Source organism: Pelophylax lessonae (genome assembly GCF_965119305.1).
Source record: "Pelophylax lessonae genome assembly, chromosome: 13".
NCBI classification, from domain to species: domain Eukaryota; kingdom Metazoa; phylum Chordata; class Amphibia; order Anura; family Ranidae; genus Pelophylax; species Pelophylax lessonae.
Window position 1 is genome coordinate 205,915,364 of NC_138780.1, and position 144,179 is coordinate 206,059,542.

General features: G+C 45.2%; 2 protein-coding genes across 4 annotated transcripts; one reads left to right on the forward strand and one right to left on the reverse strand.

Annotated features, from left to right (window-relative positions):
* The first annotated feature begins 1,817 nt into the window (after positions 1-1,817).
* On the forward strand, positions 1,818-83,797 carry ASB2 (ankyrin repeat and SOCS box containing 2). The gene is made up of 9 exons (XM_082275240.1): positions 1,818-2,059; positions 22,712-22,964; positions 50,002-50,168; positions 54,118-54,273; positions 58,213-58,458; positions 60,623-60,797; positions 67,777-68,338; positions 78,828-78,981; positions 83,055-83,797. Exons 2-9 carry the CDS (start codon positions 22,726-22,728, stop codon positions 83,192-83,194), a joined length of 1,839 nt encoding a protein of 612 aa, XP_082131366.1. The 5' UTR covers positions 1,818-2,059; positions 22,712-22,725; the 3' UTR covers positions 83,195-83,797.
* A 33,336-nt stretch (positions 83,798-117,133) lies between these two features.
* FAM181A (family with sequence similarity 181 member A) lies at positions 117,134-120,562 on the reverse strand. 3 transcript variants are annotated; one of them, XM_082242964.1, is made up of 3 exons: positions 119,552-120,562; positions 119,304-119,343; positions 117,141-117,196 (listed from the first exon to the last, which is right to left on the reverse strand). In XM_082242964.1, the coding sequence occupies exon 1, from the start codon at positions 120,523-120,525 to the stop codon at positions 119,680-119,682; it is 846 nt and encodes a 281-aa protein (XP_082099090.1). In that variant the 5' UTR covers positions 120,526-120,562; the 3' UTR covers positions 117,141-117,196; positions 119,304-119,343; positions 119,552-119,679. The 3 variants fall into 3 exon arrangements, 2 of the variants coding, with proteins under 2 accessions (XP_082099090.1, XP_082099091.1); XR_014224793.1 differs by lacking the exons at positions 119,304-119,343; positions 119,552-120,562 and adding an exon at positions 118,704-118,773 and having other exon boundaries at positions 117,134-117,196; XM_082242965.1 differs by lacking the exons at positions 117,141-117,196; positions 119,304-119,343 and adding an exon at positions 118,709-118,743.
* Positions 120,563-144,179: the final 23,617 nt, after the last annotated feature.

Consider the following 144,179-nt stretch of genomic DNA (forward strand, 5'->3'; position numbering starts at 1 on the left):
AAACAATGTTACTTTGTATCTCTCTATTTCCAGTCTGTTCAATGTTTATAAACAATGTTACTTTGTATCTCTCTATCTCCCGTCTGATCAATGTTTATAAACAATGTTACTTTGTATCTCTATCTCCAATCTGATCAATGTTTATAAACAATGTTACTTTGTATCTCTCTATCTCCCGTCTGATCAATGTTTATAAACAATGTTACTTTGTATCTCCAGTCTGATCAATTCTTATAAATAATGTAACTTTGTATATCTCTAGCTCATGTCTGATCAATGTTTATAAACAATGTTACTTTGTATCTCTCTATCTCATGTCTAAACAATGTTTATAAACAATGTTACTTTGTATCTCCAGTCTGATCAATTCTTATAAACAATGTTACTTTGTATCTCTCTATCTCCTGTCTGATCAATGTTTATAAACAATGTTACTTTGTATCTCTCAATCTCATGTCTGTTCAATGTTTATAAACAATGTTACTTTGCATCCCTCTATCTCCCGTCTGTACAATGTTTATAAACAATGTTACTTTGTATCTCTCTATCTCCCGTCTGATCAATGTTTATAAACAATGTTACTTTGTATCTCGCTATCTCCCATCTGATCAATGTTTATAAACAATGTTGCTTTGTATCGCTCTAGCTCAGTTATGAGCAATGTTTATATAAGCATCCCTGTGAAGATTTGAAGGTAGGACTCTTTGTGAAGGGGGGACGAATAGCTCTGTTGTGATGGGGGACTCAGATGTGAAGGGGGGAATCTAATGTATGTTGACAGTATGCTCCCTGACTTTTTTTTTTACTGCACCCCCAGATCAGACAGTCTAGATCTGGCCCTGGCTACTTGTCATTTGTCAGAGCAGGTTTTGTGATGGTCCCCACAATGGACGATGGCTGCTAAATGAGTGTCCTACAGGCCACTTATAGTCTCCATGGGAAGCCTGCATGACCACAAGACAACTCAGGAGCACAACTGGAAGAGAGGGACGGCGCATGGTGACTGTTGGCATTGCCGCTTATAGTCTCCACCAGGGGGAGCATGTGGCAGGGGGACAATATGGGAGCACAATGGAGAGGCAGTTGTCACCCTATAACAGGAAGTGTCTGAACGAGGATTTTTATGGTGGGATCACCGGGGATTACTTTAATGAAGGTTTCAGGTTTTAAACAATTGGAAATGACTTTAAATGTTCCAGCCGGGTTCACAACTCTCTGTGTGCATTATTATACTTTGTTATATACATGGTTGACGCACATTTTCCTGCATACTGTGCTGCTTTGTTGAGTTTTATTGGCCAATGGAATGTTGAGTAAAGTTGGGGTTGCTATGGTAGGGACTGGTTACAATGTGATTTCATGCAATGCCATTGCCATTATTACAACGCATGTTGACGCGCTAAAAAAACGGACGTGCGTTTTTTTGTCCCGATGTGAACCGGCACCATTAAAAATGAAGGTAAAGCTGTGCTCATGCAATGACGCATGTTCCAACGCATGGTGTGCATGGGACCTAAAGCATAAATTGCTGCTTCAGTGACCATCGTTTTATCCTTCGTTCTGAATATTATTGCATTACAGAGGGGTTTGTGCCGCAATCACCTATGTTCTATACATTTCTGGGCGGAGTGGGGTTTTCTCTGGGTGCATCCATGAACTTTAGTCATTAATTATGATCTGCCTCAGGTTCTTTCACAGGAGGAATTTTTTGAGGGATATCGAACATTCCCAGCTCTGTGGCCATATATGGCGTACGGCTCGGAGTGTATAAACAGTGATGCAATGGCAGCGTTAACCCTCCTGTGCCAGCCAGAGGATCGAGGTAGCAGACGCGCCCTGCAATCTCCGCACTGGAAATATGAGATATGGGACTGGCCGGGATTCAGGCTTGTCACTTGTGGTCATGTGTTGCTCCAGAAATACTCTAAAACTTCCAGAGAGAAGAGCCTGCCAGTCACTCAGATAACCTGCGGCAGAGGGGACTGCTGGGGTGCACTGCGAGAGGAGCTGGTGAACCCCACAAATCACATCAGAGACGTCCCTACGCCTTCAAAATAAGGTAACACTACAAATACCGTCTGTGATGTCCCTACACCTATAGATCCAGGTGACCCTACAAACAGCATCTGTAACATCTCCACACCTATAGATCGAGGTAACCCTACAAACAGCATCTGTAACGTCTCTACACCTATAGATCTAGGTCACCCCACTAAGAGCATCTACAATGTCCCTACACCCAAAGAATGAGGGGAGCCCATAAATAACATCTACAATATCCCTACACCTACAGAACAAGTTGACCCTACAAACAGCATCTGCAATGTCCCTACACCTACAGATGGAGGTCACCCCACTAAGAGCATTTACAATGTCCCTACACCTAAAGAACAAAGTCACCCCATAAATACCATCTATGATGCCCCTACACCTATAGAATGAGTTGACCCCCACCAAGAGCATCTGCAATTTCCTTACACCTAAAGAATGAGGGGACCCTATAAATAACATCTACAATATCCCTACACCTACAGAACAAGTTGACCCTACAAACAGCATCTGTAATGTCCCTACACCTACAGATGGAGGTCACCCTACTAAGAGCATTTACAATGTCCTTACACCTAAAGAATGAGGTGACCCTATAAATAGCATCTGTAACATCCCTACACCTACAGATTGAGGTCACTCCACAAAAGCATTGGAGACATCCTTTACAGATTAAGGTAATGTTACCAATACCCTCTGCAATGTCCCTACACCTACAGTACCAGGTTATCCACAAAGAGTCCCTGCACCTAAAGAATGAGGTGACCCCACAAATAGCATCTGCGATTTCCCACACACACAGAATAAGGTCACCCACAAATAGCCACTATGATGTCGCTACACCTCCAGAACAGGGTCAACCCACAAATAGCATCTGTGACATCCGAACCTCTACAGAGCAAGGTGTCCGACAAATAGCATCTATGACATCCCTACACCTTCAAAATGGGGTGACGCCAACAATAACATCTTCAATGTCCCTAAACCTGCAGAACGAGGTGACCCCACAAATAGCATCTGCAATATCTCTACACCTACAGAATGAGGTGACCTCACAAATAGAATCTGCACCATCCCTGCACCTACGGGACAAGGTCACCCCACAAATAACCTCTATGATATCCCTACACCTACAGAATGAGGTGACCCCACAAAAAGCATCTGCAACATCCCTACACCTACAGAATGGGGTGACACCACAAATAACATCTATAACATCCCTACACCTACAGAATGGGGTGACACCACAAATAACATATATGACATCCCTCCACCTACAAAATGAGGTGACCCCACAAATAGCATCTATGATGTGCCTACACCCATGGAATGAAGATACCCCACAAATAGCATCCGCAACATCCCCACACCTGCAGAATGAGGTCATCCCACAAATAACATCTATGACATCCCTACACCTACAGAATAAAGTCACCCCACAAACAGCAATAATAAAGTCCCTACACCTACAGAAGGAGATAATGCCATAACCAGTAGGGTAATGCATGTGTCAATAATAAAATGAATTTTAACACCTGCTGGGGCGGGGTTCCCTTTTATGTCACTGATTCTCCTGTTTATCACGTCCCCACTATAGATGTATCCCACTATAGATTTACCCCACTATAGATGTACCTGAATGTAGATGTACCCCACTTCAGATGTATCCCACTGTAGATGTACCCCACTATAGATGTATCCCACTATAGATGTACCTGAATGTAGATGTACCCCACTTCAGATGTATCCCACTGTAGATGTACCCCACTATAGATGTATTCCACTGTAAATGCACCCCACTATAGATGTACCCCACTATAGATGTACCCCACTATAGATGTACCCACTATAGATGTACCCCACTATGGATGTATCCCACTATAGATGTACCCCACTATAGATGTATCCCACTGTAAATGCACCCCACTATAGATGTATCCCACTATAAATGCACCCCACTATAGATGTACCCCACTATAGATGTACCCACTATAGATGTACCCCACTATGGATGTATCCCACTATAGATGTACCCCAACAATAGATGTACCCCACTATAGATGTACCCCACCATAGATGTACCCCACCATAGATGTACCCCACCATAGATGTACCCCACTATAGATGAACCCCCACTATAGATGTACCTGACAATAGATGTCTCCCAATATAGATGTATCCCACTATAGACATACCCCACTATAGATGTATCCCACTATAAATGCACCCCACTATAGATGTACCCACTATAGATGTACCCCACTATAGATGTACCCCACTATGGATGTATCCCACTATAGATGTACCCCAACAATAGATGTACCCCACTATAGATGTATCCCACTATAGATGTACCCCACTATAGATGTACCTGACAATAGATGTACCCCACCATAGAGTACCCCACTATAGATGTATCCCACTATAGATGTACCCCACCATAGATGTACCCCACTATAGATGAACCCCCACTATAGATGTACCTGACAATAGATGTCTCCCAATATAGATGTATCCCACTATAGACATACCCCACTATAGATGTACCGGACTATAGATGTAAACCACTAAAGATGTACCCCACTATAGATGTATCCCACTATAGATGTATCCCACTATAGACATACCCCACTATAGATGTACCCCACTATAGATGTATCCCACTATAGATGCACCCCACTATAGATGTGCACCACTATAGATGTAACCCACTATAGATGTAACCCACTACAGAAGTACCTGACTATAGATGTGCCCCACTATAGATGTATCCCACTATAGACGTGCCCCACTATAGATATATCCCACTGTAGAGATACCCCACTATATACGTGCCCCACTATGGATGTACCCCACTATAGATGTACCCCGCATAGGGTGTGAGATTAGATTCAATCTTCTCAAAGTGTATCTAAAATGTATTTTTTTATTAAATGTGAAAGTTTTGGATCCAGTAGTTTTGGGTCATTCACACCAGCCCTGCCCCCCAACACGACCCCAACACAGGAACCATGCGAAGTGATGTATGTCCTCCGGCTTCACTTCACCCGACCAACACTGTGATGGAGCGCAGCAAAAAAAGGACGCGTTCTATTTCTGCGCAGTGTAATCTGATGCGCTGTAACACAAAATAACGCACTGCAGCACATAGAATTAACATAAAATTAAAAACTAAACCCAAGCACTGAAATATGTTATAAGAATGCATGGGAACCGCGTGCTCACCATTATGTGTTCTGTGATGTCAATGAGCCCCAAAACCTCCCTGAAATTCTCTCTGTGCCCACCGGACAGATTTTCCTTTACATTTTGTTGTCCCAAAACCCCTTCTTACCAGAACAAGTGTCCCCATTGGAAGATTTCCCCTCACTTCCTGTTCCAGTGACAACTGTAAAATATTAAAGCTGACATTTACACTTCTTATATTTTGTATTCCGCGGTTCCTACCCCCCCCCCTGCCCCCGCACCCCAAACCTCACACCCATCAACACGCTAAAGACATTTTCATTTTTTGAATACAGCTTTTCTCTTTCCATTACATACCTGTTTTTAGTCACAGTGATGTCATCACTGGGCCTCTGTTCTTCTCTTCTTCTATGCAATGTAGACACCCACTCCTCCAGATTTGACACCCACCCATCAAGGCCTTTTGATATTTACATAACTCCTCCCAAGAGCCCGCCCACTGCTTGCATCAGGACTGAGGGCTCTTGAAAGGAGTGCTGAATGTACATTCATTCTTTGTGAACTAACCAGCTGTTGTGAGAATGGGGCAAAACCAAATGTTCTTTGGGGGTATTTTCTCTTCTGGTCGACTGTTCATCACATAATATGGGCAGTTTTTAAAATTAATTCATAATGAAAATAGAGTGAATTGTGAAAATACCACAATATGGCCACTAGGTGGAGCCAAGGATCAGAGGAAACTAACACAATCTTAGTAGGAAAAGATACAATGTAACAATTTTAGAGAACACTGGAGAGTTAGAGAGAAAAGCGATGCCACTTCTGCCTAGCTCCTCCAAGGCTATGCCCCCTCCGACGCATTTCACTCCAATGTAACAATTTTAGAGAACACTGGAGGGAATGATCCAATCAAACTAATCATTGCTACTATGGGATCCCCATTCATTTGCTAATTCCCTCCAGCATTCTCTAGAATTAAAATACAGCAAAGCTGGAATCCTGCACACCAAAGTTAGAGAGAAAAGAGATGCGGCTTCACCCTGGCTCCTCCCAGGCCATGCCCCAATGACGCATTTTGCCCAAATGTAACATTTTTAGAGAACACTGGTCAGAATAATCAAAGAAAGTTGAATCATTACTACTACGGGATATCTATAAATTTCCCAATACCCTCCATCGTTCTCTGGAATTACAAAACAGCAAAAGTGGAACGACTCAGCCCAGAATTAGAGAGAAAATAGATGCTGCTTCAGCTTGGCTCCTCCCAGGCTGACGCATTTCCCCCCAGTGTAACAATTTTAGAGAACACTGGAGGGAATTAGCAAAAAAAAAAAAATTTAGTCATTGCTACTATGAGATCCCCATTAATTTTTTATTCCATCCAGCATTCTCTGGAATTACAAAACAGCAAAGGTAGAATACCGCACCCTGCAACTCCAGTGTTAGAGAGCTAGAGAGAAAAGAGATACTACTTCAGCCTGTCTCCTCCCAGGCCATGCCCCAATGACGCATTTCGCCCCAATGTAACAATTTTAGAGAACACTGGAGGGAATTAGCAAAAAAATCAAATCATTGCTAGTACGGGATCCTCATCGATTTTCTAATTCCCTCCAGCATTCTCTGGAATTACAAAATAGCAAAGGTAGAACGTTGCACTACTACGGGATCCCCATTCATTTGCTAATTCTCTCCAGCGTTCTCTGGAATTACAAAACAGCAAACGCCGCACACTAGAACTCAGCCCATAGTTATAGAGAAAATAGATGCTGCTTCAGCTTGGCTCCTCCTCGGCTGACGCATTTCCCCCCAGTGTAACAATTTAAGAGAACACTGGAGGGAATCATCAAAAAAAATCAAATCATTGCTACTACGGGATCCCCATTAATTTTCTAATTCCCCCCAGCATTCTTTGGAATTACAAAACAGCAAAGGTAGAACTCAGCACACCAGAGTTAGAGAAAAAAGAGATGCAGCTTCAGCCTGGCTCCTCCCAGGCTATGCTCTGTTGACGCATTTCACCCAAATGTAACAATTTTAGAGAACACTGGAGGGAATTATCAAAAAAAAATCAAATCGTTGCCACTACGGGATACCTAACAATTCCCTGCAATTACAAAACAGCAAAGGGTGAACTCAGCACACCAGAGTTAGAGAGAAAATAGATGCTGCTTCAGCCTGGCTCCTCTCAGACTGACGCATTTTGCCCCAATGTAACAAGTTTAGAGAACACTGGAGGGAATGATCAAATTATTCTAATCATTGCTACTATGGGATCCCTATTCATTTGCTAATTCCCTCCAGCGTTCTCTAGAATTACAATACAGCAAAGGTGGAATGCCTCACACCAAAGTTAGAGAGAAAAGAGATGTGGCTTCAGCCTGGCTCCTCCCAGGCCATGCCCCAATGATGCATTTCACCCCAATGTAACATTTTTAGAGAACACTGGTGAGAATAATCAAAAAAATCGAATCATTGCTACTACGGGATATCTATTAATTTCCTAATTCCCTCCATCGTTCTCTGGAATTACAAAACAGCAAAGGTGGAACGCCGCACACCGGAAATCAGCACCTAAACACCAGAGTTAGAGAGAAAAAAATAGATGCTGCTTCAGCCTAGCCTCTCTCACACTGACACATTTTGCCACAGTGTAACAATTTTAGAGAACACTGGAGGGAATTATCAAAAAAAAAAAAAAAAAATCCAATCAGTGCTACCATGGGATCCCCATTAATTTGCTAATTCCCGCCAGCATTCTCTAGAATTGTTACATTGTATCTCTTCTTTCTAAGATGTATTTGTTTCCTATGATCCTCAGCCCCATCTAATGGCCATCCACTGACTCTGGAGAGGAGTACTGAGGCAGGGTGCTGGGATTTTATCAGGAAGTTATGTACAGCCCACTGCTGCTGGCCCCTCCCACCAGCCATGATCTGCCTGTGTTGGATAGAGAAGCACAGAGACCCACTAATGACATCACTGGGTCTTATATAAGATATGTAATGAAAACAGAATGGTTTTAATTAAAAGTTTCATTAGCGGGTTGATGGGGGGAGGGGAGGGGGGGGGGGGGTTACATTTCATCTTTATTATCATCATATAATGTTATACACTATATAATGGATCATATGTGCTGTTGTAAGTTTGGAAAGCAAAAACACTTTCTCTATAATGTCGTAGCAGTTGATATTTACTTACATGTACCTACCTAATACTTACATTATAATTATTATTATTATTATTATTATTATATATTATGATATCATTATATTAATTATTATAATTTTTAAAGTATTACATAAGATACGTAGATAAATAAGTGCACAGCCAGCAGATTTTTTATTCTATTTTTTTTTTTTTTTTTTGTTGCTTGTTTAGCATATGGAAGTTGACAGAAGTCAGAGGATCAAAGAGAGCAGAAAATATAGAAAAGTTTTTGCTCAGACTGGGGTTCTGACTGGGGTGTGAGTAGAATGCTGCCCCCTGTGGCCATTCCTGGAGGTGCAGTATTGGTCAGAGTTCATTCCATGGTGTGTTTGCACCCCCAGTGTCTTCCTTTCCTGCAGAGTCATGATTGACTGTGCTGTGCGGGCGGACAGATGGTTGCTGTTTACCGGGGTGGCTCCACGTGTGGTGTCAAATTATCTTTCCTGTGTCAAGTGTCGCCGTATAAACAGATTCTGTGATATAATGCTGAGACACCGGGTCTGGTTATATACAGAGTGCAGGGATTGGTTGGTGGATCTCTCCTTTATGTACACTCCGATGGGGCGGAGCCAGATGATCGGGCGTTCGATGCCAGGTACATCGAATGACATCGAATGTCCAAAGAATGATAATAATACTTCTCTGCTTTCTGAAAATGACAACATTTATCTTGAAAACAGGGCTGGCGCTAGATTGTTTTTGCACCCTAGGCAGGACCAGCTACTTTCACCCCCTTCCTCCCCTGCAAAAAAAAATAAAAAAATTAAATAAAAATAAAACGTAAATTTTTTTCAAAACAGTAGAAACTGTTAAAACAACAAAGCCTGAAACTGCTAAATTTCTCCAGCTAACATTATCCAATCCTGCAGTGCATAACGGTAAAAAAAAAATCACACATTGTAAATTACACATTTACAATCCCCTTCCACATGCTCCATACTGATGGGGGGCCAACGGGGAAGGGAGAGAGGAAATGGCGGGCCAGCCCGGCCAGGAGAGATCAGAACGGGGAAGGGAGAGAGGAAACAGCGGGGCCAGGAGAGATCAGAATGGGGAAGGGAGAGAGGAAACAGCGGGGCCAGGAGAGATCAGAACGGGGAAGGGAGAGAGGAAACAGCGGGGCCAGGAGAGATCAGAACGGGGAAGGGAGAGAGGAAACAGCGGGGCCAGGAGAGATCAGAACGGGGAAGGGAGAGAGGAAACAGCGGGGCCAGGAGAGATCAGAATGGGGAAGGGAGAGAGGAAACAGCGGGGCCAGGCGAGATCAGAACGGGGAAGGGAGAGAGGAAACAGCGGGGCCAAGAGAGATCAGAACGGGGAAGGGAGAGAGGAAACAGCGGGGCCAGGAGAGATCAGAACGGGGAAGGGAGAGAGGAAACAGTGGGGCCAGGAGAGATCAGAATGGGGAAGGGAGAGAGGAAACAGTGGGGCCAGGAGAGATCAGAATGGGGAAGGGAGAGAGGAAACAGCGGGGCCAGGAGAGATCAGAACGGGGAAGGGAGAGAGGAAACAGCGGGGCCAGGAGAGATCAGAACGGGGAAGGGAGAGAGGAAACAGCGGGGCCAGGAGAGATCAGAACGGGGAAGGGAGAGAGGAAACAGTGGGGCCAGGAGAGATCAGAACGGGGAAGGGAGAGAGGAAACAGTGGGGCCAGGAGAGATCAGAGCGGGGAAAGGAGAGAGGAAACAGTGGGGCCAGGAGAGATCAGAACGGGGAAGGGAGAGAGGAAACAGTGGGGCCAGGAGAGATCAGAACGGGGAAGGGAGAGAGGAAACAGCGGGGCCAGGAGAGATCAGAATGGGGAAGGGAGAGAGGAAACAGCGGGGCCAGGAGAGATCAGAACAGGGAAGGGAGAGAGGAAATAGTGGGGCCTGGAGAGATCAGAATGGGGAAGGGAGAGGGAAATGGCAGGGCCAGGAGAGATCAGAATGGGGAAGGGAGAGAGGAAACAGCGGGGCCAGGAGAGATCAGAACGGGGAAGGGAGAGAGGAAACAGCAGGGCCAGGAGAGATCAGAACGGGGAAGGGAGAGAGGAAACAGTGGGGCCAGGAGAGATCAGAATGGGGAAGGGAGAGAGGAAATGGCAGGGCCAGGAGAGATCAGAACGGGGAAGGGAGAGAGGAAACAGTGGGGCCGGGAGAAATCAGAATGGGGAAGGGAGAGAGGAAACAACAGGGCCAGGAGAGATCATAACGGGGAAGGGAGAGAAGAAATGGCAGGGCCAGGAGAGATCAGAACGGGGAAGGGAGAGAGGAAACAGCGGGGCCAGGAGAGATCAGAACGGGGAAGGGAGAGAGGAAACGGTGGGGCCGGGAGAGATCAGAACAGGGAAGGGAAAGAGGAAATGGCGGGCCAGGAGAGATCAGAACGGGGAAGGGAGAGAGGAAACAGCGGGGCCAGGAGAGATCAGAACGGGGAAGGGAGTGAGGAAACAGCGGGGCCAGGAGAGATCAGAACAGGGAAGGGAGAGAGGAAACAACGGGGCCAGGAGAGATCAGAACGGGGAAGGGAGAGAGGAAACGGCGGGACCGGGAGAGATCAGAACAGGGAAGGGAGAGAGGAAATGGCGGGGCCAGGAGAGATCAGAACGGGGAAGGGAGAGAGAAAACAGTGGGGCCAGGAGAGATCAGAACGGGGTAGGGAGAGAGGAAACAGCGGGGCCAGGGGAGATCAGAACGGGGAAGGGAGAGAGGAAACAGCGGGGCCGGGAGAGATCAGAACGGGGAAGGGAGAGAGGAAATGGCGGGGCCAGGAGAGATCAGAACAGAGAAGGGAGAGAGGAAACAGCGGGGCCAGGAGAGTTCAGAACGGGGAAGGGAGAGAGGAAACAGCGGGGCCAGGAGAGATCAGAACCGGGAAGGGAGAGAGGAAACGATGGGGCCGGGAGAGATCAGAACAGGGAAGGGAGAGAGGAAATGGCGGGGCCAGGAGAGATCAGAACGGGGAAGGGAGAGAGGAAACAGCGGGGCCAGGAGAGATCAGAACGGGGAAGGGAGAGAGGAAACAGTGGGGCCAGGAGAGATCAGAATGGGGAAGGGAGAGAGGAAATGGCAGGGCCAGGAGAGATCAGAACGGGGAAGGGAGAGAGGAAACAGTGGGGCCAGGAGAGATCAGAACGGGGAAGGGAGAGAGGAAACAGTGGGGCCAGGAGAGATCAGAACGGGGAAGGGAGTGAGGAAACAGCGGGCCAGGAGAGATCGGGGAAGGGAGTGAGAGTGAGGAAACAGCGGGGCCAGGAGAGATCGGGGAAGGGAGAGAGGAAACAGTGGGGCCAGGAGAAATCAGAATGGGGAAGGGAGAGAGGAAACAGCAGGGCCGGGAGAAATCAGAATGGGGAAGGGAGAGAGGAAACAACAGGACCAGGAGAGATCAGAACAGGGAAGGGAGAGAGGAAACAACGGGGCCAGGAGAGATCAGAACGGGGAAGGGAGTGAGGAAACAGAGGGGCCAGGAGAGATCAGAACAGGGAAGGGAGAGAGGAAACAACGGGGCCAGGAGAGATCAGAACGGGGAAGGGAGAGAGGAAACGGCGGGACCGGGAGAGATCAGAACAGGGAAGGGAGAGAGGAAATGGCGGGGCCAGGAGAGATCAGAACGGGGAAGGGAGAGAGAAAACAGTGGGGCCAGGAGAGATCAGAACGGGGTAGGGAGAGAGGAAACAGCGGGGCCAGGAGAGATCAGAACGGGGAAGGGAGAGAGGAAACAGCGGGGCCGGGAGAGATCAGAACGGGGAAGGGAGAGAGGAAATGGCGGGGCCAGGAGAGATCAGAACAGAGAAGGGAGAGAGGAAACAGCGGGGCCAGGAGAGATCAGAACGGGGAAGGGAGAGAGGAAACAGCGGGGCCAGGAGAGATCAGAACGGGGAAGGGAGAGAGGAAACGATGGGGCCGGGAGAGATCAGAACAGGGAAGGGAGAGAGGAAATGGCGGGGCCAGGAGAGATCAGAACGGGGAAGGGAGAGAGGAAACAGCGGGGCCAGGAGAGATCAGAACGGGGAAGGGAGAGAGGAAACAGCGGGGCCAGGAGAGATCAGAGCGGGGAAGGGAGAGAGGAAACAGCGGGGCCAGGAGAGATCAGAGCGGGGAAGGGAGAGAGGAAACAGTGGGGCCAGGAGAGATCAGAACGGGGAAGGGAGAGAGGAAACAGTGGGGCCAAGAGAGATCAGAACGGGGAAGGGAGAGAGGAAACGGCGGGCCAGGAGAGATCAGAACGGGGAAGGGAGAGAGGAAACAGCGGGGCCAGGAGAGATCAGAACGGGGAAGGGAGAGAGGAAACAGCGGGGCCAGGAGAGATCAGAACGGGGAAGGGAGAGAGGAAACAGCGGGGCCAGGAGAGATCAGAACGGGGAAGGGAGAGAGGAAACGATGGGGCCGGGAGAGATCAGAACGGGGAAGGGAGAGAGGAAACAGCGGGGCCAGGAAAGATCAGAACGGGGAAGGGAGAGAGGAAACAGCGGGGCCAGGAGAGATCAGAACGGGGAAGGGAGAGAGGAAACGGTGGGGCTGGGAGAGATCAGAACAGGGAAGGGAGAGAGGAAACAGCGGGGCCAGGAGAGATCAGAACGGGGAAGGGAGAGGAGAAATGGCAGGGCCAGGAGCAATTAGAACAGGGAAGGGAGAGAGGAAACAGCGGGACCAGGAGAGATCAGAACGGGGAAGGGAGAGAGGAAACAGCGGGGCCAGGAGAGATCAGAACGGGGAAGGGAGAGAGGAAACGATGGGGCCGGGAGAGATCAGAACAGGGAAGGGAGAGAGGAAATGGCGGGGCCAGGAGAGATCAGAACGGGGAAGGGAGAGAGGAAACAGCGGGGCCAGGAGAGATAAGAACGGGGAAGGGAGAGAGGAAACAGTGGGGCCAGGAGAGATCAGAGCGGGGAAGGGAGAGAGGAAACAGCGGGGCCAGGAGAGATCAGAGCGGGGAAGGGAGAGAGGAAACAGTGGGGCCAGGAGAGATCAGAACGGGGAAGGGAGAGAGGAAACAGTGGGGCCAAGAGAGATCAGAACAGGGAAGGGAGGGAGGAAACAGCGGGGCCAGGAGAGATCAGAACGGGGAAGGGAGAGAGGAAACGGTGGGGCTGGGAGAGATCAGAACAGGGAAGGGAGAGAGGAAATGGCGGGCCAGGAGAGATCAGAACGGGGAAGGGAGAGAGGAAACAGCGGGGCCAGGAGAGATCAGAACGGGGAAGGGAGAGAGGAAACAGCGGGGCCAGGAGAGATCAGAACGGGGAAGGGAGAGAGGAAACGGTGGGGCTAGGAGAGATCAGAACAGGGAAGGGAGAGAGGAAACAGCGGGGCCAGGAGAGATCAGAACGGTTAAGGGAGAGGAGAAATGGCAGGGCCAGGAGCAATCAGAACAGGGAAGGGAGAGAGGAAACAGCGGGGCCAGGAGAGATCAGAACGGGGAAGGGAGAGAGGAAACAGCGGGGCCAGGAGAGATCAGAATGGGGAAGGGAGAGAGGAAACGATGGGGCCGGGAGAGATACGAACAGGGAAGGGAGAGAGGAAATGGCGGGGCCAGGAGAGATCAGAACGGGGAAGGGAGAGAGGAAACAGCGGGGCCAGGAGAGATCAGAACGGGGAAGGGAGAGAGGAAACAGCGGGGCCAGGAGAGATCAGAGCGGGAAAGGGAGAGAGGAAACAGCGGGGCCAGGAGAGATCAGAGCGGGGAAGGGAGAGAGGAAACAGTGGGGCCAGGAGAGATCAGAACGGGGAAGGGAGAGAGGAAACAGTGGGGCCAAGAGAGATCAGAACGGGGAAGGGAGGGAGGAAACAGTGGGGCCAGGAGAGATCAGAACGGGGAAGGGAGAGAAGAAATGGCAGGGCCAGGAGAGATCAGAACGGGGAAGGGAGAGAGGAAACAGCGGGGCCAGGAGAGATCAGAACGGGGAAGGGAGAGAGGAAACAGCGGGGCCAGGAGAGATCAGAACAGGGAAGGGAGAGAGGAAATGGCGGGCCAGGAGAGATCAGAACAGGGAAGGGAGAGAGGAAATGGCGGGCCAGGAGAGATCAGAACAGGGAAGGGAGAGAGGAAACAGCGGGGCCAGGAGAGATCAGAACGGGGAAGGGAGGGAGGAAACAGTGGGGCCAGGAGAGATCAGAACGGGGAAGGGAGAGAAGAAATGGCAGGGCCAGGAGAAATCAGAAAGGGGAAGGGAGAGAGGAAATGGCGGGGCCAGGAGAGATCAGAACGGGGAAGGGAGAGAGGAAACAGCGGGGCCAGGAGAGATCAGAACGGGGAAGGGAGAGAGGAAACGGTGGGGCCGGGAGAGATCAGAACAGGGAAGGGAGAGAGGAAATGGCGGGCCAGGAGAGATCAGAACGGGGAAGGGAGAGAGAAAACAGCGGGGCCAGGAGAGATCAGAACGGGGAAGGGAGAGAGGAAACAGCGGGGCCGGGAGAGATCAGAATGGGGAAGGGAGAGAGGAAACAGTGGGGCCAGGAGAGATCAGAACGGGGAAGGGAGAGAGGAAACAGCGGGGCCAGGAGAGATCAGAACGGGGAAGGGAGAGAGGAAACGGTGGGGCTGGGAGAGATCAGAACAGGGAAGGGAGAGAGGAAACAGCGGGGCCAGGAGAGATCAGAACGGGGAAGGGAGAGGAGAAATGGCAGGGCCAGGAGAGATCAGAACAGGGAAGGGAGAGAGGAAACAGCGGGGCCAGGAGAGATCAGAACGGGGAAGGGAGAGAGGAAACAGCGGGGCCAGGAGAGATCAGAACGGGGAAGGGAGAGAGGAAACGATGGGGCCAGGAGAGATCAGAACGGGGAAGGGAGAGAGGAAACAGCGGGGCCAGGAGAGATCAGAACGGGGAAGGGAGAGAGGAAACAGCGGGGCCAGGAGAGATCAGAACGAGGAAGAGAGAGAGGAAACAGTGGGGCCAAGAGAGATCAGAACGGGGAAGGGAGGGAGGAAACAGTGGGGCCAGGAGAGATCAGAACGGGGAAGGGAGAGAAGAAATGGCAGGGCCAGGAGAGATCAGAACGGGGAAGGGAGAGAGGAAACAGCGGGGCCAGGAGAGATCAGAACGGGGAAGGGAGAGAGGAAACGGTGGGGCCGGGAGAGATCAGAACAGGGAAGGGAGAGAGGAAATGGCGGGCCAGGAGAGATCAGAACAGGGAAGGGAGAGAGGAAACAGCGGGGCCAGGAGAGATCAGAACGGGGAAGGGAGGGAGGAAACAGTGGGGCCAGGAGAGATCAGAACGGGGAAGGGAGAGAAGAAATGGCGGGGCCAGGAGAAATCAGAAAGGGGAAGGGAGAGAGGAAATGGCGGGGCCAGGAGAGATCAGAACGGGGAAGGGAGAGAGGAAACAGCGGGACCAGGAGAGATCAGAACGGGGAAGGGAGAGAGGAAACAGCGGGGCCAGGAGAGATCAGAATGAGGAAGGGAGAGAGGAAACAGCGGGGCCAGGAGAGATCAGAACGGGGAAGGGAGAGAGGAAACAGCGGGGCCAGGAGAGATCAGAACGGGGAAGGGAGAGAGGAAACAGTGGGGCCAGGAGAGATCAGAACGGGGAAGGGAGAGAGGAAACAGTGGGGCCAGGAGAGATCAGAGCGGGGAAGGGAGAGAGGAAACAGCGGGGCCAGGAGAGATCAGAACGGGGAAGGGAGAGAGGAAACAGTGGGGCCAGGAGAGATCAGAACGGGGAAGGGAGGGAGGAAACAGTGGGGCCAGGAGAGATCAGAACGGGGAAGGGAGAGAAGAAATGGCAGGGCCAGGAGAGATCAGAACGGGGAAGGGAGAGAGGAAACAGCGGGGCCAGGAGAGATCAGAACGGGGAAGGGAGAGAGGAAACGGTGGGGCCGGGAGAGATCAGAACAGGGAAGGGAGAGAGGAAATGGCGGGCCAGGAGAGATCAGAACAGGGAAGGGAGAGAGGAAACAGCGGGGCCAGGAGAGATCAGAACGGGGAAGGGAGGGAGGAAACAGTGGGGCCAGGAGAGATCAGAACGGGGAAGGGAGAGAAGAAATGGCAGGGCCAGGAGAGATCAGAACGGGGAAGGGAGAGAGGAAACAGCGGGGCCAGGAGAGATCAGAACGGGGAAGGGAGAGAGGAAACAGCGGGGCCAGGAGAGATCAGAACGGGGAAGGGAGAGAGGAAACAGTGGGGCCGGGAGAGATCAGAACGGGGAAGGGAGAGAGGAAACAGTGGGGCCAGGAGAGATCAGAGCGGGGAAGGGAGAGAGGAAACAGTGGGGCCAGGAGAGATCAGAGCGGGGAAGGGAGAGAGGAAACAGCGGGGCCAGGAGAGATCAGAACGGGGAAGGGAGAGAGGAAACAGTGGGGCCAGGAGAGATCAGAGCGGGGAAGGGAGAGAGGAAACAGTGGGGCCAGGAGAGATCAGAACAGGGAAGGGAGAGAGGAAACAGCGGGGCCAGGAGAGATCAGAACGGGGAAGGGAGGGAGGAAACAGTGGGGCCAGGAGAGATCAGAACGGGGAAGGGAGAGAAGAAATGGCAGGGCCAGGAGAGATCAGAACGGGGAAGGGAGAGAGGAAACAGCGGGGCCAGGAGAGATCAGAACGGGGAAGGGAGAGAGGAAACAGTGGGGCCGGGAGAGATCAGAACGGGGAAGGGAGAGAGGAAACAGTGGGGCCAGGAGAGATCAGAGCGGGGAAGGGAGAGAGGAAACAGTGGGGCCAGGAGAGATCAGAGCGGGGAAGGGAGAGAGGAAACAGCGGGGCCAGGAGAGATCAGAACGGGGAAGGGAGAGAGGAAACAGTGGGGCCAGGAGAGATCAGAGCGGGGAAGGGAGAGAGGAAACAGTGGGGCCAGGAGAGATCAGAACAGGGAAGGGAGAGAGGAAACAGCGGGGCCAGGAGAGATCAGAACGGGGAAGGGAGAGAAGAAATGGCACTTTCACCCCCTTCCTGCCCAGACCAATTTTCAGCTTTCAGCGCTGTCACACTTTGAATGACAATTGCGCGGTCATGCTACACTGTATCCATATGACATTTTTATCATTTTCTTTTTTCACACAAACTGAGCTTTCTTTTGGTGGTATTTAATCATCATTGGAGGGTTTTATTTTTTGCCAAACAAAAAAAGACCGAAAATTTTAAATAAAACGTTTTTCATATTTTGGTATAAAATTTTGCAAACAGGTATTTTTTCTCCCTTACTGATGGGCACTGATAGGCGGCACTGGTGGGCACTGATCAGGAGGCACTGATGAGGCTGCACTGATAGGTGGCACTGATGGGCACTGGCGTAAACTGATCAGGAGGCACTGATGAGGCTGCACGGATAAGTGGCAAGGAAAGGTGGCACTTATAGGCGGCACTGATGGGCACTGATAGGTGGCACTGGTGGACATTGATAGGCAGCACTGATGGGCAAAGATAGGTGTCACTGATGGTCAGCACTGGTGGGCACTGATGATGAGGCACTGATGATGAGGCACTGATGGGCACTGATTGTCAGTACTGATGGGGACTGCTACTTGATACTGGTGGGCACGGATTTGCAGCACTGATAGATGCCACTAGTGGGCACTGCTTAGCAGTACTGATGGGCACTGATAGGTGGCACTGGTGAGCACTGATTTGCAGTACTGATGGGCACTGATAGGTGGCACTGGTGAGTCTGATTTGTAGTACTGATAGGCACTGATATGTGGCACTGGTGGGTACAGATTTGCAGCACTGGAGGGCACAGATTTGCAGCACTGATGGGCATTAAGGGGATCGATGGCCCTCATGCTGACATCATAAAGGGAAAAAAAAGCTGGTGACCGGCTTCTGTTTACTTGCCTGACAGCTAATCCCGAGGTAAAGGGCCCGCTCTGATTGGCCCTTTACCCTGCTGTGTGATACGCTGAGTCCCAAGAACTCAGCGATCACAGAACGCACCGTGCGAGAACAGGAGGACGCACATGGACGCCCTCCCGGCATTTGAGGTCCCCGCTGTAGCCGTCTTTCAGCTATAGCCAGGACATTGCTGCAGCTTTAAGTCACACAAAAATGAACGCTGGGAACATGGGGTGTGACTGCGGGGTCCAAAGTCGCATGACAAGTTGCACAATTGTGAATGGGGCCTTAGGTTTTTATCTGGTGATCCAGCCAGCAAGTTTGTTGTTTTTCAAAAGAACAAACTCTCCAGCAGAATGTATCAGTTACAGGGATGAGACAAACCATTTAGTAGCGGTGCTTACAATGATTGGCTTTTATTTATTTGTATAAAACCTTTATCCCAAAAGGAAAAAAACTTTAAGTTATTATAAAGTATGAGCTGGAGTTTGCCTTTAATTTGTTAGTGTATTCAAATCTGCTAATCCATCTAACACTCCCCTCCCCCCTGACTGATTAATGCTGCTGTCCAAAGGTGCCCCCTGTGCTCCTTCCTTCAGAGTTGAGGGGGGGAGGCACTCTAATACAGGAGGTCAGATGTGTTACTGGTCAGATCACCAGGTGAAAACAGAGGGAAAAAAGCCGAAAACAGGAAAACTAACGCAGCCGCCACATCCAATGGTGGGTAAGCTGAAATATGTGAGATTTCTGGTTTTGGGTTTATTACTGCTTTAATCTGTGTCTTTAATCATTGCTCGGAGTTCAGCTTTAAACAAGAAGAAGAAAGTATGATGAAAACCAGAAAATTGCAGGACCATAAAAAAACAGAACTCCGGAGTGAGAATATCTGACTGACTTGTAGCGCCCTCTGGTGACATTATTGTTACATGTCACCTTGGGTCTTGAAATGTTATACTCTGAGGAAGACTATAAAAACACATCAGATCTCAATGGGGAAAAATATGCTGGATATCTATACTGGTATGGACTGGGTAATGTGCTAGGATCTATACTGGTATGGACTGAGTAATGTGTTTGGATCTATACTGGTATGGACTGGGTAATGTGTCAGGATCTATACTGGTATGGGCTGGGTATTGTGTTGAGATCTATACTGGTATGGACTGGATAATGTGTTAGGATCTATACTGGTATGGGCTGGGTGATGTGTTAGGATCTATACTGGTATGGACTGGGTAATGTGTCAGGATCTATACTGGTATGGACTGGGTAATGTGTTGAGATCTATACTGGTATGGACTGGATAATGTGTTAGGATCTATACTGGTATGGGCTGGGTGATGTGTTAGGATCTATACTGGTATGGACTGGGTAATGTGTTAGGATCTATACTGGTATGGACTGGGTAATGTGTTCGGATCTATACTGGTATGGACTGGGTAATGTGTCAGGATCTATACTGGTATGGGCTGGGTATTGTGTTGAGATCTATACTGGTATGGACTGGATAATGTGTTAGGATCTATACTGGTATGGGCTGGGTGATGTGTTAGGATCTATACTGGTATGGACTGGGTAATGTGTCAGGATCTATACTGGTATGGACTGGGTAATGTGTTGAGATCTATACTGGTATGGACTGGATAATGTGTTAGGATCTATACTGGTATGGGCTGGGTGATGTGTTAGGATCTATACTGGTATGGACTGGGTAATGTGTTAGGATCTATACTGGTATGGACTGGGTAATGTGTTAGGATCTATACTGGTATGGACTGGGTAATGTGTCAGGATCTATACTGGTATGGACTGGGTATTGTGTTGAGATCTATACTGGTATGGACTGGATAATGTGTTAGGATCTATACTGGTATGGGCTGGGTGATGTGTTAGGATCTATACTGGTATGGACTGGGTAATGTGTTAGGATCTATACTGGTATGGACTGGGTAATGTGCTAGGATCTATACTGGTATGGACTGGGTAAGGTGTTAGGATCTATACTGGTATGGACTGAGTAAAGTGTTAGGATCTATACTGGTATGGACTGAGTAAAGTGTTAGGATCTATACTGGTATGGACTGGGTAATGTGTTGGGATATACTGTATACTGGTATGGGCTGGATAATGTGTGAGGATCTATACTGGTATGGACTGTGTGATGTGTTAAGCCTCGTACACACGTACTGATTGTCGGCCGAACGATCGGCCGTCTTTTGTCCCCAGGCTGTCGGTGTCTGTTGAAAAGTCCTAAAGACTGCACAAGAATTTTGTCCGCCGACTACAGCTGACTGCAGAAGTGATGTCATGTAATGGTTAACTTTCCCTGTGTTTTTTCTTTTCTGAGCATGCCCAGCCTTGCAAATCTGCTGTCTGTCGGCCGAATTCTGTACTGACTGGCAAACAATCGGCCGTTCTGGTGTCGGCATACAAAAATTTTGATGCCTGCACGACAGATTCTTTTCGGCCGAAAGTGCGCTGTCGGCTGTCGGAAGCATCATACTAACAAGCCGAAAATCGGCCGATCGTTCGGCGGCCGAACATTTTCGGCCGACAATCTGCACGTGTGTATGGGGCATTAGGGTCTATGCTGGTATGAATTGGTAGAATAAAGACCCTGATTATCGGCATAACATTATCTTTCTCATTATACCAAAAAATTGGGCTAACTTTACTTTTTCTTTTTTTCAAGATTCATTAAAGTGTATTTTTTTCCAAAAAATTACGTTTGAAAGACCGCTGCACAAATACATTGAAAATATTGCAACAACCGCCATTTTATTCTCTAGGTTCTCTGCTAAAAAATATATATATACAGTATATAATGTTTGGGTGTTAAAAGTAATTTTCTAGCAAAAAATACTGAATTTAACTTGTGAGCAACAAATGTCCGGAATAGGTTTAGTCTTTTAACTGCCCTCATTTACAGACGGAAGTTAATTCTTTCGATCTAAAAGAAGGAAATGATACATTGTATAACATGTAGAGGTGCCAGAACAAACACTCAAAATCACGACACTTGGGTGTGAATGCAGCCTAAGAGTTGATTGGATGGAAGGGACACCCCCCCCCCCTTTCACACAGCACACAGGAACAGAGCTGGGGCTGTCAATCACAGGCTGTGTGCTGGAGCTCCCTCCCCTGTCACCATGTATATCTTGGTGTCAGGAAAACGTGTCAGAAATGACTCATGCAGATAGAAGAGGAGAGGGGAGGAGACTCATGCAGATAGCAGAGGAAGGAGGAGGGAGGAGGAGAGGGGAGTAGAGGGGAGAGGGGAGGAGACTCATGCAGATAGCAGAGGAGGGAGGAGGAGAGGGGAGGAGACTCATGCAGATAGCGGAGGAGGGAGGAGGAGAGGGGAGGAGACTCATGCAGATAGCAGAGGAAGGAGGAGGAGAGGAGACTCATGCAGATAGCGGAGGAGGGAGGAGGAGAGGGGAGGAGACTCATGCAGATAGCAGAGGAAGGAGGAGGAGAGGAGAGGAGACTCATGCAGATAGAAGAGGAGAGAGGAGGGGGGAGGAGACTCATGCAGATAGCAGAGGAAGGAGGAGGGGAGGGGAGTAGAGGGGAGGGGGGAGGAGACTCATGCAGATAGAAGAGGAGAGAGGAGGGGGGGAGGAGACTCATGCAGATAGCAGAGGAAGGAGGAGGGGAGGGGAGTAGAGGGGAGGGGGGAGGAGACTCATGCAGATAGAAGAGGAGAGAGGAGGGGGGAGGAGACTCATGCAGATAGCAGAGGAAGGAGGAGGGTAGGGGAGTAGAGGGGAGGGGGGAGGAGACTCATGCAGATAGCAGAGGAAGGAGGAGGGGAGGAGAGGAGACTCATGCAGATAGCGGAGGAGGGAGGAGGAGAGGGGAGGAGACTCATGCAGATAGAAGAGGAGAGAGGAGGGGGGAGGAGACTCATGCAGATAGCAGAGGAAGGAGGAGGGGAGGGGAGTAGAGGGGAGGGGGGAGGAGACTCATGCAGATAGAAGAGGAGAGAGGAGGGGGGGAGGAGACTCATGCAGATAGCAGAGGAAGGAGGAGGGGAGGGGAGTAGAGGGGAGGGGGGAGGAGACTCATGCAGATAGCAGAGGAAGGAGGAGGGGAGGGGAGTAGAGGGGAGGGGGGAGGAGACTCATGCAGATAGAAGAGGAGAGAGGAGGGGGGAGGAGACTCATGCAGATAGCAGAGGAAGGAGGAGGGGAGGGGAGTAGAGGGGAGGGGGGAGGAGACTCATGCAGATAGAAGAGGAGAGAGGAGGGGGGAGGAGACTCATGCAGATAGCAGAGGAAGGAGGAGGGAGGAGGGGAGGGGAGTAGAGGGGAGGGGGGAGGAGACTCATGCAGATAGCAGAGGAAGGAAGCAGCAGACAGAAATGGCACTTAGTGCTCTGGACTGAGAGAAGTACACACTATAGAGGGATATGCTTCTTTTTTATGTCAGTTTAAGCATTTTGCTGCGGTGAGTTGACACACGCATGTTATCGTGTCCTGGACCTATGTTTGATTGGTCGTTCCTCCATATCTCGCTCCACAGATCTTGGACCGGACATGGCGATGCAGATTTCGGCGGCGGGGCCGGCACAGCGCACTCTGGGATCGGAGGAGTACAGTCTGTACAGCAGTTTGAGTGAAGAAGAACTGATACAGATGGCCATCGAGCAGAGTCTGTCTGAAGAGGGCGCCAGCCAACCAGCCATCCACAGCCAGCAGAAGAGGTCCAACACAGAGCCGACCGCCCCCAGCTGGAACCAGAGACACGCCCACCGACCGACTCCGCCCGCTAACAGGTAACCTTATTCCAAAGTGTGAGAATGAAGAGACATCACTTGTTGAAGCTGAAGTTAAACTGATTATAATTTGCCTTCCCTGCACCCCCCCTTCCCCCTCCTTCCCCCATCAACATTTCCATGACATATTTTATTTTAGTCCCAATGATGTCATCACTGGGTCTCTGGGCTTCTCTATGCAATGCAAGCAGATCATGGCTGGTGGGAGGGGCCAGCAGGGGGCTGTACATAACTTCCTAAAAACATCACAGCACCCTCCCTCAGTACTCCCTCTAGAGTCGCATTGTAACCACCATATGGAGCATACAAGATACATTGTAACAATTCTAGAGAAAGCTGGAGGGAATTACCAAATTATTGGGGATCCAGTAATAACAACGGTTACATTTATTAGCTCATCTCCTCTATCATTCTCTAAAATTGTTATATTGTATCTCTTCTAGCTAAGATTTATTTCCTATGATCCTCAGCTCCATCTAGTGGCCATAAAGTGGTATTTTCCATATGCACTGAGGTTCGTTCCTAACCAACATACAATAAACATAGTATGTATCAGGGGAAAAAAAAAATGTGGCCACTAGATGGAACTGTGGGGCATAGGAAATAAATATATCTAAGAAAGAAGAGATCCAAAATAACATTTTTTTGAGAATGCTGGACAGAAGTATCAAATTAATAGGGATCCCCTAGTACCAATGGTTACATTTATTTGCTAATTCCCTCCAGTGTTCTCTAGAATTGTTACATTGTATCTCTTTTTTCTTAGATGTGTTTATTACCTATGCCCCACAACTCCATCTAGTGGCCATAATTCATTTTTTCCCTGATTTATTCTATGCTTGTTTGAAACGAACCTCAGTGCATCTGGAAAATACCCCTTTTTGCCACTGGATGGAGCTGAGGATCATAGGAAATAAATCTTAGCTAGAAGAGATACAATGTAACAATTTTAGAGAATGATAGAGGAGATTAGCTAATAAATGTAACCATTGTTATTACTGGATCCCCAATAATTTGGTAATTCCCTCCAGTGTTCTCTAGAATTGTTACATTGTATCTCTTCTTACTTAGATGTATTTATTTCCTATGATCCTCAGCTCCATCTAGTGACCATAAAGTGGTATTTTCCACTATGGAAATACCATATAGTGGTATATGCGATGTCTGTCATCGCATATGTGTGAACCGGCACTCAATGGGGATCCCCTGGCAGCAATGGTTACATTTATTTGATAATTCCCTCCAGTGTTCTCTAGAATTGTTACATTGTGTCTGTTCTAGATAAGAAGTATTTATTTCCTATGATCTTCAGCTCCATCTAGTGGCCATAATGTAGTATTTTCCTGATTTACTCTGTGTTCATTATGAATGAACTGATCTCTGCTGCAGATTGGATAGGAGTGTAGAAATGAAAGTTGTTGTAGAAGTGACAGTTGGAGGTTTATGTGAGATTTTAGTGATGAGGATTTCTCTCCTGTACAGGAAGATCACTTATTATCTCCATCACACCCAGAATTTTGGATTTCTAATGAAATTAAAGACAGATTTTGCGGCACACAATGGAGGTCTATGTGGGAATTCCCGGGTGACGGCTCGGCTATGATCTCCTCTGTTTGTTATGTAGAAGAAAAAACACTCCGAGAAAAGAAAACAAAGAATGTCAGAAAGCAGATCCGTCCCCCCGAATCCCAGGGGGATCCCCCATACAGGAGCCAATAAAGAGGAGCTGTCATTACAGGAGTGCAGCTTCCCGGCATCACCGTCATCCTCACCTTTATCTAAATCCCCCTCTGCCCCCCCCCCCACCTTCACCTAAATCCCCCCTCTGCCCCCCTCACTTTCACCTAAATCCCCCCTCTGCCCCCCTCACTTTCACCTAAATCCCCCCTCTGCCCCCCCACCTTCACCTAAATCCCCCCTCTGCCCCCCTCACTTTCACCTAAATCCCCCCTCTGCCCCCCTCACTTTCACCTAAATCCCCCCTCTGCCCCCCCACCTTCACCTAAATCCCCCCTCTGCCCCCCCACCTTTACCTAAATCCCCCCTCTGCCCCCCCACCTTCACCTAAATCCCCCCTCTGCCCCCCCACCTTCACCTAAATAATCCCCTCTCTGCCCCCCACCTTCACCTAAATCCCCCCTCTGCCCCCCCCACCTTCACCTAAATCCCCCCTCTGCCCCCCACCTTCACCTAAATCCCCCCTCTCCCCCCCACCTTCACCTAAATCCCCCCTCTCCTTCACCTAAAACCCCCTCTGCCCACCCACCTTCACCTAAATCCCCCCTCTGCCCACCCATATTCACCTAAATCCCCCCTACCCCCCACCTTCACCTAAATCCCCCCTCTGCCCCCCCCCACCTTCACCTAAATCTCCCCTCTGCCCCCCCCCCCACCTTCACCTAAATCCCCCCGCTGCCCCCCCAACTTCACGTAAATCCTCCCTCTGCCCCCCAACTTCACCTAAATCCCCCCTCTGCCCCCCCAACTTCACCTAAATCCCCCCTCTGCCCCCCACCTTCACCTAAATCCCCCCCTCTGCCCCTTCAGTCTTGCACAGTTGTACCGCCTCCTCTCCTGGACTGAAACAGCTTCCTCTGTTTTCCCCGCACACTGCGAGCGTCTCACTATGTGCATTAGAAGCTGCAGGCAGTCAGATAGACCTCCGGAGGACACCCAGTATCATGTAGTCTTTTCCACCCTGGCCCGCCCCTTTTAATCATTAGATTTCAGTTATTTTTTAATCACTGAGGCTTGGCACCCCATGTGGGCGTTACCTGTACAAATACAGCCTGCCTAGGAACGCCCACTCCTCCAGACTGACACCCACCCATCCAGGCATTTTTTGATTTTTGCATAACTCCTCCCAAGAGCGAACTCAGCAGCTTCTGTGAGAATCAAGCAAAAAAAGAACGTTCTTAGGGGTATTTTCACCTCTGGTCGAATGTACTTTAAATATTATGGGCAGTAGTAAAGATCGGCTTATTCATAACAGTGATTCAGGAAAATACCACTTTATGGCCACCAGATGGAGCCGAGGATCACAGGAAATAAATACAACTTAGTGACAAGAGACACAATGTAACAACACTAGAGACAGCTGGAGGGAATTAGTAAATAAATGTAACCATTGCTACTACTACTATGGGACCTCTATTAATTTGATCATTCCTCCAGCGTTCCCTAGAATTGTTACATTGTATCTCTTTTTACTGAAATGTATTTATTTCCTATGATCTTTAGCTCCATCTAGTGGCCATATTGCAGTATTTTCTGGATTTAATTGATGTTCATTATATGTTTGTTATGAATGAACCTGAGTGAATCGGGAAAATACCACTTTTTGGCCAGTAGATGGAGCCGAGGATCATAGAAAATAAATACATATTAGTGAGAAAAGATACATTGTCTTATCATTATTATTATAATACAGGATTTATATAGCGCCAACAGTTTGCGCTTGTTACACTTTCCATCTATTTGCCAATTCCCTCCAGAGTTCTCTAGAATTGTTACATTGTATCTCTTCTTACTAAGAAGTATTTATTTCCTATGATCCTCAGCTCCATCTGGTGGCCATACTGCAGTATTTTCCTGATTTAGTTGATATTCATTATATGTTTGTTATGAATGAACCCAAGTGAATCTGGAAAATACCACTTTATGGCCACCAGATGGAGCTGAGGATCATAGGAAATAAATAAAAAATAAAGTGACAAGATACACAATGTAACAATACCAGAGACTGCTGGAGGGAATTGGTAAATAAATGTAACCATTGCTACTACTACTATGGGGTCCTTTTTACTTTGATCATTCCCTCCAGCGTTCCCTAGAATTGTTACATTGTATCTCTTCTTACTGAGATGTATTTATTTCCTATGATCTTTACCTCCATCTAGTGGCCATATTGCAGTATTTTCCAGATTTGATCGATGTTCATTATATGCTTGCTTTGAATTAACCTGAGTGAATCGGGGAAATACCACTTTATGGCCACTAGATGGAGCCGAGGATCATAGGAAATAAATTCATATTTGTGAGAAAAGATACAATGTATTATTATTATTCAGGATTTTTATAGCGCCAACAGTTTGCACAGCGCTTTTCGATCGATGTTCATTATATGTTCATTATATCGGGAAAATACCAGGCAGACAGTACAGTTACCATACAATACATTGTACATACAATATGATTGTTACACTTTCCATCTATTTGCCAATTCCCTCCAGCGTTATCTAGAATTGTTCCATTGTATCTCTTCTTACTGAGATGTATTTATTTCCTATGATCTTTACCTCCATCTGGTGGCCATATTGCAGTATTTTCCGGATTTGATCGATGTTCATTATATGCTCGCTCTGAATTAACCTGAGTGAACCGGTAAAATACCACTTTCTAGCCACTAGATGGAGGTGAGGATCATAGAAAATAAATACATATTAATGAGAAAAGATACATTGTCTTATTATTATTCAGGATTTATATAGCGCCAACAGTTTGCGCAGCGATTTACAACATGAGGGCAGACAGTACAGTTACAATACAATTCAATACAGGAGGAATCAGAGGGCTCTGCTTGTTACACTTTCCATCTATTTGCCAATTCCCTCCAGCGTTCTCTAGAATTGTTTCATTGTATCTCTTCTTACTGAGATGTATTTATTTCCTATGATCTTTAGCTCCATCTAGTGGCCATAATGCTGCTCCTGGGAGGAGTACTGAGACAGGGTGCTGTTTTATATGAAGCCATGCATGACACTCTAATAGCCAGTGGTGTATTTAGGTTTTGTGCTACCCTAGGCCTGACTAAACTTGTGCATCCCCTAAATTAAATATGACCCACCCCTTCCTGTAAATACCACACCCCTTCCTGTCATCTGTAAACCACAACCACAGTCTATCAGTGCAGCCTCAGTAGTGCCCATCAGTGCTGCTTTATCAGTAGGACTGGCAATATACTAAAAGTGTAGCGCAAGCCGGCGGGGACCCTTTTCATGCGGGAGTCAGGAGGAGGCTGTTTTTTATTCCTGTGGGGTGCAGCTTTTTTTTTTGCTGCCCCCCTGCAAAGTGCCGCCCTAGGCCTGGGCTTTGTTGGCCTAGGCCAAGATACAGCACTGCTAATAGCCCCTCCCACCAGCCAGGATCTGCCTGCATTGCATAGAGAAGAACAGAGATCCGGTAATGACATCAGTAATGTGTGTAATATAAATGGAAAGGCTACAATGTAGGTGCGTTGTCTCACTGCTTTGGGGCGCCATTCAGAATGAAAATCACCGCAGCTCATGTCATGCGCATTATCACATACAGTATCTGACAAAAGTAAGTACACCCTCACATTTTTGTAAATATTTTATTCTATCTTTTCATGTGACAACACTGAAGAAATGAGACTTTGCTACAATGTAAAGTAGTGAGTGTACAGCTTGTATAACAGTGTAAATTTACTGTCCCCTCAAAATAACTCAACACACAGCCATTAATGTCTAAACCGCTGGCAACAAAAGTGAGTACACCCCTAAGTGACAATCTCCAAATTGGGCCCCAAAGTGTCAATATTTTGTGTGGCCGCCATTATTTTCCAGCACTGCCTTAACCCTCTTGGGCATGGAGTTCACCAGAGCTTCACAGGTTGTCACTGGAGTCCTCTTCCCCTCCTCCATGATGACATCACAGAGCTGGTGGATGTTAGAGACCTTGCGCTCCTCCACCTTCCATTTGAGGATCCCCACAGATGCTCAATAGGGTTTAGGTCTGGAGACATGCTTGGCCAGTCCATCACCTTTACCCTCAGCTTCTTTAGCAAGGCAGTGGTCATCTTGGAGGTGTTTGGGGTCGTTATGTTGGAATACTGCCCTGCCCCCCAGTCTCTGAAGGGAGGGGATCATGCTCTGCTTCAGTATGTCACAGTACATGTTGGCATTCATGGTTCCCTCAATGATCTGTAGCTCCCCAGTGCCGGCAGCACTCATGCAGCCCCAGACCATGACACTCCCACCACCATGCCTGACTGTAGGGAAGACACACTTGTCTTTGTACTCCTCACTTGGTTGCCCCCACACACGCCTGACACCATCTGACACCAAATAAGTTTATCTTGGTCTCATCAGAGCACAGGAGATGGTTCCAGTAATCCATGTCCTTAGTCTGCTTGTCTTCAGCAAACTCTTTGCAGGCTTTCTTGTCCATCATCTTTAGAAGAGGCTTCCTTCTGGGATGACAGCCATGCAGACCAATTTGATGCAGTGTGCGGCGTATGGTCTGAGCACTGACAGGCTGACGCCCCACCCCTTCAACCTCTGCAGCAATGCTGGCAGCACTCATACGTCTATTTCCCAAAGACAACCTCTGGATATGACGCTGAGCACGATCACTCAACTTCTTTGGTGGACCATGGTGAGGCCTGTTCTGAGTGGAACCTGTCCTGTTACACCGCTGTATGGTCTTGGCCACCGTGCTGCAGCTCAGTTTCAGGGTCTTGGCAATCTTCTTATAGCCTAGGCCATCTTTATGTAGAGCAACAATTCTTTTTTTCAGATCCTCAGAGAGTTCTTTGCCATGAGGTGCCATGTTGAACTTCCAGTGACCAGTATGAGAGAGTGAGAGCGATAACACCAAATTTAACACACCTGCCCCCCATTCACACCTGAGACCTTGTAACACTAACGAGTCACATGACACCGGGGAGGGAAAATGGCTAATTGGACCCAATTTGGACATTGTCACTTAGGGGTGTACTGGCATCCTGTGAAGCTCTGGTGAACTCCATGCCTAGGAGGGTTAAAGCAGTGCTGGAAAATAATGGCGGCCACACAAAATATTGACTCTTTGGGCCCAATTTGGACATTTTCACTTAGGGGTGTACTGACTTTTGTTGCCAGTGGTTTAGACATTAATGGCTGTGTGTTGAGTTATTTTGAGGGGACAGTAAATTTACACTGTTATACAAGCTGTACACTCACTACTTTACATTGTAGCAAAGTGTCATTTCTTCAGTGTTGTCACATGAAAAGATAGAATAAAATATTTACAGAAATGTGAGGGGTGTACTTACTTTTGTGACATACTGTATAACGCATATTTACTGCAACGTAGGAGTTTAAAGGGGCCCTCAGGTTCTATTTGCTTCTATGCGGTGTGGTAAGGAATGCGCTATGTCATACATTATCCTGCGTTGCATTGGCAGGCTGTTTATAATGGATGGGTTACCGGTGAACCCTGAAATCACACCTGGCCCTATATTTGCAGTGCATGCAGTAACGCATGTCAGGTGCATTAATGTAACGCAGAGGTGTAAATGCGTCCGGGTAGAAGCAGGCGCTATTCTGGTCATTTCAATCCCTGCCATGATTTTGGTGCATTTACAGCCTAAATCCTCCAATAATGGACGTGTGATGTGCATTGGGGGGGGGGGGGGGCGGACAATGAGGATGCAGAGCTCATTATGCTGACAGCTGCCCACCCCCTCCTCCATGAAGTGACAGATTATTACATATGCAATCAGCTGTACACCCCCCCCCCCCAAACCAGCTGTGCCCCTCCCCCACCCCCCACAGAGTGACAATGGTGTACAGAGTGGATCAGCCATTAGTGTGGGGGGTGGGGGGAGGGGGGGGCAGCTGAGTGGATTGAGTTAATGCTCTTCACTGTATGATGGAGTCGCTCTTCTATTTATAACCCGGAGATAGCGATGGGGGGGGGGGGGGTCGCAGATAATGGACGCAGTGAAGGGTCTCCATCCCTCCTAATGGCTCCACTTCAAGAATCTTTTGTCATTCCCTATCAGTCGCTCTCTGCAGAAAAGGAGAAATGCGTCTATATAGCGACTTTCCAATGGGTGCAAACACGATCCAATGGAGGGCGGAGGGGTTAGAGATCTCCCAATCCCGGCCTCCACTTAAAGAAGTCGCTCCCGGCAGAGCGCAGCCAACCTGCGACTCGCTAATATGACGCTGCAGCAATCTATTTAAATGGAAGTAGTAAGAATGGCGCAGCACAGAACACACGCGTGAAAACGCACGTCTTGCAGTTTGGGGTGTCGGGGCACCATTAGCCACCCTCAGTCCACAGCAACGCACAACGGTCCGCCTACACTAAAAAAAAAAAGTTCATGCACCTTTTTTGGTGCATGTTAGTGCTTTAGGTATCATTCGCACCTCCCCAGTGCCACGTGCCGCCGCCAATGCGCGTTACATGGTTAATGGCGCTCCAGCGGATTAACACAACGCATTTGTCGTTAACGTGTGAATGTGTCCTTATGGAGCTTCTTCAACACAACGCATGTTATTGCACTTTGTGTTAACGCGCCGCAGGGATGCAGACGGATGAAGCGCGTTATGTCGCGTGTTAACGTGCATTTCATTAAGGCAGCCTGCCGAAATCTGCCGGGCACCAAAAAAATGTCCCACATATCCAACGTGTCACGGAATTCTTGCTGCAACGCACAATGGCGCATTGCTGTTCTTTGCAGCCCACTGCAACATGTGTGTTCAAAATGACCAGCGCAGCAAGACGCGAGCGCATGTAAGGCATGTTGTCATGCATTGCGGTAATGCGCACATTGAGGGGTGCGTTCCGTCAGCGCAGAGATGTAAATCAGCCCTTTAACGATTGCAATGCGGCAACGCATGTGACATAAGCTGCTGCATTGCGGTGCCCTTCCTTTTGAACGCACTAAGGCAATGCGCATGCATGGAAAGCGCTGAATTACAAATTTTGTAAAGCATTCGATTTTTTTTTTTCTTGCGTCTGCATTTTTTTTTTGTGCTGCTTTAGCGCAATTTGCTTTACCACCCTGCGAAAAACGTAAATGGACCCTAAGCCTCCGGTAACATCTTTGCACTGTGGTAACGCATGTCTTAGCGCAATGTGCTTTACCACCCTGCAAAAAACATAAATGGACCCTAAGCCTCCGTTCACACCTTTGCACTGCGGTAACGCACGTCTCAGCACATGCATTTCTGCAATGTGTGAAAAAGTGTGTGTTGTGCATTCATTTTTAATGGCGCCCTAACGTGCCTTGTCAATGCATGTGCGTTTTAACACACCACAGAACACATTAGGGGCTCATTCACACCACAATGCATGCATTAATGCTTGCGTATTGCATTTTTTTGTAATGCGTTCTTGAGCATTTTACACGCGTTGCATTTGTTTTTTTGTTTTTTTTATGCACTGATTTGCCCTGCGTTTATGCACATCTTGCATGCATTTGAACGTACTGCGTTGCGCTATGCTGAGAAAACGCAGTGATTGCTGTAACTATTTTTCTCAGCGCTGAACAAATGCGATACAACCCTAATCCCAGCCTGAGGGTGCATGCACACCGGATGCGCTAGGGTGCGTTTGTGAGCGCATTTCCAACACGCAGCAATCAAAAAATAATTAATGCAGTTCACTGCAGTGCGTTGCATTGTTACATAGTTACAGACTAACTATGCAACTATGTAACAATGCAACGCACTGCTGTGAACTACATTAATTATTTTTTGATTGCTGTGGGTCGTAAATGCGCTCACAAACGCACGCCAGCACATCTGGTGTGCATGAACCCTCAGGCTGGGTTCACACCTAGCGCATTGTCAACGCACTTTTTTTTGTGCATTTTTTGCGCTACATGCAACAAACGCACCAAAGAAGCTCCTGGACCTTTCTGGGCATTGAGCTCTCTGCGGTTTTCTAAAGCGTGTCATTCATTTTGACGTAAAAACGCACATATGCGTGCTGCCTTTGAGGTGCCATTAGCAATGAACAGCATCACAAGAGCAATGCGGGTTTTTTGCGTGTTATATGAATGGGCATGAAATTGCCATGCGTTGGGAATGTGTAACTATGTAACAATGCAACGCACTGCTGTAAACTGCATCCATTATTTTGCGTCGGAAATGCACTCACAAACGCACCCCAGCGTGAACCCTCAGGCTGGGCTCACACCTAGCGCATTGTCAAGGCACTTTTTTTTTTGCATTTTGTGATGCATTTTTGTGCTACACGCATACATAACAAACGCACCAATGAAGCTCCTGGACCTTTCAATGCGTTTTTGAAGCGTGTAATTAATTTTGACATGAAAACGCACATCCGCTTGCCACCTTTGGGGTGCCATTAGTAATAAACAGCATTGCAAGAGCGATGCGTGTGTTTTTAATGCACATGAAATTGTCATGCGTTGGGAATGTGTACTATGAACTGTGAACTATGTAACAATGCAACATACTGCTGATGTGAATGGAGTTTAATGCACACGCTGTGCGTCGTGGTGCGCTGCCTTTCAAAAAAATAAACGCACTTTTTTATTTGCGTATTCGCATGAACGCCCTGATGTGAATGCAGCCTAATGTATTGCCGTGCATCATGGCGCGCTGCCTTTCAAAAAATAAAAAATAAACGCACTTTTTATCTGCGTGTTTGCATGAACGCTCTGATGTGAATGGAGCCTGATGGACTGCCGTGCGTCGTGGTGCGCTATCTTTTGAAAAAATAAACGCACTTTTATTTGCGCGTTCACATGAATGCTTAGATGTGAATGGAGCTTACTGCGCTGCTGTGCATTGTGGTGCGCTGCCTTTACGAAAAAATAAATGCACTTTTTGTTTACGCATTCGCATGAACACTCTGATGTGAATGGAGCCTAATGCACTGGCGTGCGTCGTGGTGCGCTGGCTTTCGAAAAAATAAACGCACTTTTTATTTGCGCATTCGCATGAACTCTCTGATGTGAAAGAAGTCGTGCATTGTGGTGCGCTGCCTTTTGAAAAAAAATAAAAAGTAAACGCACTTTTTATTTGCGCGTTCGCACGAACGCTTTGATGTGAAAGGAGCCTAATGCACTGGCTGTGCGTTGTGGTGCGATGCCTTTCGAAAAAATAAACGCACTTTTTATTTGCGCATTCGCATGAACGCTCTGATGTGAAAGAAGTCGTGCGTTGTGGTGCGCTGCCTTTTGAAAAAAAATAAAAAGTAAACGCACTTTTTATTTGCGCGTTCGCACGAACGCTTTGATCTGAATGGAGCCTAATGCACTGGCGTGCGTTGTGGTGCGCTGCCTTTCAAAAAAATAAACGCACTTTCTATTTGCGCATTCGCATGAACGCTCTGATGTGAAAGAAGCTGTGCGTTGTGGTGCGCTGCCTTTAGAAAAAATAAAAAGGAAACGCACTTTTTATTTGCGCGTTCGCATGAACGCTCTGATGTGAATGGAGCCTAATGCACTGGCGTGTGTCGTGGTGCGCTGGCTTTCGAAAAAATAAACGCACTTTTTATTTGCGCGTTCGCATGAACGCTCTGATGTGAAAGAAGCCGTGCGTTGTGGTGCGCAGCTGTTCTCAAAAATACAAAGAAATTAACTTTTTATTGGTGCGTTCAGAGCCCATAGAAATGAATTGGCCGCTCCAATCCAACGCACGTTAACATGCGAAGTTCACGTTCCCATTTACGCACCGCCTAGGCGTGAACGCCTTCATTGCACCTTCACACGAGCACTGCTGGTTGGAGAAGGTAAGCCCCCCCTCCCCCCCCCTAGAAAGGGGACAGTCCCAGCGTCACTCCTGGAGGTGACCCCCGGGGGCCCCTTGGACCTGTCGGGTGGATATGATTCCATTGTTGTCTTATATGGTCATTGAAATCTCCGGACATTTCCTCCCGGGGGCCAAAAATAATCGAGCAGCTGATTCCCCACCATCTGCTTCCATTCAGAGCTTCATCACTCGCACCGCCTGCCGTCCCCGCGTCCTCTCCTCCCGTCCCATCCCTCACCCGCCTGCCTGTCCTCTCCTCCCGTCCCTCACAAAAGCTGCCGCTATGATCTGCTTCTCTTACTCGGAATATTTCTCTCTCTTCCACGCGTGTCGACGCAACTCCAGGTCGTCCCCAGGAAACGCCGCCAACGCCAACCAGGACCTGAACCCGGACCGAGGTGGGGTGCTCCGCAAGAGATACGATGGGAGCTACTTCCGCACCAACCTGCCCGTGTAAGTCACCCGCCTGTCACTGCATGCTGTGTGCCGGGGTTTTGTCTTCTTCTGGATCCACGCAACAAAAGGGGGCGCATAGAAATTAGATACTGGTATGAACTGGGTAATGTGTTAGGATCTATAGTGGTATGGACTCAATAACGTGTTAGGATCTATACTGGTATGGACTGGGTAATGTGTTAGGATCTATAGTGGTATGGACTCGATAACGTGTTAGGATCTATACTGGTATGGACTGGGTAATGTGTTAGGATCTATACTGGTATGGAGTGGGTAATGTGTTTGGATCTATACTGGTATGGACTGGGTAATGTGTTAGGATCTATACTGGTATGGACTGGGTAACGTGTTAGGATCTATACTGGTATGGACTGGGTAACGTGTTAGGATCTATACTGGCATGGACCGGGTAACGTGTTAGGATCTATACTGGTATGGACTGGGTAATATGTTTAGATCTATACTGGTATGGACTGGGTAACGTGTTAGGATCTATACTGGGATGGACTGGGTAACATGTTGGGATCTATACTGGTATGGACTGGGTAACGTGTTAGGATCTATACTGGCATGGACCGGGTAACGTGTTAGGATCTATACCGGTATGGACTGGGTAATGTGTTAGGATCTATACTGGTATGGACTGGGTAATGTGTTAGGATCTATACTTGTACAGACTGGGTAATGTTTTAGGATCTATACTGGTATGGACTGTGTAACGTGTTGAGATCTATACTGGTATGGACTGGGTAACGTGTTGGGATCTATACTGTATGGACTGGGTAACATGTTAGGATCTATACTGGTATGGACTGTGTAACGTGTTGAGATCTATACTGGTATGGACTGGGTAACATGTTGGGATCTATACTGGTATGGACTGGGTAACATGTTAGGATCTATACTGGTATGGACTGGGTAACGTGTTGGGATCTATACTGGTATGGACTGGGTAACATGTTGGGATCTATACTGGTATGGACTGGGTAACATGTTAGGATCTATACTGGTATGGACTGGGTAATGTGTTACGATCTATACTGGTATGGACTGGGAAACGTGTTAGGATCTATACTGGTATGGACTGGGTCAACCTCTATAGGGTCCAGGTATGGCCTCATGCTACCAGTAGTGACACTGACCCCAGCCAAATGCAAAACTAGTGAGAAACAGTCAGAGAAGATGAGAAGGGAAAAAAATGTCAGTGGCCTCCACCTGTAAAACCATTCTTGTTTTGGAGGTTGTCTCATTGTTGCCCATCTAGTGCACCTGTTGGTAATTCCATTAACACCAAAGCATCTGAAACTGATTAACTGAGCAGATAAATATCCCAGGAGTTTCATTGACTTGGTGCTATACTCTGATTAAAAAGTGTTCCTTTAATTTTTTTGAGCAGTGCAGTTGTATATAAAATGCCCTTTTTATCTTTAAAAAAGTGTTTCCCAGCGCTAAACTTTTCATCCAATTTCTAAATTGCTGCATTTATAAATGTTTAAAGCCAATAAATAGGAATAATATTGGTGAAAAAAAAAAAAAAAAAGCTCTTTAACTAATCTTTATTTTGTACAATTCTCCTTTAAGGGGGCGTGGCAGGGGGGTGTGTCCTATGCCCACATACGTTTGCTTATAGGTGTCCCTCGTTCCCATCTCAGAAAGTAAGGCGGTGTGAAATCGCACTGAATTCAATACAATGTTTCCTACTGGATCTCGATCTGCCATCAATTTGGATACAAGCGATCACCAATAGGGCCCCATTCACCCCGGAGCGTTTACATTGGCAGGCAGAATCGCTGCGATCCCAAAACTGACGCTCATTCAGCCGCCATTCATTTTCAGTGGCATCTAAAGCACAGGCGCAGTTCTGCGATAAAACGCTCTGCAATCGCAGCAAAACCTTGTCACCCAAAATAAGCTCCTGTTCCTTTTTTTGGGCTGCGAGCTTCACGCAATGTGATTTGTCATGTGATAAATCGCAGGCAGAACTGCACCACGTTTTAGATGAAAATTGAAAAATTATGGCACCTGAACCCACGTTTTGTGATTGCGGGCAGAATTGCAGCGATTCTGCCACGGTCACCAAAAAGCCCAGGTGTGAATAACAATAATAATAACAACAACAGTAACAACAATAATAATAACGATAATAACAATAATAATAACAACAATAATAATAACAATAATAATGATAACAATAATAATAATAATTGTAACAATAATAATAACAATAATAATAACAATAATAATGATAACAATAATAATATTAACAATAATAATAATAATAATAATTGTAACAATAAACAATAATAATAACAAACAAACAACAATAGTTACAATATTAGGAAATAATAACATTATTATTATTAATAATAATAATAACAACAACAATAATAACAATAACGATAATAACAATAATAATGATAACAATAATAATAATTGTAACAATAATAACAATAATAATAATAACAACAATAATAATAATAACAATAATAACAATAATAATGATAACAATAATAATATTAACAATAATAATAATAATAATTGTAACAATAAACAATAATAATAACAAACAAACAACAATAGTTACAATATTAGGAAATAATAACATTATTATTATTAATAATAATAATAACAACAATAATAATAACAATAACGATAATAACAATAATAATGATAACAATAATAATAATTGTAACAATAATAACAATAATAATAATAACAACAATAATAATAATAACAATAATAACAATAATAATGATAACAATAATAATATTAACAATAATAATAATAATAATTGTAACAATAAACAATAATAATAACAAACAAACAACAATAGTTACAATATTAAGAAATAATAACATTATTATTAATAATAATAATAACAACAATAATAATAATAACGATAATAATAATTGTAACAATAATAATAACAACAAACAACAATATTTACAATATTAGGAAATAATAACATTAATAATAATAATAATAATAATAACAATAGTATTAGTAATAATAATATCAATATTAGTAACAATAACAATAGTAACAATAATAATAATAATAATAATAATAATAAAATAATAACAAATAATAACAATAATAATAATAATTATTATTGTAACAATAATAATAACAACAAACAACAATAGTTACAATATTAGGAAATAATAACATTATTATTAATAATAATAATAATAGCAATAGTATTAATAATAATAATATCAATAGTAGTAACAATAATAATAATAATAATAATAACAATTATAGTAATTAAACAATAATAATTTGAAATTAAACAAAAATATTAACAGCAACAAACAATATTAATAATAAAAATAATAATAACAACAATAACAATATTAATCATAATAGTAGTAGTAATAATAATAGTAATAATAATAATAATAATAAAGATATAACTGTAATTTACAACTGAAAGTTCTCGTTTTCACCATGCAATCTTAAAAACGAATTGATCGAAGTGCAATCATATTCATGAAGAAAATATTAGTGCTGTCGATCAATACAAAAAAGAGCAATAATTTTTACACCTTGGCCAATTGGCTACGTTTAATCAGATTGATCTAAATGGAGTTTTAAGCTGGCCATACGTTATACAATCTGATTGTACAATCTCCTTTAGATATACAGTAAACTATGTAGTAGAAGGGCCCGCGTTATTGGAAACAAATTGATTGGACAGATTCGGAAGGTCCTTATATTACATAATTAGAGTAAATCTATAATTGATTGCCCAGAGATTGTATGTTCAGATTGTCTAGAGTATGGTGACCCTAAATCAATCTAAAGGGAAGTTATAGCTTTTCGATTGTTTGTAGATTCGATCGATTTGCACTTCGAAAAAAAATAAAGCACACGAACCTGGAAGATTCACCTGTAGAGGATGATTGGTGAATGTCAGGTTCACCGTTTTATGAATACGCCCCGAAGCGTATCTCTACATGGAACATTTTGTTTTACTTTGGATAGGGTGGGGGAAGGGATAGACCCTCTGTCAGGTCTTTATTGCGGTCTGTGTCCCCACTGGGGAGGCACCAATCCCACTCTTCAGAGCAGGCAGAGAAATGGTGGAGGATGCGGACAGCAGTGGAAGAATGGTGTACTTAGTGTGATGTGGGAAGCAGGTACAGTGTTGAATGCTTTGGTGTATGCAGTCTGTCTGTGCTTTTATCTGCTTGCTGTACACTGTGTGTATGAGGCCTAAAGCTGACCATTGACAGATCACAATTCATACAAAAAAATCCCCATTGTTCCTGCCAGAAATCCAGTGCTGTCCTGTCATGCTGGAGATCGGACTAATCAGAAAGGAACGATCAGATCCTGATAGGATACTGCACTGCAGGGGCGTGTTCTGATGACGGATCCCGCAGGGGTGTGTTGTAATGACAGATCCCACAGGGGCATGTTTTACTGACACTTTTCCACAGGGGCGTGTTCCAATGATGGATCCGCAGGGGTGTGTTCTAATGATGGATCCCGCAGGGGCGTGTTCTGATGATGGATCCTGCAGGGGGAAGTTCAAATGATGGATCCCGCAGGGGCATGTTCTGATGACTGATCCTGCAGGGGCGTGTTCTACTGACAAATCCCACAGGGGCGTGTGGTAATGACAGGTCCAGCAGGGGCGTGTTCTGATGACGGATCCCACAGGGGCGTGTTCTGGTGCCTGATCCTGCAGGGGCATGTTCTACTGACAGATCCCGCAGGGGCGTGTTCTGGTGCCTGATCCTGCAGGGGCATGTTCTACTGACAGATCCCGCAGGGGCGTGTTCTGGTGCCTGATCCTGCAGGGGCATGTTCTACTGACAGATCCCGCAGGGACGTGTTCTGGTGCCTGATCCTGCAGGGGCATGTTCTACTGACAGATCCCGCAGGGGCGTGTTCTGGTGCCTGATCCTGCAGGGGCATGTTCTACTGACAGATCCCGCAGGGACATGTTCTGATGACTGATCCTGCAGGGGCGTGTTCTACTGACAAATCCCACAGGGGCGTGTGGTAATGACAGGTCCAGCAGGGGCGTGTTCTGATGACGGATCCTGCAGGGGCATGTTCTAATGACAGATCCCACAGGGGCGTGTTCTGGTGCCTGATCCTGCAGGGGCATGTTCTAATGACAGATCCCACAGGGGCGTGTTCTGATGCCTGATCCTGCAGGGGCGTGTTCTACTGACAAATCCCACAGGGGCGTGTGGTAATGACAGGTCCAGCAGGGGCGTGTTCTGATGACGGATCCTGCAGGGGCATGTTCTAATGACAGATCCCACAGGGGCGTGTTCTGGTGCCTGATCCTGCAGGGGCATGTTCTAATGACAGATCCCACAGGGGCGTGTTCTGATGCCTGATCCTGCAGGGGCATGTTCTACTGACAGATCCTGCAGGGGCGTGTTCTGGTGCCTGATCCTGCAGGGGCATGTTCTACTGACAGATCCCGCAGGGACATGTTCTGGTGCCTGATCCTGCAGGGGCATGTTCTACTGACGATTCCCACAGGGGCATGTTCTACTGATGAATCCCACAGGGGCATCATCACGTACCTGAAGGTGAGCCTGAAATGGTGAGGAAGGCCCCTCTTATGCCTCTGACCCGGGGCCCCCTGATAGTGCAGACAGGAGGCGCCGGAGTGTAGAGTAGCACGAGTTCCTGAAGGTTGCTGGAAGCAGGCCGGTGTCCACAGACCGAGAGATAGCCAGGTAAATCCGGTAAGCAGGTAGACGTGCAGGCAACAGGTGCTGGAGGCAGAAGTCAGGATAGCAGGGTAGGCTGACTGAACCCTCACAGACAGGGTGGTCAGATTTGGAGCAGACAGGAGCGTGGTGAGACAAGCCGGGTCAGAAGCCAATCGGTAGTGCAGAAGCCAGTAGGAGCAGACAGGAGCGGAGGTCAAGGGATAAGCCGGGTCAGTGCAGGTGGAGAGCAGAGGATGGTCAGGACAAGCCGGGTCTGGAACTTGGAAGCAGGATACAGGTTTGCAGGTAACAGGTTAACCAAGGCTGAAGACAAAGTAGCACTGGAGCTGAGCAAAGGCTGGGTTTAAATAGCCCATTTGTCGCCAGCATCTGTCACATGTTGCGTGCTCGCGAATGTGAGTTTGCGCATGCGCACGCGCATTTGCTATTGCCAAGTCTCTGGGGGTTTTAACAGAAGCACGTCTTTTCATGTGAATAGCAAACCTCTTCTTACAGGCATGTTGTATTGACAGGTCCCGCAGGGGCGTGTTCTGATGACAGATCCCGCAGGGGCTTGTTCTGATGACAGATCCCGCAGGGGCTTGTTCTGATGATGGATCCTACAGGAGCAAGTTCTAATGATGGATCTCGCAGGGCAGCTTTCTGATGCTGGTTCCCGCAGGGGTGTGTTCCGATGATGGATCCCACAGGGGTGTGTTCTAATGACGAATCCCGCAGGGGAGTGTTCTACTCATGGAACCCGCAGGGGCGTGTTCTGATGACAGATCCCACAGGGACATGTTCTAATGACAGATCCCGCAGGGGTGTGTTCTAATGACAGATCCCGCAGGGGCGTGTTCTGATCACAGATCCTGCAGGAGAGTGTTCTGATGATGGGCTTCGCAGGGACGTGTTATAATGACGGATCCCACAGGGATGTGTTCTACTGACGAATACCGCAGGGGCATGTTCTGATGACAGATCCCGCAGGGGCGTGTTCTGATGACAGATCCCGCAGGGGCGTGTTCTGATGACAGATCCCGCAGGGGCATGTTCTGATGACAGATCCCGCAGGGGCGTGTTCTGATGACAGATCCCGCAGGGGAGTGTTCTGATGACAGATCCCGCAGGGGAGTGTTCTGATGACAGATCCCGCAGGGGAGTGTTCTGATGACAGATCCCGCAGGTGCGTGTTCTGATGGACACCACAGACTCAGGGTGTTTTTTTTTTTCTTCCAGTGACATATTTTTTCTTTTCAGTGACACCAGCAATACAGGGACCTTATTTCCTTCCTGTGACACCACAAGTCAAAGGACATTTTTTCCTTTCATTGACACCACCAACTCTGAGAAATGTTTTATTTCAGTGACACCACCAATTCAGGGACATTTTTTTCAGTCCATCGACACCTTCAATTCATGGAAATTTATTTCCTTTCAGTGACACCAAACCTCTGACATTTTTTCATTTCAGTGACACTCCCAGAGAGGGGACGCCATCAATTCACAAATATTTCACTTTATTGACACCTTCTCTACTCCAAACAAAATACGTTTTGGCTGTACAGACCCTTTACAATCGTCCCAGGCTGGACACGTGATTGGTCGGACGATGTCACACGCGGCAGTTTATGTCCCGGGGTGAATGTCACCGTATATATTTGTACAGTGGGGGAGGGGGGAGGTCAGAGGTCGTGTCTCTTGGAATCTATATGTCTGATTAAAGGGAAGCGACTTCCTGTGTGATGTTCATATATGAATCCTCATTAATGAGAGTTCTCGTCCAATCAGAATCCGTTCCCAGGAGAAGATTAAACAGAGTTTTGGCAAACATAGAGAAGGAAATGGGAACTCTGCCTGCTATATCTATCTATATACTGTATATACTGACTCCTCCTATATACAGTATATACCGATCCCTCCTATATACTGTATATACTGATCCATCCTATATACAGTATATACCGACCCCTCCTATATACTGTATATACTGACCCCTCCTATATACTGTATATACCGACCCCTCCTATATACTGTATATACTGACCCCTCATATATACTGGATATACCGATCCCTCCTATATACTGTATATACTAATCCATCCTATATACTGTATATACTGATCCCTCCTATATACTGTATATACTGACCCTCCTATATACTGTATATAAGGGGTGTGATTCCCTACCTTATACTGTATATACTAACCCCTCCTGTATACTAGATGTAATCCCTCCTATATACTGTATATACTATATGTGATCCCTCCTATATACTGTATATACCAATCCCTCCTATATACTCTATATACTGACCCCCTCCTATATACTGTATATACTGACCCCTCCTATATACTGTATATACCGACCCCTCCTATATACTGTATATACCGACCCCTCCTATATACTGTATATACCGATCCCTCCTATATACTGTATATACCGATCCCTCCTATATACTGTATATACCGATCCCTCCTATATACTGTATATACTGATCCATCCTATATACAGTATATACCGACCCCTCCTATATACTGTATATACCGACCCCTCCTATATACTGTATATACTGACCCCTCCTATATACTGTATATACTGACCCCTCATATATACTGGATATACCGATCCCTCCTATATACTGTATATACTAATCCATCCTATATACTGTATATACTGATCCCTCCTATATACTGTATATACTGATCCATCCTATATACTGCATAGTAATCCTCAATAAGGTGCTACCGCCGAGGCAAAACCAACACAGGACAAGGAGCACACCTATGGTATCATCCGGACTGTTCCGTAGGGGTGGGGGAGGGGAAAGTGATGAATGCTGAGTGCCAGGTTGGGGGGGGGGGGGGAAGCTGAACCTCAGATATCAGGCTGGCGGTCTGCGGTCCCCACCAATGTCCACACCCCGATCCGAGTGTGTGCACAATTCCTGGGACTGTGGGGGGATGGGTGGAGGGGATCTCAGCTGTCACAGCAGCTGCGGAATTCACAAGGACACTGAGACATTCGTGACATAATCACCCCACTGACACCGACACCCCACTGACACCGACACCCCACTGACACCTCAATGACACTGACACCTCACTGACACTGACATGCCACTGACACCGACACCTCACTGACACCAACACCCCACTGACACCGACACCCCAATCACACCTCAATGACACCGACACCCCACTGACACCTCAATGACACCGACACCCCACTGACACCTCAATGACACCGACACCCCACTGACACCTCAATGACACCGACACCCCACTGACACCTCAATGACACCGACACCCCACTGACACCAACACCCCACTGACATCAACACCCCACTAACACCTCAATGACACCGACACCTCACCAACACCCCACTGACACCGACACCCCACTGACACCTCAATGACACCGAAACCCCACTGACACCTCAATGACACTGACACCGACACCCCACTGACACCTCACTGACACCGACACCCCACTGACACCTCACTGACACTGACATCCCACTGACACCAACACCTCACTGACACCTCAATGACACAGACATCCCACTGACACCTCACTGACACCCCACTGACACCAACACCCCACTGACACCTCACTGACACCCCACTGACACCGACACCCCACTGACACCTCACTGACATCCCACTGACACTGACACCCCACTGACACCTCACTGACACCCCACTGACCTGCCCCGTTCCCCCCATGCTTGCACGCATAGGTGAACGCATATGTAGGTCACACCCACATATGTGAACGGTGTTTGCATCACATGTGAGGTATTGCCGCGAGTGGTGAAATGAGTGCAATAATTCTAGCGCTAGACCTCCTCTGTAACTCTAAACTGGTAACCAGTATAAACCCGTCGCCTATGGAGATTTTTAAGTATCGTAGTTTGTCTCCATTCAATAAGTGTGTGCAATTTTAAAGCGTGACATGTTAGATATCTATTTACTCAGCATGACAGCATCTTTTATAAAAATTGAGGTGTATATTGCACTTTTTAAAAAAAATGATGAAAGTGTAAAAAATTGTGCATATACCGTGTGACATAAAAAAAATTGCAATGATCGCCATTTTATTCTCTAGGGTCTCTGCTAAAAAAATATATATATATATACGTTTTGGGGGTTCTAAGGAATTTTCTAGCAAAATATTTTACAAAGAGTGTCAGAAAAAGGTCCTGAAGTGTATATATGAGAGTCGCTGTACACCTTGTATACGGATTATTCACTCGGTCGCTGATGTGAAAACTACGGCTGCAGCATCTGTGTCGACTTAGCGGCCATGTTTGTCTTGGCTCTGCCGCGCTCAGCGCTCCGCCACACAAAGGGCAATTAACTCCGGCAATTAAATAATGGTTTCTCAGGATGTGTTTATGTAATATGTGTATACTCCGTGCGGATTACAGCGCTCAGCCGCCTAATTGCCGCGCATTAAGTTACCGGGAAACGCTGCGACTTCTCCCAGAAAGACGGCGCGGCCCTCCGAGGGATCCGCAGAAAAATGTTTACAAAGCAAAAGACAGAAAAAGTTCAACTTGTCAGGAATTGAGCAATTTTCGGTGGTGTCATCTCTCCTGGCACCTCCAAAGCGTAAATTTGGCTTCCCGCCCATCCCCCGCCTGGCTCATTATTTCTCTCAGCTTAAAAATAAAGGATTTGGACTTAAAGGAAACCTGCATCGGGGCGGGGGGGGGGGGGGGGGTGGGGGTTGTAGGGGTCATTGCTGGTCTGCTGCTAAAAAATGCCAGTTTCCTGGCTGCCTCTGGGTTCAGTGTTTTCTGAGTGACAGACTTGGGACAAGCAAGCCGGTTCAGAAAGTCAGAGGAGCGGGAATGCGACATATCGAAGCCACCGGATCAGCATGACAGCCAGGGAATGAACATGTTCAGAAGGAGGGCAAATTATCGATAAGGTGATATTTATTGGTCCCTCCAACAAAATCAGTATTTAAACATTAATACAACGTATGGACAATGTAACACGAGCCTGAAAAACAAGAAATGACAGACTGGAATGGCGCAGTATGGAAGCGCTATGAGTTATTTATTACACCTGCGATACTTCTTTGTAGAGAATTCTTTTATTATCGGCTTTAAGTCATTTTCTATACACGAGTGAAAGCCAGTTCAACGCTGCAGCCCCACTGTGCTGCCAAGCTCAATTTTTATTACACAGCCCCCCCCCCCATAGACTCCTTTACATTACACAGCCCCTCCTATAGACTCCTTTACATTACACAGCCCCCCATAGACTCCTTTACATTACACAGCCCCCCTATAGACTCCTTTACATCACACAGCCCCCCTATAGACTCCTTTACATTACACAGCCCCCCATAGACTCCTTTACATTACACAGCCCCTCCTATAGACTCCTTTACATTACACAGCCCCCCTATAGACTCCTTTACGTTACACAGCCCCCCCATAGACTCATTTACATTACACAGCCCCCTATAGACTCCTTTACGTTACACAGCCCCCTATAGACTCCTTTACATTACACAGCCCCTCCTTTAGACTCCTTTACATTACACAGCCCCCCCATAGACTCATTTACATTACACAGCCCCCTATAGACTCCTTTACATTACACAGCTCCCTATAGACTCCTTTACTTTACACAGCTCCCCCATAGACTCATTTACATTACACAGCCCCCCTATAGACTCCTTTACATTACCCAGCCCCCCCATAGACTCATTTACATTACACAGCCCCCCTATAGACTCCTTTACATTACCCAGCCCCCCCCATAGACTCATTTACATTACACAGCTCCCCCATAGACTCATTTACATTACACAGCCCCCCTATAGACTCCTTTACATTACACAGCTCCCTATAGACTCCTTTACATTACACAGCCCCCTATAGACTCCTTTACATTACACAGCCCCTCCTATAGACTCCTTTACATTACACAGCCCCTCCTATAGACTCCTTTACATTACACAGCCCCCCAGAGACCCCTTTACATTGCACAGCCCCCCATGGACCCCTTTAAATTACACAGCCCCCCATGGACCACTTTATATTACACAGCCCTCCCTGGACCCCTTTACATTACACAGCCCCCTCCACTGACTCCTTTACTTTTGACAGCTCCCCCCATGGACCCCTTTACATTGCACAGCCCCTCCATGGATTCCTTTACATTACACAGCCCCCCCATAGCCTCATTTACATTACACAGCTCCCCCATAGACTCATTTACATTACACAGCCCCCCTATAGACTCCTTTACATTACACAGCCCCCCCCCCTATAGACTCCTTTACATTACACAGCTCCCTATAGACTCCTTTACATTACACAGCTCCCTATAGACTCCTTTACATTACACAGCTCCCTATAGACTCCTTTACATTACACAGCCCCCTATAGACTCCTTTACATTACACAGCCCCTCCTATAGACTCCTTTACATTACACAGCTCCCTATAGACTCCTTTACATTACACAACCCCCTATAGACTCCTTTACATTACACAGCTCCCCCATAGACTCCTTTACATTACACAGCCCCCCATAGACTCCTTTACATTACACAGCTCCCCCATAGACTCATTTACATTACACAGCCCCCCTATAGACTCCTTTACATTACACAGCCCCTCCTATAGACTCCTTTACATTACACAGCCCCCCAGAGACCCCTTTACATTGCACAGCCACCCATGGACCCCTTTAAATTACACAGCCCCCCATGGACCACTTTATATTACACAGCCCTCCCTGGACCCCTTTACATTACACAGCCCCCTCCACTGACTCCTTTACTTTTGACAGCTCCCCCCATGGACCCCATTACATTACACAGCCCCTCCATGGACTCCTTTACAATACACAGCCCCCTCCGCATGGACCCTTTACATTACACAGCCCCTCCATGGACTCCTTTACTTTACACAGCCCTCCCATGTACCCTGTTACATTACACAGCCCCCCCCATGAACCCCTTTACATTATACAGCCCCCTCCATGGACTCCTTTACTTTACACAGCCCCCCTATGGACCCCTTTACATTACAAAGCTCCCCCGTGGACCCTTTTACATTACACAGCCCCCCTATAGACTCCTTTACATTAGACAGCCCCCCATAGACCCTTTTACATTACACAGCCCCCCATAGACCCCTTTACATTATACAGCCCCCCATGGACCACTTTATATTACACAGCCCCCCCCCCCCCCCATGGACCCCTTTACATTACACAGCCCCCTCCATGGACTCCTTTACTTTAGACAGCCCCCCATGGACCCCATTACATTACACAGCCCCTCCATGGACTCCTTTACTTTACACAGCCCTCCCATGTACCCCGTTACATTACACAGCCCCCCCGTGGACCCTTTTACATTACACAGCCCCCCTATAGACTCCTTTACATTAGACAGCCCCCCATAGACCCTTTTACATTACACAGCCCCCCATAGACCCCTTTACATTATACAGCCCCCCATGGACCACTATATATTACACAGCCCCCCCATGGACCCCTTTACATTACACAGCCCCCTCCATGGACTCCTTTACTTTACACAGCCCTCCCATGTACCCCGTTACATTACACAGCCCCTCCATGGACTCCTTTACATTATACAGCCCCCTCCATGGACTCCTTTACTTTACACAGCCCCCCCATGGACCCTTTTACATTACACAGCCCCCCCATGGACCCTTTTACATTACACAGCCCCCATGGACCCCTTTACATTACACAGCCCCATGGTATCAGCCGATATGCACCGATATTTTCGTACATTTAAAAATGTTTATTTTTTTTCTTGGCAGGTACTCTTGTGGAGGGATCAGGGGGTCTAAAAGACCCCAAACCCCTCCTCGGCACTTAAAAGCATTCAAAACGCCAAGTTTGGCTGTTTTGAATGCTGTCATTTTTTTAAATCTGGCGCTGAGTACCCGGAAGTGATGTCATGACATCACTTCCGGGTTTTTACACGGAGACCCGATCAGAGCCAAATGCGGCTTTGATCGGGCCTTCGGCGGCCGTGCAGGCTGGTTGCCCGGGTCTCCCGGTGAGACGGGAAGGCGGCAGCAGGGGGGGGCATCCCCTCCCGCTCCTTGTAATGACAGCTGATCGGCTTCTCAGCCGCATTGGTTGTCATTACAAGACAGCCGACCGTTGGCTATGGACGCCGGTACCGGGGTGATGTCTCTAGCTGCAGCCATCACTCCGGTACAGCACTTTCCCAAAATATCGGCAATATCGGTAACCTCCGGGGCCGATTCCGATATATCAGGAAAAGTGCAGATCGGCCCTCGATATATCGGCTTTGCCGATAATTGGTTGATCCCTAGTCAGGCGGCAATCGCCCCCTAGCTGCAGGCGCGCGACAGACATAGGTCTACGCCGGTTTGCGCAGGAGAGCCACCCTGCCACAGTAAAAAGGCGGCAGGTGATCGGCAACAGGTTAAACCTTATTTTTTTGTGTATTTCATTTGTAAAAAAATATCAAATAACAATAAAAGACACAAAAGAGTTTAAAAAGACAAAAGAGTATAAAAGACAAAAAAATTGCTTGTCTTGCAAATCGCTCTCAATCCAAGGTTATACTGTATATATATATTACACTAAGGGGGTGTATGTATATATTACAATAAGGAGGAGTATGTATATATAAATTACACTAAGGGGATGTATGTATATATTACAATAAGGGGGAGTATGTGTATATATTACACTAAGTTGGTGTATGTATATATTACAATAAGGGGGAGTATGTATATATATTACACTAAGGGGGTGTATGTGTATGTATATATATATATATATATATATATATATATATATATATATATATATATATATATATATATTACACTAAGGGGGAGTATGTATACATTACACTAAGGCGGAATATGTATATATATATTACACTAAGGGGGTGTATCTATATATTACACTAAGGGGGAGTATGTATACATTACACTAATGGGGAGTATGTATATATTACACTAATGGGGAGTATGTATATATTACACTAATGGGGAGTATGTATATATTACACTAATGGGGAGTATGTATATATTACACTAATGGGGAGTATGTATATATTACACTAAGGGGGAGTATGTAGATATATTAAACTAAGGGGGAGTATGTATATATTACACTAAGGGGGAGTATGTATATATTACACTAAGGGGGAGTATGTATATATATTACACTAAGGGGGAGTATGTATTTTACACTAAGGGGGAGTATGTATATATTACACTAAGGGGGAGTATGTATATATATATTACACTAAGAGGCAGTATGTATATATATTACACTAAGGGGGGGTATGTATATATTTTGTCTGATGATCCCTCCATTGTTCTTCATAGAGAAGTGAACCCCATCGAGGAGATGATCAGGAAGGGAGACGAGGAGGGACTGACCAACGCCATAAAATCCGGGAAGAGGCTTAACGAGCCCAACAAAGATGGCTGGCTGCCCATGCACGAGGCGGCATATTACGGGTCCCTGGGCTGTCTGAAGGTGTTACTGAAAGGTCTGTAGCCAATCACAGCCCTGAAATCATGTATCATTAATGTTACTAATCAATCATTGATAACAATATAAGAAAATTACTACATATGGCCACTAGATGGAGCTCAGTCCTATGCTCTTTACCTCCATCTAATGGCTAAATGTGGTTATTTTCTGTTTTAAATCAATGATTTACATTCAAACAGAACAGGATATAGATCCATAGTTACATAGTTAGGTTGAAAAAAGACACAATTCCATCTGGTTCATCCAATAAAAAAAAAAAAAAAACAGTAAAGAAAACCCAACCAAGGAATAAAAAAAAAAAAAAAAGAATAGAATATAAAATAATAGAGCAGAGTAGACAAAAAAACAAAATAATAGAATATAAAATAATAAAATTGAATATAATAGAATAGAATAGGATATAAATTAATAAAAAAAGAACAGAAAATAATATAATATAAAACAAAAGAAAATAATAGAATAGGATAGAAAAAAAAATATAACGGAATGGAAAAAAAAACAGAAAATAATAGAATATAAAATAATATAACAGAAAATAAAAGAAAAGAAAAGAAAATAATAGAGCAGATTAGAAAAGAACAAAAAATAATAGAATATAAATTAATTGAATGGAATAGGATAGAAAATAATAGAATAGAACAAAAAATAATATAATATAGAATAGAATAAAATAATAGAATAAAAAGGAGTATAAAATAATAGAATAGAATAGAAAATAATAGAGCAGAGTAGCAAAGAACATAAAATAAATGTGGTTATTTTCTGTTTTAAATCAATGATTTACATTCAAACAGAACAGGATATAGTTCCATAGTTACATAGTTAGTCAGGTTGAAAAAAAGACACATTTCCATCTGGTTCAACCAATAAAAAAACAAAAAACAGTTAAGAAAACCCAACCATACAATCCCACATAAACAATCCTATACCCGCTGTTGATCCAGAGGAAGGGGAAAAAAACCCCAGCAATAAAATAGAATATCACCTATTAACATTCATTATTAATTAATTAATTTATTTTTTGCAAATGTATTCACACAGAATGAATGCACACGCATTTTCAATGAGTGAATTATTTTATTATTATTATTTTTATTATTTTATTATTATTATAAGTGAGAGCAGCAGAGGGACTAACACTTCCACTTTAGTGGAGAATAGACATGTGCAGTCTGTTTTGTTCCAAATCCAAATTCGGAAATATTTTTCTTTATTCGGATGTATCCGATTTTTCCGAATTAATTTAAACGAATCCGAAATATCAAAACGAAATTCTTATGGAATTCCAATTCGAATAAAAAAAAAAAGAGAATAGAATAGGAAAGAAAAGAATACAGCAAAACAGAACAAAATAGGATAGAAAAAAAATAGAATAGAAAAGAACAAAAAATAATAGAATAGGAAAAAAAAAGAATAGAATATAAAATAAAATAATAGAGCAGAGTAGAAAAAAACAGAAAATAATAGAATATAATAGAATAGGATATAAAATAATAAAAAAAGAACAGAAAATAATATAATATACAACAAAATAAAATAATAGAATAGGATAGAAAAAAATATAACGGAATAAAAAAAACAGAAAATAATAGAATATAAAATAATATAACAGAAAAAAAAAATAATAATAATAGAGCAGAGTAGAAAAGAACAAAAAATAATAGAATATAAATTAATTGAATAGAATGGGATATAAAATAATAGAATAGAACAGAAAAGAACAGAAAATAATGTAATATAATGTAGAATAGAATAAAAAAATAAAATAATAGAGCAGAGTAGAAAAGAACAGAAAATAATAGAATAGAAAATAAAATAATAGAATAGGATAAACAAAAACATGGAATAGAAAAGAACAGAAAATAATATAAAATAAAATAATAGAATAGAATAAAATATAAAATAATAGAATAGAAAATAATAGAATAGAAAAAAAATAATCCAATAGAATAGAATAAAATATAAAATACAATAATAGAGCAGAGAAGAAACTAACAGAAAATAATAGAATATAAATTATTAGAATAGGATAAACAAAAACATGGACTAGAAAAGAACAGAAAATAATATAATATAAAAGAAAAGAATAGAATAAAAAATAAAATAATAGAAAGGAATATAAAATAATAGAATAGTATAGAATATAATATAAAATAAAATAATAGAGCAGAGTAGAAAAGAACAGAAAATAAAAGAATATAAATTAATAGAATAGAATAGGATATAAAATAATAGAATAAATAACCCACCCCTTACCCTGATGCTAACCCCTAACCCTAACAATAAAAAAATATAAAAAAATCATAAAAAATATTCATAAATCAATACATAAGTAATACATAAATATTAAATACTAAATACAATAAATAAATTAACCTGTAACACGAACCCCCAACCCTATGAAGCTGTGATACTCTGAATGCAACCAGGCCTCATGTCCACAGCCAATATTATTTGAAATAGGTTTTGTCTCCTCATGATGTTTTGTTAAACTAATAAAGATATAGTTGCCTCTAACCCCTAACCCTAACAAAAACTTTAAATAAAAAAAAAAAGAATTAAAATAAATTATTAATAATAAATAACAATAATAACGATTCATCATAAATTTATAAATAATGAATAAATACACATTAAACAATAAATCCATAAAAAAATTAATTAACCCCCTAACTTCAACACTAACCCCTAACCCTAACAAAAACAATAAATAAAAAAGAATTAAAATAAATTATTAATAATAAATAACAATAATAATTAATCATTGTAAATTAATAATTAATAAATAAATATTAAACAATAAATCAATCAATAAAATAAATTAATTAACCCCTAACCCAAACACTAACCCCTAACCCTAACAAAAAAAGAATTAAAATAAATTATTAATAATAAATAACCATAATAATGAATCATTATAAATTAATAAATAATTAATAAATACATATTAAACAATAAATCAAAAAATAAAATAAACTAATTAACCCCTAATCCCAATACTATCCCCTAACCCTAACAAAAAATTAAATAAAAAAAAAATTAAAATAAATTATAAATATTAAATAACAATAACAATGAATTGTCATAAATCATTAATGAATAAATATTAAACAATAAATAAAATAAACTAATTAACCCCTAACCCCAATACTATCCCCTAACCCTAACAAAAAAATAAATAAAAAAAAGGATTAAAATAAATTATTAATAATAAATAACAATAATAATGAATCATTATATATGAATAAATTATTAATAAATAAATATTAAACAATAAATCAATAAATAAAATAAACGAATTAACCCCTAACCCCAATACTAACCCCTAACCCTAACAAAAAATAAAATAAAAAAAGAATATAAATATATAAATAATAATATTAATAATAATAAATAAATAATATTAAGCAAATAATGAATAAATAAATATTAAATAATTTACTTATTAACCTCTACACCTAATGCTAAACATCTAACCCTAGCAAAAAAATAAAAAAAGATTATAAATAATGAATAAATAATAATAAATAAATAATAAATAAAAGCAGATGAATAAGCTGGAAAACATGGCAACAAATGATGAAACAGATGATATTTTTCTCTTTTGGCTAATAAAAAAAAATGCTAAAATTTACAAAATCTTCAAAACGCTGAGCAAAAATGCCCAAAAACGTGCGACAAAACACCCAAAAAAAATGCTCCTAATCCCGGCGCTCAGGTGTGAACACAGCCCCAGGTACACGGTGAGTGAAATAAGTGTCATCATTGCTCTAGGTGTCTCTCTTTGGTAGATTTCCCCGTACTTCCTGCTCTGGTGACTACACAGGAAGTGAGTGGAAATTCCCCCAATGTGGGGCACAGTGATAAAAGTGAGCCCCTCCCCCACTCTATCCCGGAGTTAGGCTGTAGGAGAAATATTTACCCCGGAACCTTCCTCTCCGCAGCGTACCCAACGACCATCGACCAGCGCACTCTGCAGGAGGAAACGGCGCTCTATCTTGCAGCCCTGAGGGGGGAATTGGATTGCTTGCATCACTTGCTGCAGTATGGAGCCGAGCCGGATATTGTGAACAAGGCGAGGGAGACTCCTCTGTATAAAGGTAAAAGGTTCTAATAATCCGTCATATGGTACAGCTGCCCCTCCCCCCTCTCATCCACTGGGTCTCTGTGCTTCTCTATGCACCCTTCATGCAACAGGCACCCCAGTGATGGTTGGATGGGTTTCCTGATGGTGACAACAATGGACCGCGCCTGTGTAATAGAAATATACAACCAAAAATCACCATTAAAAGTAATAGAATAAAACATATAATAAATAATAAAAATTTGTGTGTCTTCAATCAAAGTCCTTTTAAATCAACAATACAAAAAAAACTATGTTCATGTGTAAAAAACAAAAACAAAAAAAAACCTACTGAAGAAGCCCAATGAGTGGGCGACACGCGTAGGAGGGAGGGGCTGAGCCCATGACATCACGCAGCCACTGAGAAGTGGGCGGAGCGCTGAGCAGACGGATGTGAGTGTGATTACAAACGCTTTTCATTTTACATTTTTATTTCAGTGTTTTATATATGGCGGCTTTTATTAAACTTTGTTCTAATGGAGAGCACCATGTAGTCTGCCTCTGTGCTTGCATGAGGTTCACAGAGCAGTAGGAGGAGCTTGCAGAGCAGTGGGAGGAGCTTTCAGAGCAGTAGGAGGAGCTTGCAGAGCCGCATGGCGGGAGAGGAGACGGTAGCAGGAGGTTGGAGGAGTGTCTGTATACAAAGCTGATTGATCTGTGAGGTCAGAAGGTGGTGGGGCACATTTTGGTGTCAATAAGTGATTGAAGAACACTGCGGTGGATCACTCTTTATATTGCTTCTTATTTATTTTTTATTTTTTTTACACATCGACGTTGTTTTTATGATTGAAGACACACACATTTTTAGAAGAAGAACACTGCGGTGGATCACTCTTTATATTGCATTTTTTTTTTTTTTACACATGGACTTTTTTCGGTTTGGGGGGGGGGGGGGGTGATTATATGTATTATTGATTTAAAAGGACTTTGGTTGAAGACACACAACTTTTTAGAAGAACACTCCGGTGGATCACTCTTTATATTGCTTTTTAATTTTTTTTTTTTTTTACACGTGGACGTTGTTTTTTATGATTGAAGACACACACATTTTTAGAAGAAGAACACTGCGGTGGATCACTCTTTATATTGCTGTTTTTTTTTTTTTGCTTTTTTTTTACACATGGACGTTGTTTTTTATGATTGAAGACACCCATTTTTTGAAGAAGAACACTGCGGTGGATCACTCTTTACATTGCTGTTTTTTTTTGTTTTTTTTTTACACATAGACTTTGTTTTTTTTTTTTATTGAACACACACAGTGGATCACTTTTATATTCCTTTTTTTTTTTTTTTTTTACACATGGACTTTATTTTTTATTTTATTGAAGACACACACATTTTTAGAAGAAGAACACTGCGGTGGATCACTCTTTATATTGCTGGTTTTTTTTTTTTTTTGTTTTTTACACATAGACTTTGTTTTTGTTTTTTTTTTTTTGAAGACACACAAATTTTTAGAAGAAGAACACTGCAGTGGATCACTCTTCATATTGCATTTTTTTTTATTTATTTTTTTACACATGGACTTTATTTTTTTTTTTATTGAACACACACAGTGGATCACTTTTATATTCCTTTTTTTTTTTTTTACACATGTACTTTATTTTTTATTTTATTAAAGACACACACATTTTTAGAAGAAGAAAACTGCGGTGGATCACTCTTTATATTGCATTTATTTTATTTTATTTTTTTTTTTTTACACGTGGACTTTGTTTTTTGGGGGGTAATTTTATGTATTGTTGATTTGAAAAGGACTTTGATTGAAGACACACACATTTTTAGAAGAACACTGCAGTGGATCACTCTTTATATTGCATTTTTTTTTTTTTTTTTACACATGGACTTTATTTATTTTTTTTTTTTTATTGAACACACACAAATCTTTAGAAGAAGAACACTGCAGTGGATCACTTTTATATTGCTTTTTTTTTTTTTTTTTTTTTTTACACATGTATTTTATTTTTTATTTTATTGAAGAAACACACATTTTTAGAAGAATTAACACTGCAGTGGATCACTCTTTATATTGCATTTTTTTTTTTTTTTTTTTTTACACATGGACTTTATTTATTTATTTATTTTTTTATTGAACACACACACATCTTTAGCAGAAGAACAGTGCAGTGGATCACTTTTATATTGCTTTTTCTTTTTTTTTACACACATGTACTTTATTTTTTATTTTATTGAAGACACACACATGTTTAGAAGAAGAAAACTGCGGTGGATCACTCTTTATATTGCATTTATTTTTATTTTTTTACACATGGACTTTGCTTTTTGGGGAGTAGTTTTATGTATTGTTGATTAAAAAGGACTGCGGTAGATCACTCTATATATTGCTGTTTTTTTTTTGTTTTTTTTACACATGTACTTTATTTATTTTTTATTGAAGACACACACATTTTTAGAAGAAAACTGCGGTGGATCTCTCTTTATATTGCTTTTTTTTTTTTTTTTTTTTAACACATGTACTTTCTTTTTTTTTTTTTTTTTTTATTGAAGAAAACTGCGGTGGATCACTCTTTATATTGCATTTATTTTTATTTTTTTTACACATGGACTTTTTTTTTTTGGGGAGTAGTTTTATGTATTGTTGATTAAAAAGAACTGCAGTGGATCACTCTTTATATTGCATTTTTTTTTTTTTTATACACATGGACTATGTTTTTTTTGGAGGGTAGTTTTATGTAGTGTTGATTGAAAAAGACTTTGATTGAAGACGCACAATTTTTTTTTTTTTTTTTATCTTTTGTTTTTAAAGGTAAAGAGAAAATGTGGGTTCTTTTTGACCCCAGACCTCTCCATAAAGAGGATCTGTCATCCTTATTTCTATTACAAGGGATGTTTACATTCCTAGGAATAAAAGTGATAAAAAATAATAATCAAAAGGACAGTGTAAAAATAAAAAAAATTAAATTAAATGAAACAAGAAAAAAATAAAATAAATAAATAAATTTAAGTGCCCCCCATCCTTCCGTGCTCAGAACAAGCTCATATGTAAGTCGCGCACGCATATGTAAATGGTATATACATGTGAGGTATCGCCGCGATCGTTAGAGCGAGAGCAATCATTCTCCTCCTCTGTAACTCTAAACTGGTAACCTGTAAAGGCATTAAAAGTGTCGCCTATGGAGATTCTTAAGTACTGTAGTTTGTCGCCATTCCACGAGTGTGCGTAATTTTAAAGCGTGACATGTTAGGTATCTATTTACTCGGCAAAACATCATCTTTCACAAAAAAAGGGTTAGGTTGGGGTATATATTGTTTTTTTTTAATGTATTTTTACTTGTTTTTGCAAAACCGCTGCACAAATACCGTGTGAAATAAAACATTGCAACAATCGCCATTTAATTTTCTAGAGTCTCTGCTAAAAAAAAAAAATTAAAATAAATATGTATATATATATATATATATATATATATATATATATATATATATAAAACGTTTCGGGGTTATAAATAATTTTTAGACATATCTACCTTTTTTAATTGTGATTTGACCTACCAAAATGATGGTGTATTCCTTACAATGTATAATCATTATTATTTTCTATTCTTTATTTTTTTGCGTATTTATTTATTATGAATTGAAGTAGACCTTTTCTACTGATTGTTACAACGGATGGCCAATAATGGTCTAATTTTATTAAATATTAAAATGTTTATTTCATAAAATCAAGGATCACTCTGCCTCATTTAAAGTCCCGCAAACCTATGAAAAGTATTTTGGGTTATAAATAATTGTTTAGCAAAAAAATATGGATTTAAATTTGTAGCAGAAAAATCTGGGTCAGCCAGTGGGGCGCACATTTCCTTTGCAGTGTCATGAATAGAGCAGGCTGCAGCAGTGGGGGGGGGTCATATTGATTTGATCGTCAGCTCACGTGCCTATCGTTTTTTGTTCCGTGCAGCCTGCGAACGGAAGAGCGCGGAGGCGGTTCAGATGCTGGTGGCGTTCAGGGCCGACGTCAACCACAGGTGTAACCAGGGCTGGACGGCGCTGCACGAGGCGGTGGCCAGGAACGCGCTGGACATCATGGACATCCTGGTGAAAGCGGGCGCCAAGATCGAGGCCAAGAACTGCTACGGCACCACGCCATTGTTTGTAGCGGCGCAGAGCGGGCAGCTGGAGGCGCTGCGGTACATTTTGAAATGCGGTAAGTGCCGTTCGCCAGATGAAATCCGATTGCATCCCCTGCAGTCACCTGGGACATTTCACAGGTCCCAGAAGACTGCAGCCCATTCATAAAGCGCAGCGCGCTTCACACATACTCAGTAGGGAACCGGCAGTGAAGCCGCACTGCCAGTTTCCCTTAGTCAAGATGGCGGCGCCAGAACCAAATAGCTCATTGAAGAATCAGCTTGGGTGAGGACAGATAAGTGTTCAGGCATCCAGTATTTGTAGCTGCTGACTTTTTTGGGGGGGATCTGGGAGCTTCTCTATAAGGAGTGAGGCAGCCATTGCATCCTTAATCAATGATAAGTCATCAGCAGTCAGCGGGGTTCCCGGCTGACAGCTGAATGTAAAGAAAAGTTTTCTGGCATAAACAAATCACAGGAAAAAACGGTATGGGGTCCCCCCCTTCAATCTATACCAGGCCCTTGAGGTCTGGTATGGATTTTGGCGGGGAACCCCCACGCCATTTAAAAAAAAAATTTGCCAAAATCCATACCAGCCCCTTATCTGGGATCTGAGGATCCCCTTGTTAAAGGGGGCTTCCAGATTCCAAAAAGCCCCCCACCCACAGACCCCCACAACCACCAAGCCAGGGTTGTGGGGAAGAGGCCCTTGTCCCCATCAGCATGTGGACAATGTGCAGAGCCCCCCTTGCCCAAAAGCACCCCCGCCATGTTGAGGGTATGTGGTCTGGTATGGTTTAGGAGGGGGGGGCCATATGCTCGCCCCCCCTACATGACCTGCCAGGCTGCATGCTCGGATAAGGGTCTGGTATGAATTTCCCCACACCATTTATTTTTATTTTGGCTTGTGGGGTCCCCCCAATCTATACCAGGCCCTTCAGGTCTGGTATGCATTTTGAGGGGAACCCCCACACCAAATTTTTTTTTAAATGGCGTGTGGTCCCCCCCAAAATCTATACCAGCTCCTTATCTGGGATCTGAGGATCCCCTTGTTAAAGGGGGCTTCCAGATTCCAAAAAGCCCCCCACCCACAGACCCCCACAACCACCAAGCCCCCACCACCAACAGCATGTGGACAATGTGCTTATGGTGGGGGGGGGGCAGAGCCCCCCTTGCCCCAAAGCACCCCCGCCATGTAGAGAGTATGTGGTCTGGTATGGTTTTGGGAGGGGGGAACCCCCACACCAAATTTTTTTTTTTAAATGGCATGGGGTCTCCCCCAAAATCCATACCAGCCCCTTATCTGAGATCTGAGGATCCTCTTGAGGATCCTCTTGTTTAAGGGGGCTTCCAGATTCTGGAAAGCCCCCCACCCACAGACCCCCACAACCACCAAGCCAGGGTTGTGGGGAAGAGGCCCTTGTCCCCAACAGCATGTGGTCAAGGTGCTTATGGTGGGAGGGGCAGAGCCCCCCTTGCCCCAAAGCACCTCCGCCATGTTGAGGGTATGTGGTCTGGTATGGTTTGGGAGGGGGCGGGCACATGCTCACCCCCCTACATGACCTGCCAGGCTGCATGCTTGAATAAGGGTCTGGTATGGATTTCCTCACACCATTTTTTTTTTTATTTTGGCATGTGGGGTCCCCCCAATCTATACCGGGCCCTTCAGGTCTGGTATGGATTTTGAGGGGAACCCCCACACCACATTTTTTATTAAATGGCGTGGGGTCCCCATCCCTAAATCCATACCAGACCCTTATCTGGGATTTGGGGATCCGCTTGTTAAAGGGAGGCTTCCAAATTCTGATAAGCCCCCCCACCCACAGACCCCCACAACCACCGAGCCAGGGTTGTGGGGTAGAGGCCCTTGTCCCCATCAGCATGGGGACAAGGTGCTTTGGGGGGGTCAGAACCCTCCTTGCCCCAAAGCATCCCTGCCATGTTGAGGGCATATGGGCTGGTATGGTTTGGGAGGGGGGTGGGGCCACGCGCTCCCCCCCCTTCATGACCTGCCAGGCTGCATGCTCAGATAAGGGTCTGGTATGGATTTTGGGGGTACCCCACACTATGTTTTTTATTATGGCGTGGGGGTTCTCCTCAAAAACCATATCAGACCCAAAGGGCCTGGTATGAATTGGGGGGACCACATGCCCCCCCAATGTTTTTGGAGCTTTGTGTGACCACGCCTCTTCAGCAGAGTAACGCACCTGTGAACTGATCAGTGGACTGTTTCTTTAACAGGAGCCGACATTAACACTCAGGCCAATGACAACGCCACCGCCCTGTATGAGGCGAGTAAGAACGGGCACAACCACATTGTGGAGTTCCTGCTGTCGCAAGGGGCGGACGCCAACAAGCCGAACAAGGACGGATTTCTTCCCATCCACATCGCCGCCAAGAAGAGGGATAATGACGAGTAAGTGCCGCCATTTCAAATACTACCCAACTGGAAGCCATTCTCTCTGCCCCTCCATATGTCCCCGCCCCTCATTCCTCCTGGGTTGTCCCTCTTCGTGGTCAGATGTGTAACTTGACTTTAATATAGAAGGAGCTCTTCTACACACGGAGGAGGGGGGGGGGGAATTATCTAAACTAGAAAAGTTTTAGGCCCCGCCCCCACACTGTGTCACTTCTGTATTGATACTTTGTAACCAAAATAAAAATAAAAGAATCCGATTCGGACTCCATGCAGGTCAGGCCCCGTTCATCAGAGCGCACCCGGGGTTCCACCGCTCACATGTAGGACAGATCAGTCACTTCAACAAACTCATAGAAACACACTCACAGATGTGCGGGGGTGCCAGGGGTGTAAAGAAGGTCCCAAATGCCAAATCTTCCCAGAGAAACATATAAACTTATGGGAGGACTGGACACAGATGGATTTAAGGGAGGACTCTGCTGGACACACAGAGATGTAAGGGGGACTCTGCTGGGAACGCATGGATGTAAGGGGGACTCTGCTGGGAAAAGAGGGCTATAAGGGGGATTCTGCTGGGAACACATGGATGTAAGGGGGACTCTTCTGGGGACAAAGGGATATAAGGGGGACTCTGCTGGGAACACATGGATGTAAGGGGAACTCTGCTGGGAACACATGGATATAAGGGGGACTTTGCTGGGAATACATGGATGTAAGGAGGACTCTGCTGGGAACACATGGATGTAAGGAGGACTCTGCTGGGAATAAATGGATGTAAGGGGGGACTCTGCTGGGAACACATGGATGTAAGGAGGACTCTGCTGGGAATAAATGGATGTAAGGGGGGACTCTGCTGGGAACACATGTATGTAAGGGGGGACTCTGCTGGGAATACATGGATGTAAGGAGGACTCTGCTGGGAACACATGGATGTAAGGGGGGACTCTGCTGGGAATACATGGATGTAAGGAGGACTCTGCTGGGAACACATGGATGTAAGGGGGGACTCTGCTGGGAATACATGGATGTAAGGAGGACTCTTCTGGGAACACATGGATGTAAGGGGGACTCTGCTGGGAACACAGGGATGTAAGGAGGACTCTGCTGGGAACACAGGGATGTAAGGAGGACTCTGCTGGGAATACATGGATGTAAGGAGGACTCTGCTGGGAACACATGGATGTAAGGGGGACTCTGCTGGGAATAAATGGATGTAAGGGGGGACTCTGCTGGGAACACATGTATGTAAGGGGGGACTCTGCTGGGAATACATGGATGTAAGGAGGACTCTTCTGGGAACACATGGATGTAAAGGGGGACTCTGCTGGGAATACATGAATGTAAGGAGGACTCTGCTGGGAACACATGGATGTAAGGGGGACTCTGCTGGGAACACAGGGATGTAAGGAGGACTCTACTGGGCACACAGGGATGTAAGGGGGACTCTGCTTGACACACAGGGATGCAATGGGACTGACTCTGTCGGGCACTCCTGGATTTAAGGGGGTGTACTTTCTCAGGCACTCCTGGTTGTAAGGAAGGGGGGAGGTGGGGACCTCTGATGAGCATTAATGAAGGTAAGTGCTCTGATTGGCACACTTAATGCAGCCACCATATCTAAGGACTGGTAATCTGTGATATGACGTTTCTTTTTTTTCGGGGTTCAGATCCACTCTCGGGGCGCCCCTCTGTCTCCTCTTCATTAGGAGGAATGTTCTCCCATCGTTCCTGCGCTGTGATCTCACCCCTCCCCCTCCATATTGAATGCTCGGGGGGGGGGGGGGGAGATTAGGCTGACAGGTCTTGAAGATTTTACAAATAATGAGTAATGGGTCTGGCACTGCAAACACTAACAGCAGCGCCTGCACTGGGGGTCCCATGTCACTGCTCAGGAATCTCAGGCGCTTCACAACTGCAATCTGCGTCTCTATCACCCGGGGGCAACCCGCCCAAACTCCAGCTGGGTGGGGGGGACAGCGAGGAGCCGTGATGCTGGGACTTGTAGTTCCTTAATGCTTAAAGAAGTATACTGTCTGTAACCCCTGACAATGGACTTGTGCCGTGGTTTGGCCGCATCGCGTGCGTGTCCGCAGTTCCTGTGCGTTTTTTAGCCGCAGTCCCATCGATTTTCCATGAGACTTCAATTAGATTGCGCTACGTTTTCTGCAAGCGCACCAAATGTCGCACATGCTGCATCTTTCGTGCGCTTTTATAAAGTGCAGCAAAAAGGCACAATGTAATAGAAAGTCTATGGGACTGCGGGTAAAACGAACAAAAAATTGCTAAGACACCCAAGTTGCAGCCAAACATTGAGCCTCGTTCACACAATGCGTGCTCGCAATTTTCAAAGCGCAATTCTTACACATGTCCCGCAAATGGCAGCCCAATCACTTCAGTGTGTTTGTTGCCTAAAAGAAGTTTCTGCTCCTTTTTTTGGGGCAACAAGCTTCATGCGATTTTTGAAGCTGCATTTTGACATGAATGCCGCGCAACAGCCGATCCAAAATGGCACCGCGTTTGGGGTACCTTTGTAGAATGAACGGCACCCGAATGCGCACGGCATGTTTTGCAGCGATTGCCGTGTGATTTGGAATCGCAACAATTCCACATGCGATTCCAGATCACAAAGCCTGAATGGGGCCTTAAATATACTATGGAAAATGTGGTGGGGATGAGGGGTTACACACGTCTGGCGGCTCCAACAACAACAACTTATTGCAACAAATTACACACGCTAATGCACAGACCAATCGTGTTATAGGGGCCTAAGGCTGCTTTCATATGGATTCACTGCAGTTTACCTGCAGGCTGGTACTGCTGGTGGGTACTGCTGGCTGTTACTGCTGACGCTTACTGCTGGTGGGTACTGCTGGCTGGTACTGCTGGCGGGTACTGCTGGCTGTTACTGCTGGTGGGTACTGCTGGCTGTTACTGCTGGCGGTTACTGCTAGCTGGTACTGCTGGCTGGTAGGGCTGGTGGGTACTCCTGGCTGGTACTGCTGGCTTGTACTGTTGGCTGTTACTGCTGGTGGGTACTGCTGGCTGGTACTGCTGATGGGTATTGCAAGTTGGTACTGCTGGTGGTTACTGCTGGCTGGTACTGCTGGTGGATACTGCTGGCTGGTACTGCTGGTGGTTACTGCTGGTTGGTAGTACAGGCTGGTACTTCTGGCTGGTACTGCTGGTGGTTACTGCTGGCTGGTACTAGATGCTGGTACTGCTGGTGGTTACTGCTAGCTGGTATTGATGGTGGTTACTGCTGGTACTACAAGCTGGTACTGCTGGCTGGTACTGCTGGTGGGTACTGCTGGCTGAAACTGCTGGCCCCTCTGAGACACATCAATGCCGGAGTATGAGGAGTGGCGCTGGGGGAATCATGCAGAGCCGATGCTTCCTGTATCTCGCCTATCACAGGCGGAGTGCATTTGATATCACTCCGCCTGTGACAGGACGGAGCCAGAACTATACAGGAAGCATCGGCTTCATTCTGATTCGGGGATACGCTGACAGCTGACAACCGGGCAGCTGGGATAGCATGCGGCACTTGCGGGTGTCAGGGAGCCCAAATGTGGGGGACTCCCGCACCTCGTGGGAAACTTAGGATGTCTGCCTTGACAAAAGGGCACTTTGGACTTTAAGGGGCAAAGAGGCCGATGCTCAAGCACACCCCCCCCCCCCCACATGCCTGCTTTTTAGGGGGAGGGTGAAATATCAGGGGTCTAAAAAGACCCCTTATGTCTCACTTTTGAGACAGAGAAAGGGACTGGAAACAGATTTATCAGTCTCTTTCCCTGCAGCTTCAGCTGCACAGAGTGAATGAACAGTGACAGCTCTGTGCAGAGACTTCCCGTTCATTCATAAACTGAGACATAGCAATCACAGTTTACTATGCCTCAGCTATAAATCGGTACGGATCACTGATTCTATTCATTAAGACAGGGAAGGGCCCAGTAATTGACACATTTACCGGCTCCCTCCCCTCTCTGCATCCTAAAAGTATCCCCCACAGTAGCCAGGTGGAATGGGGAAACCCGGCATCACTGGGGAGGGGGGCCAAAGAACTAAACAGGGGCCTGGGGCATCAGGACAGGGATAGGGAGGTGGTGGGAGTGGCATGTAGATGAACCGATGTCCTCCATTTCCCTCCTGCAGCTGCTGAATGACTGCGGGAGGGAGAGGAGAAGCGGGCATTCATGGGGGGATCGGTTCTTCATAAATGTCGTTGTCGCCGCCATTCTATCCAGGTGTACGGGAGCATAGGGCTGGGTTGCAATGGTGACCCCTGCGACTCTTGTACGTACGCCCCTGTTTGGCGCTCTTCCTACTCAGTGCCACATATCAGTGCAGCCTCATCAGTGCCCATCAGTGCCACATATCAGTGCAGCCTCATCAGTGCCACATATCAGTGCAGCCTCATCAGTGCCCATCAGTGCCACATATCAGTGCAGCCTCATCAGTGCCACATATCAGTGCAGCCTCATCAGTGCCCATCAGTGCCACATATCAGTACAGCCTCATCAGTGCCACATATCAGTGCAGCCTCATCAGTGCCCATCAGTGCCACATATCAGTACAGCCTCATCAGTGCCACATATCAGTGCAGCCTCATCAGTGCCCATCAGTGCCACATATCAGTACAGCCTCATCAGTGCCACATATCAGTGCAGCCTCATCAGTGCCCATCAGTGCTGCCTATTAGTACCCATCAGTGCATATCAGTGAAGGAGAAAAATTACCTGTTTGCAAAATTTAATAACAGAAAGTAAAAAAAATTATTTTTTTTCTTTTTGTTTTAATTTTTGGTCTTTTTTCGTTGTTCAAAACCCCAGAGGTGATCAAATACCACCAAAAGAAAGCTCAATTTGTGTGAAAAAAATGATAAAAATGTCATATGAGTACATTGTTGCATGACCGCGCAATAGTCATTCAAAGTGCGACAGCACTGAAAGCTGAAAATTGGCCTGGGCAGGAAATGGGGGGGGGGGGAGTACCCCAATATCTCATCAGACCACATTCACACTTGGCAATTTGGAAACACAGGCGAAATTGCAGCAATTCTACCTGTGATTCCTAATCGCACAGCAATCGATGAACAACTCGCTTTTTGGTGCCGTTCATTCTGAATGCAATTTTGTGATTGTTGCGGCAATCACAGCTAAATGCCCCAGTAAAAATTGCGTGAAGCGTTGTCACCCAAAAAAGAGCAGGAGCTTCTTTCGGGGCGACAAATGGACATAGGTCAGCCCACTGAAGTACACATGGAATCGCGTTAAAATCGACCACAAAAAATTGAGAGAGAAATCCCGCTTTGCAAAGTATTAATAGAGCCCTAAAGAGATCCCGTCTCCAAAAAAAAAAAAAAAGCATCATATAATGGATTTTCTGCCCCTATGTGATGAAAAATAATTTAGTGATTTTTTTTTTTTTTGTAACTTTACTTCTGGGGCGGAAAGGTTTTACCCCCCTTAATGACCAGGCCATTTTTTGTGATTCGGTACTGCGTGAATTTAACTGACAATTGCGCAGTCATGCGACGCTGTACCCAAATAATAATAATTGACGTCCTTTTTTCCCCCACAAACAGAGCTTTTTTTTGGTGGTATTTGATCACCTCTGCGATTATTATTTTTTGCGCTATTTTTTAAACAAAAAAAGAGCAACAAAAAAAAACTATATTTTTCACATTCTGCTATATAAAATTCCCCCCAAAAAAAATTTTCATAATTTTAGGCCAATTTGTATTCTGCTACATATTTTTGGTAAAAAAAAAAAAATCCCAAAAAGTGCATACTGATTGGTTTGCGCAAAAGTTATTGCGTCTACAAACTAGGGGAAATATTTATGTCATTTTTCTTATTTTTTTTTTTTTACTAGTAATGGCGGCGATCTGCGATTTTTAGTGGGACTGTGACATTGTAGCGGACAGATCGGACCCCTAACTGACATTTTTGACACTTTTGGGGGGACCAGTGACATTACTACAGTAATCAGTGCTAAAAATATGCACTGTCACTGTAATAATGACACTGGCAGGGGAGGGGTTAACCCAGGGGCGATCAAAAGGTTAAGTGTGAGCCTAGGGGGTGTTTTCTAACTGTGGGGGTGGGGTGGGCTTGTAATATTAACATAGAGACCTGTGTTCCTAAATAGGAGGAACACAGGGGCTTTGTGTTGATACCAGAGAGAACTTCACGGGGAGCGATTGCGGGTGCCCAGCGGCCACAGGCAGGGCCGTCTTTCCGAATGGGCATGCCCGGCAGTTGCCCAGGGGCCCCACTTGCCAAGGGGCCCCACGCAGGGTGGCAATTTACCCTGATCTGTCCCCCCCAGTTTAATTTACCTGGTGGTCTAGCCCCCCCCCCCCCCCAGGGCAGTTTGTTCCTCTGCGGGCGCTGGCTGCTTTAGTTTCTGGCTCTGCACTACACTGGTTGCTAGGATGGCCAGCCGACTGTCATCTAGCAACCAGTGACGTCTGGAGGAGAGTACCCAGCATGCACAGCGGAGGAGGATCCTCCTTGTCCTCCTCCGCTCCTAGAATGGCTCCACCCACCTCCTCCATTCATGTTCTGCCGCTGCGGCAAGGTAATGAGACTGCTGCAACGTAGATCTACCATTAAATATAGCCTTATCGATAATTTGCATTTTTATTCTCATGGGTGATTGTGTAGGCGGGGGCCCCAATGCACTGCATTGCCCGGGGGCCTATAAGGCTCTTAAGATGATACTGGCCACAGGAGGGCTCCCCTGAACCGCCGTACAGGTACCTGATTTGCGGGAACCTGCAGACCTACCGCCGTATAACTATGGCGGCTGGTCGGCAAGTGGTTAAGACACACCCCAAAAATTTTTGAGCCACCCCCCCCCCCCATACATGCACATATGAACATAAAAACATTTTGCTGCAATCACTCCACTTACTATTGATAGGTACAGTTACATTGTTGCCACATTACAACCTACATTCTGTTTCCTATAGGATCGTGTCCATGCTTATCCCGGTGACGAGCCGCACGCGGGTGAAGAGAAGCGGAATAAGCCCCCTGCACATTGCGGCCGAACGCAATAACGACAACATTCTGGAGGAACTCATTGAAGCCGGCTATGACGTCAACTTCACGCTCTCCTTCGACCGCGCCAGGCTGTACGAGGACAGACGCAGCACCGTGCTTTACTTCTCCGTCATGAACAACAACATTTACGCCACCAGACTGCTCTTGGAAGCCGGCGCCAACCCCAACGTGGACATCCTCAACCCGCTGCTCATCTCCATCCGACACGGCTGCTTGACCACCATGAAGATGCTCTTGGATCACGGCGCCAATATCAACGCCTACGTCGCCACCCACCCCACCTCCTTCCCGGCCACCATCATGTTCTCCATGAAGTATCTCAGCTTGTTGAAGTACGTGATGGATCTGGGCTGTGACGCCGACTCCTGTTTTCAGTGCGAATATGGGAACGGCCAGCACCCGCCTATTGAGGACGTGAGTCGCCGAGACGACGGCCCCCAAAACCAAAAACAGCCCAAAATCGTTCAGGTACGAGGTTTCTTTTTCTGCCATTTCTACTCATTAAATATAATTTTGATTAAAGTGTAAACCTCATTCACATGGGGTGCCCTACAGCATTTGCCTGTGTGTGTGTGGGGGGGGGGGGGGTTCCATGCATCCCGCTGCTCGCAGCCCCATTCATGTCAGTTGGGATGCAGCAACGTTTCTCAACCTTTTTTTAATCACAGCACCCTTTAGAGGTATCTCAAGGCACCCCGACATGAATGTTGCTTATCATCAATGGGTAGCCTGAGCCAGGGACAGTCCATACAACTGCCTTGATGAAATTAACTTCACATGAGAGCCCCCTTTACTTTAGAGGTCCCCCCATCATCAGAGCCCATCCTTCACATTAGAGCACCCCCCCCCCTCATCACATCAGAGGCCCCCCATCACATCAAAGATATCCCATCATCTCAGAAGTCCCATCATCACATCAGAGGTCCTCCATGATCTCAGAGGTCCTCCCATCACATCAGGGATCCCCCATCACATCAGAGGTCCTCCGATCACATCAGAGTTCCCCCATCATCTCAGAGTTCTTCCCATCCCCTTTAGAGGTCCCCCATCATCTCAGAGGTCCTCCCATTACATCAGAGGTCCCCCATCATCTCAGAGTTCCTCCCATCACATCAGAGGTCCCCCATCATCTCAGAGTTCCTCCCATCACATCAGAGGTCCCCCATCATCTCAGAGGTCCTCCCATTACATCAGAGGTCTTCTATCACATCAGAGGTCCCCTCATTACATCAGAGGTCCCCTTATCACATTAGAGGTCCTTTATCACATCAGAGGTCCCCCATCACATCAGAGATTCCCCATCATCTCAGAGGTCCTCCCATCACATCAGAGTTCTTCTATCACATCAGAGGTCCCCTCATTACATCAGAGGTCCCCTTATCACATCAGAGGTCCTCCATCACATCAGAGGTCCCCCATCACATCAGAGGTCCCCTTATCACATTAGAGGTCCTCCATCACATCAGCGGTCCCCCATCACATCAGAGATTCCCCATCATCTCAGAGGTCCCCCATCACACCAGAGGTCCCCCATCACATCAGAGTTCCCCCATCATCTCAGAGGTCCCCTCATTACATCAGAGGTCCCCTTATCACATTAGAGGTCCTTTATCACATCAGAGGTCCCCCATCACATCAGAGATCCCCCATCATCTCAGAGGTCCTCCCATCACATCAGAGTTCTTCTATTACATTAGAGGTCCTCCATCACATCAGAGGTCCCCCATTACATCAGAGATTCCCCATCATCTCAGAGGTCCCCCATCACACCAGAGGTCCCCCATCACATCAGAGGTCCCCCATCATCTCAGAGGTTCCCAATTACACAAAGCCCTCCCTTCACTTGAGAGGACCCCCATCATGTCAAAAGTCCCCCATTATATCAGAGCCCGTCCTTCACATCAAAGGCCCCCCATCACATCAGAGGTCCCCCATCATCTCAAAGTCCCCCTGTCATGTCAGAGTTCCCCATCACATCAGAGGCCCCCATCAAATCAGAGCCTGTTCTTCACATCAGAGACCCCCCATCATATGTTTCCCATCATATCAAAGTCCCCCTCCATGCCAGAGGCCCCCCCATCATATTAGAGGTCCACCCATCACATCAAAGCCCCCCATCATGCCTGAGTTACCCAATCACGTAAGAGCTCACTTCCCCATCACTTCAGAGTCCCTATAATCATGTCAGAGTCCCCCATCATATCAGCAGTGTACCCCCATCATAGAATCCTCTCACCACTTTAGAAAACCCCACTCTTCGCATACAAGGCCCCTATATATCAGAGCCCCTCCCCCCCAATACATTAGAATATCCCTGTATTTTAGGATTCCCCCTATACATCCCTCCATCACAGGATCTCCTCTTTCCATCAGAACCCTACCCCACTCCCAGCAGTATGGTAGAGGGTGGGAGGTGGCGCAGGTCTGCATGCTGTGGATCAGCATCATGCGTCGTCATGGTAGGGGTGGGTCATCATGTGCCCCGGCCTTGTAGCTTTATGCTATGGTCCTGGTCTTTGGCCAGAACTATGGCAGCACATAATGCTGATCCAGAGCAAACTGCATCCTGTGCTCACAGCAGCCCCAGGAAATCCACCTCTGTCTGAGAAACATTGCTCTAAGGGCCCAATCACACTAGTTGCTGGGGGTGGTAAAACCCTGCAGTTGAGCTGTGGTTTTATTACCCCCTCCAACTGCTTGTTCCTAACTGCAGAGGCAGCAGCTGATGGTGTACACATGCCAAGGCCGTGATGCATTGCTTTCCGGTCATGGCAGAAATTGTGCCTCCTGTTGCATGTGTTGCTTGAAAGGCGCTACTGCCTGCCAATCGCAACACATGCAAATGAGTTGTGCTGCTCTACAACCGCGTGCAATACATGCAGTTGTGATGTGCTAATGCGGGGTCCCCTGGGGTTAAAGCAGACGGTAAGGAGGGGACACCAATGCCTCATCGCCACCTGTCAAGTGCTCTCTGAAGAGCGATTCTAACACAAATCACTTTTCAGACAGCAACGGTAGTGTGAGTGAGCCCTGATCTCCATTTCAACTGCAAACTCCCCTCCCCCTGCCAGAGGAAAAACTGAGATCAGCTGTTATCAATCCGGAGATGATGATCTCTGACTCTATATACAAAGACACCAAAAACATGAGATTGAATCCTGAGAACTTCATTTATCCCTTCTAAGGATTTCACATCTGAAGAATGATGGTTACAATAAATTGGATAGAAAGGGAAAAATTATAACCACTCGACCCCCCCCCCCTGGTCTTTTCTGGCACTTTTTGTTTACATGTAACAATCAGTATTTTTTGCTAGAATATTACTTAGAACCCCCAAACATTATATTATTTAGGTAAAGCAGAGGCCCTAGAGGCAGGAGGGTCAAACTGCCGGCCCTACAGCTGTTGCGGAACTACAAGTCCCATCATGCCTCTCCCTGTGGAAGTTATGCTTGTAACTGTCAGCCTTGCAATGTCTCATGGGTCTTGAAGTTTCACTAAAGCTGGAGGGCCCAGAGAATAAATCGGTGGGGTTTTAATGTCACACGGTATTTGCGCAGCGGTTATTCAAATGCAATTTTTGGTAAAAAAAAATATAGATGTAGCACCCTCCTAGGTAGGTGCTAAAGAGAGAAAGTATAGTTTTGAATCCTGTCTGCTTACCAGAGGGACTGCAGGTAAATCTATATTTCGTTCTGTCTGCAGAGTGTTTCACACTGGTCCAATAGGAAGGCATATTGGACAGTGGTAGGAAACCTGACAAATGAGTGCACAGGCTTTTGATACAGCCCTGGTGATTGGCAGAGGAAAGTGCTTTGTTGCATGCTGGGGGACTGTATAAATGCTAGGAGCACAAGGGTCTTTCGGGTGGATAGCGGAATCCCGGAGGGAGGGGGCGGCTGCCTCCTCCTCTGTAGAGGTGCCATGCGGCCTCAGGTGGTCGAGGAGAGTACTAGTGAGGAGCTGAACCCAGAGGTGCAGTGAAGCTGACTAAAAGGAGAGGCACTGGTAGATCTGATTCTGCAGTACAGTGAGTACAGATCTGTGTCAAGGGGCCTAACCTGAGGGGGGCCACCCCTGCAGCAAGAAGAGTCAGTGGACAGGTGTCAGTAAAGGGGATGCTAGAGAGTGTCCTGAAGAGAATATAGTTCACCAAGTCTATTGTTGGAGAGAAAAGAACAAGGAGACTTAACCCTTTCCATGCATGTGGCAGTATGGATTAAACAGTGCAGCTGCTTCCACAAGCAACCTGGTGAGGCCAAGTGAAAGTTGTCCTTATCTATTGTGAATAGTTAGAGTTGAGTATCCCTTCTCCCGTCCAAGTTCCAAAATAAACACTAAAAACCAATACCTCTGGACTGTTTATTGAGTGACAAGCCATTGGAAGTAAAGAGGAATGTGTGAACTGTTCCCTAAGTGACTGTGTGCTGGTAATCAGAGGAGGCCCAACAAGGGGGCTCGTCCGGGATTTCCTCTGAGTTACAGCAGCCGTTGCTACTGGCAGTATTTGCCCAAGTAACACTATGTCTTCTCCAGCAAAGTACTGGAGTGTTAGCAGAGAAAGTAATGTCTGCTCTACAGTGACTAGTGAAAGTGCGCTGCCAAGTCATGGTTACGGCAATGGTTGCTATCGGCAACGACCGGACATTTACCTAGGAAACAATATGTCTTCTCAAGTAAAGTGCTGGAGTGTCAGTGGAGAAAGTAATGTCTGCTCTACAGCGATCAGTGAAAGTGTGCTTCCAAGTCATGGTCACGGCAGTGGTTGCTATCGGCAATGACCGGACAGTTACAAAAGAAACATTATGTCTTCTCAAGTAAAGTGCTGGAGTAAGGACGTTCTGTATTGCAGGAGAAAATCGTGCCTGCTTTACAATGATCAGTGCATGTGTGCTTTCAAGTTATGGTCAAGAAAGCAGTGACCCGGGACGTGGGGATCGCCATGTCAGGGGTTGTGTCTGTACATGTACTGTAAAAGAAAATGTATGCTGTGAAGCCCGTTACAGCGGGACAATTTCAAACAACAGTAAGGCATTTGGTTGTCTTGTGAATGGAAAGGTGCAACTGAAGCTCAAGTACAGACAGAAGAGGCAGATGTATGTGTATCTGTGGCAGGGAACACAATCTGCATCGCAGTACCATTTGTGCAGACTGGGCAGTGTTATGGCAGCAGCAAAGGGGTTACTGCACTACGCGGGAAAGCATGCGCTCAAGAGATCTGCCTTTGCAAGAGGAGCCACCGCCAGAGAGTTAGCTAGTCTGGGGCCGTGGGCAGAGTCGCCATCCGCACGCTACCAATCTGAGTGGAGGAAGCTAGCTGCGGTGTCATTTCCGCCATCGGGTGTAGCTGAGGAGCAGACACGTGTGTGGAGGAGCAAGATGGCTGATGCTGGAGTAAGCCAGAGCGCAGGAGCTATCCCATGTGTTGGCGGAGTACCTGCTGAGCAGACTGAGTTGCTAAATTAAACCTTGTGGGACACCGGGGTGCGACTAGTGCCCAAAGGAAGTCTGGCCCTGTGCAGCGGAGGGGACACGAAGCATCTAGGACTGGTATGTAGCAGATGCCTGAATGTGTCCATGGGGGGAATGTGACATCTGTTAAAGCCAGGGGCTGCTACCTGAAGTGGGGGGACCCCCTAGTTCACAGAGACTTCCTATTTAAAGGACTCTTTGTGAAGATCTTCTTGGTCTTAGGCCACTATTGCTGCTAAAAGGAGTGTTGAAAGGACACTTTGCGAAGATCCTTTGGTCCAACGGGCTGGGATAACTTCGTGTTGAGAGGGGTACTTTGTTTAAAGGACACTTTGCGAAGATCCTTTGGGCCAGTGGGCCATAGTAATGGTGAAGGAAACTTTGTGCGAGTTACTACCTTGTGATAGAAGGGTAGCGGCTCATTTCCTCTTCAAAGAGAGGGATGCCAGAGTGAAGGATCCCTTGTTTACTGAGACTCACAAGTTAGTCAAGCTTTGCTCAAGCTCCAGCAAAAATAGCTTGCTGTCAAGAGAAGATGTGTTGCCTCGGTTTTACAGAAGGAAAGGATACTGTGAACACCAGTGGGGTGGACTCTGAATTTCTTCATCCTTACTTGTGGGTCTTACTAGAATGGGAAAGAGTCAGTGCCCTGGTATCTGAGAGGGACTGGTCCTATTGCTAGTTCAAATGGTTCCCGGGTTGCAATCAGTAACCATGTGTAGTTAATCAGAATTAGAGAAAAGAGGGATATTAAAAATATCCCACGCTTCTTGCGCTTGCAACAAATGTGTATAAAGATGTGATAATACAAACGAAAAAATGTATAAAGCTCATATGCACCAGAGGTACCAATACCATATATGGGTCAGTCCAGCTGTAATCAGAAAGAAAATATAATGTATAACATTGTCCACAATATATAAGTCTATGGTGGGTGTAATATTACACCATGTAGGGGTATGAATCCAGGGTAACAGCCCAATAGAGACAATCCAGGTGGGATAGTGTTGGTAGAGAGGTTAAGGATCATTACAGTGCTCGGGGGGGGTGTGTGTCAGGAGACTCACCAGAAAGGCTGGATCCCCTCCTACCATACGGCAGGGGGATCATTCAGGCAGTGCTGTATCTTGGCCTAGGCCAACAAGGCCCAGGCCTAGGGCGGCACTTTGCAGGGGGGGCAGCAAAAAGCTGCACCCTGCATGAAAAAAAAACAGCCTCCTCCCGGCACGAAAAGGGTCCCCGCCGGCTTGCGCTACACTTTTTGTATAGTGCCAGTCTTATGTGGTGAATTGGGCCGTCGGGCAGGGTCCAGGAGGCAAATCAGTCTGGTACCCCCATAAAGCGGTCACACTGCTACCTACCAGTATAATACCAGCCGGTCAGGACATTCGACAGACCGCAGGCCGTCGACCGCACTTATTAGCATTGGCGGCCATCAGGCCAGTTGTATTAAGTGTTGCACTGCAGCAAAATGCTCCGCCTACTCTCCTCTGCCCCCAGGCACTGATGGGCCCTCATATGCTGCACTGATAGGCGCTAATAGGCAGTACTGATGGGCACTAATATGCTGCTTTGATGGCCACTGATGACGCGGCAATGGTGGGTACTGATAAACTGCACTGATGGGCACTAATGAGGCTGCACTGATAAGGCAGCACTGCACTGATGAGGCTGAACTTATGGGAACTAATGAGGATGCACTGATAGACTGTGGTTGTGGTCTGTGGTTTACAGATGACAGGGCGGGTCATAAACAGGAAGGGGTGTGACTTTTACAGGAAGGGGTGGGCCATATTTAAATTAGGGGGTGCACAAGTTTAGTCAGGCCTAGGGCAGCACAAAACCTAAATACGACACTGCATTCAGGTTTATAAAGATGACGTTTCTCCTCCCAAGGTATAGGCTGTGCTGCTGGTCCTTCCGCTGCTCCTGGATGTAGATTCCCCTATACGTAGACTCTGTGTGCAACGGATGTTAAAAAAATATAGGAAGCCTCATAGTGAAGTCCATAATATTAATTTTATTAAGTGTAAGGTCTGTCATATAAAAAAAAAACTTGCATGCATAAGAGACAGCCCACAATTAAAAAACTAGGTAAAACACCATTAACCACTTTACCACTGGAGCATTTTGCTTTCTTACGTCTGGGCCACTTTTTGCGATTCGGCACTGTGCGACTTTAACTGACAATTACGCGGTCGTGCGACGCCGTACCCAAACGAAATTGACGTCCTTTTTTTCCCACAAACAGAGCTTTCTTTTGGTGGTATTTGATCACCTGTGCGATTTTTACTTTTTGCGCTATAAACAAAAAAAGAGCGTTAATTTTGAAAAAATAACAATATTTTTAACATTTTTTTATATGAAATTCCCCCCAAAAAAGATGTAAAAACCAATTTTTTTTTAAAATTTTTGGCCAATTTGTTTTCTGCTACCTATGTTTGGTAAAAAAAATCGCAATAAGCGTATTGTGATTGGTTTGCGCAAAAGTTATTGCATTTACTAACAAAGGGAAAGATTTCTGTCATTTTTGGTGTTTTTTTTTTTAACGAGTAATGGCGGCGATCTGCGATTTTTTTTTGCGGGACTGCGACATTGCGGCGGACAGATCGGACCCTTGACTGACATTTTTGACACTTTTGGGGGTACCAGTGACATGACTACAGTAATCAGTGCTATACATATGCACTGTTACTGTAAAAATGACACTGGCAGGGAAGGGGTTAATTTTCTTGGAGAGGGAGGGGTTAATGTATGCCTGGTGCTTACTGACGTGTGGGGGGGGGAGGTGACTGTGTGAGACAGGGACAGATCGGATGTCCAGCTATGCTGAACACTCCGATCTGTCACTCCCTGTCACTGAGGAGATCCGCCCGCTTGTGTTTACACAGGCGGGCGGATCTCCACACTAGATCCCCGACGATCGGGGCAGAGCAGCGGCGATCGCCGCTGCTCCTCCCCTGGCCCGACTCCCGCTGTGAATGAAAACAGCGGGAGCGCGCCTCCGGCGGCGCGCGAGCGCCGCCTACAGGGGGGGAGTCTGGCGACGTAGGTCTACGTCGTCAGACGGGATCGTGCCACTTTGCCGCAGTACTATTCCAGTACTCAGCGGTAAAGTGGTTAAAAAAGGTTGCAATAGACAGTCCGGGCACGGATAGTTTACCCTAACGGCGTACACCGAAGGTAGAGTGGGACGGGCAGCGCCGATTACCTCGTGCGTTCCACACCGTCCTGCCGAGCTACCGGTCATGTGCCCCTAAGTGCGTTCCAAAATTACGCGTTTCGTCATCAACGTGTGACGTCCTCAGATCTTGGAGTTGATATCTGATTTTGGAGATATTACTATGTTTAGTCTCAAAAAAATGGAAGAATAATGTACTATGGTAATGTACAATAGTATTAAGATAGTTATAGTAAAGCATTTCTAGCAGGATGCTCATAAGAGCCACATGAAAAATTACATCAAATAAGCGAGGAAAAAAAAAAAACACAATCAAATTAATTAATACAATGAATTAATTGGGGGGGGGGGGGGGGTTAGAGATAAATTAGTGGAGTTTCAATCGGCCCAAAAAGTTTGAGAGGGTTGCTTTGTGGTACCAGTCAGTTTATCGAAACTGTGTTATTAGTTGTGTGATTTCCGAAGTTGAGAGTGTTCGCTCTATAAAGAGTTTTTTTTTTTTATACTTTTACACTTTTGAATTTTAATGCAAAATAACACATTTCATAACCCATTTTTGTAAAATATAAAAGATGATGTTACACCGAGTAAATAGATACCAAACATGTCATGCTTAAAAATTGCAATGACAACAAACAACGTAAAATTTTACTATCTATAGGCGATCCTTCAAAGCCTGTAAGGTTACTACTTTATATCTACGGAGGAGGTCTGGTGTTAGAATTACTGCCTATGATCTGATGCTCACGGTAATACTTTGGGTGTGTGGGACGATCGCTGTTTGCCTTTGCGTGCCAGCGCAGGGGGGACGGGGCACTTTAATTTTTTATTATTATTATTAATAATAATAATTTTTTAAAAATATCTTTTATTGCTGTCACAAGGAATGTAAATGTTATTGTGACAGCAATAGGCATGTGACAGGTACTCTTCATGGAAGGATCTGGGGTCTGTAAGACCCCAAAATCGCTCCTCTGCCATTGAAAGCATTCAAAACACCAAGATTGGATCAATTTTCAAACAATTTCACAGTTGACATCCGGGTAAACCGAGAGTGATGTCATGTCATCGCTTCCAGGTTACTATTACAATAATAATCCTGGCTTTGTTTGGCTCTCCGGCCAGCCAGCAGACACGCTGGCTGGTCACTCGGCTCTCCTGGTGGTATGGGAGAGCCCAAGCAAGCCGTGGAATGTGGCAGCAGGGAGGGGGCACCCTCTCCCACTGTTCGTGATGGCAATTGAGCAGCTTTTTAGCTGCTCCGATTGCTATTACAGGAGACTTGATCACTAGCTCTACAAAATGGTACGGAAGTAATGCCCTGTTGCAACCATTTGAAGTCAATTGACTTGCTAAGTATGTGATTTGGCAGGCAGGAAGTAGATAAAGTAGCAAAAGAACAAGACAATAAAGATGCAAAAAAATAAATACAAAATCTGACGCTAAACCCTGGAGAAGAGACGCCTGAGAGGGGACATGATAGCAATTTATAAATACCTCAATGGTGATCTCAGCATAAAAAAAAAACTATTCTGTCGAAAGGATTACATGAGGACTTGAGGGCATACAATGCGATTACAGGAGAAGAGTTTTAACCTCAGGCTACGCAGGGGGTTCTTTACTGTTAGGGCTACAAGATTGTGGAATTCTCTACCACAAGAGGTGGTTTCTACGGGAAGTATGGCTACTTTCAAAAGACTCTTGGACGTACAGCTCAAGGATCAGAACTTTCAGGGGTATGAGAGAGGATTATGGCCACACACACCTACACAGGTTGAACTGGATGGACTATTGTCTTTATTCAACCTCACCTACTATGTAACTATGTAAACAGCGCTGTCTTCCATTGTTTAGTTGCAATATATACCTTGATGGGGAGATGGGAGTGCGCCTAGCTTAGGGTTAGATTGTAAACACGTGTAGACCAACCCAGGGCAGTAATGCTACTTTGTATAAGTTTGGGTGTTGGTGGGAGAGGGACACTTTTTGATGGTCTATCCAACACACTTAAGGTTTTTTGGGCTCCTTCTTCAGGGTTTTGTGAATATATTATTATATATTTGGATCCACCCAACGTTTGGATCTTATATACATTGGATAATCAGAGGCCTTCAATGTAGTATTCCTCTATAGCTAACCCCTCCACACCCCACATTTTGGGCTTTGTCTTCCACAAAAACTATCTTTGTGGACTGTTTTATGGGAATTAAGTTGTCAGCTCCTCCTTTAGGCCTGGAACTGATTTAGGTAGTTCATTGGTGCTTACAATAATTATTGGTGATTGATCTGTTTTGCTTCTTTTAGTTTTGTGAGATGGTGTCCACCGCGGAGCTCAGCCGCTGGGCCGGTCCCATCATTGACGTCCTCCTGGATTATGTAGGAAATGTCAAGCTCTGTTTGCGGTTGCAGGAGCATTTGGACAGCTATGCGGACTGGGAAAGCATCAAGATAAAATCACGTAAGTGTATCGATCCTTGACTGAGGGCTTCAATATAAGTCACCTCTGTAGCTTTACTAGTTTGCAAGAAGACATTTCTGATTATATGGAGCAATAGTATCACTTTTTCGCAAAAAATAATTATTATTATTTTTAATGTATTATTTAATTTATTTTTCATTTTAATAATTTATACTTTATTATTTTATTTATTATATTATTCATTATACTTATTGTATATATTATTAAGTTGGCTTGGAAAAGCCAACTTACTGATATTGTATTTAAACTTATTATTATTCTTCTTCTTATTATTATTTTTCTGGCCGGTAAATTTTTGGACACTATCTCCTCCTAGACCGTTCAAGCTACATACTCCAAACTCGGCACAGACCTTCATACTGTTCTGACTCGGTGTGCTATATCTTTTCAGACTGGTTTGAGTTACGGTTTTCCTAAAAATTAAAATTAAAAACCCAAAAAATGCCCATAGACTTTCATTGACAGGATGTTCAGATGACCCAAGCTCCAAATCCCATTAGACTCAATCAAGCTTTGATGCTAATCAATGTAAACTCATTCAAACTCATCTAATCTATCTATCTATCGATCGATCTTCAAACCTTTTCAATCGATCGATCTTCAAACCTTTTTGATCGATCGATTGATCTTCAAACCTTTTCGATCGATCGATCGATCTTCAAACCTTTTCGATCGCAAGCCTTTTCGATCGATCGATCTTCAAACCTTTTCGATCGATCGATCTTCAAACCTTTTCGATCGATTGATCTTCAAACCTTTTCGATCGATCGATCTTCACACCTTTTCGATCGATCGATCGATCTTCAAACCTTTTCGATCGATCGATCTTCAAACCTTTTCTATCGATCGATCGATCTTCAAACCTTTTCTATCGATCGATCGATCTTCAAACCTTTTCTATCGATAGATCGATCAATCTTCAAACCTTTTCGATCGATCGATCTTCAAACCTTTTCGATCGATTGATCTTCAAACCTTTTCTATCGATCGATCGATCTTCAAACCTTTTCTATCGATCGATCGATCTTCAAACCTTTTCTATCGATAGATCGATCAATCTTCAAACCTTTTCGATCGATCGATCTTCAAACCTTTTCGATCGATCGATCTTCAAACCTTTTCTATCGATCGATCGATCTTCAAACCTTTTCTATCGATCGATCGATCTTCAAACCTTTTCTATCGATAGATCGATCAATCTTCAAACCTTTTCGATCGATCGATCTTCAAACCTTTTCGATCGATCGATCTTCAAACCTTTTCGATCGATCGATCTTCAAACCTTTTCGATTGATCGATCTTCAAACCTTATCGATCGATCGATCTTCAAACCTTTTCGATCAATCGATTGATCTTCAAACCTTTTTGATCGATCGGTCTTCAAACCTTTTCGATCGATCGATCGATCTTCAAACATTTTCGATCGATCGATCTTCAAACATTTTCGATCGATCGATCTTCAAACATTTTCGATCGATCGATCTTCAAACATTTTTGATCGATCGATCTTCAAACATTTTTGATCGATCGATCGATCTTCAAAAAATTTTGATCGATCGATCGATCTTCAAACATTTTTGATCGATCGATTGATCTTCAAACCTTTTTGATCGATCGGTCTTCAAACCTTTTCGATCGATCGATCTTCAAACATTTTCGATCGATCGATCTTCAAACATTTTTGATCGATCGATCGATCTTCAAACATTTTTGATCGATCTTCAAACATTTTTGATCGATCGATTGATCTTCAAACCTTTTCGATCGATCGATCGATCGATCTTCAAACCTTTTCGATCGATCGATCGATCTTCAAACCTTTTCGATCGATCGATCTTCAAACCTTTTCTATCGATCGATCGATCTTCAAACCTTTTCTATCGATCGATCGATCTTCAAACCTTTTCTATCGATAGATCGATCAATCTTCAAACCTTTTCGATCGATCGATCTTCAAACCTTTTCGATCGATCGATCTTCAAACCTTTTCTATCGATCGATCGATCTTCAAACCTTTTCTATCGATCGATCGATCTTCAAACCTTTTCTATCGATAGATCGATCAATCTTCAAACCTTTTCGATCGATCGATCTTCAAACCTTTTCGATCGATCGATCTTCAAACCTTTTCGATCGATCGATCTTCAAACCTTTTCGATTGATCGATCTTCAAACCTTATCGATCGATCGATCTTCAAACCTTTTCGATCAATCGATTGATCTTCAAACCTTTTTGATCGATCGGTCTTCAAACCTTTTCGATCGATCGATCGATCTTCAAACATTTTCGATCGATCGATCTTCAAACATTTTCGATCGATCGATCTTCAAACATTTTCGATCGATCGATCTTCAAACATTTTTGATCGATCGATCTTCAAACATTTTTGATCGATCGATCGATCTTCAAAAAATTTTGATCGATCGATCGATCTTCAAACATTTTTGATCGATCGATTGATCTTCAAACCTTTTTGATCGATCGGTCTTCAAACCTTTTCGATCGATCGATCTTCAAACATTTTCGATCGATCGATCTTCAAACATTTTTGATCGATCGATCGATCTTCAAACATTTTTGATCGATCTTCAAACATTTTTGATCGATCGATTGATCTTCAAACCTTTTCGATCGATCGATCGATCGATCTTCAAACCTTTTCGATCGATCGATCGATCTTCAAACCTTTTCGATCGATCGATCTTCAAACCTTTTCTATCGATCGATCGATCTTCAAACCTTTTCTATCAATCGATCGATCTTCAAACCTTTTCTATCGATCGATCGATCTTCAAACCTTTTCTATCAATCGATCGATCTTCAAACCTTTTCTATCAATCGATCGATGTTCAAACCTTTTCAATCGATCGATCGATCTTCAAACCTTTTCTATCTATCGATCGATCTTCAAACCTTTTCTATCTATCAATCGATCTTCAAACCTTTTCTTTCTATCGATCGATCTTCAAACCTTTTCTATCGATCGATCTTCAAACCTTTTCTATCTATCAATCGATCTTCAAACCTTTTCTTTCTATCGATCGATCTTCAAACCTTTTCTATCGATTGATCGATCTAAACTTTTCAAACTTTCTGGTCAGGCTTTTTCAAGCCAACTTAAAGTTTGTCTCAAACTTTTTTTTCTAGTTCTTCTTCTTATTATTATTATTTTTCTGGCCGCTAAATTTTTGGACACTATCTCCTCCTAGACCGTTCAAGCTACATACTCCAAACTCGGCACAGACCTTCATACTGTTCTGACTCGGTGTGCTATATCTTTTCAGACTGGTTTGAGTTACGGTTTTCCTAAAAATTAAAATTAAAAACCCAAAAAATGCCCATAGACTTTCATTGACAGGATGTTCAGATGACCCAAGCTCCAAATCCCATTAGACTCAATCAAGCTTTGATGCTAATCAATGTAAACTCATTCAAACTCATCTAATCTATCTATCTATCTATCGATCGATCTTCAAACCTTTTCGATCGATCGATCTTCAAACCTTTTCAATCGATCGATCGACCTTCAAACCTTTTCGATCGCAAACCTTTTCTATCGATCGATCTTCAAACCTTTTTGATCGATCGATCTTCAAACCTTTTTGATCGATCGATCTTCAAACCTTTTCGATCGATCGATCTTCAAACCTTTTCGATCGATCGATCTTCAAACCTTTTCTGAACCTTTTCTATCTATAGATCGATCTTCAAACCTTTTCTTTCTATCGATCGATCTTCAAACCTTTTCTATCGATAGATCGATCTAAACTTTTCAAACTTTCTGGTCAGGCTTTTTCAAGCCAACTTAAAGTTTGTCTCGACAAACTTTTTTTTCTAGTTATTATTATTTTTAATAATAATAATAATGTCTTATTAAATGTAGTATTTATAATTTAATTTATTATTAGTTATATTTATTATTAATAATATTAATATTATAATAATTATTATAAATATTATATAACTATGATTAAACATTAACAAATTATTAACCTTAAAAAACAAAATGATGGAATTTTTTAATGCTTTGACATTCTCGCTTCACTTTCAGAGCCTCCTAGGCCGCTCACTCATTTGTGTCGCCTAAAAATTCGCAGCATGCTGGGGAGGAATCGTCTGAAGCTCTTGGACTCTTTACCTCTCCCGTGTCGGCTGATCCGGTATTTAAGCCACGACAACTCCAGCCAATGATAGCTCTTTGACAGACATTGATACAAAGATATCCGAAACACAATTCAGTGGCCGTTGAAAAACTAAAGACAGAATTTGTTTTGATCAAACAAGAAACGAGTTTGCTGCGAAGTAGTGACTTCGGATTGGTGACGTTTGCAGAAGTCTTTGCGGGGCAGGCGAGCCCCCCCCCCCCTGTGATGGAGCAATGCACTGTAAAGTTATCAAAAAGTTACAAAAGTGTTAAAAGTTATAGGACAGCCTTCCTCAACCAGGGTATGTGGAACCCGAGGATTCCTCCAGAGGTTGCTAGGGGTTTCCATGAGCTGTGACTGATTGACCTCCCATCTGACGGTGCCTATTTTGGGGGGCCAACACCACTGGCAGAGCCAACATTATGAGAACAATTTAGTTATCTGTAAGGTGGACATTCTTCCCACTGATCTCCAATGTGAGGGACATTCTTCCCACTGATCACCAATGTAAGGGACATTCTTCCCACTGATCTCCAATATAAGGGACTTTCTTCCCACTGACCACCAATGTAAAGAGCATTCTTCCCACTGATCACCAATGTAAGGGACATTCTTCCCACTGACCACCAATGTAAGGGACATTCTTCTCACTGACCACCAATGTAAGGAACATTCTTCCCACTAGTCACCATTGTAAGGGACATTCATCCCACTGGACACCAATTTATGGGACATTTTTCCCACTGGCCACCAATTTATGGGACATTTTTCTCACTGGCCACCAATGTAGGGGGAAATGCTTCCCACTGACCACCAATGTAAGGGGCATTCTTCCCACTGACCACCAATGTAAGGGGCATTCTTCCCACTGACCTCCAATGTAAGGGACATTCTTCCCACTGACCTCCAATGTAAGGGACATTCTTCCCACTGACCACCAATGTAAGGGGCATTCTTCCCACTGACCTCCAATGTAAGGGACATTCTTCTCACTGACCACCAATGTAAGGAACATTTCCCCACTGGCCACCAATGTAAGTAGCATTCTTCCCACTAGTCACCATTGTAAGGGACATTCATCCCACTGGACACCAATTTATGGGACATTTTTCCCACTGGCCACCAATTTATGGGACATTTTTCTCACTGGCCACCAATGTAGGGGGAAATGCTTCCCACTGACCACCAATGTAAGGGGCATTCTTCCCACTGACCACCAATGTAAGGGACATTCTTCCCACTGACCACCAATGTAAGGGACAATCTTCCCACTGACCACCAATGTAAGGGGCATTCTTCCCACTGACCTCCAATGTAAGGGACATTCTTCCCACTGACCTCCAATGTAAGGGACATTCTTCCCACTGACCACCAATGTAAGGGGCATTCTTCCCACTGACCTCCAATGTAAGGGACATTCTTCCCACTGACCTCCAATGTAAGGGGCATTCTTCCCACTGACCACCAATGTAAAGAGCATTCTTCCCACTGATCACCAATGTAAGGGACATTCTTCCCACTGGCCACCGATGTAAGGAGCATTCTTCCCACTGACCACCAATGTAAGGAGCATTCTTCCCACTGGCCACCAATGTAAGGGACATTCTTCCCACTGGCCACCAATGTTAAGGACGTTCTTCCCACTGGCCACCAATGTAAGGAACATTCTTCCCACTGACCACCAATGTAAGGGACATTCTTCCCACTGACCACCAATGTATGGAGCAATTTCCCACTGGCCATCAATTAATTGGTTTTAGCAGGGGTTCCCCAAGACCTGAAATTTATTTCAAGGGTTCCTTTAGTATAAAATGGTTGAGAAATGCTGGTATAGGTATTTAAATGGGGTTGTGTCACAGTGACATAGCACAGCCCATTAATTGAAGTGATACTTTCAAGCATCCTATGAGGCCACACCGTGGGATGGTAACAGGCATATTCCAGTTTTGAAAGCTTCTCTTACCTTTGGCAGACATTTTCCAGCATGTTAGATTCATTCATTCATTCCTTTTCTGTAGAGAAAAAGGGAGAAACCTTTCATGCTGCTTCTGTTCATCAGCGTAATTAGGGAAGAACAATCATAGAGAGTTCCAACAGTGAGGTGACTTCTCCAAAAGGAAGTAAAATCCCCAGAGATTACAGTGGATAGGTAGCACTGGACCATAGGGTTGTCCTATTGGTGTTGGGTTGTCTTATTGGTGTTGGATTGGCCTATTAGTGTTGGGTTGTACTGTTGGTGTTGGATTACCCTGTTGGTGTTAGGTTGTCTTATTGGTGTTGGGTTAGCCTATTGGTGTTGGATTGGCCTATTTGTGTTGGGTTGTACTGTTGGTAATGGTTGTACTGTTGGTGTTGGGTTGCACTGTTGGTGTTGGGTTAGCCTATTGGTGTTGGGTTAGCCTATTGGTGTTGGGTTGGCTTATTGGTGTTGGGTTGGCTTATTGGTGTTGGGTTGGCGTATTGGTGTTGGGTTGGCGTATTGGTGTTGGGTTAGCCTATTGGTGTTGGGTTAGCCTGTTGGTGATAGCTTGTCCTATTGGTGTTGGGTTAGCCTGTTGGTGATAGCTTGTCCTATTGGTGTTGGGTTAGCCTGTTGGTTTTAATATCCAACAGTATTGTAATGGTGTTTGTATAGGTTTTCTGGTTACTTGGCTGGTGCCTTCTTTATATTAATGACCTGTTTCTGAAGGGCAGGCTAGGACACAGTCAACCTATTCTTCCTCTCTTCTTGGTGAATTGCTGACCTGGAGCAAGCATTACGTAGAAGGTATCAGGACACACTACCCACCTCTTGTTCCAGGTTGGTGACTTGGTAACTAGTGACTAGGGATAAATCATAATTCTGATTCAAACTCGTATATTTTTTGTCTTAAGCTACATTTGTGGATATCATAGGGTCACCTAGCAGAAGATAAGAAAGTCCTTGATAGGTATATAGGTCAATATTTCAGGAAGGAGAATAATTAAAGAAAAGCCGTAATAAAGGAGAACTGCTATGTTCCTACTTCGTGCCCGAAAGCCTACAAAATAATGCTGCCAGCTGTCATGTTTAAAGGGAACTTATAGAGGTTTTGTATATTTTTCTTTATTTATTTAAACATGAACACTTTGAAATAATTCTTCCTTCTTTTTTTTGTCAGGTACATATAAATTTAGCATATTGAATTATTTGTATTCTTATATTCAGCCCACAAGTGGCGCTGAAGGCTCCTTATTTGTTTTTCAGGCTATCTTTAGCTGCTGTGCCGAAAACAGCCAGTTGATTAGAAAGCCCAATAGCTCAGGCTGAAATTTTCTTTTACATAAAGTTTATTGAGGTTTTCAAAGAAACAAAGATACAAATAGACATCAAAAGACAATGGTGTCAAAGAAAACAGGTGCCGATGAGACTATAGAATACAAAGAGAAGGATATGGGCTGATAGGCCAATTGTTACAAAGGCAGATAGGCGGTACAACAGAAATGGATGAGGTAGCCAATATATCAAGCTGAAATTTTCATACAGCTCAATGGCTCCTCCAGTCTGTATTGTAAATTGCTACAGTCCAATTTGCAATACATACAGAGAGTCTGAAGGCAAGCAGCTACTGCTGCGCCCTCTCTGAGAATCTAGTGTGATGACTGTGTCCTATATTAATTATTTATATATAAAACAAAGATTTTATATAAATAATATTACAAACAGATATATAAAAATAGACAATAAATATAAATAGACCCCCAAACCATTATAGTTTCCCTTTAAGCCTCCTGCAGCATAAAATGGCAGCTAGCAGAAAGTAGGCTTAGTGTCAGGACCTGGATCACCTGCTGGTTGCACTATGATTCCCGGGGCGGAGGGTTTTAGTTCCAGTGTCCACCAGCGGGGGTCTCCCAGCAGCCAGCAGATTGCAGTAATCAGTCTCCATCTGGTGCTGGATACTGGAACTACAACCCTACCCAAAGAACCACAGTGCCACCAGCAGGTGATCCAGGTCCTGACACTGGGTGACAATTTTATAGGCTTCCAGTATCTGTTAACCTCCCTGCAGTTATGGAACCTTTACATATATCATATGTCTGTGAAGGTTCTCGTGTCAATATATTAGTAATCACATTGTACTTTACTTGTGTAATGTTGAGGTTCTCATTCTGGACAGACAGGACAACTGGTTCATAAAAGGTGTGGAAGATCCCATCTATTCCCTAAAATAGAGTGGTGGCCTTCAGCACCACCTAGCACATATAATACTGGCAATCTGACAATAGTTTACATTTTCAACCGTGTGACTCAGAGAGTTACCACATGTCCAGACTTTTATGGCACCATGATGTTTGAATTATAGGAACAGGATGGGAGGGGTTCCCAAATGTTCACACCTCCCATCCTATTCTTGGACATCTGTCTTCACAAAATTTCATAGTGATCATGGAAGGTGTTACCTGAATGACGATAAATCTTGAGGAATGTTTCTGACAATTGTCCAAGATCAGGAGGCCATGAGGGTGAATGGTGGAACATCTTCAACATTACAGAAGTCCATCTCAATGTGATTAGCTATTACTTTACACATACCTTTGTGAGTGTTATTAGTAGGTGTTTTATATCACAGTTTCCAAGCCTTTGGTTGATGTACCCAGGGTGGTCAGTGTACCCAGGGGGGTGGTCAGTGTACCCAGGGGGTGGTCAATGTACCCAGGGGGGTGGTCAGTGTACCCAGGGGGCTGTCAATGTACCCAGGGGTGGTCAAGTGTACCCAGGGGGTGGTCAAGAGACCCAGGGGGCAGTCAGTGTACCCATGGGGTAGTCAGTGTACCCAGGGGTGGGGTCAGTTTACCCACGGGGTGGTCAATGTACCCAGGGGAGTGGTCAGTGTACCCAGGGGGCTGTCAATGTACCCAGGGGCGGTCAAGTGTACCCAGGGGGTGGTCAAGTGACCAAGGGGGCAGTCAGTGTACCCATGGGGCAGTCAGTGTACCCAGGGGTGGGGTCAGTGTACCCAGGGGGTGGTCAGTGTACCCAGGGGGCAGTCAGTGTACCTAGGGGGTGGTCATTGTATCCAGGGGGTCAGTCAACGTACCCAAGGGTGGTCAGTGTACCCAGGGGGTGGTCAGTGTACCCAGGGGGTGGTCAGTGTATGCAGGGGGGGTGGTAAGTGTATCCAGGGGGTGGTCAGTGTACCCAGGGAGTGGTAGGCTTAGGAAGGTCTCCCGTAGTAGGTGGTCATTAAAGAGGAACTGGAGTCTGGAGGGTATGCACAAACAGACAGCTACAGCATCAAGACTGGTCCCTTGTGATGGCTGAGATCTCTTTGCAGATGATATTTTCCCCATTACAGACTTACCATGCCTTGTTCTGCTCTGTCTGTGTGGAGGCGGCCATCTTGGTAGAGGCAGGAGGGCTTTGCTTCCTCATGTCATAGCCTCCAGCAAGGAGAACAGTGAGCAGCCCAGTAGTGGCATTACCAAACCTCACTTAAATATCACTCCTGAGACTGGCAATCAGGGACAGCAGTGCTTGATATCTCAAGCTGGAGATACACAGCATGGAGACTACAGAGCGGGAGTGCCTAGGCACACTCACATACCAGGAAGTGCACTGTTATTTCTCAAGTCAAAATTAACACTTTTTAGTCTCCTGGTTGAGGGCTCAGTTGACATTTCATATTTTGAGTTCGGATCAGCTGTCCCCATTTACACCTATGTAATCTGTCACACTTTGGCTGTCATACAACAAAGTACAAAAATAATCCCATAACTGTCTATGGGGCCCATTCACACCTACAGTATGCAATGCGCTTCCACGCGTCTTGGAAAAAAGGTGCAAGTCCTTTTCATGACCCCATAGACTTCACATGAAAAATGCACGTAAATGCAGATTCACAAGTGTGACCCCAGTTTGTTAACGAGTATCTCCTTCTTATTTAATAAACCTGCTGTTCCTCTGCAAACAATTCCATGGACTGGTTTGATTTCACGGTGGGATCCGGCGTGGTCCAGGAGCCACAGTTTATTTTGCAGAGCAGATGTTACAGCCGGTCTCTCCCCTGCGGCGGCACGGACTGCGTCACGCGTCAGGGAGGTCTCCCACGTGTTGGGTTCATTTTCAGTTTCTGCAAAGTAATCTTTTACAAAACACGCTGCTGGAACCACGTATCACCAATCAACACAATGTTGCAATCATTTATATGATAACTTTATACATTTCCTGGCCTTTTGATGATTGTTTTTACATAGAAGCAAATAGGAATCGCCACTTAGTGTCACATAGCGTCACATAGTATCACATGGACAAGGTTTTCTTTATGTACAGAGCTTTTTTTATTGCTTTATAGATCTGCAGATGGGGCAGCAAAGTGCATAGAAATTATATATATATTTTTTGCCATGAACTGACTTTTGTTTTAGGTATAATAAGAATAGACGGCACACAGATAACTGAACACATATTGTATACAGAATTTATTATAGAGAATTTCCCTGGAGAAGAAAACTGCTTGTCATTTAATGAGGAAGCAGGGACCCCTGGTGGCCAAAATGAGCACTGCAATCACACAGGGGTCTACTTATGGGCCATACACACTATACAATTTTCTTTAGATTTTTTTCCTTCAGACTTACCAAAACCATATAATATGAGGTCAAACCTAAACACTTTCAATTTGTATGCAATCAGGCAGGGCCTTGCACTACATAGTTGAAGTTAAATCTAATAGAAATCTACCAACAAAAGTTGTATGGTGTGTATCCAGCTTTAGGCCTCTTGCACACTGCAGCTTGAAAAAGGCTTTTTTCACTGAGCTAAAATGCAGCCCATTAATTGTAATGTGCCCATGCACACAGGTGCGTAAAAAAGCGCCGTGCATTCTTCAGTAAATACACAATAGAAAAATCTCCATTTTTGGTCAGTAATTTACGCCTCATGCGCGGAAATGCGCGAAAATATGCGCGCTTGTGCACAAATGTGCGCAAATGCCCATTTACACACAGTACAGAACAAGAACGCGAGAAAAAGTTTTTGTGCATGCGTGCAAAAATGTGCGCGTGCGCATAAAAACGCGTGACCTAGGTCAACTGAGAACTACAAGCCAACAGCCGCAAAGGAGGTCGGTACTTGTAGTTTATACATTCACAGAACTATGTGAATGAATGACACAGCTCTCACTTAGCTCTCCCCACTGAGCTATGCAGAGTGTAATTTCAGTTCCCCGCCCCCTTTTTTTCTGACAGCTCAGACAAGCTGTATAAATTCAGCACTTTAAACGGATGTAGAGAAGAGAAGACTGCAGATTAACAGGTACAACTTATGTAGGAGGATTTGTTTCATCTCTGTGTATCACCTGAAGCCAGTCGCTGCACTAGGGATTTGGAAGAGTTTACAACCATTTTAATAATAAATAAAACTTTAAACCAACCCCCCCCCCCCCCCACACCCCCCCCCCCCCCCCCAGTGTGCCCTTTCATTAACTGTCTGGTACCTTCAGATAGCTGAGCGCCCCTTTTACATTAGTGACTGTGTTGTATCTTTGTGTTTATTACACTGATTTTTTTTTTTGGGTGTGTGTTGTATCACTGTATATTGCAATGTATACATTTTAGGAGGATATGTTTAAGAGGAACTCCAGAAAAACAGGAAAGGAAAAAAGAAAGAAAGGGGTTGAAGGACAAACAGGAGCATCTCATAAAATTAGAATATCAAAAAGTTATTTTGTTATAATTTGTTATTTTATTTCAGTAATTTAATTTTAATTCTATATTTTCTATAGAAGTGTTACACACAGAGTGAGAGATTTCACGCATTTTTTTCTTTTAATTCTGATGATTATGGCTTACAGCCGGTGACACCCCAAAATTCAGTACCTCAGAAAATGAGAAAATCAAAAAGTTATTTTACTTCAGTATTTTAATTCAAAAAAGGTTATAAAAAAAAAAAAAAAAAAAAAAGGTAAACTCCTATATTTTCTATATGAGATATTTCACGCATTTTTTTCTTTTAATTCTGATGATTATGGCTTACAGACGGTGACACCCCAAAATTCAGTACCTCAGAAAATGAGAAAATCAAAAAGTTATTTTACTTCAGTATTTTAATTCAAAAAAGGTTATAAAAAAAAAAAAAAAAAAAAAGGTAAACTCCTATATTTTCTATATGAGATATTTCACGCATTTTTTTCTTTTAATTCTGATGATTATGGCTTACAGACGGTGACACCCCAAAATTCAGTACCTCAGAAAATTAGAATATCAAAAAGTTATTTTATTATTTTATTTCAGTATTTTAATTCAAAAAAAGGTTGTGAAAAAAAAAAAAAAAAGTTAACTCCTATATTTATTATAGATGCGTTACACACAGAGTGATATTTTTCACGCATTTTTTTCTTTTAATTTTGATGATTATGGCTTCCAGCCGGTGACACCCCAAAATTCAGTACCTCAGAAAATGAGAAAATCAAAAAGTTATTTTACTTCAGTATTTTAATTCAAAAAAGGTTATAAAAAAAAAAAAAAAAAAAAAGGTAAACTCCTATATTTTCTATATGAGATATTTCACGCATTTTTTTCTTTTAATTCTGATGATTATGGCTTACAGACGGTGACACCCCAAAATTCAGTACCTCAGAAAATTAGAATATCAAAAAGTTATTTTATTATTTTATTTCAGTATTTTAATTCAAAAAAAGGTTGTGAAAAAAAAAAAAAAAGTTAACTCCTATATTTATTATAGATGCGTTACACACAGAGTGATATTTTTCACGCATTTTTTTCTTTTAATTTTGATGATTATGGCTTCCAGCCGGTGACACCCCAAAATTCAGTATCTCAGAAAATTAGAATATCAAAAAGTTATTTTATTTCTGTATTTTAATTCAAAAAAGGTTATAAAAAAAAGGTAAATTCCTATATTTTCTATAGATGTGTTACACACAGAGTGAGAAATTTCATGCATTTTTTTTTCTTTTAATTTTGATGATTATGGCTTCCAGCGAGTGACACCCCAAAATTCAGCATCTCAGAAAATTGCTTGCTGCAGCTTCTAATGCACACTGTAATATGATTGGCTGGATTGGAGGATTTGCTGGGCACTTTAATTGGTTTTGATGGAGTTTGTGTAATTGAAGAATACTTGAGAGATTTTTTTTTTTTTTTTTTAATTTATTGTTTAAGGGCCCAAAAAAAAAAAAAAAAAAAACAGCCAAACAGCCACTCCTACTGCCAGAAATTTCTCTGCCAGCCTCATTTAAAATTCCACCCGGTGTGCACTGGACTGGAGGGAAAATAGCAAATTTCATATACAGGTGCATCCCAAAAAAGTAGAATTTCATCAAAAAGTTAGTTTATTTCAGTAATTCAATTACAAAAAAGTGAAAAATATTTTCTATAGATGTGTTACACACAGAGTGATAGATTTCAAGTTTTTTTTTCTTTTAATTTTGATGATTATGGCTTCCAGCCAGTGACACCCAAAAATTCAGTACCTCAGAAAATTGCTTGCTGCAGCTTCTAATGCACACTGTAATATGATTGTCTGGATTAGAGGATTTGCTGGGCACTTTAATTGGTTTTGATGGAGTTTGTGTAATTGAAGAATACTTGAGAGATTTTTTTAATTTATTGTTTAAGGGCCCAAAAAAAAAAAAAATAGCCAAACAGTCACTCCTATTGCCAGAAATTTCTCTGCCAGCCTCATTTAAAATTCCACCCGGTGTGCACTGGACTGGAGGGAAAACAACAAATTTTTATATACAGGTGCATCTCAAAAAAAAGGAGAATTTCATCAAAAAAGTTAGTTTATTTCAGTAATTCAATTAAAAAAAGTGAAAAATATTATTTATATGATAGATTTCATTTTTCTTTTAATTTTGATGATTATGGCTTACAGCGAGTGACACCCCAACATTCAGTATCTCAGAAAATGAGAATATTACAGAAGACCAATTAAAAAAAAAAAAAAAAAAAGATTTTTAATCCAGAAATGTTGTTTTAGTAAAAAGTCTGTCCATGTACAGTATAGTATGCACTCAATACTCAATACGTTTCGTCATCAACGTGACGTATTCTTAAATCAGGTGATTGGCTGAGCTCCTTTTGCATGAATTACTGCATCAATGTGGCGTGGCATGGAGGTGATCAGCCTGTGGCACTGCTGAGGTGTTATGGAAGCCCAGGTTGCTGATAGCGGCCTTCAGCTCATCTGCACTGTTGGGTCTGGTGTCTCTCATCTTCCTCTTTATATTACCCCACAGATTCTCTATGGCAGGGATCCTCAAACTACGACCCTCTAGCTGTTGCAGAACTACACGTCCCATGAGGCATTGTACAACTCCAACATTCACAGACATGACTAGGCATGATGGAAGTTGTAGAACAACTTGTTCTACGTATCAATAGGGATGTGGTGTTGGCTTGCTGGGTACATTGGCCAGTTTAGGCATGGCATCTTCCTTTTCTTGTATAATGATGGAAGTTGTAGTTCCTGAACAACTGGAGGGCCATAGTTTGAAGACCCCCTAGTCTATGGGGTTTAGGTCATGCTTCCCTCTGCTGACCAGCTTTATGGAGATGCTGATTTCATTTTCCAGCAGGACTTGGCACCGCCCACACTGCCAAATCTACCAATACCTGGTCACATGATCATGGGATCACTGTGCTTGATTGGCCAGCAAACTGGCCTGACCTAAACCCTATAGAGAATCTGTGGGGTATTGTCAAGAGGAAGATGAGAGACACCAGACCCAACAATGCAGAGGAGCTGAAGGCTGAATTTTAAATGAGGGTGGCAGAGAAATTTCTGGCTGCATTGGCTGTTTTTTTTTTTTTTTTTTTTTGAGCCCTAAAACAATAAATAAAAAAAAAATCTCTCAAGTATTTCTCAATTACACAAACTCCATCAAAACCAATTAAAGTGCCCAGCAAATCCTATAATCCAGCCAATCATATTACAGTGTGCATTAGAAGCTGCAGCAAGTCAGTGAGAGCCCATCTCATTTCCTCTCTAGAGAACGTCCAGTGTCCTGTAGCTCTTTTTCCCCCAGCCTGACTGTCCCTGACCCACCCATTGGATTTCAGTACATTTAACGATGGAGGCTCAGCATCACATGTGGGCGTTACCTAGGACTGTCTGCACGCAAATATAGTGCACCTCCTCCATCCACCACTTAAGATATTCTAGATCAGGGGGTCTTCAAACTACGGTCCTACTGTTGTTAAGGAACTACAACTCCCATCATTCTTAGTCATGTCTGTGAATGTTGGAGTTTTACAATGCCTCATGGGACGTGTAGTACCTCAACAGCTGGAGGGCCGTAGTTTGAGGATCCCTGATTCCTAGACAAAGAGGATGATTCTCTGCAGAGGTGATGCAGACTGCAAGGTAACCTGGCAGAGGGTCCAACCAGTGCTGGGACAAGGTCTTTCAAGGATGCCAAACTGCGCCCCCCCTTCCCTTAGGGTTAGGGTCAAGGCGCCCCCCCATCACTGCAATAAATCATTGCGCCCAGGGCAACTTCTCCCTCCTGCCCACCCCTTGTCCCGGCCCTGGGTCCAACCCTCCCCCATGACAGCCATTGCAAAATGAAAATGGGGCTTTGCATGCACTTCTAGCAGTCCGGGGGGAATGTCAAGGTTGGGGGAGATCAGAGGCCAGGACATATCGGGGGACGCTTTTCAAAATTCTTTTCTAGAACCCTAAACTCCCACACCGAGAAACCATTTCATTCTCTTTTTTCCTTTTCTGCGCTGGAGTTCCTCCTTAATACGTCCACCTTCTATGACCGGCCGGGATTTACAAAATTAAAGTATTTCTAGAATGAAATGTGCAATCCACTCGTTTTGCTGAGAGCACTTCCCCCCCTCCCCCTCCCGAGTGTGTTTATTGTAGAATTTGTATAAAACATTTTTACAATTTTTTTTGGTACTGTTTGTTTACAGATCTAATTTTAAATAAATGTTTACAAAGTAAAACGTCCGTGTGAATTTGTCGAAATAGATGGATATGAAGCCGGGGGGAGGGGAGCCAAGATACACAAAGACCCCCCCCCCCACCCCCCCCCCCCCCCGAGGGATATGAAAGGAGAATATGGAAATGAAATGATCCGAAGGATGTCCTCGTTCTACCCAGCGAGGGGGGGGGGGGGGGGACTTATGATGGCCATACACGCACAGAATACTTACTTAATACTTAAATAATAATACTGATAATTAATATATTTATATAAATATAAATGTATTAATATAAATATTATATTATGAATTATAATATTATATTATAAATATAAATGATAAATAAATATATATTTACAATTATATATATATAAATATAATAATACTTACTTAATACTTAAATAATAATACTAATAATAAATATAAATTTATATAGATAAATATATATTTATATAAATATAAATGTATTAATATAAATATTATATTATAAATATAAATAATAAATAAATATATATTTATCTATATAAATTTATATTTATTATTAGTATTATTATTTAAGTATTAAGTAAGTATTATTATATTTATATATATATAATTGTAAATATATATTTATAATTTTATATATATATATATATATATATATATATATATATATATATATATATATATATATATATATATATGTATATATAAATTTTTATAAATATAAATAATAATAAATATAATAATACTTACTTAATATTTAAATAATACTAATAACAAATATCAATTTATATAAATAAATATATATTTATATAAATATAAATGTATTAATATAAATATTATATTATATTATAAATTATAATATATTATAAATATAAATTATAAATAAATATATATTTATATAAATATAAATAATAATAAATATAATAATACTTAATACTTAAATAATAATACTAATAATAAATATCAATTTATATAAATAAATATATATTTATATTAATTTATTAATATAAATATTATATTATATTATAAATTATAATATATTATAAATATAAATTATAAATAAATATATATTTCTAATTATATAAATGTATATAAATAATAATAAATATAGTAATAACTCACATGTAAAGCGCTGCCACGAGCAACAATCGTGGAGGCGTGGCGTCACGTGAGCAGCCCGCTCAACGCATTTCCAGCCAATGCTCGTCCTCAGGGGCCTGAGTGCTGCCAGCATTGCTGCAGAGGTTGAAGGGGTGGGGGGTCAGCCTGTCAGTACTCAGACCATACGCCGCACATTGCATCAAATTGGTCTGCATGGCTGTCATCCCAGAAGGAAGCCTCTTCTAAAGATGATGCACAAGAAAGCCTGCAAACCGTTTGCTGAAGACAAGCAGACTAAGGACATGGATTACTGGAATCATCTCCTGTGCTCTGATGAGACCAAGATAAACTTATTGGGTTCAGATGGTGCCAAGCGTGTGTGGGGGCAACCAGGTGAGGAGTACAAAGACAAGTGTGTCTTCCTACAGTCAAACATGGTGGTGGGAGTGTCATGGTCTGGGGCTGCATGAGTGCTGCCGGCACTGGGGAGATACAGTTCATTGAGGGAACCATGAATGCCAACATGTACTGTGACATACTGAAGCAGAGCATGATCCCCTCCCTTCAGAGACTGGGGGGCAGGGCAGTATTCCAACATAACGACCCCAAACACCTCCAAGATGACCACTGCCTTGCTAAAGAAGCTGAGGGTAAAGGTGATGGACTGGCCAAGCATGTCTCCAGACCTAAACCCTATTGAGCATCTGTGGGGCATCCTCAAACAGAAGGTGGGGGAGCGCAAGGTCTCTAACATCCACCAGCTCTGTGATGTCATCATGGAGGAGGGGAAGAGGACTCCAGTGACAACCTGTGAAGCTCTGGTGAACTCCATGCCCAAGAAGGTTAAGGCAGTGCTGGAAAATAATGGTGGCCACACAAAATGTTGACACTTTGGGCCCAATTTGGACATTGTCACTTAGGGGTGTACTGACTTTTGTTGCCAGCGGTTTATACATTAATGGCTGTGTGTTGAGTTATATTGAGGGGACAGTAAATTTACACTGTTATACAAGCTGTACACTCACTACTTTACATTGTAGCAAAGTGTCATTTCTTCAGTGTTGTCACATGAAAAGATAGAATAAAATATTTACAAAAATCTGAGGGGTGTACTTACTTTTGTGAGATACTGTATGTAGTAATTTTTATTCTTAGGAAGGGGGAACTTCCAGATCCCCCAATTTGATGTGATATCTGAGGGGATTTTAGGGGACTCATTTATTAGAATAAACCCTTACATGGCTCAGATTGCTCTGCAGAGTGAATTTAACCGGTTTCCGACCACCCGGCGCCTTTTTACTGCGGCAGGGTGGCTCGCCTGCGTGAACCGACGTAGACCTACGTCGGTAGCGCGCCTGCAGCTAGGGGGCGAGCGCGCGCCACTGGCGGCGCGCTCTGCCTCCATTCGGCAGTGGGGAAGCCAGTGCACGGGTCAAGTGGCTCCGATTGCTGCCTGACACCCGTGATCGCTCCCCGCTGAGAGAGAAGAGCGGTCGGATGTTGTAATCACAGCTGACCGTTCTTCTCCCTGGAATGATCACAGAGCGCCTTCTATATAGGATCACAGGTCTCTATGGTCATTTCAGAAGCCACGCCCCCCACAGTTAGAAACACTCCCCTAGGCTCACATTTAACCTCTTGCTCACCCACAATGTTAACCCCTTCCCTGCCAATGTCATTAGCACAGTAACAGTGCATATTTATAGCACTGATTATTGTAGTAATGTCACTGGTCCCCCCAAAAGTGTAAAAAATGTCAGTTAGGGGTCCGATCTGTCGCAGTCCCGCTAAAAATTGCTGATCACCGCCATTACTAGTAAAAAAATAAATAAATAAATAAATACATACATTTTTCCCCTAGTTTGTAGATGCGATAACTTTTGTGCAAACCGATCAAAATACGCTTATTGCGATTTTTTTTTTTTTACCAAAAACATGTAGCAGAGAACAAATTGGCCTAAAATGTTAAAAAATTTTGATTTTTAATTTTTTTTTTATTTTGGGAATGTTATGTAGCAGAATGTGAAAATATATATATTTTTTTTCAGAATTGTCGCTCTTTTTTTATTTTTAGCCCAAAAAAATAAAAACAAAATAAAAAAAATACAGTAACAATGCATATTTTTAGCACTGATTACTGTAGTAATGTCACTGGTCCACCCCAAAAATGTCAGTTAGGGGTCCGGTCTGTCCGCCGCAATGTCGCAGTCCAGCTAAATATCGCTGATCGCCGCCATTAATAGTAAAAAAAATAAAAAAATAAATAAATAAAAAATACATAAATCTTTCCCCTAGTTAGTAGCTGCGATAACTTTTGTGCAAACCAATCAAAATGCGCTTATTGCGATTTTTTTTTTTTTTTTTTTTTTTTTTACCAAAAATATGTAGTAGAGAACAAATTGGCCTAAAATGTTAAAAAATTTTGATTTTTAATTTTTTTTTTATTTTGGGAATGTTATATAACAGAATGTGAAAAATATTGTTTTTTTTTTTTTTTCAGAATTGTCGCTCTTTTTTTATTTATAGCGCAAAAAATAAAAATCGCACAGGTGATCAAATACCACCAAACCAAAGCTATATTTGTAGGGAAAAAATGGACATCCATTTTATTTAGGTACAGCGTCGCATGACCTCGCAAATTGTCCATTTAAATAACGCAGTGCCGAGTTGCAAAATGTGGCCTGGTCATTAAGGGGGAAAATCCTTCCGGTCCAGAAGTGGTTAATAATAAAATATTTCCACAAATGTGAGGGGTGTGCATACTTTTGTCAGACACTGTGTCTCCTACAAAATATTACAGATAATTGATGGCCGTAGATCAGAATATTATTTTGTAGGAGATATTTATGGAATGTTTCTCATTTTATTGTTCTCTTATATTAGCCCTGAGGAAGGGGAAGGCTTTCCCCCGAAACGTGTCGGATTTGTACACTGCTTGAACTTTTGCACAGGATACTCCCCGAGTTTACACAGGAAGGCGTGTACAGATTATGCCGAAGGCGGAGCTTAGACAAAGACTGTTTTTTTTTCAGTGATGGTAACAGTCATAACTTTATTGATCATACACGGGAAACATTCTCAGACTGTACAATATCTACACAGTGACAAGGACCAATCAGAGGATCCGTTTATATACAGCAGGTCAGATCCTTGTACAGAAAGGCATTTCCTTCCCTAATGCTCAACAATCAGCAACAATGTAACATTCAGCAACAATGATCCATTATATTACAATGATACATTGTATACAGCTGTAAACGGCGCACACATCGTGGATTGTGGATTCAGGAAGTATAAAGGTCATCTCAGGGCAAAATAAAAAATCTGTAAATTTCATAACTCCGCCCCCTTCCTCCAGGTTCAACCCACTTATGTCTTGTCATTGAGTTAAGGCACCCAATCAAAATGCACGGCTGCTAGAGCACCCTAATGTGCCCCAAAAATCACATGATCCTTTTTTCTAAATGCAACACAACTGTGCATTGAGTCCCCATCAAAGTCCTCCTTACATTAGAGTCCCTACTTACATGAGAGTCACTATCAGAGTCCCCCCTTACATCACAGCTACCCTTGCGTCAGGGTCCCTCCTTGCATTGGAGTCCCCTTCAAAGTCCACCCTTACATCAGGGTCTCTATCACAGTCCTCCTTATGTCACAGTCCCTCCTTACATGAGAGTCCCCCCCCCCCTTACATCAGATTCCCATTTTACATTAGAGCCCCCATTAAAGTCCCCCTTAAATCAAGATCCCTATCAGAGTTCTTCCTTATATCAAAGTGCCCATCAGGTTCCCCCCTTACATCAGGGTCCCCATTCAGAGTCCTCCTCACATCACAGTCCCTCCTTACACGAGAGTCCCCATTGGAGAGTCCCCCCTCCCCCCCTTACACCAAAGCCACCCTTGCATGCAGGTCCCTTGTTAAATTAGAGCCCCCATCGGAGTCCCTCTTACATCAGGATCCCCATCAGAGTCCTTCCTTATATCAAAGTGCCCATCAGAGTCCTCCTCACATCACAGTCCCTCCTTAAATGAGAGTCCCCATTGGAGAGTCCCCCCTCCCCCCCTTACACCAAAGCCACCCTTGCATCCAGGTCCCTTCTTAAATTAAAGCCCCCATCAGAGTCCCCCTTACATCAGGATCCCCCTCAGAGTCCTTCCTTATATCAAAGTGCCCATCAGAGTCCCCCCTTACATCAGGGTCCCCATCAGAGTCCTCCTTACATCACAGTCCTCCTTACATAACAGTCCCTCCTTACATGAGAGTCCCCATTGGAGAGTCCCCCCTCCCCCCCCCTTACACCAGAGCCACCCTTGCATCAGGTTCCCTTCTTACATTAGAGCCCCCATCAAAGTCCCCCTTATATCAGGATCCCCATCAGAGTCCTTCCTTATATCAGAGTGCCCATCAGAGTCCCCCCTTACATCAAAATTCCCATCAAAGTTACCCTTCACATCAGTGTCACCTTAAGAAGCCCTCCCTATCTCAGACTCCTTATCAGAGCCCCCCACAACAGAATTCCCATTGGAGTTCTCCTTACATCACATTTCCCCTTTAGACCATAATTCCCATCAGAGTCCCCCCTTACATCAGAATCCCCATCAAAGTCCCCCTTACATCAAAATCCCCATCAGAAGCCCTCCCTATATCAGAGTCCCCACCAAAGTCCCCCTTTACATCAGAATCCCCATCAAAGTCTTCCATTCATTACAGTCCCTCCTTAGATGCTAGTCCCCATCAGACTCCCTATCAGAGTCCCACCTTATATCAGAGCTACCCTTAAATCAGGATCCTTCCTTATATGAGAGTCACCATTAGAGCCCCCCTTACATTAGAGTCTCTATTAAAGTCCCTCTTACATCAGGATCCCCATCAGAGTCCCCCCTTACATCAGAATCCTCATCAAAGTCCCTCTTACATCAGGGTCAACATCGGAGCCCTTCCTTACATTAGAGACCCCATGAAAGTCCCCCTAATATCAGACTCCCCTTCAGAGTCCCCCTTCTATCAGATTCCCCATTAAAGTCCCCCTTACATAACAGTACGTCCTTATATGACAGTCCCCATCTGACAGCCCCCTTACATCAGAGCCCCCCCTTACAAAATTGTTCTTATTCAAATCCCCCTTACATTAGAGTCCTCATCCAAATCCCCCTTACATCAGGGGGGTCCTCCCTTACATCAGGCTCCCCATCAGAGCCCCCTTACATCAGGCTCCCTATCAGAGTCCCCCCTTACATCAGGCTCCCTATCAGAGTCCCCCCCTTACATCAGGCTCCCTATCAGAGTCCACCCCTTACATCATGCTCCCTATCAGAGTCCCCCTTACATCAGGCTCCCTATCAGAGTCCCCCCTTACCTCAGGCTCCCTATCAGAGTCCACCCTTACATTAGGCACCCCATCAGAGTCCCCCCTGACATCAGGCTCCCTATCAGAGTCCCCCCTTACATTAGGCTCCCTATTAGAGTCCCCCCTTACTTTAGGCTCCCTATCAGAGTCCCACCCCCCTTACATCAGGCTCTCTATCAGAGTCCACCCCTTACATCAGGCTCCCTATCAGAGTCCCCCCTTATTTCAGGCTCCCTATCAATATCCCACCCTTACATTGGACTCCCTGTTTCATTAGAGGCCAGATAAAATCTGGCAGCGAACCAGATTTAACCCATGGGCTGTAGTTTGGGGACCCCTGCCTTGGTGTGTTGGGGGACCATTCGAAACAAACATGGCACCACAATGCATGTTAGGTGCGTTACTTGATTTCTGGTAGACCAATAGATACTCTTCTGAACATTAGCGTGTATTTGAGGCTGAGGGCCTATTTACGCTTCCCTGGCGGTAAATTGTCCGTTACCATGCGTGTTACTGAAACACAGAAGTGTATTTGGACCCTCAGCCCTAACAGTGCTAAAATACAGAATAATACCGGCTGATCCACCAGAAATCCAGCGACCTTCTAACTTCCTGTATGAGCTTCTAACTTCCTGTATGAGCTTCTAACTTCCTGTATGAGCTTCTAACTTCCTGTATGAGCTTCTAACTTCCTGTATGAGCTGACAACGCTGCCTCTGCTGCACTAAAATCCCAATCAGTATTGTCAGCCCTGTCTAAGTTCTCCCCTGCTGGACTACAGAACACCTCCTCCTAATGGTATGGGGACAAGTAGAGGGGTTCTGTAGAAGTATGAAGAGGTGACAACACTGCCTGGGATTTCAGTGCAGCAGAAGCAGCGTTGTCAGCTCATGCGGGAAGTGTGGAGCTCACTGGATTTCTGGCAGGTCAGCGGGTATTTTTCTGTACTTGAGTTTCTGTAGTGTTTATAAAGAGATCGAACGTGAGTCAATGCGCATGCATGGCAGAGATGTACAACTTTTTGCCCCAGCATTCACTTTTAATTTGACAATTGTCCAAAGTCACTGAGCCCACGGGGAACTGAGGAAATCATTTTCATGCTCATGCTGCTGCTAAAGGACAAAACATCGAACCTAAAATGACTCGGCCTTCAGTTCACATCTCCCAGGAGGGGCATTGGTGGAGCGCCGGACCCCACAAAGGGTGAACAACAATTCAAACTCCAGCTTTCTGTCAATTTATGGAGTTCCTGGTCAGTCCACCAGAAGTGTCAGCTATGAGTGGTCACCCCCCCCCCCCCCCCGCTTCTTGGAGATTCCACCAGCAACATTCCCTGGCTGTGGGTGACATCTCTGTTCCCTGTGCACCTTGGTTACTGCAAGCCCCTTGGATGTCTCTGCTTCTACAGGGGGGGTCTCTGCTTCTAAAGAGGGTCTCTCTGCTTCTACAGGGGTGTCTCTGCTTCTACAGGGGGGGTCTCTGCTTCTAAAGAGGGTCTCTCTGCTTCTACAGGGGTGTCTCTGCTTCTACAGGGGTGTCTCTGCTTCTACAGGGGGGTCTCTGCTTCTACAGGGGGGTCTCTGCTTCTACAGGGGGGTCTCTGCTTCTACAGGAGTGCTCTCTGCTTCTACAGGGGGGTCTCTGCTTCTACAGGAGTGCTCTCTGCTTCTACAGGCGGGTCTGTGCTTCTACAGGGGTGTCTCTGCTTCTACAAGGTGCTCTATGCATCTACAGAGGTGCTCTATGCATCTACAGGGGTGTCTCTGCTTCTACAAGGGTGTCTCTGCTTCTACAGAGGGGTCTCTGCTTCTACAAGGGGGTCTCTGCTTCTACAAGGGGGTCTCTGCTTCTACAAGGGTGTCTCTGCTTCTACAGAGGGGTCTCCGCTTCTACAAGGGTGTCTCTGCTTCTACAGGCGGGTCTCTGCTTCTACAGGGGGGTCTCTGCTTCTACAGGGTTGTCTCTGCTTCTACAAGGTGGTCTCTGCTTCTACAGGGGTGCTCTATGCATCTACATGGGTGTCTCTGCTTCTACAAGGTGGTCTCTGCTTCTACAGAGGGGTCTCTGCTTCTACAGGGGTGCTCTCTGCTTCTACAGGGGTGTCTTTGCTTCTACAGGGGGGTCTCTGCTTCTACAGGAGTGCTCTCTGCTTCTACAGGGGGGTCTCTGCTTCTACAGGGGTGCTCTCTGCTTCTACAGGGGTGTCTCTGCTTCTACAGGGGGGTCTCTGCTTCTACAGGGGTGCTCTCTGCTTCTACAGGGGGGTCTCTGCTTCTACAGGGGGGTCTCTGCTTCTACAGGGGTGCTCTCTGCTTCTACAGGGGGGTCTCTGCTTCTACAGGGGTGCTCTCTGCTTCTACAGGGGTGTCTCTGCTTCTACAGGGGGGTCTCTGCTTCTACAGGGGGGTCTCTGCTTCTACAGGGGGGTCTCTGCTTATACAGGCGGGGTCTCTGCTTCTACAGGCGGGTCTCTGCTTCTACAGGGGGGGTCTCTGTTTCTACAGGGTTGTCTCTGCTTCTACAAGGTGGTCTCTGCTTATACAGGCGGGGTCTCTGCTTCTACAGGCGGGTCTGTGCTTCTACAGGGGGGTCTCTGTTTCTACAGGGTTGTCTCTGCTTCTACAAGGTGGTCTCTGCTTCTACAGAGGTGCTCTATGCATCTACAGGGGTGTCTCTGCTTCTACATGGGTGTCTCTGCTTCTACAGAGGGGTCTCTGCTTCTACAAGGGGGTCTCTGCTTCTACAGAGGGGTCTCTGCTTCTACAAGGGGGTCTCTGCTTCTACAAGGGTGTCTCTGCTTCTACAGAGGGGTCTCTGCTTCTACAAGGGTGTCTCTGCTTCTACAGGCGGGTCTCTGCTTCTACAGGGGGGTCTCTGTTTCTACAGGGTTGTCTCTGCTTCTACAAGGTGGTCTCTGCTTCTACAGGGGTGCTCTATGCATCTACATGGGTGTCTCTGCTTCTACAGAGGGGTCTCTGCTTCTACAAGGTGGTCTCTGCTTCTACAGAGGGGTCTCTGCTTCTACAAGGGGGTCTCTGCTTCTACAATGGTGTCTCTGCTTCTACAGAGGGGTCTCTGCTTCTACAAGGGTGTCTCTGCTTCTACAGGCGGGTCTCTGCTTCTACAGGGGGGTCTCTGCTTCTACAGGGGGGGTCTCTGCTTATACAGGTGGGGTCTCTGCTTATACAGGCGGGGTCTCTGCTTCTACAGGCGGGGTCTCTGCTTCTACAGGAGGGTCTATGCTTCTACAGGGGTGTCTCTGCTTCTACATGGATGCTCTCTTCTTCTACAGGGGTGCTCTCTGCTTCTACAGGGGGGTCTCTGCTTCTACAGGGGGGGTCTCTGCTTATACAGGCGGGGTCTCTGCTTCTACAGGCGGGTCTCTGCTTCTACAGGGGGGTCTCTGTTTCTACAGGGTTGTCTCTGCTTCTACAAGGTGGTCTCTGCTTATACAGGCGGGGTCTCTGCTTCTACAGGCGGGTCTGTGCTTCTACAGGGTTGTCTCTGCTTCTACAAGGTGGTCTCTGCTTCTACAGAGGTGCTCTATGCATCTACAGGGGTGTCTCTGCTTCTACATGGGTGTCTCTGCTTCTACAGAGGGGTCTCTGCTTCTACAAGGGGGTCTCTGCTTCTACAGAGGGGTCTCTGCTTCTACAAGGGGGTCTCTGCTTCTACAAGGGTGTCTCTGCTTCTACAGAGGGGTCTCTGCTTCTACAAGGGTGTCTCTGCTTCTACAGGCGGGTCTCTGCTTCTACAGGGGGGTCTCTGTTTCTACAGGGTTGTCTCTGCTTCTACAAGGTGGTCTCTGCTTCTACAGGGGTGCTCTATGCATCTACAGGGGTGTCTCTGCTTCTACAAGGGGGTCTGTGCTTCTACAGAGGGGTCTCTGCTTCTACAAGGGGGTCTCTGCTTCTACAGGGGGGTCTCTGCTTATACAGGTGGGGTCTCTGCTTATACAGGCGGGGTCTCTGCTTCTACAGGCGGGGTCTCTGCTTCTACAGGAGGGTCTATGCTTCTACAGGGGTGTCTCTGCTTCTACATGGATGCTCTCTTCTTCTACAGGGGTGCTCTCTGCTTCTACAGGGGGGTCTCTGCTTCTACAGGGGGGTCTCTGCTTATACAGGCGGGGTCTCTGCTTCTACAGGCGGGTCTCTGCTTCTACAGGGGGGTCTCTGTTTCTACAGGGTTGTCTCTGCTTCTACAAGGTGGTCTCTGCTTATACAGGCGGGGTCTCTGCTTCTACAGGGATGCTCTCTGCTTCTACAGGGGTGTCTCTGCTTCTACAGGGGTGCTCTATGCATCTACAGGGGTGCTCTATGCATCTACAGGGGGGTCTCTGCTTCTACAGGGTTGTCTCTGCTTCTACAAGGGGGTCTCTGCTTCTACAAGGGGGTCTCTGCTTCTACAGAGGTGCTCTATGCATCTACAGGGGTGTCTCTGCTTCTACATGGGTGTATCTGCTTCTACAGAGGGGTCTCTGCATCTACAGGGGTGTCTCTGCTTCTACAGGGGTGTCTCTGCTTCTACAAGGGTGCTCTGCTTCTACAAGGGGGTCTCTGCTTCTACAAGGGTGTCTCTGCTTCTACAGAGGGGTCTCTGCTTCTACAAGGGTGTCTCTGCTTCTACAGGGGGGTCTCTGCATCTACAGAGGGGTCTCTGCTTCTACAAGGATGCTCTTTGTCTAAGGGGAGCATGAGGCAACCTCTACTGCAAAGTGTAACTGAACCTGGAGACACAAAACTTCTACATCATTCAACATTTACCAAAAAATGAATTCCATTTCCCAGTTGAATAATCATTCAGGGCCCATTTACATCATTACATGGCAGCAACTTGTGCATGGCCGCAACGCAGGGGATGCACGTTGCATGCTTTATTGTGTCATTAATTTTGAATGCACCCCAATGCACGAAGGCAACGCTCAGTTGCACTACATTGTGCGTTACAAAATAGCATGTCCGATTTATGGGATATTATGGTTGCTGTAATGCGATGTGCAGTAAATCACTTGTGCAACAAGTGCGAAGTGTATGTGCGATGTGCATGTGCGATGTGTATGTGCGATGTGTATGTGCGAAGTGTATGTGCGATGTGTATGTGCGATGTACGATGTGCATGTGCGATGTGTATGTGCGATGTACGATGTGCATGTGCGATGTGTATGTGCGATGTGTATGTGCGATGTGTATGTGCGATGTGTATGTGCGATGTGTATGTGCGATGTGTATGTGCGATGTGTATGTGCGATGTGTATGTGCGATGTGTGTGTGCGATGTGTATGTGCGATGTGTATGTGCGATGTGTATGTGCGATGTGTATGTGCGATGTGTATGTGCGATGTGTATGTGCGATGTGTATGCGATGTGTATGTGCGATGTGTATGTGCGATGTGAGATGTGTATGTGCGATGTGTATGTGAGATGTGTATGTGCGATGTGTATGTGTGATGTGTATGTGCGATGTGTATGCGCGATGTGTATGTGCGATGTGTATGTGCGATGTGTATGTGCGATGTGTATGTGCGATGTGTATGTGCGATGTGTATGTGCGATGTGTATGTGCGATGTGTATGTGTGATGTGTATGTGCGATGTGTATGTGCGATGTGTATGTGCGATGTACGATGTGTATGTGCGATGTGCGATGTGTATGTGCGATGTGCGATGTGTATGTGCGATGTGTATGTGCGATGTGTATGTGCGATGTGTATGTGCGATGTACGATGTGTATGTGTGATGTGCGATGTGTATGTGCGATGTGTATGTGCGATGTGTATGTGCGATGTACGATGTGTATGTGCGATGTGCGATGTGTATGTGCGATGTGTATGTGCGATGTGTATGTGCGATGTGTATGTGCGATGTACGATGTGTATGTGCGATGTGTATGTGCGATGTGCGATGTGTATGTGCGATGTACGATGTGTATGTGCGATGTGTATGTGCGATGTGTATGTGCGATGTGTATGTGCGATGTGTATGTGCGATGTGTATGTGCGATGTGTATGTGCGATGTGTATGTGCGATGTGTATGTGCGATGTGTATGTGTGATGTGTATGTGCGATGTGTATGTGTGATGTGTATGTGCGATGTGTATGCGATGTGTATGTGCGATGTGTATGTGCGATGTGAGATGTGTATGTGCGATGTGTATGTGCGATGTGTATGTGTGATGTGTATGTGCGATGTGAGATGTGTATGTGCGATGTGTATGTGCGATGTGTATGTGCGATGCGTATGTGCGATGTGTATGTGCGATGTGTATGTGAGATGTGTATGTGCGATGTGTATGTGTGATGTGTATGTGCGATGTGTATGCGTGATGTGTATGTGAGATGTGTATGTGCGATGTGTATGTGTGATGTGTATGTGCGATGTGTATGCGATGTGTATGTGCGATGTGTATGTGCGATGTGAGATGTGTATGTGCGATGTGTGTGTGCGATGTGTATGTGCGATGTGTATGTGCGATGTGTATGTGCGATGTGTATGCGATGTGTATGTGCGATGTGTATGTGCGATGTGTATGTGCGATGTGTATGTGCGATGTGTATGTGTGATGTGTATGTGCGATGTGTATGCGATGTGTATGTGCGATGTGTATGTGCGATGTGAGATGTGTATGTGCGATGTGTATGTGCGATGTGTATGTGCGATGTGTATGTGTGATGTGTATGTGCGATGTGAGATGTGTATGTGCGATGTGTATGTGCGATGTGTATGTGCGATGCGTATGCGATGTGTATGTGCGATGTGTATGTGAGATGTGTATGTGCGATGTGTATGTGCGATGTGTATGCGATGTGTATGTGCGATGTGTATGTGAGATGTGTATGTGCGATGTGTATGTGTGATGTGTATGTGCGATGTGTATGCGTGATGTGTATGTGCGATGTGTATGTGCGATGTGTGTGTGCGATGTGTATGTGCGATGTGTATGTGCGATGTGTATGTGCGATGTGTATGCGATGTGTATGTGCGATGTGTATGTGCGATGTGTATGTGCGATGCGTATGTGCGATGTGTATGTGCGATGTGTATGTGAGATGTGTATGTGCGATGTGTATGTGTGATGTGTATGTGCGATGTGTATGCGTGATGTGTATGTGCGATGTGTATGTGCGATGTGTATGTGCGATGTGTATGTGCGATGTGTATGTGCGATGTGTATGTGCGATGTGTATGTGTGATGTGTATGTGCGATGTGTATGTGCGATGTGTATGTGCGATGTGTATGTGCGATGTGTATGTGCGATGTACGATGTGTATGTGCGATGTGTATGTGCGATGTGTGATGTGTATGTGCGATGTACGATGTGTATGTGCGATGTGTATGTGCGATGTGTATGTGCGATGTGTATGTGCGATGTGTATGTGCGATGTGTATGTGTGATGTGTATGTGTGATGTGTATGTGCGATGTACGATGTGTATGTGCGATGTGTATGCGATGTGCATGTGCGATGTGTATGTGCGATGTGTATGTGCGATGTACGATGTGTATGTGCGATGTGTATGTGCGATGTGTATGTGCGATGTGTATGTGCGATGTGTATGTGCGATGTGTATGTGCGATGTGTATGTGCGATGTGTATGGGCGATCTGGATGTGCGATGTACGATGTGTATGTGCGATGTGTATGTGCGATGCGTATGTGCGATGTGTATGTGCGATGCGTATGTGCGATGTGTATGTGCGATGTGTATGAGCGATGTGTATGTGTGATGTGTATGTGCGATGTGTATTTGCGATGTGTATGGGCGATCTGGATGTGCGATGTGCGATGTGTATGTGCGATGTGTATGTGCGATGTGTATGTGCGATGTGTATGTGCGATGCGTATGTGCGATGTGTATGTGCGATGTGTATGAGCGATGTGTATGTGTGATGTGTATGTGTGATGTGTATTTGCGATGTGTATGGGCGATCTGGATGTGCGATGTGCGATGTGTATGTGCGATGTGTATGTGCGATGTGTATGTGCGATCTGGATGTGCGATGTACGATGTGTATGTGCGATGTGTATGTGCGATGCGTATGTGCGATGTGTATGAGCGATGTGTATGTGTGATGTGTATGTGTGATGTGTATTTGCGATGTGTATGGGCGATCTGGATGTGCGATGTGCGATGTGTATGTGCGATGTGTATGTGCGATGTGTATGTGCGATGTGTATGTGCGATGTGTATGTGCGATGTGTATGTGCGATGTCTATGTGCGATGTGTATGTGCGATGTGTATGTGCGATGTGTATGTGCGATGTCTATGTGCGATGTGTATGTGTGATGTGTATGTGCGATGTGTATGTGCGATGTGTATGTGCGATGTGTATGTGCGATGTCTATGTGCGATGTGTATGTGCGATGTGTATGTGCGATGTGTATGTGCGATGTGTATGTGCGATGTGTATGTGCGATGTCTATGTGCGATGTGTATGTGCGATGTGTATGTGCGATGTGTATGTGCGATGTCTATGTGCGATGTGTATGTGTGATGTGTATGTGTGATGTGTATTTGCGATGTGTATGGGCGATCTGGATGTGCGATGTGCGATGTGTATGTGCGATGTGTATGTGCGATGTGTATGTGCGATGTCTATGTGCGATGTGTATGTGCGATGTGTATGTGCGATGTGTATGGGCGATCTGGATGTGCGATGTGCGATGTGTATGTGCGATGTGTATGTGCGATGTGTATGTGCGATGTGTATGTGCGATGCGTATGTGCGATATGTATGTGCGATGTGTATGAGCGATGTGTATGTGTGATGTGTATGTGTGATGTGTATTTGCGATGTGTATGGGCGATCTGGATGTGCGATGTGCGATGTGTATGTGCGATGTGTATGTGCGATGTGCGATGTGTATGTGCGATGTCTATGTGCGATGTGTATGTGCGATGTGTATTTGCGATGTGTATGGGCGATCTGGATGTGCGATGTGCGATGTGTATGTGCGATGTGTATGTGCGATGTGTATGTGCGATGTGTATGTGCGATGCGTATGTGCGATATGTATGTGCGATGTGTATGAGCGATGTGTATGTGTGATGTGTATGTGTGATGTGTATTTGCGATGTGTATGGGCGATCTGGATGTGCGATGTGCGATGTGTATGTGCGATGTGTATGTGCGATGTGTATGTGCGATGTGTATGTGCGATGTCTATGTGCGATGTCTATGTGCGATGTGTATGTGCGATGTCTATGTGCGATGTCTATGTGCGATGTGTATGTGCGATGTGTATGTGCGATGTGTATGTGCGATGTCTATGTGCGATGTGTATGTGCGATGTCTATGTGCGATGTGCAACAAATGCAGCAAAAATGTAAATGGCCCCTCAAAGAACAGGCAGCGCTCAGACAGGCAGCCGCCATTACAGTAATGGGAAATAGCTGAACAGGAAACCAGTGTGGAGAAGATTTTCTTATAAGATCAGCTGCCTCTGCTAAATAGGACTATAAATTCAGAGATGCCTACAAATAGCGCCAGTTCTGCTCTACCTTCTCCCCCGCAAAGTGCCCACCTGCAGGGGCAATAAAGTAGATGTAAACCCCTTCACTAGAAGCCCATATAATCTGGTTGTGTCATTTCAAAAGCTGCAGATTTAAGAAAATAATCCCTGGTGATCCCGCCATTAGCTCCCATGTTCAGGCACTTCCTGTTATGGGGTGACACCTGCCTTCCAACTGTGCCACCCTGCCACATGTGCTCCTGGTGCAAGTGCGGATCTAGCCTACCTGATCAGGGGGGGGGGGTGCAGTAACAAAAGCCAGAGGGCATAATGTCAACACTAGTATGTATTAGGATGTCATAAAATCAGGGCTATTAAACAGAATCTGTACCCCTTATATCAGATGTCCCCATTAGTTTGCCCCCTTAAATCCTGGTCCCCATCAGAGTACCCCCTTACATCAAGGTACCCATCAGAGTACCCCCTTACATCAAGGTACCCATCAGAGTGCCCCCTTATATCAGGATCTCCATCAATGTACCTCCTTACATCAGATGTCACCATCAGAGTACCTCCTTACATCAGATGCCACAATCAGAGTGTCCCCTTACATCAGATGTCACCATCAGAGTGTCCCCTTACATCAGATGTCACCATCAGAGTGTCCCCTTACATCAGGGTCCACATCAGAGTACTTCCTTACAACAGGGTCACCATCAGAGTGCCCCCTTACATCAGATGTCACCATCAGAGTGCCCCCTTACATCAGATGTCACCATCAGAGTTCCTCCTTACATCAGATGTCACCATCAGAGTGCCCCCTTAGATCAGATGTCACCATCAGAGTTCCTCCTTACATCAGATGGCTCCATCAGAGTACCCCCTTACATCAGATGTCACCATCATAGTTCCTACTTACATCAGATGTCACCATCAGAGTGGTCCCTTAGATCAGATGTCACCATCAGAGTGTCCCCTTACATCAGATGTCACCATCAGAGTGTCCCCTTACATCAGGGTCCCCATCAGAGTACTTCCTTACAACAGGGTCACCATCAGAGTGCCCCCTTACATCAGATGTCACCATCAGAGTTCCTCCTTACATCAGATGTCACCATCAGAGTGCCTCCTTACATCAGATGTCACCATCAGAGTTCCTCCTTACATCAGATGTCACCATCAGAGTGCCCCCTTAGATCAGATGTCACCATCAGAGTGCCCCCTTACATCAGATGTCACCATCAGAGTGTCCCCTTACATCAGATGTCACCATCAGAGTGTCCCCTTACATCAGGGTCCCCATCAGAGTACTTCCTTACAACAGGGTCACCATCAGAGTGCCCCCTTACATCAGATGTCACCATCAGAGTTCCTCCTTACATCAGATGTCACCATCAGAGTTCCTCCTTACATCAGATGTCACCATCAGAGTTCCTCCTTACATCAGATGTCACCATCAGAGTGCCTCCTTACATCAGATGTCACCATCAGAGTTCCTCCTTACATCAGATGGCTCCATCAGAGTACCCCCTTACATCAGATGTCACCATCATAGTTCCTACTTACATCAGATGTCACCATCAGAGTGCCCTGTTACATCAGGGTTATTAAACAGAATCTGTACCCCTTATATCAGATGTCCCCATTAGTTTGCCCCCTAAATCCTGGCCCCCATCAGAGTGCCCCATTACATCAGGGTCCCCATCAATGTACCTCCTTACATCAGATGTCACCATCAGAGTACCTCCTTCCATCAGGTTCCCCATCAGAGTGCCCCCTTACATCAGATGTCACCATCAGAGTGCCCCCTTACATCAGGTTCCCCATCAGAGTGCCCCCTTACATCAGATGTCACCATCAGAGTGCCCCCTTACATCAGGGTCACCATCAGAGTGCCCCTTACATCAGATGTCACCACTCACACTGATACATTGTATACTCCTCACACCGATACATTGTATACTCATCCCACTGATACATTGTATACTCATCACACTGATACATTGTATACTCCTCACACTGATACATTGTATACTCCTCACACCGATACATTGTATACTCATCACACTGATACATTGTATACTTCTCACACGGATACATTGTATACTCCTCACACTGATACATTGTATACTCATCACACTGATACATTGTATACTCATCACACTGATACATTGTATACTCATCACACTGATACATTGTATACTCCTCACACTGATACATTGTATACTCCTCACACCGATACATTGTATACTCATCACACTGATACATTGTATACTCATCACATGGATACATTGTATACTCATCACACCGATACATTGTATGCTCCTCACACTGATACATTGTATACTCATCACACTGATACATTGTACACTCATCACACTGATACATTGTATACTCATCACACTGATACATTGTATACTCCTCACACTGATACATTGTATACTCCTCACACCGATACATTGTATACTCATCACACTGATACATTGTATACTCATCACATGGATACATTGTATACTCATCACACCGATACATTGTATGCTCCTCACACTGATACATTGTATACTCCTCACACTGATACATTGTATACTCATCACACTGATACATTGTATACTCCTCACACTGATACATTGTATACTCCTCACACCGATACATTGTATACTCATCACACTGATACATTGTATACTCATCACATGGATACATTGTATACTCATCACACCGATACATTGTATACTCATCACACCGATACATTGTATACTCCTCACACTGATACATTGTATACTCATCACACTGATACATTGTATACTCATCACACTGATACATTGTATACTCATCACACTGATACATTGTATACTCATCACACTGATACATTGTATACTCCTCACACCGATACATTGTATACTCATCACACTGATACATTGTATACTCCTCACACTGATACATTGTATACTCATCACACTGATACATTGTATACTCCTCACACTGATACATTGTATACTCCTCACACCGATACATTGTATACTCATCACACTGATACATTGTATACTCATCACATGGATACATTGTATACTCATCACACCGATACATTGTATACTCATCACACCGATACATTGTATACTCCTCACACTGATACATTGTATACTCATCACACTGATACATTGTATACTCCTCACACTGATACATTGTATACTCATCACACTGATACATTGTATACTCATCACACTGATACATTGTATACTCATCACACTGATACATTGTATACTCATCACACGGATACATTGTATACTCATCACACCGATACATTGTATACTCCTCACACTGATACATTGTATACTCCTCACACCGATACATTGTATACTCCTCACACCGATACATTGTATACTCATCACACTGATACATTGTATACTCATCACACTGATACATTGTATACTCATCACACTGATACATTGTATACTCATCACACTGATACATTGTACACTCATCACACTGATACATTGTACACTCATCACACTGATACATTATATACTCATCACACCGATACATTGTATACTCATCACACTGATACATTGTATACTCCTCACACCAATACATTGTATACTCATCACACTGATACACTCACACTAACTTTTTTATTCTCTCATTGATACATTGTATACTTTTAATTTACTGGTCAGTGCAGAGTTCCCCCAATTGTTCGTTTTTAAATTGATAAAATAATGGGTGTGTCCTGGCAGGTGATAAATACGGAATGTGTGTTCTGTGGTGAAGTGATTGGTCATGTATCTTGGACACCATTGGTGTTCGGGTGATTATATCGGGATGATTTCTGGGACACCATCGGTGTTCAGGTGATTATATCGGGGTGATTTCTGGGACACCATCGGTGTTCAGGTGATTATATCGGGATGATTTGCAGCTGCAGGCATCACCCCGGTACTGTTTTCAGGTTTTTTTCAATAGCAATCGGAGCAGCTAACTAGCCGCTTGATTGCTATTACAAAAAGCAGAACCGGAGGCCCCCCACCCCCCTACCGCCCTCTGGCCCTCTGCGGCTTGTTCAGGTTCTCCCATCCCATCGGGAGACCGGAGCGACCTGCCAGCTAGTCAGACACCAGAAGAAGGCCAGGATGGGCTTTGATCGGGTCTCCGCTATGGTAACCTTGAAGCGATGACATCACATCACTTGCAGCTTAACATGATGTCATCTGCGCCATTCGCAAAAAAATCAAAAGCATTCAAAAACTCTGATCTTGGTGTTGTTAATGCTTTTAAGTATAGAGGAGGATTTAGTGACCCCCAGTGCCTCCATAAAGAGTACCTGCCACTGCCTACTGCTGTCACTGCCTGTTACTGGCACTGCCTGTTACTGTCACTGCCTATTACTGTCACTGCCTGCTACTGTCACTGCCCGTTACTGTCACTGCCTGCTACTGTCACTGCCTATTACTGTCACTGCCTATTACTGTCACTGCCTGTTACTGTCACTGCCTGCTACTGTCACTGCCTATTACTGTCACTGCCTGTTACTGTCACTGCCTGCTACTGCCACTGCCTATTACTGTCACTGCCTGCAACTGTCACTGCCTGCTACTGTCACTGCCTGTTACTGTCACTGCCTGTTACTGTCACTGCCTATGACTGTCACTGCCTATGACTGTCACTGCCTATTACTGTCACTGCCTGTTACTGACACTGCCTATTACTGTCACTGCCTGTTACTGTCACTGCCTACTACTGTCACTGCCTGTTACTGCCTACTACTGTCACTGCCTGTTACTGTCACTGCCTATTACTGTCACTGCCTGTTACTGTCACTGCCTACTACTGTCACTGCCTATTACTGTCACTGCCTGTTACTGTAACTGTTACTGTCACTGCCTACTACTGTCACTGCCTGTTACTGCCTACTACTGTCACTGCCTGTTACTGTCACTGCCTATTACTGTCACTGCCTGTTACTGTCACTGCCTACTACTGTCACTGCCTATTACTGTCACTGCCTGTTACTGTAACTGTTACTGTCACTGCCTATTACTGTCACTGACTGTTACTGTCACTGCCTATTACTGTCACTGCCTGTTACTGTCACTGCCTACTACTGTCACTGCCTGTTACTGTCACTGCCTATTACTGTCACTGCCTGTTACTGTAACTGTTACTGTCACTGCCTATTACTGTCACTGACTGTTACTGTCACTGCCTATTACTGTCACTGCCTGTTACTGTCACTGCCTACTACTGTCACTGCCTGTTACTGTCACTGCCTATTACTGTCACTGCCTGTTACTGTAACTGTTACTGTCACTGCCTATTACTGTCACTGCCTATTACTGTCACTGCCTGTTACTGTAACTGTTACTGTCACTGCCTGGTACTATCACTGTTACTGTCACTGCCTATTGCTGGAACATTCCTTGTAAAAGCAATAAAAGTGATTAAAGAAAAAAACTGTGTAAAATGTAAAAAATTAATATTTAAAAAAAAAAAAAAGTGCCGACCCCCCCCCCCCCCCCCACCATGCTTGCCCTCAAAGGCGATGCATGCTCAGTCCTGCGCACATGCAAACAGCAATCGTCCCACACATGTGAGGTGTCCTCGCGAACGTCAGATCATGGGCAGTAATTCTACCACCAGACCTCCTCTGTAAAACTGAAGCCGTAACCTGTAAAGGCTTTTAAAATGTTGCCCATGTAAATGTAAGTTGTTTGTCACCCCTGCATGGGCGTGCGCAATTTTAAAGCATGACATGTTTGGTATCTATTTACTCAGCGTAAAATTATCTTATATATATATATTTTTTTTAAATTGGATTATGCATTGCGTTTTTTTTGTTTTTTTTTTTCATTTTTTCATTAAAATAAAAAAAAAATAATAATTTTTCTTCCCCCAAACAATTGCATTTGAAAATTGCTGCACAAATACCACGTGACATAAAAAAAATGGCAAACCCACCAATTTGTTCTCTAGAGCCTCTGCTGTAAAATATATATAACGTTTGGGGGTTCTAAGTCATTTTCTAGCAAAATGATTGTTACATATAAACAAAAAGTGTCAGAAAAGGCGTGGTGCTTCAGTGGTTAATGATTTATTTATTTATTTTTCTTTTGCAGTATTTATCTTACATTTGATATTTTACTTTGATGAATTGAATCTTTTATTATCTCATGGGATATTTCCCCCCCCAAAAACAAATGGGTCATGTGACCTTTATATTGCATGCAGTAAAATTTAGTGACTTGACCCCCATTCTCCAGTGAAGAGCCAGCTTACATATATGCGATGACAGACATTGCATGTGACTCGGAGCGCACTGCTCTGCAAATCCCATGCGATGTCTGTGCGATGCAAATTCAGCCATACAGATTGACACAACTCGCACAGGGCCCTTTTTTGGGTCCGCACCAGAATCAGATCACATGGATGTTCACACCTATGCACTCCGGTTCATGTCCGAACTGACAGTTGGCACTGCGATATGCAAACTGATCTGGGGGTGTCGTTACCTTTGTATTGACACCCACAGCGATTCGCATATGGCCATGTGAACTGCCTGCAAGTTCATGGGCGTCCGCAGAATTTTTTTCAGGGGGGGGGGGGGCATCATTTTAAGGTCACCCATGCTCCATCCCTTTTGGCCCCCATAGATCCCACTTTAGAGCAGGCCAGGCCAGGGTCCCCCATAGATCCTCTCTAGAGCAGGGTCCCCATAGATCCCCTTTAGAACAGGGTCCTTATAGATCCCCTTTAGAGCAGGGTCCCCATAGATCCCTTTTAGAGCAGGCCAGACCAGGGTCCCCCATAAATCCCCCTTTAGAGCAAGCCAGGGTCCCTATAGATCCCCTTTAGAGCAGGGTCCCCATAGATCCCCTTTAGAGCAGGCCAGGCCAGGGTCCCCCATAAATCCCCCTTTAGAGCAAGCCAGGGTCCCTATAGATCCCTCTTTAGTCTTACCTTTTCACCTATATTCCCCGTGCTACCAGGTTTTCCTGCACCACCAGGTACTCCAGGCTCTCCCTGCAAAGAATATATATATATAGCCAATATGACCCCTTTAAAGCAGGCCAGGATCCCCTTAGATCCCCTTTAGAGTAGGCCAGGTCCCCAAAGATCCCCCTTTAGAGCAGGCTAGGGTCCCCCACAGATCCCCTTTAGAGCAGGGTCCCCAAAGATCCCCCTTTAGAGCAGGCCAGGCCAGGGTCCCCCATAGATCCCCCTTCAGAGCAGGCCAGGGTCCCCCATAGATCCCATTTAAAGCAGGGCCCCCAAAGATCCCCATTTAGAGTAGGCCAGGCAAGGGTCCACCATAGATCCCCCTTTAGAGCAGACCAGGGTCCCCCATAGATCCCCTTTAGAGCAGGGTCCCCAAAGATCCCCCTTTAGAGCAGGCCAGGCCAGGGTCCCCCATAGATTCCCTTTAGAGCAGGCTAGGGTCCCCCATAGATCCCCTTTAAAGCAGGGTCCCCAAAGATCCCCCTTTAGAGCAGGCCAGGCCAGGCCAAGGTCCCCCATGGATCCCCCTTTAGAGCAGGTCAGGGTCCCCCATAGATTCCCTTTAGAGCAGGGTCCCCAAAGATCCCCCTTTAGAGCAGGCCAGGCCAGGGTCCCCCATAGATCCTCCTTTAGAGCAGGGTCCCCATGGATTCCCCTCTTAGAGCAGACCAGGAGATTTTCCAAGGGGGGGCCTATGAGCGAGTTGAATGCGATGTGGGAACCCGCAGTTGATTCACAGGGTTCCCGCATCGCATATATGTGAACTGGGATGAAGAATCAATCATGTCATGGAAAACACATGGACCTGGGAGATTCACCTGCAGCGAATGTCCTGCTGGTAGTTCCCTCTTTAGTCTTACCTTTTCACCTATATTCCCCATGCTACCAGGTTTTCCTGCACCACCAGGTACTCCAGGCTCTCCCTGCAAAGAATATATATATATATCCAATATAACCCCTTTAGAGCAGGCCAGGATCCCCATAGATTCCATTTAGAGAAGGCCAGGTCCCCAAAGATCCCCCTTTAGAGCAGGCTAGGGTCCCCCTAGATCCCCTTTAGAGCAGGGTCCCGAAAGATTCCCCTTTAGAGCAGGCCAGGCCAGGGTCCCCATAGATCCCCCTTTAGAGCAGGCTAGGGCCCCCCATAGATCCCCTTTAGAACAGGGTCCCCAAAGATCCCCCTTTAAAGCAGGCCAGGGTCCCCCAGAGATCCCCCTTTAGAGCAGGGTCCCCATGGATTCCCCTCTTAGAGCAGGCCAGGAGATTTTCCAAGGGGGGCCCCTTGAGGACGCCCATGAGTGAGTTGAATGCGATGTGGGAACCCGCAGTGGATTCATAGGGTTCCCGCATCGCATATATGTGAACTGGGATGAAGAATCAATCATGTCATGGAAAACACATGGACCTGGGAGATTCACCTGCAGCGAATGCCCTGCTGAATGTCAAAGTCACTGCTTTATATACCCCCAATGAATCGCATATGGCAGTGTGAACTGCCTGCGAGTTGAATGCGATGCGGGAACTCGCAGTGGATTCGCAGGGTTCCCGCATCGCATATATGTGAACCGGGGTGAAGAATCAATCATCAATCATGTCATGGAAAACATATGGACTTGGGAGATTCACCTGCAGCGAATGTCCTGCTGAATGTCAAAGTCACTGCTTTATAAATACGATTCTAATATTTGGAGTCCTTCAAAGTACCCAGGAATCCGAAACATGCCCAACTTTCCCACCTGTATTAAATATATCCAAAAACATTGAAAATGGAAGCCGGCATGGCCGGTTTGGTGGGGATAGGTTTGAAGACCACATGTCTGTAGATTCTCTGTCCGGAATCCTTACACAAGTGCTGGATCTCCACTGTGGGGATGGTTGTGCTTTTACTCCACAAGGCAAGGGCAGCGAAGGGGTCCGGGGGAAGGGTCCCGTGACTGTGGTGGTACAGCATCTGTTGTCCATGGTACTGAAGAGGGCAGCAGCTACAAACGTTGACCCGTCCGGCCAAGGGTGTCACCGAAGGCACTTTGCCAGCCTCCTTCTCCAGGCAGGAAGGGTTGGAGGTCTCCTGAATCACCACGTTTTTTAATTTTTTGTTGTCAAAACTGGAAAGCGTTGTTCCAGCGACAGACGTTCGTTCTTTGTATAGAAGATCGATTTTGGAAGGGCAAGACATCTCCAGAAGGCTGGTGGAAGGTCTAGGTTCTTCCCAAAAGGAAGGAGGCAGCTGTCTTTTTCTCATTGGCACTTGGTCCGGTCTCCCACTCTCCATGCCGTTTTCCCGCGAGCATGCGTTCCCGACGGCGTTCTCGTCCAGCGCAGCAATGGCTTTTTCGCTGAGTCCTTTACTGTGGGTGGCCAGATTGATCCTCTCAACCAATCCTTTTCTCAGATCGACATTCTTGCCAGAGTGGCATCGAGGCAGCCTGGAATATTTCTGGGAAAAGCGCTTCAGCTGCTTCTGCAGATACTTTCTGTGGTCCACCGACCTCCGGCAAGGCGCCGACTTGTCCAAAGCGGCCTTGATGTCACAGGAAGCCAAGTTGACGAAATTCAACAAAGTCTTGACCTCATTGTCGGACGCCATGGCTTGCACCAGACCAGATTTCCATGAAAGTCGGGAAGGAAAAAGTTCCTCGTTATACGGAGACCTAAGGGATGGAACAAAAAACATTTTCAAAATTTTCGGCCCATAAAATGAATAGGTTCAGGGGTGTCCAAACTACGGCCCTCCAGCTGTTGGGGAACTACACATCCCATGAGGCATTGTAAATCTCTGGACATTCACAGACATAACTAGGCATGATGGTAATTGTAGTTCCTGAACAACTGGAGGGCCATAGTTTGGACACCCCTGGTAGACATAGACGAGCAATGAGCGATCTTCTAACGCGTCACAAGGCAATATTTAGCCCACAACTTATTTTTGGACGCAAATCGTTTCCCCCAATCAAATTTTCCTGGACACTCCGACAAACACACACCAAACTGGCGACTTACTTTAGACCCGTCCTGAATGTCTCCGCTGTTTGCCGTAGAGTAGTACAAGGGGCTAATCTTGTTACGCTCGCAAACCTGTACAAGTGCAGTGATGCTTCTAGGGATGAGGAATAAAGTGAATGAACGCTCGTAGTTAGGGGGGGATTGTTGGCCAATCAAATTCCGCTGTGCAAATACAAAGAATTGCAATCAGGCCTTAGCCAGCCCGTTCCCACATTCTTGTCCATTTCAAATGGTCTCTATGGTGACAGCCACCAATGGCCACCAAAGGGAAAAAAAAAAAATTACCATCGATTCTCTTTTTTTTGTCATGTCCCCTCTTCATCCTGCTCACAATACAACATGATACGCCGATGGTTAGTAAAAGAGGATAGGTGAACTGCCCTCTTTCCTTCTCTATACAAGAGAATGTGTCTGGAAGGCTGAAGGAGACCATGCCTCAGTGACACCGGACAATGCCGGCATTAAAGGAGGGCCTGGCTTATTTTTCAACTGACCAGGGATCTGTTGTCTTGCCCCCTTTTCTCTTCTTTTTTTTTTTGGGTGGGGGGGGGGGGTGCGGGGGTGATGTCAGCAAGGTAAGAATGAAAACAAAATCCTTCAAGAGATGAACGCATAGCCATGGAAAGTAGGTTGGAGAGCTGTGGAATCTGTTTGCCCCCTCAATTGAGAGACACAAAAGGCGTATTACCCATTCAAACCCAGCGGACAAAAGGGACCGAGCTGGGTAGCAACTCTCACATTTGTAGTCAAACAGTTAGAGACTTAAATCGAGTCGTCATGATGGAGAAAGACTTAGACAAAAGCCATAGAATTGCCATCACAAGACATTTCCCTGTGTCATTTTACCGTGTCTCCATAGCACCCCAAAGGCCCGGGGGACAATAGCACGAGTTTGCACACTCGACTACTGTCACCCTGCCAACGATGGCATTGACTGAAGGCAGGACAATCTGTTTAACCCTGAAAATTCCAACCCCCCCCCCCAACGCAACACACTCCTCATCACAGCTACATTAGACATGTTGAGGGTTTATTGGATGGACAGTGTCCACCACTGACAAAAGCCGGGGCACAGGGGGCCAGGAGGTGCTCATTAAAATGATTATTTTATTGATAGGGGGTCTTCAGCCTCACAGAGGTGACCACAGTGGAGGTGGCATGTCTGCCCAGGTGATTAATATCTACTTGGCCCTTTCATTTTTTAGACAAATAAAAGTTGGGGCCATGACTACTTTCCTTCGTCAAGTCCCATTCACAAAAACTGACTGAGGAGCCTATAAAATATTCTGGGGGGGGGGGGGGGGGAAATATATATATATATAGTTTTATATATATATATATGTATATATAAAACTATATATATATAGTTTATATATATATATATATAAAACTATATATATATATAGTTTATATATATATATATATATATATATATATATATATATATATATATATATATAAAAACTATATATATATATATAAAACTATATATATATATATATATATATATAAAATTATATATAGCGATATATATATAACGATATATATATATATATATAGTTTTATATATAAATCTATATATATATCGTTTTATATATATATATATATATAAAACTATATATATATATTTTTTTCCCCAGAATATTTTATAGGCTCCTCCTCAGTCAGTTTTTGTGAATGGGACTTGACGAAGGAAAGTAGTCATGGCCCCAACTTTTATTTGTCTAAAAAATGAAAGGGCCAAGTAGATATTAATCACCTGGGCAGACATGCCACCTCCACTGTGGTCACCTCTGTGAGGCTGAAGACCCCCTATCAATAAAATAATCATTTTAATGAGTACCTCCTGGCCCCCTATGCCCTGGCTATGTATATAGATATATATATTAATAAATATATATATTTATAAATATATTTATTTATTTATTTGTTTATTTACAGTAACTCACAAAAGTAAGTGCACCCCTCACATTTTTGTAAATATTTTATTCTATCTTTTCATGTGACAACACTGAAGAAATGACACTTTGCTACAATGTAAAGTAGTGAGTGTACAGCTTGTATAACAGTGTAAATTTACTGTCCCCTCAAAATAACTCAACACACAGCCATTAACCACTTAAGCCCCGGAGGATTTTCCTGCTAAAAGACCAGGGGGTATTTTGCGATTCGGCACTGCGTGACTTTAACGGACAATTGCGTGGTCGTGCGACGCTGTACCTAAACGAATTTGACGTCCTTTTTTTCCCACAAACAGAGCTTTCTTTTGGTGGTATTTGATCACCTGTGCGATTTTTTGATCACGCGCTATAAACAAAAAAAGAGCGACAATTTTGCAAAAATAACAATATTTTTCACATTTTTTTATATGAAATTCCCCAAAAAAAAAAATGTAAAAATCAAAATTTTTTAACATTTTTGGCCAATTTGTTTTATGCTACCTATGTTTGGTAAAAAAAAATCGCAAAAAGCGTATTTTGATTGGTTTGCGCAAAAGTTATCGCGTTTACTAACAAAGGGAAAGATTTTTGTCATTTTTGTTGTTTTTTTTTTTTAACGCGTAATGGCGGCGATCTGCGATTTTTTTTGCGGTACTGCAACATTGCGGCGGACAGATCGGACCCTTGACTGACATTTTTGACACTTTTGGGGTTACCAGTGACATTTCTACAGTAATCAGTGCTATATATATGCACTGTTACTGTAAAAATACACTGGTAGTGAAGGGGTTAACTTTATTTGGGAGGGAGGGGCTGTGTGTGTCCCTAGGGGCGTGATTCTTACTGTGATTGGCTGTGGCTCTAGCTGTAAGGACACTGATCAACGGATCTACATACTAGATCCGTGTGATCAGTGTTTTTACACCGAGGAGAATGACAGGTGGCTTGTTTACACAAGCTGCCTGACATTCTCCCTCTCCCCCGCCGATCGCCGAGTGGCCGGCGGACATCGGGTCCGCTGGTCACACGCGCGGGGGGGGGGGGGTCCGTGACCGCGCGGGAGCTGGAGCGCGCCTCCGCGGGCGCGCGCTCGCTCCCCAGACCCTCCCAGGCTAGTGACGTTAATTAACGTCACTCTGCCTGGCAGGGGCTGACCGCCGCAGTAAATCTACTTGCCGCGGTCGGCAAGCGGTTAATGTCTAAACCGCTGGCAACAAAAGTCAGTACACCCCTAAGTGACAATGTCCAAGTTGGGCCCAATTAGCCATTTTCCCTCTCCGGTGTCATGTGACTCGTTAGTGTTACAAGGTCTCAGGTGTGACTGGGGAGCAGGTGTGTTACATTTGGTGTTATCGCTCTCACTCTCTCATACTGGTCACTGGTTTGAGGGGACAGTAAATTTACACTGTTATACAAGCTGTACACTCACTACTTTACATTGTAGCAAAGTGTAATTTCTTCAGTGTTGTCACATGAAAAGATAGAATAAAATATTTACAGAAATGTGAGGGAAGTACTTACTTTTGTGAGATTATATATATATATATACAGTCACATCGGCCTCTGCCCTCAAGGAGCTTACAATCTAAGGTCCCTAACTCATACATATTAGGGCCAATTTAGACAGGAGCTAATTAACCCTCCAGCATGTCTTTGGAATTTAGGAGGAAACCTGAGTATCCGGAGGAAACCCACACAGGCACAGTGAGAACATACAAACTCCAGGTAGGTAGTTCCTTGGTTGGGACTTACTTTAGACCCCTTCCAGATGTCTCCATTGTTTGCCGTAGAGTAGTACAAGGGGCTAATCTTGTTACGCTCACAACCTGTACAAGTGCAGTGATGCTTATAGGGACAAGGAATAAAGTGAATGAACATTTGTAGTTGGGGGAGGGGGGATATATATATATATATATATCAATATAATGTATACATGCACATGCAGATATTGTGATATTCTGGAAGAATGGTGAAACATTCCCATAGACACTCCTAAACCTTGTGGACAGCCTTCCCAGAAGAGTTGAAGCTGTTATAGCTGCAAAGGGTGGAGCCAACTCAATATTGAACCCTACGGACTAAGACTGGGATGCCATTAAAGTTCATGTGTGTATAAAGGCAGGCGTCCCAATACTTTTGACAATATAGTGTATATATATAATATATATATTTACATTTGAGAATCTTTTTGATACACGGTATCCTTTACAATGTTTCCACAATACTCACATGCAGAGTGTAGGGTCAGGAGTAAATAAAATGCAGAGTGCAGGGGTTAGGAGTAAGTAACAGGCAGAGTGCAGGGGTTAGGAGTAAGTAACATGCAGAGTGCAGGATCAGGAGTAAGTAACATGCAGAGTGCAGGGGTCAGGAGTAAGTAACATGCAGAGTGCAGGATCAGGAGTGAGAAACATGCAGAGTGCAGAATCAGGAGTAGGTAACATGCAGAGTGCAGGGGTCAGGAGTAAGTAACATGCAGAGTGCAGGATCAGGAGTGAGTAACATGCAGAGTGCAGGATCAGGAGTAGGTAACATGCAGAGTGCAGGATCAGGAGTAGGTAACATGCAGAGTGCAGGATCAGGAGTAAGTAACATGCAGAGTGCAAGGGTCAGGAGTAAGTAACATGCAGAGTGCAGGATCAGGAGTGAGTAACATGCAGAGTGCAGGATCAGGAGTAAGTAACATGCAGAGTGCAGGATCAGGAGTAGGTAACATGCAGAGTGCAGGGGTCAGGAGTAAGTAACATGCAGAGTGCAGGATCAGGAGTGAGTAACATGCAGAGTGCAGGATCAGGAGTAAGTAACATGCAGAGTGCAGGATCAGGAGTAGGTAACATGCAGAGTGCAGGGGTCAGGAGTAAGTAACATGCAGAGTGCAGGATCAGGAGTGAGTAACATGCAGAGTGCAGGATCAGGAGTAGGTAACATGCAGAGTGCGGGATCAGGAGTAAGTAACATGCAGAGTGCAGGATCAGGAGTAGGTAACATGCAGAGTGCAGGATCAGGAGTAAGTAACATGCAGAGTGCAAGGGTCAGGAGTAAGTAACATGCAGAGTGTAGGGGTCAGGAGTCAGTAACATGCAGAGTGCAGGGGTCAGGAGTAAGTAACAGGCAGAGTGCAGGGGTCAGGAGTAGGTAACATGCAGAGTGCAGGATCAGGAGTAGGTAACATGCAGAGTGCAGGGGTCAGGAGTAAGTAACATGCAGAGTGCAGGATCAGGAGTAAGTAACATGCAGAGTGCAGGATCAGGAGCAGGTAACATGCAGAGTGCAGGGGTCAGGAGTAAGTAACATGCAGAGTGCAGCATCAGGAGTAAGTAACATGCAGAGTGCAGGTCAGGAGTAAGTAACATGCAGAGTGCAGGGGTCAGCAGTGCGTAAGAGACAGAGAGCATGTGTCAAAAGTTAGTAGTGTAGACAGTAAGGGGGTCAGGAACAACTAAAACAGAGCACAGGGTCAGGACAGTGTAATGCATAGGTCAGTAGATAGAGTACATAAAAAAAGTTCTCCCTTCCCCAGCATACACCCCCCAGTACAGACAGTCCTCTCCCACTAGTACAGATTTCCTCTCAGAGCACAGCTCTCCCAACCAGTACAGCTGTCCCTCCCCCAGTATAGCTCCCCCCCCCTCCAGTACAGCTCTCCCCCCTCCAGTACAGTATTCCTCCCTCCAGTAAAGCTCTCCCCCCTCCAGTACAGCTTTCGTCCCTCCAGTACAGCTCCCCCGCCTCCAGTACGGCTCTCTGCACGAATACAGCTGTCCTCAGTCCAGTACAGCTCTCCTCCCTTTAGCACAGTTCTTCCCCCGTACAGCTCTCCTTTCTCCAGTACAGCTCTCCCCAGTACAGCTCTCCCCAGTACAGCACTATACTCCAGTATAGCTCCCCTACAGTACAGTTATCCTTCGATCAGTAGAGTTCTCTCCCTAGTACAGCTCTCCTCCCTCCAGTACAGTTCTCCTCCCATCAGTATAACTCGCCCCCAGTACAGCTCTCCCCTCTTCCAGTACAGTTCCTCTCCCAGTACTAATCTCCCTCTAGTACAGCTCTCCCCCTCCAGTACAGGCCCCCCCCCCCAGTACTAATCTCCCTCTAGTAAAGCTCTCCCCCTCCAGTACAGGCCCCCCCCCCAGTACTAATCTCCCTCTAATACAGCTCTTCCCCCTCCAGTACAGGCCCCCCCCCCCAGTACTAATCTCCCTCTAATACAGCTCTTCCCCCTCCAGTACAGGCCCCCCCCCAGTACTAATCTCCCTCTAATACAGCTCTTCCCCCTCCAGTACAGGTCCCCCCCCCCCAGTACTAATCTCCCTCTAATACAGCTCTTCCCCCTCCAGTACAGGTCCCCCCCCCCCCAGTACTAATCTCCCTCTAATACAGCTCTTCCCCCTCCAGTAGAGCCCCCCCCCCCCAAGTACTAATCTCCCTCTAATACAGCTCTCCCCTATCTATCTATCTATCTATCTATCTATCTATCTATCTATCTATCTATCTATCTATCTATCTATCTGTCTGTCTGTCTGTCTGTCTGTCTGTCTGTCTGTCTGTCTGTCTGTCTGTCTGTCTGTCTGTCTGTCTGTCTGTCTGTCTGTCTGTCTATCTATCTATCTATCTATCTATCTATCTATCTATCTATCTATCTATCTGTCTATCTATCTATCTGTCTATCTGTCTATCTGTCTGTCTATCTATCTATTGAATCTATCTATCTATCTATCTGTCTGTCTGTCTGTCTGTCTATCTATCTATCTATCTATCTATCTATCTATCTATCTATCTATCCATCTAATATAATATAGGATGGGGGGTGTAGTACTCCCCCCCCCCAGGCTCTGTGTATAGTGGTGTCACTCACAGATTACGGGACCCCGGGGGGGGGGGGGGGGGGGTGACATTGTGGTGACTTTTCATTGTCCCCCATCCTCAGGCCGTGTTCCTTCTAATATAAATGTGAATGGGACAAATAATAAAGGGATCTCCTCGGTGAGGCCGCTGTGCATTCTAATCCCGGCAGACAAGTGAAGGGGTTGGAGTAATGTGGGGTGACCCCGGGGCCCCAGACACCATAACTCCCATCATCTACACACCAATGCGTCTTATCCCAGAGCCGTCAGTCAAGGCGTATTGTGTCCCGGTGACATCATCCAATCCTGGGACTCCGCTGGTGTTGTCAGGTAGATTCTGGAAGCCAATGATGGGGGTCACGTCTATAACTTCTCCACTCTTCAATCAGACCCAGCATCAGATATTCTCATGTTACATGTATAGCGTGTCCCCGTCCCCCCTCCGGGTATTTATTCCCTCTCACAGAAATCACAGGATCCCCCCCCCCCCCCAACAATACCTTCACCTGATTTCTTTCTTCTCCAGAAGGAAGGCACCATCTTTGTTCAGGCATCATCCAGGGTTTTCTAGACTGATCTGCCAGGTCAGAGACAACATGATCCTGTAAATCCCGGTGCCTGTGCACTTCATGGCGGTGTTCACAAATGTCTGACACAGATCAGTCCCTGCTGCAGCCTCTCCCCTTGTGACTTGATACAAAGTTACAATGTGCAGTCTGATCACCAGGGGAGGGGAGACTGAGGAAATGCCTCCTCCTCCTTCTACTAAGTTACAATGTACAGTCTGATCACTGGGGGAGGGGAGACTGAGGAAATGTCTCCTCCTTCTACAAAGTTACAATGTACAGTCTGATCACTGGGGGAGACGAGACTGAGGAAATGTCTCCTCCTCCTTCTACAAAGTTACAATGTACAGTCTGAATATCTTTTTTTACTTCCTGCTACAAAACATCCAAAAAAAAATTAAAAATGTTTCCATAATTTTAGGCCAATTTGTATTCTGTGACATATTTTTGGTAAAAAAAATCCCAATAAGTGTATATTGATTGGTTTTTCGCAAAAGTTATCGCTTCTACAAACTATGGGAAAGATTTTTTTAGTAATAATGGTGGCGATCAGCGATTTTTAGCGGGACTGCGACATTGCGGCAGACAAATCGGACCCCTAACTGACATTTTTTGGGGACCAGTGACACCAATACAGTGATATGTGCTAAAAAAAATTGCACTGTCACTGTACTAATAACACCGGTGGAAGGGGTTACCATCAGGGGCGTGTAAAGGGTTAAATGTTTTCCCTGTGAGTTCCTGCTAACTGTGTGGGGGAGGGGCTCTGACTGGGGGAAGACAGAGATCCGTGTTCCTGCTTTGCAGAGACTCAGGATCTCCATCTTCCCCTCTTTCTGCCTCTCTCAGGAACGGGGGGGGGGGGGGGGTGTTCCGGTGAACATTGAATCCCCCCGGACCCGCTGATTGGCTCCCGCTGTGTCCAATCACAGAAAGCGGGTCGCTGGCGGCACACATACCCCAGACCCCAGTGCACACAATCACGTATAGGTGCGTCGTTTCGCCCTGCCGCAGTAAATGTGCGGTGGGTGGGCCAGAACTGGCTAAAGCCTTTTAACCGGACCGCCCACCGCGTATTTAAGTCGCTGCTTTGACATTAAATACCGGGGTTATGGCAGCAGATAGCAGACAGCAGCCATAACTCTGGTATTTTTCTACACAGCCGGCGGTCCTCTTTCACATAAAGGTGGTCTCAGTGGCGGATTGGCCGCAGGATCACTTTTATGGCCGAATAAGTTTCCTGGTCGTTTTCCCTGCTTACCGGAGCCATCAGTAGCGGGGAAAACGATCCGGTCCTTTCCTCTCCTAGGCAGGAAGTGGAGTGAAGGCAAGCTGGCCCCCCACTCCCCTCTATGGCCTTGGAGGACCGGAGCGACGTCATACGTCACTTCCTCCCAACGGCCTTAAAGGGCCCATTTTTTTTGTGTAGAAAAAAAAAAGACCTTTTTTTTTTTTTTTTTTTTTTAGTGTAGATGTGAGGTCTTTTTGACCCCCAGATCTCACATTAAAGAGAACCTATCATGCTTATTTATATTACAAGGGATGTTTACATTCCTTGTAATAGGAATAAAGGTGATCCAAATTTTTTTTTTAAAGCGACAGTGTAAAAATTACAAAAAAAAGGTAAAATAAATAAGAAAAAAAAAAATTTAAAGTGCCTCGTCCCTCTGAGGTCGCACGCAGAAGCGAACGCATACGCAAGTCGCGCCCACATATGTAAACGGTGTTCAAACCACACATGTGAGGTATCGCCACGATCGTTAGAGCGAGAGCAATAATTCTATCCCTGGACCTCCTCTGTGATTCTAAACTGGTAACCTGTAGAAAATTTTAAATTTACTATGGAGATTTTTAAGTACCAATGTTTGTCGCCATTCCACAAGCGTGTGCAATTTTGAAGCATGACATGTTGGGTATCTATTTACTCGATGTTACATTATCTTTCACATTATGGGAAAAAAATGGGCTATTTTTACTGTTTTTTTATTTTTTAATTTAAAAATATATTGCGTCCAAAAAAAAAAATTGCGTTTGTAAGACCGCTGCGCAAATACGGTGTGATATAAAATATGGCGACGATCTCCATTTTATTCTCTAGGGTCTCTGCTAAAAAAAAAAAAAAAAAAAATATATATATATATAATGTTTGGGAGTTCTATGTCATTTTCTAGCAAAAAATACTGATTTTAACTTTTAAACAACAAGTGTCAGAAATAGGCCTGGTACATAAGTGGTTAAAAAATTGCGTTTATAAGACCGCTGCGCAAATATAGTGTGATATAAAATATGGTGACGATCTCCATTTTATTCTCTAGGGTTTCTACTTAAAAAAAAATAAAAATTTATATATATATAAAAAAAAAAAATATATATATATATATATAATGTTTGGGAGTTCTATGTAATTTTCTAGCAAAAAATTACTGATTTTAACTTTTAAACAACATGCGTCAGAAATAGGCCTGGTACATAAGTGGTTAAAAAATTGCGTTTGTAAGACTGCTGCGCAAATACGGTGTGATATAAAATATGGCGACGATCTCCATTTTATTCTCTAGGGTCTCTGCTAAAAAGATATATTTAATGTTTGGGGGTTCTAAGTAATTTTATAGCAAAAATTACTGATTTAAACCTTTAAACAACAAGTGTCAGAAATAGGCCTGGTCTTTAATCGGTTAAAAAAACAAAAATCCCCCCCCCCCCCCTCTGCACTGACTCTTATTTTGCCAAAACTTTCCAGATTTTCACCAAAATTTTGCCAAAGCAGAAAATGTCACTGTCGCGTTACCGCTTCATCTCAGCGCGAAGTGGCGCCTGCCTGGCAGATGAAGGGTTAATGGCGATTGGTTGCTGCGCTCTTGTGGCACGCCGATCCTGGGAAGGTTATTTGGAGCGTGGAGATGGCGGCCCCCGGGAAATGGGGGTGAGGGGTGGGAAGAGCCCCACCATTCAGACAGATGGTGGAATGAGCCCTGTGAATGGGCCATGTCAGACTCACAGAGAGAAGATGACAATTCAGGGATTGGCCGGCCTGCTGTGAATAATCGCCTTCTCCTGTCGGCTGGCTGCTCAATAAAACTGCCTGTTTAACCCCTTCCCTGCTGAGCCGGGGGGGGGGGGGGGTTGTCACTTCCCAGCGTTGCCTTTCTGCAGACTCCGATGGCTATTAGATCATTCCATCACTCCAGTAAAATATTGGGGTACGTCTGTGTTCACATTGACTATGCAGTGAGGGGCGCTGTAGGCATTCCTGCCAGTGGGGGGGGGGGGCGCTGTCTGCATCCCTGGCAGTGGGGGGCACTGTAGGCATCCCTTGCAGTGGGGGGGGGTACTGTAGACAACCCTGGCAGTGGGGGGTGCTGTTGGCATCCCTGGCAATGGGTTGCGCTATAGGCATCCCTTGCAGTGGGGTTGCGCTATAGGCATCCCTTGCAGTGGGAGACGCTGTAGGCATCCCTTGCAGTGGGGTTGTGCTATAGGCATCGCTGGCAGTGGGGGGGGGGGGCTGTAGGCATCCCTGGCAGTGGGAGACACTGTAGGCATCCCTGGCAGTGGGGGGGGGGGCACTGTAGGCATCCCTGGCAGTGGGGGGTGCTGTAGGCATCCATGGCAGTGGGGGGTGCTGTAGGCATCCCTGGCAGTGGGGGGGGGGTGTTATAGGCATCCCTGGCAGTGGGGGGTGCTGTAGGCATCCCTGGAAGTAGGGGGGTGCTGTAGGCATCCCTGGCAGTGGGGGGCGCTGTAGGCATCCCTGGCAGTTGGGGGGCACTGTAGGCACCCCTGGCAGTTGGGGGCACTGTAGGCACCCCTGGCAGTTGGGGGCACTGTAGGCATCCCTGGCAGTGGGAGACGCTGTAGGCATCCCTGGCAGTTGGGGGGCACTGTAGGCACCCCTGGCAGTTGGGGGCACTGTAGGCACCCCTGGCAGTTGGGGGCACTGTAGGCATCCCTGGCAGTGGGGGGTACTGTAGGCATCGCTGGCAGTGAGGGGTGCTGTAGGCATCCCTGGCAGTTTGGGTTGCTGTAGGCATCCCCTGCAGTGGGGGGCGCTGTAGGCATCCCTGGCAGTGGGGGGCGCTGTAGGCATCCCTGGCAGTTGGGGGGCACTGTAGGCACCCCTGGCAGTTGGGGGCACTGTAGGCACCCCTGGCAGTTGGGGGCACTGTAGGCATCCCTGGCAGTGGGGGGTACTGTAGGCATCGCTGGCAGTGAGGGGTGCTGTAGGCATCCCTGGCAGTTTGGGTTGCTGTAGGCATCCCCTGCAGTGGGGGGCGCTGTAGGCATCCCTGGCAGTGGGGGGCGCTGTAGCCATCCCTGGCAGTTGGGGGCACTGTAGGCATACTGGCAGTGGGGGGACACTGTAGGCATCCCTGGCAGTGGGAGACGCTGTAAGCATCCCTGGTAGTTGGGGGCACTGTAGGCATCGCTGGCAGTTGGGGGCGCTGTAGGCATCTCTGGCAGTTGGGGGGGGGCTGTAGGCATCCCTGGCAGTGGGAGACACTGTAGGCATCCCTGGCAGTGGGGGGCGCTATAGGCATCCCTGGCAGTGGGAGACGATGTAGGGTGCTACCGTGCTATACATAGTGCAGGGGTCCCGGGGAGGGGGTAATGTATATAGTGCAGGGGTCCCGGGGGCCTGCCCAGCATCCTGGCAGCCCCACCCACTTACTAGAGAGGCTCACCCACTACCCTGCCTTCAGTTATGCAGGGACCATTATTTCCACCCCAGAGCATGTAGAGGAGCTCAGATAGGGGTGACCCTGTGATCCCGGGACACATCGCCAGGTCTGAGGTTGCAGGAGACGGGGAGCCCCATGGGGTGCATTTCCAGCTTTGTCATCTTTGCACTTCTATGATGAAATAAATTTTCTTTCACTCCCAAACCTCAGATGGAGCATTCTGGTTTTTGGATCCATCCCTCCCACCAACACCTTCCTATCTTGGATACATCTGTTCTTCTGCATGAGAGAGGGCAGGCGGTCTGCAATGTGTGTGTTCTGGAATTCCTCCTTTGTCCTGAATTACACACAGGGGAGCAGACGGTGTTCCCAGATCAGCGGGTTATGGAGAGAAGGGGGCACAGGTTGGCCGGGGCATTGAGGTAATGTCTGGTTGAAGAAGTGAAGTTCAGGCCGTCTTTGCTGTGGACATCTCACGGCTTCCTTGTCAGACTTCACTGGAGAGTTCCTGGGAAGTGTGCGGCCAGTGTTAAGCTGGATACACACTATACAATCTTCTTTAGATTTTGTCCTTTAGAGTTACCAAAAACATATAATATGAGGTCAAACCTAAACACTTTCTATTTGTATGCAATCAGACAGGCCCTTGCACTACATGGTTGAAGGTAAAGCCCCGTACACACGTACCGAATGTAGGCCGAACGATCGGCCGTCTTTTGTCCGGTGCTGTCCTGTCGGTTGAAAAGTGCAAAAGATTGCACACGAATTTTGTCGGCCAACAACAGCCGACTGCAGAAGTGATGTCATGTGATGGATAACTTTCCCTGTGTTTTTTCTTCTCTGAGCATGCCCAGTCTTGCTAATCGGCTGTTAGTCGGCCGAATTCTGTACTGACTGGCGAACAATCGGCCGTTCTGGTGACGGCCAACAAAAATTTTATAGCCTGCACACCCGATTCTGTTTGGCCGAAAAGTCGCAGTCGGTTGTCGGAAGCATCATACTAACAAGCCGACAATCGGCCGATCGTTTAGCAGCCGAATATTTACGGCCGACAATCGCTACATGTGTACGGGCCTTTAATCTAATGGAAATCTAACAACAAAAGTTGTATAGTGTGTATCCAGATTTAGATTCCAGTGGAGTGACACCAGTACACCAGCATCATAGCCCTATAAATATGGTGTCAGAGTCCCCCTAGTGGCCACTTCATGAAAGCACAAGAATAAAGTGCTGTGGGGATAGAAGACAAATTCCTGACTATGAGCAGAGATGTATAGTAATGTAGAACTACTTCACTACTATACTTAAGTACTAAAAGTCGGTATCTGTACTTCACTAGAGTATCACTTTTACTTCAGTAGTTATTTTCGATGAGTTTAATACTTTTACTCCGATATTTTTTTTTATGTGCTGCATTCGTTACTCGTTACCGACAGGGCTGTGCTGAGGGTGGACCCGGGGCGCAGAGCAGTGCGCCCCGAGCCCACCCATTGTGTGACAATAGCGAATGAATATTCGCTATTGTCACACGGATCCTCCTCCTGGCCAATCAGGAAGCGGGCCCGAGACCCGTTTCCTGATTGGCCGAAAGGTGAACAATTGCCATTGGCCAAGGAGAAGGAGGAGGGAGTCGCGGAGGATTGAGGAGAAGCCGCTGCATCAGGTAAGTGCATGCGCTGGTCTCTCTGCACGCTGTGGGCGCTCTGCATTGATGCAGGGCACACTGTGGCCACTCTGCATTGATTGGGGGCACGCTGTGGGCACTCTGCATTTAAGACGGCACACTGTGGTCACTCTGCATTTAAGGGGGCACACTGTGGTCACTCTGCATTTAAGGGGGCACGCTGTGGGCACTCTGCATTGAAAGGGGGCACGCTGTGGGCACTCTGCATTGATTGGGGGCACTCTGTGGGCACTCTGCATTTAAGAGGGCACACTGTGGGCACTCTGCATTGATTGGAGGCAGGCTGTGGGCACTCTGCATTGATTGGGGGCACGCTGTGGGCACTCTGCATTGATTGTGGGTACACTGTGGGCACTCTGCATTGAAAGGGGGCACGCTGTGGGCACTCTGCATTGATTGTGGGTACACTGTGGGCACTCTGCATTGATTGGGGGCAGACTGTGGGCACTCTGCATTGAAAGGGGGCACTCTGCATTGATTGGGGACACACTATGGGCACTCTGCATTGATTGGGGGTACGCTGTGGGCACTCTGCATTGAAAGGGGGCACGCTGTGGGCACTCTGCATGGATTGGGGACACACTATGAGCACTCTGCATTGATTGGGGGCATGCTGTGGGCACTCTGCATTGATTGGGGGCATGCTGTGGGCACTCTGCATTGAAAGGGGCCACGCTGTGGGCATTCTGCATTGAAAGGGGGCATGCTGTGGGCACTCTGCATTGAATAAAAACAATATGAGTTCTATTTTAACCGGGGCTGCTTTTAGAAATCATGGTGCCCCTGTACAGTCTACCTGACCTCTGGCACCCCTCAATTGGTAGCCCTGCCACCTACCCAAGATTCTGAACCCCTCACATGGCTGAACATGACTGAGCGGATCTTGGAGCAGGCAAGGTGAAGGATTTCCCCGTAGGTTGATGAACAGGACTTGTCTTCTCCTCCTCTACGCCTTGTGTCCATATGTGGTCTTGGGGGTCATAGGTGGAATCACAGTTTGTAATCATTGTGGTACTTCCCTGAAGAAGAACATGTTATGGTATTTGGAGAACTTTGTCACATGGTGTGAGGATAATCTTCTGTATCTAAATGTGAAAAAGAGCTGGCTGTGGATTTCAGGAAGATGAAGCCACCAGTGACCCCCAATCTCCATCCGAGGAGTGGATGTGGAGGTAGTAGAGAGTTACAAATGCACATACGTGTGCATCTCATATGTAGCACTGCCCCTGTAAGGACTGCCAGATATCCACTCTGCGGGTCCCCCGGGTTACCAGCACACGGCTATAAGTAATGCAATGTTCTTACGTTCCTCTTGGCTCCCTCTTCAATAATCAGTCCGGGGGTATTTGGTTGTTTTGTTGTTTATTTTATAATGGGGATAGGAGAAGGAAATAGTGGGATACTCCGATTTAACTATGCACAGTATTTGAGGACTTCTATCTTCTCTACTTCACTTTAGGGTACGGAACAGCCAGGCTGTTAATTCATCCTGCCACTTCAGATGAATAGGGATTAAGTCTCTTGTTTTCCTTCAAGACACTTGGTGGACAATCTCTTATCTTATCTTCAGCACACTCTCCCCAGCATCCTCTTTCTGCCGACACCCATCCACTGACTATCCTATGAGCAGGGGTGGCCCCCCTCAGGTCAGGCCCCTTGACACGAGTCCCTGTACTCACGATACTGCAGCCACAGGCCCTCCAGTGTCTCCCCTCTCAGTCAGCTTCCCTGGACCTCTGGGTTCGGCTCCTCTCAACCGCTCCTCTTGCCCTAAGGACGACCTCCTGCGTCTGCATGACACCTCTACAGAGGAGGAGGCAGCCACCCCCTCTCTCCGGGACTCCGCTCTCCAAAAAAAGACCCGAGCGCATGTGCTCCCAGCTTTTTATACAGTATTCCAGCATGCACCGAGGCGACCTGCCCTCTGCCAATCATCAGGACTGTATCAAAGCCTATGCACCCATTCGTCAGGTTTACTCCCACTGTCCAACATGCCTCCTTATTGGACCAGTGTGAAACACTCTCCAGACTGAATGAATCGCATACTGAGCACAATGAGCAGACCTCACTAACAGATCCTGCTCCCTGGTAGGCAGAGAGCAATATAGATTTACCCGCAGTCCCTCTGATAGGCAGACAGAGCTCCAATCTATACTCTCTCACTGGCACCTACCTAGGAGGGTGCTACACTCACCCCCCGCCAAACAGAGCCATGTCCTCACTAGCACCTACCTAGGAGGGTGCTACACTCACCCCCCGCCAAACAGAGCCATGTCCTCACTAGCACCTACCTAGGAGGGTGCTACACTCACCCCCCGCCAAACCGAGCCATGTCCTCACTAACACCTACCTAGGAGGGGGCTACACTCACCCCCCCCCCCCCCCCGCCAAACCGAGCCATGTCCTCACTTGCACCTACCTAGGAGGGTGCTACACTCACCCCCCACCAAACAGAGCCATGTCTTCACTAGCACCTACCTAGGTGGGTGCTGCACATAAATTTAAAATATCATCAAAAAGTTAATTGATTTCAGTAATTCAATTCAAAAAGGTAAACTCCTATATTTTCTATATATGTGTTACACACAGAGTGAGAGATTTCACACATTTCTTTCTTTTCATTTTGATGATTATGGCTTACAGCGAGTGACACCCCAACATTCAGTATCTCAGAAAATTAGAATATTACATAAGACCAATAAAAAAAAGGATTTGTAATACAGAAATGTTGTTTTAGTGAGAAGTCTGTCTATGTACAGTATAGGGGGAGAAGTCTGTCCATGTACAGTATAGGAGGAGAAGTCTGTCCATGTACAGTATAGGAGGAGAAGTCTGTCCATGTACAGTATAGGGGGAGAAGTCTGTCCTTGTACAGTATAGGAGGAGAAGTCTGTCCATGTACAGTATAGAATGCACTCAATTCTTGGTCGGGGCTCCTTTTGCATGAACTACTGCATCAATGCCCGTGGCATGGAGGCGATCAGCCTGTGGCACTGCTGAGGTGTTATGGAAGCCCAGGTTGCTGATAGCGGCCTTCAGCTCCTCTGCATTGTTGGGTCTGGTGTCTCTTATCTTCCTCTTGACAATACCCCACAGATTTTCCATGGGATTTAGGTCAGGCCAGTTTGCTGACCAATCAAGCACAGTGATCCAATGATCATGTGACCAGGTATTGGTGGTTTTGGCAGTGTGGGCGGTGCCAAGTCCTGCTGGAAAATGAAATCAGCATCTCCATAAAGCTGGTCAGCAGAGGGAAGCATGAAGTGCTCTAGAATCTAGAGCACAAACATATGGTTACTGCCCACACCTGTAACTGGTCTCTAGAACCTATACCCAGTTTTCCTTCCAGGAGTGACGTCATTGCGCCTCCAGCCAGTCACTGAGCCGGAGCCGCAATGACGTCACTCCTGCGCATGCATGCGGGAGTCGCCAATCACGGCACACTGCTCTGAAGAAACGGCACAGGTGGCTGCTAGGACAGTAAACATCTCCTAAATGGAGCATGTTTAGGAGATATTGACACTACCTATAGGTACCTATAGGAAAAACATAACCACTTGCTGACCGCCGCAAGTACATATACTGCGGCGGTCAGCCCCATGCAGGTAAAGTGACGTATGGGTACGTCACTCGCCTGCGAGCCAATAGGGGGCGAGTGCGCGCCACCGGAGGCGCGCTCCCACCCCCGCTCGCTCACTGTCATCCCAGCGCGTGTTACTGGTGAACCCGATGTCCGCCGGCCACTCGCGATCGTCCGTTACAGAGGGAGAAAGGCAGGCGGCTAATGTAAATAAAGCCGCCTGTCATTCTCCCCTGTGTAACAGCAGAGATCATACGGTCCTGCTATGTAGGATCATATTTCTCTGTTGTTACACAAACAGCCACATTCCTGTACAGTTAGAAGCACGCCCCTAGGGACACACTTAACCCCTCCCTCTCCAATAAAGTTAACCCCTTCCCTGCCAGTGTCATTTTTACAGTAAAAGTGCATATGTATAGCACTGATTACTGTAGTAATGTCACTGGTACCCCCAAAAGTTTCAAAAATGTCAGTCAAGGGTCCGATCTGTCTGCCGTAATGTCGCAGTCACGCAAAAAAATTTGCAGATCGCCGCCATTACTCGTTAAAAAAAAAAAAACAACAAAAATGACAAAAATCTTTCCCTTAGTTAGTAAACACAATAATTTTTGCGCAAACCAATCAAAATACGCTTATTGCGATTTTTTTTTTTACCAAACATATGTAGCATAAAACAAATTGGCCAAAAATGTTAAAAAATTTTGATTTTTAAATTTTTTTTTGGGAATTTCATATAAAAAATGTGAAAAATATTGTTATTTTTGCAAAATTGTCGCTCTTTTTTTGTTTATAGCGCATGATCAAAAAAAATCGCACAGGTGATCAAATACCACCAAAAGAAAGCTCTGTTTGTGGGAAAAAAAGGACGTCAAATTCGTTTAGGTACAGCGTCGCACGACCGCGCAATTGGCCGTTAAAGTCACGCAGTGCCGAATCGCAAAATAGGCCCTGTTCAGCAAGGGGGTAAAATCTTCCGGGGCTTAAGTGGTTAAAGATGGAAGTTTACTTGGTTGGATATTTCTGGTTGAAAATGTACTGTAGGGACCAACTCTGTGACAGCAAATGACAACGGGATGTACCACTAAGTATCAAGTGTAACTATGTAATGTAGACCCTTTGTCCTATCTATGTGTAAAACTGTTTTTAACTTACCCCCAATGAAGGGGTGGATGTTAGATCACGTATTGTGGAAATACACATGTAAAATTTATACTTTTTTTTTTTAACAAAAAATCATATTTTTGTGTATATTTTCTTGGTTGCCAACAAAGTCCTATTATAGATTATTTTATGAATTGAAGATTCTGAACCCCTGCATTTCCCTCCTACACCTTCCTCTTCCCCTCCTTATCCCCCACTACACTCTGAATCCCCAACTACCAGCACCCTATACCACCCACACATCTCCCACTACTCCATCTGTACCCTCATCACATCTCATAAGGTACCCCCACCACCACCCTACACTCTGAACCCCCTAAATTCCTAATGCTCCTTATTCTGCATTCCCCATTACTCCAAAATGTGAACCCCAATATATTCCCTATTATCCCACATTCTGCACCCCCTGGATTCCATATTGCTTCATAATCTGCACCCCCTGGATCCCCCATTGCTCCAAAATATGCCTCTTCTACATTTCCTATTACCCCATATTCTTCAGCCCCTGGATCCCCCATTATTAGAAAATCTGTACCCACCTGGACACCCCATCACTCAAAAATCTGCACCTTCTACATTCCCTATTAAACCACATTCTGCGCACCCCCTTGATTCCCCATTGCTCCAAAACCTGCACCCCCTGCATCCCTGTTGCTCCAAAAATTGCAGCCCCTACACTCCCCATTACACAACATTCTGCACCCCCAGCATCCTCCAATGCACCAAAATCTGCACCCCCTGCATCTCCCATTGCTCCAAATGCTGCACCCTCTTCAAACCCCTGTTACTCCAAAAGCTGCACCCCCTACATTCCTCATTACCCACATGCTGCACCTCTGGATCCCCCATTACTCCAAAATCTGCACGCCCTGCATCCCCCATTGCTCCAAAATCTGCAGCCCTTACATACCCCATTACCCCACATTCTGCACCCCTGGATCCCCCAATACTCCAAAATAGACACCTCCCTGAATCCCGACTCCAAAATCTGCACCCTTTACATACCCCATTACCCCACATTCTGTACCCCTGGATCCCCCATTACTCCAAAATCTGCCCCCCCTACATACCCCATTACCCCGCATTCTGTACCCCTGGATCCCCCATTACTCCAAAATCTGCACCCCTTACATACCCCATTACCCCACATTCTGTACCCCTGGATCCCCCATTACTCCAAAATCTGCACCCCTTACATACCCCATTACTCCACATTCTGTACCCCTGGATCCCGCATTACTCCAAAATCTATACCTCCTTGAATCCCCCATTGCTCCAAAATCTGCACCCCCTACATTCCCCATTACCCCACATTCTGCACCCCCTAGATCCCCCATCTGGGTTGCCAACCATCAGTAAATGTATAGACAGTTTGTAAAAATAGGTGATTTATACAACTGTCTGTAAATATCGGGGGCTGATAATTTGTCACGCTTGACTTTTTAACACTAGACCTTGTAACACTAACGAGTCACATGACACCGGGGGAGGGAAAATGGCTAATTGGGCCCAATTTGGACATTTTCACTTAGGGGTGTACTGACTTTTGTTGCCAGCGGTTTAGACATTAATGGCTGTGTGTTGAGTTATTTTGAGGGGACAGTAAATTTACATTGTTATACAAGCTGTACACTCACTACTTTACATTGTAGCAAAGTGTCATTTCTTCAGTGTTGTCACATGAAAAGATAGAATAAAATATTTACAGAAATGTGAGGGGTGTACTTACTTTTGTCAGATACTGTAAATAAAAATAATAAAAAAAAAAAATGTAAAACACCCCATCATCCTCCGTACACACCCCAAATAAAAAGCGCCACCTAGCTGAAGCTTGTGTATATAAACATCAATTGCACCACATGTGAGAAGGAATTGTTGTAAACGTCGGAGTGAGATCAATAATTCTATGATGATAATTCACCGGAAACTCTACACCTGTAACTACTTAAAGTGCTACCTATGGAGAATTTTGCGATTCTACAGGCGTGCACATTTTTTAACACGACACATTTGGTATTATTTTACTCGATGCACTCCAATTTTTTATAGTCCAAAATATTCGATATATTACCGTGTTTGCACTAAAATTTATTTTATTGTATCTTTTCCTGTAAAACCAGCGTTTGAGAAAAAAGCTGCGCATGTAAAAGTCTCTAGCGGGCCCGCCTCTAGGTAAAAAGCACCCGTGCTTCCGGGTTCCATAATCGCAATGACGTCAGCGCGTCGTCCTCCCTACGCGTTTCGTCACAGATGACGTCGTCCTGGGGCACGGGTGACGCGCTACGCCATTGCTGTATATACACACAGGACGCAAACCAAGCCTCACTTTGAATTACGAAAATTTAGCGGAACGAGATTGCAGCCAATGAATGCATTGTTTAAAAAATAAAATATACATCACATAGACTTAAAAAAACTGTTTATCCATATTCAAAAGGGATAATCTAACATTCACGGAAAACAACCCTCTAATAATACCATAATATAAAACATAAATTAACCTCACATCCTAACCATTCAAGCAGGGCCGGGACAAGGGGTGGGCAGGAGGGACGGCTGCCCTGGGCACTGTTGTATTATGTAAGATTCGGGGGCACCACAAGAAGATTGGGGGGATTTGTGTTGGGAGAGGGAATGGAATGGGGGGGAGGAGTGGCAGGGAGTAAGAATTGTTTTAGGAGGGAAAATTTGGGGAGGTGTGCTAGGAGTAGTGATTTGGGGGAAGGGAGATGGGGGAAGAGGATTTGTGCTAGAATTGGGGGATTTGGTTGGGCTTGTGCTACACAAGGTAATATGGTGGTGGTGGTGGGGGGGGGGGATTTGTGCTAGGAGGGAATATTTTTTTGGAGAGGGATTTGTGCTAGTAGGGATGGTTGGGGGCCATTTGTGCTAGGATGGGGGACTAAGGGTGGGGAATTTGTGCTGGGAGGTAATTTGGAGTGGGGAGGATTTGTGTTTGGAGGGGAAATTTGAGGGGTAGAGGATTTGCGCTAGGAAGGGGGAATTTTTTTTGGTGGGGGGGGGGGGAATTGTGCTAGGGGCATATGTGTGATGAGATGATTTTTTATTTTTTTTGGGGGGGGGGGGGATTTTTGCAGACATATAATGCTCATTCATCTTGAGGGGGGAGCGCAATTTGGCATGTTCGCCCTGGGCTCTAGATGACCTTGTCCCGGCACTGCATTTGAGATTAGCATAATGAAATGGAACCGACTCCCCCCAGTGGTTATAAATAATAAAGTGTAGATCGGACAAATTTGAAAATAGTAATAGAAATGATAGACTCTAACTCTGCACAAAGGGCAATAGGTATAAACTATATACGTCTGTAAATATTCATATTAAGTCCGGCCAAAGGTATACCAATTAATTGTTTTCCTTTTAAATATCAATCAAAAGAAATGCATATGGGAAATGGAAAATATCTCAACCGAGTTTATTTTATTTTTTAAACGATGCATTCATTGGCTGCGATCTCGTTCCGCTAATTATTCAGAATTCAAAGCGAGGCTTGGGTTGTGCCCTGAGTGTGTATATGGTGATGGCGTAGTGCGTCGCCAGTGCCCCTAGGACAACGTCATCTTATGATAAAACGCGTAGGACGAACGACGCGCTGATGTCATCGCGATTACGGAACCCGGAAGCACCGGTGCTTTTTACCTAGAGGCCGGCCGGGTGGAGACTTTTACATGTGTTGATGGGGTTTTTAACCACTTCAATACTGGGCACTTTCACCCCCTTCCTGCCCAGGCCAATTTTCAGCTTTTAGCGCTGTTGCATTTTGAATGACAATTGCGCGGTCATGCAACACTGTACCTACACCAAATTTATGTAATTTTCCCCCCACAAACAGAGCTTTCTTTTGGTGGTATTTGATCACCGCAAGGTTTTTTCTTTTTTGCTAAACAAATAAAAAAAAGACCGAAAAGTTTGAAAAAAAAAAAAGTTTTTTTTGTTTATGTTATACAATTTTGTAAATAAATAAGTTTTTTCCTGCACTGATGAGCACTGATGAGGCTGCACTGACAGGCACCGATGAGGAGGCACTGATGGGGTGGCACTGATGAGGTGACACTGATATGCGGCACTGATAGGCGGCACTGATAGGTGGCACTGATATGTGGCACTAATAGGTAGCACTGATATGCAGCATTGGTGGGCACTGATAGGCGGCACTGGTGGGCACTGATAGGCGGGACTGATGGGCACTGATGGGCACTGATAGGCGGCACTGATCGGCACTGACGGGTGGCACTGATGGGCACTGATAGGCGGCACTGGTGGACAATGATGGGCACTGGTGGGCAGCACTGATGGGGAGGGCACTGGTGGGCAGCACTAATGGGGAGGGTACTGGTGGGCTCCCTGAGCCCTGATTGCCATCCCTGGTGGCCATGGTGGGCATCCCTGGGGTCATGGGCGGGCATCCCTGGTGGTTCTAGTGGCACCCCCCCCCCGAGGGTCTGCACTGGTAATCAATGATCTGATTACCAGTGCAGACCCCTCCCTTTCAGGAGAGCCGCAGATCAGCTCTCCTTTACTCGTGCCTGTCAGGCACGTACTGAGGAAAGCCGATCAACGGCTCTTCCTGTGTACAATGTGACATGGTAAAGAGCCTACGTCAGTATTATATATATATATATATATATTAATAATTGGATAGGGAACACGCAGTTAAAAGATATTGTGCACAATGGTAAAATTAGGACATATAAAGAATTAACCACTTGCCGACCGCCCGCCACATATATACTGCGACAGGCTGCGCGAATCCGTGTACCTGT

Excerpts from the sequence above, each read along its gene's own strand:
- FAM181A (XM_082242964.1), bottom strand. The coding sequence starts at position 120,525 with ATGGCGTCCGACAATGAGGTCAAGACTTTGTTGAATTTCGTCAACTTG.
- ASB2 (XM_082275240.1), top strand. The coding sequence starts at position 22,726 with ATGGCGATGCAGATTTCGGCGGCGGGGCCGGCACAGCGCACTCTGGGA. Across the intron at positions 58,459-60,622 it reads GCGGTACATTTTGAAATGCG|GAGCCGACATTAACACTCAG; the intron begins GTAAGTGCCGTT and ends TTTCTTTAACAG. Across the intron at positions 60,798-67,776 it reads AAGAAGAGGGATAATGACGA|GATCGTGTCCATGCTTATCC; the intron begins GTAAGTGCCGCC and ends TGTTTCCTATAG.